The sequence below is a fragment of the Sander vitreus genome, chromosome 2 (genome assembly GCF_031162955.1).
Source record: "Sander vitreus isolate 19-12246 chromosome 2, sanVit1, whole genome shotgun sequence".
Classification (NCBI taxonomy): domain Eukaryota; kingdom Metazoa; phylum Chordata; class Actinopteri; order Perciformes; family Percidae; genus Sander; species Sander vitreus.
Window position 1 is genome coordinate 8,659,103 of NC_135856.1, and position 144,179 is coordinate 8,803,281.

The 144,179-nt window shown below is 40.3% G+C and overlaps 2 protein-coding genes across 3 annotated transcripts; both read right to left on the reverse strand.

Annotated features, from left to right (window-relative positions):
• Positions 1–8,639: 8,639 nt before the first annotated feature.
• mad1l1 (mitotic arrest deficient 1 like 1) lies at positions 8,640–71,296 on the reverse strand. Of its 2 annotated transcripts, none has more exons than XM_078275934.1 (18): positions 71,169–71,296; positions 70,490–70,552; positions 70,253–70,393; positions 69,875–70,054; positions 69,659–69,783; positions 69,483–69,564; positions 68,629–68,759; positions 67,292–67,406; positions 66,776–66,837; positions 63,062–63,148; positions 62,268–62,412; positions 58,431–58,571; positions 57,855–57,911; positions 55,300–55,391; positions 54,875–54,965; positions 41,875–42,106; positions 36,357–36,550; positions 8,640–11,763 (listed from the first exon to the last, which is right to left on the reverse strand). In XM_078275934.1, the coding sequence occupies exons 2-18, from the start codon at positions 70,493–70,495 to the stop codon at positions 11,614–11,616; spliced, it is 2,031 nt and encodes a 676-aa protein (XP_078132060.1). In that variant the 5' UTR covers positions 70,496–70,552; positions 71,169–71,296; the 3' UTR covers positions 8,640–11,613. The 2 variants fall into 2 exon arrangements, with proteins under 2 accessions (XP_078132060.1, XP_078132048.1); XM_078275922.1 differs by having other exon boundaries at positions 70,490–70,644.
• A 35,223-nt stretch (positions 71,297–106,519) lies between these two features.
• On the reverse strand, positions 106,520–109,671 carry LOC144531035 (uncharacterized). Its single transcript, XM_078270929.1, has 2 exons — positions 108,788–109,671; positions 106,520–107,516 (listed from the first exon to the last, which is right to left on the reverse strand). Exons 1-2 carry the CDS (start codon positions 109,669–109,671, stop codon positions 106,520–106,522), a joined length of 1,881 nt encoding a protein of 626 aa, XP_078127055.1.
• Positions 109,672–144,179: the final 34,508 nt, after the last annotated feature.

Genomic DNA, 144,179 nt, shown 5'->3' on the forward strand with positions numbered 1-144,179 from the left:
CAGCAGCTTTACTTTTTATGCACATGTTATAATACTGTCTGACTGTGGTTACAAAAAGGACAAAAATCAAAATGAAATCTCCCAAAAACAATTGCTTATCCAACCGCCGGCTGTTGGTTATGTCACACTCAGTGGTGGGTAAGTAGTATGTGTAGTATGTACTCTACTAGTGATTTTACACACAAGATGAGTTTATCGGTCATAATGAGTACTACTGAGCCTGTAAAAGTACTTTAGTTGTTGTATAATGTCTTCTGTGTCTCCGGAGGACCTTTGTCAAGTCTTACAAAATCACTAAGTGACATCACCTACGTATAGTTCTTGGGGACTACACATTGCGAAAACAAAGCCTGGGTTACACACTGGGCGTGTGAGTGTTTACGAGAAAGGTAAGGGAGAAGACACAATCGAGTTCCATTTTGGGAAAAGTAGGATCAAGGGTTTTTTTATCTTAGCCTCTGCTTATTACTGTACGTTTAAGTCTTTAAATTTGGTGTCAGCTTAAATACTCACTATCTAAAGGTATAGCTTGATATTTTGGGAAATAAGCTTATTCACTTTCTTGGCGACAGTTACATTAGAAGATTAGTGCCACACTTATGACTTTAGTAAGGAGTTAGAGCCAAGAGGCCATTATCTTAGCTTAGTATAAATATTGGAAGCAAGCAACCAGTGGAGACTCCAGGAAGTCACTGCAACGAGCTGTTCCTAAGAAATAGTTGCACCATGTAACTCTCCATAAAACCTGACATTGCAATTTCTGTTTTGAACAATCGAGATAGAAAATGTTAATTAGTGAGCTTTAGAGGTGCTGGTCGGTGTTTGTTTTAACTCTGGACAGAGCCAGGCTAGCGGTATCCTCCTGCTTGAAGCAGAGGGAACTTATACCACTTCACAGACTTGAGGAATAAGAAATACGTGGAACGGCATTATGTAATTAGGATACCAAAAAATAAAAAAAAGGTAACTATATTCCGCTTCAAAATAACACATCACCATTCTGGTCTTAAGTGAAACCATTGCTAAGAGTTGTCAATTCATTATCATGGCCTCTAACATTAGTGAAGAAAATGCTTTCACTGGGTGGAAATGTTGCCATTATTTTTGTATTTAAAGCAAAAATAGGGGTACAACATCACAGTACAGTGCAGGCTATGCCCATATTTGGTATAGAGGCAATCAAAAAAGTAATGAAAAGTAATCAAGTTATGTTACTTTAATATTATGATATGTGGATTAGGTTAATGACTACATTTTCCTTTTTTTACTAGGTAATTAGTAATTGTATCGGAATCTATTTTTAAAATAACCTCACCAACCCTGCCATTTCATAGTAGTAGATAGTAGAGATTGCCTACACCCACTCTGACTCTCGTAGTCAAGTGCACATGTGGGCAATGACACAGACCTGCAGTACAATAAGCCTGGACCTGGCGCTTATCTTTCCAGGTGAAATAACCCCTTAGATTGCTGATGGGGGTGTAATTCATGTGCAGGAGCACAATCCTATTCCATCCTGAACTGACTGTGAAAATTGCAACTTCAGTACACCACTATTATTCCTTATCTTTAAACTTCTGCAGTACAAGTGGCTTAGGGGTCTGACAGTGGGCCACTTCTGTCAAGACGAGAACATGTCCTAACAGGGTCTTTTTTTTTACAATCCTTACATCTCCTATCTATCCAGCGTGATTTTAACCCAGGGCAGGTGAGTTTGGTATGTTTCCACGGTTACATCATCTTTCTCCCAAACCTCATTTTCCTCCCTTTATGACACCTCAGATCTCTCACTCACTCTCAAGCTCACATTGACGGGACAGGACATGAAAACACTGTTTATAAACGAGACAATAGTTCCATTTAAAACTTTTCGAAAATCTGATTCTGTTGTTGAACTTTTAGAATTACACGTGGTATTCACAGAAATGCACATAAGACAGTCATGATGCGGGGCGGCTTATTAAAGAGACCTCCCGGGCCAGCAAAATGAGAGATTTCAGTGCTGCCGGTGGGGCAGTTGAAAAGGGCAGCCAAACAACTCCTTGTGTTACTGCCGCTCACAGTGGTAGAGAACCTACATTAAGTCTAGTTTTGAAGTATTGTGGTTAAGAGCTGCCCTTTTTAGATGCAGTCTTATCAAAGCAGTCTGACGCAGAGCGGAGAAGGAGCCTCCAGCTTGCCCCGCCGTCAGAGTCTGGAACACAAGAAGTTGTCAGCCTCATCACAGCCGGAGCTGCAGTGACCAAAATATCTGTCTTTTTGCGTGTGTGTGTGTGTGTGTGCTGCCTGTCTCTCCCTCATCACTCTATAGCCATCCACGCTGATGCCTGCCCGAGAACAAAAAGAAGTCTCCCCAGGCACAATAAGTCCCCCTGCTTCATTCCCCACATGGCATTTATAGTGACACCTCAGGCAGAGCGTAGAAGAGATATGAGGACAGAAAGAGAAGAGGGGGAAAAAAAAAAAAAGAGAACGAAGCAGGAAATGGAATTAAGAATTGGGGGCAAAGGAAGATAAAAGTGGACAGAAAAGACAGGGTGCTTTGCTCATTTTCAGTGTTTTGATTTCTTTCAGAGCCTTTCAGGGCTGTCTTTGTGAAATAACCTTTTAAAAATGGGAATTTGGCTCGCCTTTTCTCTCAAAGATCGGGGCCTAATGTGGGCTAGTCTGTAGAAGGAGGCGGCTTGATAAAGAATGATATTAAGAGTCATAATGGGAAACATTTTCTACACTGTATTACTACATATTAAAATCAACCCGCTAAAGGGAGGGCCCTACATATCACTGCAACGCACGCGCGCACACACACACACACACACACAGACACACACACACACACACACACACACACACACACACACACACACACACACACACACACACACACACACACACACAGGATAGACCAAGCAGCATTAATAATGTACAGTGTAAGTGAGAGAACACAGTGGAAAGGTCGAGGCTGGCTGAGAGGCGAGGAACATGACTTATGAGTTATTAGGTCAGCGGTTACGCTGGTTAGCTTCTCTTTGACCTGGTGAACGTGTCTAACCATCTCCTGTTTAAATATTGTATGAGGCGCCAATCATGCAGGAGATATAATCTCGAAGTGGAGCAGTGGCATTTCCAGTTTCTCAATTCTTTTTAAAAACAAAACTAATTGCATTAAGTTTTCAAAACAAGGACACCGACTGAACAACTAGCACTGGAGTCCTGGAGATGGTTGACCCTGAAACTCGGCTGCTTTCGTTAAAAGAGTGTGAGGAGCGTGCATGTGTGGTGAATGTGATGCAGAAAAACAAGGGCCAGGATGAGAGCCAAGAACAAAATTACACTTATAAAGACAAATGAATGAGCAGAGAATGAGACGTAGAGGATGGACAAAGCGTGAGGAAGGCTAAATGACAGATATTTCGTCTTTCAGCCTTCCTCAAACTAGCTCACCTTCCTAAATCACCACACAAGGAGACACTGAAACTTGCTCAAAATATACAAACGCACGCCAGCATGCATTCCTGCACACGCACTCCCAGACTGAAGGAGGCTAAGATGGAAGATCAAGGCAGTGCAAATTAAAAGTGTTCTAATTAGCCAAACTGTCACTCTCCAGCTCTGGCAGCCATATTGGAGTCTGCCTGGAGACCTGCCTGCCTGCACATTTCCACTGGCCCTCTGAACAGCCATATATACTGTATGGGAGTGAGGATAAGAGGCAGCGGCTGTTTGGCTCCATTTGCCAGACGTTAAGCACTGAAACAGCTCTAAAATGTAATAATGAATGAAGAGAGATGTGTTAATGAAGCTGCTCTGCAAAGGCCCATCATCAGAAGAATAAACTTTGCCCCATTACGGCTCTGTCCAAATTTGTTCTTTTGGTCCGGCACCAATTCTGAGTGAATCATCACACCATTAGCCTTGGCTATTTGTTATGCCAGAGGATGATCATGAGGTAGGCCCTGCTAATGGCCGACAATACCTCAAATTTTCAAATAAGGCCACATTTTACTTTTAGGTTTATGAGTGCATTTTTAAAAGGACTTACCAGGGCGTTTGCATGTTTTGGCCCATAAACAACCATCTTAAATATTATTATATTTTTTGAAAACTTGGGACAAATCCAATAAAAACTAGACCAGTCTTTGTTGGTTTCTGTACTTTTACTACACATTGCTACTTAACGATTTTCAGATGTTGATCTGCTGGGAGTAAGTGGAAAAACATCTACATTACATTGGTGCTGAACATTTTTCGAAATAATGATTTCCGACCTTCCAGGGAGCCTCTGATAATAAGTTCATGCCATTAAAAATCAACCTGCAGAAACTTGAAATGTGGTAATTTGGTAATACATCGCAAAAAAAACAGCTCCTTTCCTTTGGGTTTTGTCAGTTATGTTATTTTCATGAGGAACAGAGCACAGAGTGTGTCGAAAGCACTCCCTGTTGGTGCTTTCAAGTACACACTGACAATTGACATTTTAGAGTTGGCAACAGAATAGCAATGTAGTTAATGTAAATTAATTAATGAAATGGGGGGGGAGAATCCCAATGTGCATTCCACATTGTGTTTGTTTGCTGTTATTTTCTGACAACATACAGTAGCTCGACAAAGCAATGCTTTTCGATAGTCGACTATTACATGTACATTAGGAATGAATTACACATGATTACAATACAGTAACAGTTATAATAATACAGAGACAATACAATAATGAATGGCTACAAACAAGAACGCATGACTCACTCCCATAGTTGCTTTGCAGCATATTTTGACTTCAGAAACTTCGGGTCGTTTTCAGCCCGAAAATGGATCAGCTGGCGGGTTTGCTCTGGCGTCCCTGTGTAATACAGGACGGTAAAATGTAAGGAAAATCGATATATATAATAATACGTCTCCCCTTCCCCAGAACAAAGCACATAGCAGGACTGGACTGGTACAAAAAAAAAATCACTGCACATGTGGTTCGATGTTGAGAATACAATGTAATGTAATTGTATTAACATGTAGTAACATGTATTGATATCTCCAAAGCAAGTAGTGTACTGTGTTATGCACTGATATCAAACGAAACTTCGCTGCTAATGGAGTTTAGTTAAACTGTGTACATGCATGGGGTCCATTCAAATGAAATGCGGGACTGTTGTGCAAATCAGCAATGTAACGTTAGCTAGCTTGTTTATTAGCGTTACGTTAGCATATCAAACTAGCGATTTTTAAAAAGTTTTCAATGGTTGCAAATATATATGTATAGGACTGTGTAGAGCACAAAACAAGACCGTCGTAATTTTTAAATCAATTCTTTAAGCCGAAAATACTTACATTTATGGATCTCTCTGGTCGACCTGGCAGCCATGTTTCCTGTTATGCAATGAATCAGGATAGCTTACTTGCTGTTCCAAGTAAGCTCGCGTTCTTACTTGGCGTCAAGGGGTATATAGCCCTTCCCCCTAGCCCTACCCCTCGACCAAAATGAGTATTGGGACAGCACTTACTCTCACGGGGGCGCGCAAACCAAGGGCCAAGGGCTAAGGGGTAGGGTAAATAGAGAAATGTGTTCAATGTAATGGATTGCCAATTCAAGTTTTACGTCTCTGCGAGCTCACTGTATTCTAAGGAAGGTAGAACACAGTGGATGCTTGGAAGGTAGAAAATCAATCTTAAAAGTTTAAAAAAGTTTGCTTTGGAAAATGGTCAGCAAAGACTTAAAGTAAACACAATGTGTATTCAGTGAATGAGCTAAGACAGAGCTTCCCATGATACACCTGTAGGGTCAGAAGATGATTAAAGGGATAGGACAGAAAATTATATATGGCTGTTAGACAAACTTAGGTTTACAGTTTCCTGATTTCTGACTGAAATAATGGACATTCTCACCTAAAATAAGACAGTTTAGGAGTACAAATCACTTTTTGGTTGAACTGTTCACAACTAATATCCACACTAAGGCCATAACCTGTAACAAAGGGGTCACAAAGTGGATATCATTTTGAGGGGGTCCCAATCCAAAACGGTTGGGACTCACTGAGTTAAGCCATACACAAGGATAAGGTATGGGACTTTAACACCTGAATTTAAAGGATCATTTCAGTTAAAGAGGAACTCAGCAAATGTTACACATCAAAGTCTGTTTACAGGTCTTGGTAAATACTCTTGTATGTTAAAAAGTTGTATGAAGCTTTTTGTGGCTCCAGAGGGAGCTGTGTGAAAACTGATAAATAGCCCCAAGTGATGTTGGTTATGATCATTGCGCAGGAAAACTGCACACATTATCTATGTCAGGCACATTGCCATAGATTCCCTCGGAGTTGAACCAGAGAGTTGGTTGGTGATTGTTTAAAACCTTATAATCATCTGACTGCTAGAGTGTCCTGCCCTTCAGTGCATTTCTAGATCTCGGCAATTAACTTATCTTTACAGCTAAAATATTCTGGCCAGAACTATGAAAATAAGACCCAGTTTGCATCAAATAGGCATGACCCTTTAAAAGATGAGCATCAGCTACAATCCCCAATGCTAATTGAGCTAAATGTTGGACTGAATTGAGGTGTGAAAAAAAGGTCATATAGCTAAGAGTTAAAAGCTTCCCTGCTATCGCACCAAACATTACTACATGCTTTCACACACACATCTTTCCCAGTATCATGCTGATTATACTCTAAGGGGAACCCAAGGAAAACAAATCTGACCTAAAGCATGACAGCTGCTCTCTCTCTCTCTGTTGGGACTTTAAAGAGGGAGAGAACGAGAAAGTGGAGGAAAAGGTTCGAGAAAGACTCACCTCAGAGAAACAGAAACGGAGCTTCCTGTGCGAGAGGAACACAAAGATGGAGAATTTAGTGAGGAAGGTATAAACTGGAAGAAAGGAGGGATGAGAGATGAAAGAAAGACCTGACAGGTCCTGTCTCTACTCTCTTTCTGTCCCATAAGCATCTCTGGTTTCCAGCTGAGACTCTGTGTCTCTGTAGTGGTGATGTCGCTTCACAGCAGGTCTCACTTATCAATATTTCTCTGTTTTCAAAAATAAAGCTGAAAGATAAGGTTGACATGCCACTCCTTCAACTTTTAATAAATTACACATGCATGAGAATTGCTTTCAAAGATTTAATGCTGCCTGAAAATGATTTCTGCTGCACATTTCTAAAACACGCCTTTCACAATTGTTTACTGCTTGATGAGGATCAGTGTGTGTGTGTGTGTGTGTGTGTGTGTGTGTGTAATCTGGTGTATGCTGCAGTTAATAAAGCTCAGCTTTGGCATTTTCAACCTCAGCCTACCACTTCATTTATAGTTAATGAGATATCAGGGGATGTACTAATTGTTTTCGACTGAGATGATGGGCTGATGAAATAAAGATAAAGGAATGAATAAAAGGCTGGAAAGAAGTAGGAAGAGCAGAGGGGATGAGGAGATGGAAAAAATACAGGGTTTAACAGGTAGTGAAATACAGAAATGAAAATAACGTGGATGAAAGCTGAATAGAGATAGTTTTAATACTTTTTCTCTGTAGGCAGAAAACACCCAGTAAAAAAAACTTCAAAATGGTTGCTGCAGGGTTGCTTCTTTTGCTGTAATCTTTACACATTTCTACATTATATATACACATTACCTAGTGCTAATGTCAGTATGAACGCGGTCTGAACAAGGCTAGTCTATATCCACAAAGTGCCACAGATTGTTCAGGTGCCGCCGGAAATTCCGCTGGATGTCTTTCATTTTGGCCGGATGTCCGTTACCTTCTGGTGGATTTCTGAGGACTATTAACTGCTCCTCAGACCTCTGCTGGGTAAATCCAGACAGCTAGCTAGACTATCTGTCCAATCTGAGTTTTCTGTTTCACGACTAAAACAACCTTTGAACGTACACGTTCCACCAAAACGCGTTCCTTCCCGAGGCTATTTTGCAGAGGCGCCGTTGCTCCGTGCGATGCTTAGCGCCTCCCAAGACCATTGTGATTGTTTTAAAGAAATGCCAATAAACCAGAGCACGTTTTTTCTTCCATCCCGGAATGTTGTGTGGACTAGCCAGACCCTCCTCCGCAGCGCTGTGGAGGAAGGTCTGGCAATGCAAGACTAGAACAAGGCCCACGTAGAGACCTGGCTACCAGAGACTTGCCTTTAACCCTCCTGTTGTCCTCGGGTCAAATTTGACCCATTTTCAAAAAGTTTCTACATCAGAACATTTGGGTTTATTTCAACCAAACTGTCACAAAAATAACGTGGACGGTTCTATACAACGCTCTTCACAAGATAAATGAATTATCAGTTCACTACTTTTATTGAATTTGGGTGTTTTAGTCAATTTTATAGCATTTGAAACAAAAAAACTGGTGAAAGACAAAAATGTCTAAAAAAAAAAAAGCTTCAAAAAACGTCAGGGGGGAAAAAAACATCAAAACATCGAGAAGAAGAAAAGAGTGTCTAAAAAAGTGTGGAAAGAGACAACATGAAAGTAAAAAGATGTACATTTTGACCCAGAAAAACAAAAAGTCTGCCTCTGGAGAAGCTAACGAAGCCATTACACCTAATAACACAGCACACAGGGTCACGCAACAACAAGGTGAGAATTGTCATAAAATCTAGAGTGGATGAGTGCTACAGTCACCATGTGTTTCTGCTAAATGAATATTCTTCCAAGTCAAGTCAAATTGTCACATATATGCTTTATTGATTACATTTGCATTTCAAATTTAAAACAGTAAAGAGGTACAGTCATTTTTATTGGATGTGGACAATAGTGATAAAGCCACAGAACATCACACACTGCCTGAATGAGAACATTGTATACTATAGTGCTGTATGTTTTACACAGCTTATATGAAACATATTACCTCTAGGTGAGAGCGGCGGGGTGTGGAGGAGATGTGCTGTGTTGTGAAAATGAATGCAAAAAAAAGAAAAAAAACCAAGGACAGTTTGTGGCATGTACTGTACACGAGAATATGTTTTCTCATGAGACATATGGCTGCACCAGCTGGAGTTCTCATGTTTGTTGCTGTGATAAGTGGCTTTATTCTTAGCTCGCTTCCTTTTGTTTCTCAGTTTTATTGGATTGTTCCCTTGCTTCCTCTTCACCCCATGTTTATGTCTGCCATTTCTCTTTATTGCTGCCTAGAAATTTGCCTGGTGTTATCTTGTGTTCGTACTCGCACCAACACACACAGGCATGATCGTTAACCAAATTCATAACAGGAGGAACTCAAAGGTCATTCAAATTAAATTTATATCCAAAGATTTCGTTCTGCATTATAAAGGTTACAAGAAACAAATGTTAACATTTACGTTAAAGAATCCTGGGGGATCTGCTACTATTAATAATGTGTATGAAGCATTTCAGGAGAGGAAACTAAAAATATGTATACAGTTTAAAACCCTGTGATAAAAAAAACGGGTTTTCCGTGATTGTGCTGAAAACAAAAAGAAAAGAAGAAAACTGAGAACTCACATGTTTCATTCAAATCAATTCAAAACGCAACCCACGTGATCTAATCCTAAACTAGCATTACATTGTAAAAATTATGTGTTTCTGTGCCTTCACTGTGTCACATGAGTGACAAGCTAACGTGTGTTGTTGCAGTAATGTTACTGTAAAGCAGTTGCATTTTTAAAAAGGCGGAAGGTAAGGTTGTTTGCTATCTATAATATTTTAAAATTACTTCTCAATTACTTCTCATATAGTCTGACTCATGCGGATGTAGAATGCGGGCCCTCTCTTGCACCTGGCGCAGCGCAAAGCCCGACGCAAGTGTTCATTTCCCGTCCAGCGCCCGCATCGTTTAAATAGCCAATGCACCTGCGCCCATCTGTGCGCCCATTGGCGCGCTGGTCTTACAGGGAGGTGTGTTCAGGTGCATTCTGGGCGTATTGCTATCTTGAGGCAGCGGGAAGTGATCGCGCCATTGACCAACAAAAACCTGGTCTAAAGTCAATAGCGCAGCATTCATTGTTATTTTAACAGCAAATTAGTAAAATGCGCCTCGGCTTATGCACAGCGCACGCACACTATGCTTGTTACATAGACACACACACACACACACACACAGACGTGCAGCAGCACACAAACACACAAAAGATTACAAATAAAAAATATTACGGTGCAAATCTGCCATCATAATAACGCGCCAAGGTACAAATGCGCCTGGCTTTTAAAGGGAATGGGAGATGACACTCTGGTTTATTGCATGTTACGCCAAAAACACACCTATGAATTAATGAAGACACTAAGTACAACCCTTTTGAACCATGCGCCTGGCACACGGACCATTTTTTCCGCTGTCAAACGTGAAATTTGGTGGATTTGGACACGCCCTAAACGCACCTGCGCCATGCGCTTCACGCCGTGCGCTTAGATTGTTAAAATAAAGCTCTGTGGGTTTAAGCTGCATTCTCCTCCCCTTTCCGCTAGCTTTTCATGCAAGGGCACTGTCACTGCATCCGGGCCTTAGCACCACTCAAGACGGTTGTGATTAGTTCAAAGAAGAGTGTTTTTTCCCCTTACAGCAGAATGATAATGGGATCAGCCAGATCTATCTCCACAGCGCTGAGGTAGGTTTGGCTATGCGAGACATGATTTGTTTAGTTTTCTCCATTTTAAATGAATGAAGAAAACAGTAGCCTAGCTTACTGAGGGCAACAGGGCTTGTAATAGATCCACATCCACAACCATCTCTCTACTCCCTGTTGCGTTTATACACTCTGTGGTCTTAGGATCACACGGTAGTCCAAATTTTGAATATGTTTAGAGGCAAGGCTGACTCTTATCTCCGTATTCTCCGTTTTTTTGTCACCTCTGCAATTATTCCCTTTTCTAACACAAAGGAGTGCAGGGAATTTGAGTTTAGACATTATCTTCAATTCGAGCACATAATCATGAATTGAAATTATAGTTCAATAATAATTAAAAACAAACAATTCACACATATGGCATGACTATTAGATTCTGATTAACACTAAATTCAAAATCAAATGTCAATACATCCCAGGACTTGAAAGAAAAAAATAGAATCCACAGATCTTGTATTTAAATTGGATCGGCGTGGACTAGCTGTTACCACAAAACATTGGTGTACAATGTTTTACATAAAAGAGAGAGACAAAAAGCAGAATAAAAAGAGTCAACAAAGATTCAGTCTTGGTAAAGACCACGCAACATGCATCTACTACAGATCCAGAGAACCACATAAACCTTTCTCCACACTGTGTGTATTTAACTTGGTGGGAAGTGTGCTTCAAACTCCCACTGTAAAAAACATGCTCCAAATCCAATTGCAGTGGTTTTTGTGTGGCATTTTAATAACAACTTCGTCCTGTTAAAAAAAAGGTATTTCTCAAAGTTTCACTGATGAAATATTCAGCGTACAAATAGGGATACCAAGTTGCTTTCTTAGCTGTTTTTGAATACAAGATAGAAGTATTTCATCAAACACGGAGTTCATCTTCCACAACACAGCACTGCCTACACTACTTACATATCAAGCTGTCGAGACAACTCTGGAATATCATATGAGACAGAAAACAGCAAGAAAGAGAGCAAAAAAAACAACAACATGAAATTGAAAAGAAAACTAATCCCATCCTAAATGTATCAGCTGTGTGACAGAGTTGGTGTCAAGTTACTTCAGATCACGGTTTGCCGGCTAAAGAGGTCGAGGGTCACAGCAGAGAGGAATGCTGGGATGCTCATCTGGTGATGCAGATGGAGGGCCACCATCTCTCCCAAAGTTTTTGAAAACTCTGTCTCCATGAGCTGCATGCTTCCATTGGAGCCCTGCGGGGGCGCACACACACACACACACACACACACACACACACACACACACACACAAAAATACAAAACACAATATCAAATAAGACCTGGGTTTTCTACTACATCCATTTTCAGAGAAAAACTTTCAAAGTGAAGCAAGATCACTTAAAGTTGTTATTGTCTACAGGGAATTGTCAAGAGAGAGAGTGTGAGAGTGTGTGTGTGTGTGTGTGTATACGCATTCACAGCAGGGTGAAGGTGTCTAAATCTGTGTGGATTAATTAAAAGGAATGAGAAGCAGCTCGGGGCGATGAAGTGAAGGAGAAAGGGATGAGAGAAACGAGGGATAAAGTAATTAAAGCAATGCAGGGATGGAGGAAGGTAGCGAGGAGCAAGGTCCCATGACATGCAGGGAAGATATTGAGACATTTGAGAAATGTCCTGTGTCAATGTGTGTAAGAATCATGAGTATCATGAGAAGGCTTATAAAACAGATGGCGAAGGGAAACACTCAGCAAATACATTAAATAAGAAACTAAAGTCCAGAGGACAAAAAGAAGAAAAGAATGGGAGAAGGTTCACAGAGGAAGATTTAATGTGGCATTACATTTTTTCCCACATGGACACTTATTTTTTTTTAAGTCCAACTCAATAAATGTTCACCCACCGAATGTGATTCGGAGCTAAACTTTCAAAAAAAAAAAAAAAAAATCCTACTTGAGCTCAGCATTTTTCTTTGTAAATTGAACAGACTTTAGCAATAGGACATTGGAAAGCAGTGTAGCTAATGCAAAGAAATAATAAATAAATATTAAAAAAAGGTAAATCCTACTTGATAAACCAATTAGTGTGCTTCCTCACACACAACAGGCTGAGGTGAAGTTAGCTGTTCACTTTTGTGTGAACAGTGACAAATCTCATGGGGTTGAGAGGAGAGGATAACTGAACTAATGACATTTGCTAGCTGACTGCACAATGCTAAACCGAGGCTAAACGCAGTATGGAAAGTGCTGGAGAGACACAGACAGAATGACTTGCTGTTTCAAAAGGTACAAAAATGCACCAATATTAGCTTATAGTCAACTGACTACAACTAGCAAGCTGCTAAAGGAAGTGTTTAGGGTTTTTTTTGAGCAGTGAACGTTTTGTTTTCATCTTCACTTTAAAAAGACTGGATGTGGTTCATCTGGTTGAATCCCCAATAAATGGCACTCGCTGAGTAATTTAAAACGACATCCACTTTTTTGAGTTAAAATAAAATTACACGTCACTTTATCATTCTATCAATTGATGACGGTTTCAGTCTGTAGTGTTGATTGGATCGGCCGTTTCTTTCTTTGACCTTTTCTACAGTAAATCAAGTATTTCTGCCTTTTCCCATCCCAAAGTATAAGCCAAATTAGCATTCACTCTGAGGAGGGCAATGCCAGCACTATCAAAACATAACATACATATAAAATCAACGACATCAACTTCTAGAAGTGTAGAGAATTTGTGTGGGGAGGTTTGCATGTTTCCGTATGTGTGAAGGAGCCGTGTTGCTCATTTATAACATTAAATTTCCTCATATTTGCTAACAAGTCGTATGACCCTAGTGCATGGACTCTTCTTATTCTTCTTCAGTATTTATTGGCAGTTGGCCCTTTATGACAGTATATAGTCAAGGGGCTGGAGAAAGGAAATTAGGGAGAGAGGGAGGATGACATGCAACAAAAGTCTCCAGCAGGATTAGTTGCGGTTATGTGGTAAGCACCTTTAGACTACTAGGCCACCATAACACACGACCATAGTAATGGTAATTTGGTCATCATCAATAAGTTATCAAACAAACATTTTCTTTGCAAAGAAGCTGCTTCCTCTGAGTTACAGTGGATGTGCGAATAGATAGTGAAGTGGTGTTTTTTTTTTTTTAAAAGGAGGAATAGACATAGACTCCAAGTCCCATAATTCAAAGCATCTCCGATAATCTGCTTCCTAAATGTAAGTATGACTACTGTGAGTTTAGTAGGACCTTTTTCAAAGCATCTCATGATGTATCTCAATAACATATGCACATTACTTACATAGACCAACGTTAACAGTGGCAAACAAAACACATCCGACACTAAGAACCATCTCACGCAGACACATGAAGCTGACTTATACCATGGCCGCAGGAAATATGCGTTTCCATGGACACCTCACAAGAACAAGTTTCTGGTCACCTTTTCAAGCATTAATTACAATACGTGGTCTTGATTTATTTCTAAATCAATCTTTACTACACAGGCCTGGACACTGCATGGAAGCAAACCAAAGGCTTTTCTAATCACACCAGCTTTCTACTTTCCATCGCTCTGTCTAACTGCCTCACTCTGTGGCTTTATTTCCCAAGTGTTTTCTTTCCCTGTGCAGCTGTCTGAAAGCTATGCCATATCCTCAGGCTGCTGCTCTCAACACAGGAGCACACACAAACATGTGCGTGCACACGGCTCTAGGAACTGCTGGAGCTCTGGGAACATGGAACACATACATCAAAGAAAACCACTGCAGCCAGTTACCATGGAGATGTCAATGTCTGAAATCCCTTCTGCCAAAGTTTATCCGCAGAACAGACTTCATGTGTGGGTGGGTGGATGGGTAGGTGGGAGACACAGAGTGGACAAATTGATGGAGGCCTATGGGAGCAAAGGACGGTGAGGACTCACATTTAGTCAGGAAAAAAAATAAAACCCTACCTCGTTTGGTCTGGACTTTTTAGACCAGCCGGTAAACCTCCCGTGGACCACAGTCTGGAGCAAACAGCCGAACCTCGGTCCGGCGACAAGAGGTGGTCTCGGTCCAATCAAATTGAACAATGGTCCAGTTAGTTTTTTTGTGTGAAAGCATTTTTTGGATGCTTCAGACTTTCCGACCAAATGCAAGAAGTTGTCATGTTGCATGTAAAAGTAGCATAGCTCCTTTAAAGCTATAGTGTGTAGTTTATGTCGACCCCATGTGGAATTCTAAGCAATGACAACACCACTGCTGTTGCATCCACAGGACACAAGCGCACCACCCCCACCCGACCTCCACGGAGTTACTTGTAGCCGAGGAGGACACGGAGGATTAAAATAACATGATGAACTCTGCGCGCAAAAGTCGCCGGACGACGCCATTTTTTAAAACATAGCCATACTGAGAAATACAAAGAGAGTTTGGTGGAGCCGATAGTCTTAATTAACTTTGTATCAACTCATTTGGCAATGGCTTGAATGTAACGGACGTTCATAAATATATAAAAAAAGTTACTCACTAAAGCTTTATGGAATAGCTCACTGCGTAGCGAGTGTGTGGTCGAGAGAGAGTGAGTGTGACGGTGGATGTACCCAAGTACCCGCACATTTAATCAGAGGTCACTTGAAGTCATTTCCACCAAGGCTAGTCTTCATCACATGACAAGGAGTAAGAGCAGTACAGTGTACCAGAACAAAAAAAGAACAGCATAATGATCATCATCACAATCATTTGGTGACACTCAATGTACAAAGAAAGCCTTCACACAAACATCCCACAGGTTTTGACTCAGCTAGTCATTGTTTCAATCAGCGGCCTTCTTCGTCCAACCCAGCACTGAGTGCATACCCGGCTCTTCACAAAAAAAAATGTCTGTCTTTCACATGTGTAATTTTCTTCAGTCTAGAGGCACTGCCATCGGCAGTAAAATGGTACTAAATTACACGTTTTACACATCTATTTGAAAATATAGAGATGTGAATGTTACGGTGATTGCTTTGGACAACATGTATATTTCTCCGTAAATGTGTTTTTTTTCATTCCAGTGTTGTGGTACATCAGTATTATACTGTCAAGGTAAGCTTCAGTCCAGCTTTCAAGTACTCAAAAATGTAGCAAAGAGGCTGTCACAACCTTGTTGCTTCTCAGAAAAATATCTGATGTAAAACTGTTGGAATGCGTCTATTCATCAGGTTTAAATGAGAATCATTGGCTCTGGAAAATTCCACCTAAACACTGACATACAATATGTAAACATACATCTGTTTTTTAAAGCATTCCACTTTGTGATGTGTGTAATACTGTTGTAATTGACCTTATTGTATTGTCTTTCCCTATTGACTCTACCATAATAACCCAATCTATTTAGCCAGTTATCCATGGAAAGAAAATACACTTATATACACTAACCCTAACAAAAAGTTGGACCCAGAAATTCCTCACCAATAGCTCATTTTTTAAAATCACATTTAAATGTGCTGTGTTTCTGTGTCTAACCAGTGTAAAAAAAAAAAGAAAAAAAGAAAAGAAACTGGTGTTTTGCATTTGTTATAGAAACACTGCATATGAAATTCCATGAACTGAAATATTGTGTTGAAATTGTTGATAATGTTAAACACTATGATGTGCTATGCCCTCGCCAAAACTTTCAAATAAAATTTTATCGCAGTTTATTATGAATCATTTTCCAGCCTCCATTTAAACCTCATACGATCCCAATTCTGACATAACCCACTCTTTACCCCCGCCCTCCCATCTGTCTATACAGTCTACAATGTGGCTATAGCTTTTTTTAATCACTTTTTCCATTTCTAGAGCAAGACGTTCTGTTACCTCAACCTTCATGCCTCATATTCTTCCTAATGGTAATTCTGAAGAAAGTGTCTTAAAATACGATGAAAGCCAATGGTGCATATTTAAATCATGCAGATATATCCATCTCATTACTACCATTTCCTTTGCTGCTGTTATTCAACAGAACAATGTTTTTGTTTGATGGCTCAAAAATCATTCAATAAAATAATGTTTGGAAGGCAGGGTATAATTACATCAATTATATCTGATAAGGCTCTTGCTATTTGTATCCAGAAGGTATCAACTCCTGGACATTCCCATATCTGTATGTATGTTGTTATATATATGATATATGTTTTTCTAAGTGGACCCGAGGTATCTTTAACTCTACTTTAAACCATGGTGACAGTGGACGGGGCATAAAGGATACATAATACAATTAAAAAATTCTGGACATTTAAACCTCCTAATCTACACTCACCTAAAGGATTATTAGGAACACCATACTAATACCGTGTTTGACCCTATCCTATCAACATGGGCCAACATGTCTAAAGAATGCTTCCAGCACCTTGTTGAATCAATGACACGAAGAATTAAAGCAGTTCTAAAGGCGAAAGTGATCCCCCACACCATTACACCACCAGCCTGCCCAGTGGTAACAAGGCATGCCGGGTCCATGTTCTCATTCTGTTTACGCCAAATTCTGACTCTACCATCTGCATGTCTCAACAGAAATCGAGACTCATCAGACCAGGCAACATTTTTACAGTCTTCAACTGTCCAATTTTGGTGCGCTCGTGCAAATTGTAGCCTCATTTTCCTATTTTTAGTGGAGATGAGTGGTACCCGGTGGGGTCTTCTGCTGGTGTAGCCCATCCGCCTCAAGGTTGTGCGTGTTGTGGATTCTCAAATGCTTTGCTGCATACCTCGGTTGTAACGAGTGGTTATTTGAGTCAAAGTTGACCTTCTATCAGCTTGAATCAGTCGGCACATTCTCCTCTGACCTCTAGCATCAACAAGGCATTTTCCCCCCCAGGACTGCAGCATACTGGATGTTTTTTCCTTTTTCAGACCATTCTTTGTAAACCCTAGAAATGGTTGTGCATGAAAATCCCAGTAACTGAGCAGATTGTGAAATACTCAAACCAGCCCGTCTGGCACCAACAACCATGCCACGCTCAAAGTGGCTTAGATCACCTTTCGTTCCCATTCTGACATTCAGTTTGGAGTTCAGGAGATTGTCTAGACCTGGACGACACCCCTAAATGCATTGAAGCAACTGCCATGTGATTGGTTGATTAAATAATTTCATTAACGTGAAATTTAACAGGTGTTCCTAATCATCCTTTAGGTGAGTGTATTATCATGCTGGAGTATTGTAGTTCTAGGTTTTTGTCCTTTCCATATACAATAAAAGATTTGAAAAAAATAAAAAAGATTTTAAACAAAAAGCTTGTGTTTTATAATGTAATAGTTTGTTTTTTGGGTAATCTTAACTCAAACCTGATTGTGCTGGTATGCTCTGGATAAACTGGAGGTATTAAAAGCTGAAGTGAAGTAGGATAACATGCTGAACTTACATATAAAAAAACAGGTTGAAAAAAATGAAAGTATTCTTGAATTGATTGAAATTTGCTACAAAAATATAAGTGCATAATTGATTTGATGAATAAATTAGGGAAATTAGCATACTTTTTCTGGTAATGTTTAACAGAGGACCCATACCTGGCTGCCTAAATGACTGTAAATTTAGCCGTACTTATATTGGCTAATCTGCCTAATGAAGTACCAGGCACTAATGCTATGTGATTCTGTTCACGTACAGTAAACCATCTTGCACTAGAGAACAGATGGAGTGGCCGGGTCATTTCTGCTTGTTACAACCATTAAGGCCAGATTTACCAACCTTTTCATTAAGTTTTTGATTAAAATTAAAATTTTATGTTCTACAAAAGTCACTAGAAGAAAAAAAATACCTTTTTGATGGTTTAAAGAGAGGCAGAATTTAAACAAATGCGACCAGGCGGGCCACACATTCAGCAAAACCTGTTCTCACGTATCTTTTTTCTTATGCACGGAAAAATTCAAACAAGTTGATAAAAGGTCAGGAGAGGTTTTTTGAAATCAGCTTTATTCAAATACTCACCTTATCAATGCTTATTTGCATATTCACGCTTCCCTAAAAAGTGTTTTAAACAATATCTGACCTTTATGAAAACAACCAGGTTCTGTTTATATTTGAAAACTAGATTTCCGTCATTCAGCAGAGAGAGTGAGAAGCGGGAAAATAATAAGGTGAGGTTAAAGTAATAACCAATAACCAAAAATAGCAGAGGTCCCTCCTAGGGCTGGGCAATATATCAATATTATATTGATATCGTAACATGAGACTAGATATTGTCTTAGATTTTGGATATCGTAATATCTTGATATGACATAAGTGTTGTCTTTTCCTTGTTTTAAAGGCTGCATTACAGTAAAGTGATGTACTTTTCTGAACCTACCAGACTATTCTAGCTGTTCTATTATTTGCCTTTTCCCCACTTAGACATTATGATCACATTACTGATGATTATTTATCTAAAATCTAAGTGTGAAGATATTTTGTTAAAGCACCAATTGTCAACCCTAGAATATTGCTGCAATATCGATATCAAAGTATTTGGTCAACAATATCGTGATATCTGATTTTCTCGCCCAGCCCTAGTCCCTCCTACAGGGTGACACCAACGTCAACATCATCCAGCATAAAAACAGACAGGACGGAATAAAACTTGTATTCGTTTCCCCAGGATCAGGGGTAAGAACCTAACAAGACAAAATACTGTATAAGACCTCAACAATGTAGAGGAGTGCTACCCCATCCATCCGCTCTTTTCATTCGTCTATCCAATTAAAGGAAATCAATACTTCCTGGCTTGAGATGCAGGGCGGGGTTTTATAGTGACCTCATCCAACCAAGGAGCTGTATGCTGCCTGAATCACAATCATGCTCCTGTCCCAAAACAGACAGGGTCAGAGTAAAGGTGCACACCCACGCCTTTAGACAGTTAGACAGAAACATGTGAAAGACAAGATCTAGAAATTAGCTTTGCCTCTATATTTTCTAATATTTTTAATTTTACAAAAAAAAAAAAGAAGCTCTGCACAGCACGTGATGCACAATCAGTAAATCTGTCGATAACTTTCTCAATGAGTGGATTAAAGGTTTAGTCTGTGAAATGCCCATTGCAGTTTCCTTTTGTGTGACCAAAAGTCAAAACATATTTTAATTACTATCGTGTAGGACAAAGAACACCAGCAAATCATCACATACAGTAGAGAAGATCGTACCAGCAAATATAATTTTTGCATTACAAAAGAGACGGAAATGATTTCTTAATTATCAACATAGTTGCAGATTTTTTAAAAAGATTTATGTCTTCAGTAGCAACCTTATTTTTACTATGGTAGTAACCGATGGGCTTGGGGCTGACAGCCACAGACAGACTGTCAGTATCTGCCATGCTCTACTGTTTTACACTGGTTTTTACACTAATGTCTGAAGAGTGGGTCCAATTTGAAAAGTTCTAACTTGATGCCAATTAACCACACAGACTTCTGCACACATCTCACTGGGCGGTTATTTCTCAAAGGTTTAACTATCATTTTCTTTTCTACCAATCATTTGTCAATCTTCCCTCACTCTGTCCGTCTCTGTCTCTTTCCCGTCTGCACTCCTCTGCTCATCCAAGAATCACAGGGTAACCATGGCAACAGGGGGGCAACAGCCATGTGTCATGGTCCCCCTTTGAATTTGTCTATCTACAGCAGAGTTTAATTTGTAATTCTTAAAATACATTTTCATTGTGATGTGATACGGATGAATGGTGGTTGTAATTGATTTAATTTAATCAATAGCACTCGATCAACAATTTTTTTTTCTCTCTCTCGGGATAGACATAGGTGAAATGATGTCAACTGATGCCATCATAGTAACGACTTTAATAAACGTTCACCGCTTTAGTTACAATTCCTATTATTACTTAGACTTATTACTATTATTGTTGCAAGCAAATGTAACCAAAGATGATTAAATGCTAGATTATTAACCAAGTCAGTATAAAAGACTGTATAAACTTTTGTTGTTTTATTGTTTTTGTTATTGCACAGAAAACTCTCCTCAAATTCAATTATTTTTCATAGTTTCTTATGGAATGTCGTTTTATTCAATATTAAATAAATAAATTAATAAATACATAAATAAAAAAATAAATACGCCTTTGAAATACATTACGAAATAAATAAATAAGGCAATAAATACATAAATAAATAAATGTAAATATTCTTCTATAAATGAATCAATAGGTTAAATAATACATTAAAAGGTTTTACTTTTACTTATTTCATGGTACTTTTATTTCATAAGTCCACATGTGTATTGATTTCCCTCTCTATTTCCAGCTCTTATATGCAAATCAGGGGGCGTGGCTATCGCTCACATTCAGAACAGAGCCGTGTGCAATAAAAAGGCTGGCGAAGTAAGAGTGCGGACATAATGGAAGACATCGGTGGGCAGATCAAATTGATCAACATGGTTTATCAACATATACTATTTTGGCACATATCGAAGACTTTTTGGAAATACTAGGGCGGATAAGAAATATACATAGGCGCTGAAGTTTTAAATTGTTTAAGACTGACTGAGCACTGTGTTCGTGTGGAATCCGGTCCGAGTACTACCGGTTGCGTAAGAACCGGTTCCATAGTGGAACCGAGTTTCAGTACCTAACCCTACCGCTGGTACTACAAGCACAGGTGCTGGACGCCCACCTCTGGATATTCCAGGCGACATGCTGGCTAACTTTGTGTTGTCCGGTCTATCAACCCGAGAAATCGCGGATCGGTTTGGTGTGTCATCCTGCGCGATTCAGAGGAGATTGGCCGAAGAAGGCCTTAAGTGAGTTAACTTACTTATTGAGCTAAAGAGTAGGCTATGGTGGGCAAAAACATTTATTATACAGGCCGAATTTTACCCCCCCCCCATCACATCAATAAATGTGGCATTAGGAAATAAAAGTCCACGGAAATAAACGTGGACTTATGAAATAAAAGTCCACGGAAATAAGTAAATGTTAAACCTTTCAATGTATTTATTTAACTAATTGATTCATTTATATATGAATATTTACATTTATTTAATTATTTATGTATTTATTGCCTCATTCTATTTCAAAAGGCATATTTATGTATTTATTAATGTATTTATTCATTTATTTAATATCGAATGAAACGGCATTCGATAGTTTCTATTATGTGCAACTGTGACAGGCAAGACAGGTAATGTGACTGGCTGACAAGATAATCACAACTCTCCCAGCCCTTTATGCCTTTATGAAATGCTTTAAGACAGCTTCACTGTCCCTACAGACATGACATACTACTTTGCACTGGTCTTTTCAACCGTACTGTTAAATAGAGGCGTGGATGTGACAGATGGGTCTATTCTGAGGTGGTGACATGGAGTTCACAGATCAGTTGACCTCGGTCTCCGCTCTCCACCGCTAATGAGGGGACTTTTCTTCTCTGTCTTACCCTCTCTGTCTCGTTCTCTCCTCACTCTGCTGCATATATCTATCTCCAATTCATATCGGTGCTGAGGCAGAGATGCATTGAAATTCCAATATATTTAATTCCATTCTCATTTACACCTTTGCCTCTTTTCAGATACCACCTCCACTCCACCAATCCACACACAGTTTTAACACAAACACCCAACACCGTCCCCCCACCCCCACCAACAGCGAAAGCATCTACAGCTGACAATTCCCATGCATGGCAAAGCTGCTGATTGGTGGGGTTGAAATAAACAGAAGGCTAATTAATTGAATATTCAGAAATATGCAGATGAATAGCATTCAATTTAAATGCAGATTTTGGCATTTTTCTGCAGTCAGGATGAGGATGTCAGAGAGAAAAAGGGAGAGAGCGAGTGGAGCTCCCATCCAAAATAATTAAATCAGCAGCAATTCTATCCATATTTATATACTAATCAGCTGTTTGTTTACCGTTTTTAAAGTAGTAGTTTGTCTGAGCAATAAGTAACTAATGACTACATACATCTAACAGATAACTATTTTGTGAGCAGCTTACTGAACAACCTGATTCTCACTAGCATAAATACATAAAACATGATATTAGTTACAGTTGTCAATATTACAAATCTTCAAAATTAAGATGTGCCTAAAAAGTATTATTTATATTTTATAATTAAAACTTTTGAATTTTCTTATCATTGTATTACTTACATTTTCTGAGCATCTCCATAAATCTAGAGGAATCTCAAGATTTGTGCATTCATAACTTAATACTTGTTAATAATGGTGGTGGCATTATATCTGTTAATTGCTTTCCTGTTGGTTTTAAATTGTAATGTTATATTTTTTATATAGATAGATTTTTTTTGGATTGAAATTCCAAGCAACATAGTCCAAGTGAGGAAGAAAAAGGGCATTTCTATGCAGTGTGATTTTCAGCCAGAATTCAACAGAAAACATGCAGTACGCATTTCAGATAGGACTCAAAACAACTACTACTACTTGGGTGGAGTGATTTGCTTGCAGCACCTGAGAAGCGCCATGGTGAGGAGCAGAGAGTAGCAGTGCTTCGCCTTTCTGAGAATATAGTTCCCAGTTTGTATACGGTTAGAAGATGGCTGTGTCTCATGTGACCTTGTTATTTGTACACGCTGTGACTATACAAATCACAACATGTAAATAGGAAAATGTTGGCGTTATCGGGAGCAACAGGCTAGTTGGAGCCGGTTACCTCCAGGATCTGTGCCAAGCGAGGCTAACGGTGGGGGCGTCAGAAAGAGTTACAACACGCACGGAGATGAGAAGGGTATGGACTTATCTAACTCTAGGGGATACGGTGAATAAGCTAAAGTCCCAATAAGTCGGCGTGTTCCTTTAATAGATAAATAACGACCATGTCTACAGAACTGGGGTCTCATTTATAAACGTGGCGTACGCACAAAAAGGGGCTGAAAATGTGCGTACGCCACTTCCCACGCAAAGGTTGTGATTTATAAAAACAAACTTGATGGGAGAATGTGCGGTCCTCCACGCAAACTCTGACCCATGCAAACGCACATTTTGGAGACAAAATAGGAATTGGCGACGCAGATGGTGAGGTGGTGAACTGAAGTCAGACTGCAGAAAGTAAATGGGAATAATGATTACTGTAATATTTTTCAAGTATTGATTCCCCACATTACCATGAAGATTAAATCCAGCAGTGTTATTTTGTACTGAGTGATAATTGTTCCATAAACACCTCCAACTCAAATGTTAAATAAAAATTTGTTCTTAATGTTTAATCGGCGCTGTCTCACCGTCACATTGTCTGCTAGGAGCGCAGGAGGAGGAGATGGCCCGACTGCATGGAGTACAGGATAGCATCAAATACCCTACCATTAGATAACGGCAGAACACAGTGTAAATAACTAAATATCTGTCTTTAATACTGTGCATATATCATCAAATGTCAAAGTCTGGAAATACAGCCGTTAAGTTCTTGCGCAATCGTTACCCTTAATGTCCTCCAACTTTAATACTGTTCGTGACAAAACCTGCATGAAGAAATGTGTGTTTGCCTATTAGACTTTCTTTCGTTTTCAAATTGTATCTTGGGGTGGGGGATACCACTAGTTGATGCTGTGTTGGCAAGGTGTTAACAATCACAACTTGTTGTAAACATATAAATACTGCGGTGACCCCCGTGCGTAATGCTGCATGATGGCACTGCTGGCCATGCAGGAGGACTACGCTAATGGAAGAATCAGGAGAAAGAGAGACTTCAGGGACCATGACGATGACTGGAACTGCCGATTTAAATTCCCTAAAGCTGAGCTCTTGGATCTATGTACTGAATTGGGTCCAGTAGAGAGGGCAACGCGCCGGAACCGGTCCATCCCGGTCCAATTACAGGTCCTCGCCACTCTGGGGGCCACCGGCTGTTTCCAGAGGGAAATGTCAGACAGCTAAGTGTTGTTTTTTATAAAGATTATATATAATCTTCAACTTTATCACTAAGGCTTGTTTGGATGTAATATATAGTTCTGTTAAATCTTATCATATACGTCTGGTATATTGAAGCTGTCCCCGAGTGCCGTAATGCCTGCCGTTTTGGAAGGTATTATTAATACATGTAGTCTATAGATCAGGTTTCCCTACACTGTGCAAGAACAGGCCGAAATTATAATTCAATTTGCAGCAATTCCTGAATGTCCGAGAAGTTTTTTGCTTTTTCCCCGCCAGTCGTCATGATTCGGCGTAAAGAACAACTGCCAGGGTCATTAACATACTGATCAGCATTCATGAGGTGCTTTGCATTGACTTGTTATGGTTAAAAATGGGCGTGTACAGGGCGGCATAAGAGGCTGATTCACGTGCGCACACTTGTAGGTAATCTCTGATTTATAAATCTGACTTTTTTTTGGCGTACGCCATTTTGGGCTTTTGGGCGTACGTACACTTATCGTAAGGATCCTACGCACAGTTTTATAAATGAGACCACTGGACATGTTTTACTGGTTGTACAGTATAAAATAAATAAATAAATAATTTCTTTCGCTTCTCTGATTCGTTTTGTTCTTGTCTATCTATTCACAGGTACTCTCGCATATAGGCCTAACAACATGATATCATGACTTTGCATAAACATACACGCCCACTGGGTTTAGGAAAAGATGAAAGATACGGTTAGGTTTAGGAAACGTGACACGCGGGTTGGGTTTAGGAAAAGAAGAACCGGTTGGGTTTGGTAAAAGAAGAACTGGGTTGGGTTTAGTAAAAGAAGAAAGCTACGGTTGAGTTTAGGAAACGTGACACGAAGGAAAGTGACACAAGGGACACGATCCCCGGTCTCCTGGGTCAAAGTCCTGTGTTTGACCCACCCGCAACCCCGACCAACCTCCCTATGCGGATTTTCGCCCTTTCATACTACTCACTACGGTGTAAATTCACACGCAATCACAAGGTAATGTAAGTCAATGGAGGTCAAACGGCGTTGATAAACACGCTAAAAAGCGAGTATGCGTCTTGATAACACGCCAATAATGGCATACGAATTGGCGTGTCATACAGACTCCACTTCATGAGATCAGTCTGGGCCTAATAGTCAACACGAATGGAATGTTATGTGTCATGGAACATTGCACTCCAACAACAACATTTGCTCCATCTTTTGATGATAAGTTTTGTTTAGAAAACCTTGAATCCATGTAGGACACAATGTCATCAGACACAACCCATATCATTAGACACAACGTGCACACGTGTGTTTTTTTGCAGTGATGTTGACAGGCTCAGACCTGCGTGACAGTGGTATTGTGGTAATGCGGTAACCGTCCCAGCCCTACTGGACTGGTAAACAAGATTTAGTTTAGTCACATTTTATGCTTTTCTGTGTTTTCTGTCACATCTACAATGTTATAATGTTGGATTTTCATGTTAAACGTGGCCAAAAAAACGTATTTTAGACAAATCCCTGTGACCTAAAAACTTTCAGATTTCTAACTAATCTGAACACTCCAGTTTCAACAGTTTTTTCTACTCTCGGCTAAGTCTTACGCAACTCTGAGCCAGCCTTCTATGATTAGTCATCTGCTCCAAGTGGGCAGGACTGGAGTTGTTTTTTTTTTTAAGCCACTGCGGTGTTAACATTGTCCCATGTAACTACATGCTAACGGCAGGAAACAATGTCATCTTGGCTGCCTTTATTGGTGATTTTTCACGGTACAAAGTCCTGCTATATACTCCGTTGCAGTAGCTCCAGCTTCAACGAGTGAAACACGGAGCGGAGGTTCCGGACATTCCAGGAAGCGCGCTGGCCAATCAGAGCAGACTGGACTTTTTCGGGAGGAGGAATTAAAGAGAAAGGAGCTCCTACAGAGGGTGAATACAGGTGCAGCAGCCATGGGCAGTATGAGAAAAATAGTTTTTTAACATTAAAGCATGTAAACATGTGACGTTTTACTGTACTGTATATTCTCTGCGTCTGTGCACAGACAATATTTAATATTTAGCATAAAACATTGTAGCTACAATAGTGAAGTGCACCCTTAGCATTTCTCGTATCTTTACTTACTGAAGGAAGACGTGAAAAGAAAATTACTACTCCGCTGATTTAGCGTTGCACGATGGACAGATTCAAAATTTCAAAAAAGGATCAAAATTGTTGCAGCCAATCCAGAAATAGTCTTTTTTTATTCCAGGCATTCTTCCTCATTCTCAAAACTGGTGCCTTACATTATCCACAGCGCAACTGACTGCCAACAGTTGGCTCAGAGATTCGGGTATGTTATGCTAGTAGTGGCTAATGCAGCCTTGAGCCATTAGTCTCAAGCTATACAGGTCTGTTAAACTCACTTCTTTCTAATGGTGTGTCCATTGTCAGCGTAATTTCCCCGCTTCCCATTCATTTCTATGGGAGCAGCCGTGCAATGCATTCTGGTAGCTTCGCGGGGACTTTGGAGAAGCGGGGCGTTGAGTCGCCCGCTCCTCATTTGCATAAAGTTGAATCCAGCCACCTTTATGCAAATGAGGAGCGCCCGGCTCGGCTCAACCCCTCTCAAAATCTGACGAACATCTTTTAAACTGACCTTTGTCGATCTGAAACAAAGACAGATTCAGCAACTGCATGGCCTATTTCTCGCTTAAAAGGTTTTCAGAAACACGTTTCGGTGAACTATTTTCATAAAATACGAGCTCGTATTCCGAAGGACCCGCCATTATGGTCGGTTTTGAAATTCGGGAGGAGCCAGCCCCTCGTTCGTCCAATCAGCTGCAGCCATCACGGTTGTAGGAGGGTGTAGACTGTTTTCTTTGCTTGTCAGTGGTCAATGAAGAGAAACTGGTGGCAAGCTCACTAGTGTGCAATGCTGGGAAGCAGGGCGATCCCATCCGTGAAAACAACGCATATATGGACACCGACCTTAACTCCACACCGCCAGATTTTCAAACTTGTAGTCTGCAGTTATCAGACTTTAAACAGCTACCTCTGGAGCCACAACAGCTTTATGCACATATGCAGTAGTACTCCTATAAAAATATTCATCAACAATAACATCCATTCAGTCTTCAGTAAATAATTAAAATAAAATCATGTGAGTGAGTGACTGGGCTAATTCATGAACGCTGAGTTATCAAGACAACTAGGGCTGCAGCTATCGATTATTTTAGTAATCGAGTATTCTACTGATTATTCCATCGATTAATCAAGTAATCGGATAAGAAATACTTAGTAAGAAATACTTAGTAAACAGCAATAGTAAATAATTATTATTTCTGTGTACTATAAAAAAAAAGGATATTTATATCCAAAAGACAGGTTTTTTTTTTTTGAAAAAGCAACATTTTTTATTGTTAAATTCCAAGTACATCTTTGGTGGCCCAAATGTTAATATTTTTCACCCCCTTCCCCTTCTTGCCGCTGGCTCTTTGCACTGGATATGCAAAAGAGCTGTTCACTAAGCCCAGGTAAATGTGACGGTACAAAGCTTACAGCAGGGCTATTCAACTACACTGTTCTGGGGGACACATTAGGAAGGCTAACACTGAGTGAGGAGAAAGAATAAAGAATGCAGACATCACCAGCATGATGACGTCATTCACGTGCATATTAAGTGGCCATGCTGGGGGGAGGAGCCGGTTTGTCTCCAGTTTCCAAAGATTAGTAGCAAACTAATAAACAGACTACAAACCGACAGCTTTCGTTTTAGCTTGTTGGTAAAACATCACTATTAGCAGAGTAGCATGCTGTAGGCTAGTTGTGTAAAACAGCGCGGTGGACGAGAGCAGCAGACGTTAGTTAGCTACCTTGTGTCGGGTTCGCTCCGTGGAATGGATGAGGACACTGGATGTTTTCTACAGAGATGATGTAGTAGCATGTTTGCAGCTTAAAATGATCCCAAACTTTCTGTCTAATCAAATTATTTGAGGAATCGTTTCAGCCCTAAAGACAACATTAATGTGTGAACTGCTGTGAGTCTGTGACAGAACTAGGGAGGGCTTCTCCAGCTCAGGAAAAGTCACAACCTCAGGTGGACTCATGTGTGGTTCTGGTGTATCACGTTACCATGGAGACAGCAGACATATGTTCCGAACATCGACCAGAGGAGCCAGCGACACAGACAAGCGCATGCACAGGCCTACACAAATATACTCATACACACCCTGAGGGCAAGCAGGACAGGAAACTGTCAGGAGAAATCAGAGTCAACATTCTCTTCCTTCTCTGGGATTTGAACTCCAAGATTTCTCGCTGAAGGTTTAAGTACATAAAGTCACATCCACAGAAATGCAGTTCATTTATTCACTCTTGTATTCCCATCAGAGTGGGTGTTTACTGTTTATTAGTGCTTTGCTGATAGCTATCAGCGATACATCAGTCAGTGTTTTGTTTTAGTCAGTGAGCAAAGTGAAATTCAGTCCCAGGAAGCCCTCTTTCTCTTCCCAAAATATTTAAAAACACCCACTCATCTATCCTTTTTAGTTTTATATTCATTTTTGGTGCTCTCAACTCTGTCTTGCACACATGCAGAGATCATGCATGTGCACACACACAAATAAACCGTAGATGACTTATAAACAACGTACGATAGGAATGCAAGACATTACTGATCTTGTTTCAGTGATAATTGTAGACCCATTTTGCACAGGGAAAGATTTAAGATAAGCATACGGTACACACAAATATTCAACCACGACGACGCAGCAGCCGCAGGTTCGACTCCGACCTGCAGCCCTTTGCTGCAGGTCATTCCCCTTCTCTCTCCCCTTTCCTAGTCTAAGCTGTCCTATCCAAATAAAGGCCTAAAAATGCAGCTTATATTGGTAGAGAGAGCATTGAGTTATCAGACTGCCGAGTCGCCCACACTCTCTACTCAGCTGCTAGTCTGCTGTGCTGTGGATCGTCTGCTATGCCCTGCCCTCGGCAAACCTATTTTATACAGTCTATGGGAGAACACACTTTTTTTTTATCTGTAATGACTCTTGTAATGAAAGACTCTTGTAAAGACTCTCACATTGAGCTGAAATGGAAACACTGTGCTGCAACATATGTCGTAAGGTTTAATTAAAGGTTGTTTACTGTTACTGTTACTCTACAGTATTTAAAGAAAAAGCATAAAGTAAACAGTTGGGAGTTAGATATTTTTGCGGAGGCGGGGTAGAGTGGGATGTCATCCCTATTTTCCACTGGGCACGTCTGCGCTTTGTTCCGGAGTCATTGATGAAGTCAATGCTTGCTCCGCTAAAGATACGCGCCACGTCTATTTTCACGGAAGCCGCGAGCCGTTTGGACAGCCGGGCAGGAAGTGAAACAGCGAGAGCATCTAGTCAATTTAGCAAAAGACACCCCCCAATATCGTATATGGTCTCCTGTACAACACTACAGACTACGAGAGATTCATCTTAGAGGTGGAAAAACATAATAGGCATCACAGATCTTTTTTATAACGACAACGCCAGAAAAGAGAAGGCATGGAGTAGGAGGGCTTGGAGTGGAAGGTAGATACTAGCTTAATAAACGCGATTGTTCTGTAAAGTACAAAGTAGAGACAATATAATCTGCGAGTCAGGCAGCAAGACGCTCCGCTTCTGAGGCGTTTCTGGTGTGGTATGGGGCGTGGCGGAGGATAGAACAAAACCGGAACGCAGCACAGACGTGCCCAGTGGAAAATCGGGGTTACGTCTTTCCTGTTCCTCCCGGGAAGCACAGGGGAGGCGTGGGTAACACCCTTCACTTTACCGGCAGTATTGCCAACAGATGAAGACACCGTGTCTTGAGAAGCTTGTTGCTTTAGTGTTCACTGTTAACTAACTTTACGTTGTCTTTGCTATCTCTTTTTCACAGCCGCACTCATCCGCTACTCTCACTCCGTTACCGCTCTCCTTGCTTGACCACACACGCACTGATATCGCTCACTCGATGCACCTGCCATTCTTGCTCTAACTATTCTCCTAACAGGGGGTTGCGTTTAACCGCTGTCTGCTGCTTACTGGTTGTCCTATGGAAATATTCTTGTTTTCTTGCTGCTGCGGTTTTGCTTTGCACGTTGGTCTTACAGCTTGTGTATGTCCGATGCTTGTGTTCTAGACTGCATGTAATTAACGTAATACTTGTTGTCACATGTAATGCTTGTTGTGATTGTATGCACGTAGTCGTAGGTGTGTTGGAAATGTTTTGATGTGTGCTGCTGTCTTTTTTAGCCCTGACCTCCCACCCCCTTCCCTCAAGCAGCTTTGCCTTTTGCCAGGCAGTACAGGTGTTTCACTGTAAAATGAACTTGCTCATTCCCCTTTACGGTCTAATCAAAAAATGGTTAAAAAAAACGCAACACTTTATCGGCCCTTAACATTTTTAAGTAGCTGCCACACTGCCTGCTACTATTACCACTCTAACACACTAGTGGCATGAAATCTGATTGGTCAGAAAATGAGAGAGGCAGGAGATAACAGGCTTATCACTGGGTGAGAAAGAGTGTTACCATAAACCTTTTTGGCTCAGCTGGGCCACAGCGCTCCAGCTCCTGACCCCTCCCATGGCACGAGTCTAACTGGCCCTGTAGTCAGCAGCAACCCTGATAGTCGGGCTGTGCTTCAGTTATTATTACACATTCACAGACAAACACACATTTGTGTGGCGTTAATCATTCCCAAGTCGCTGATAAAACAGAGACAGGTCCTTAAGCCTCGACAGTGTTCATAAACGGTACTTCATTAACTTTCCAATTCCTTCTCTCACTTTCGCGAACAGAAAATTATTTTTCAAAAGACACTATTTTATTGCTTCTTTAAACCAGTGCCACTATTGAAACGTTCTGCTCTGTCTACACATCACCTACCACCGGCACCATCCATCCATACATACATTCTTTTCTTTCCCTCCACCTCTCTCTGGTGAGAAGGTTGACAGTTAATTGGGACTATGTTTTAATGAGCTGGCCCTGAGATTTTATCTTCTCCTTTCATTAGGAGGGGGAAGAAAAAAGTTTTCAGTCACTGCTGTGGAGAGCAGAGCTGTGTGTGTGTGTGTGTGTGTGTGTGTGTGTGTGTGTGTGTGTGTGTGTGTGTTTGTTTGTTAATGAGCTAATCAATAGCAGTAGTGTGTAAGCCCAGCAGTGGGTCTGCTTTGGGAGATTACTTAAAGAGACATCCAACTTTAAGGACTCGTTTGTCTACAATGTGTCTGTTTTTTTTTTTGTTTTTGTTTTTTTACTATTCTGACTCAACTGAAGTTTCTCAATTTCCAAATCTTTATCTGACAGATGCACTGCTTCATTTGAGCTACTACCTGTCTATAGCCAGCATTATACACATAAATTATAAACTATTTTTTGTAATACTTTAGAGGAAATTTAAGGCAAATTAACCAAACTTATTTCATGGGCCTGCAGCAATCTAATCACTGTGTGTGCAATAAAAAACTGCCAATAAAGCTTCTATCGTATCCTGTGACATCAGACTTTTTGGACTTTGCGTTTATGTGAACCTTTAAAATCGGGGAAATGGTAAGGTTGCAAGCAGTGCCTTCATCTCCTTGAAACTTCTGGAAGAAAAATGTTCAAATAACTCACTGGCTCACACAGCTAAGGTGTTTATCTCACTGATTAGCAGAGCCTCATAAATATCTAATCACTGACGCTAATCAGCTCTCTCACCTAGGGGCAAGCTAAAAATGTAAATTACACAAATGCTCATTTCAGGCTAATACACAAACATGTTCTGCACACTTTCCCTAACTAATTCTGTCATCAAAGCCATTTTAACATAACATTGCATTAATCCATTATTAATTGACAAACAGCATGTATGCACATGAACTAGTTATGACTAAGTAAGCTGTTGCATCATACTGGTTCTTGTTCACAACACTAGTATTTGAAGGCCACACAGTTACAGTCAACTTTGACACGCACAACTGTTGATCTCCCACCACTGGAACACACATCCTGACTTTTGACTTTATTCTGTAAAAACAACAACAACCCAACCAACATAATTAGATTATGGTTGCTTTGAAGTCAACAAATTTATGTAAAATTCAAAACATTTTAAGTAAAGGCTGTGGGGGTGTACATCTGGATTTACCTGAAAATAAAGTTGATGCAATAATGAAATAAATGAGTAACTTTGAACAAGACTAACAGTCTTTATATATATATCAAACGATTAATTTTTTCTTAATCGCGACTAATCGCTGAATTTCTATAGTTAATCGCGAGTAATTGCTTTTGTTTTATCACATGATTACAATTCTATTATTTTGCATTTCAGAACTGTTTTAAGTACATATTAACAATGGAACGCCATTATTACCAGTCTATCTTGACTGGGAATCAAATGAATGCAAAGAAAGTTGCTTAATGAACTTGACTTTAAGATTTGCATTTGTTTATTATTTATTTACTGTAAACAAAAGAAAAATGTAGGAATATGTCATTATTGCAAAATTCAGAACATGCCAACCGTAGCAGCCTACGTCTTTAAGACCCGAGTCCTCTACGATGCTGACAGGTCTGCAGTTAGTTGCCACCCATTTCGCAAGAGCTGTAGTAATTTTTTGGGGATTTGGTTTCATCCACAGGTCGGCAAGTAGCACTCAGATATGAAGTTCAGATATCAGCAATATTTGTTTGGTGGTACATTTAGATTTAACCACTTACGTCTTTTGTTAAAAATGCTGTACATGTTGTCCTAGTTTCTACTATTCCATACTGTATCTTATGTCTGGTTGCAGCTTGTTCAAAGCAAGAACTTGCTGCTTTTTCATATTATTGTAAACTGAATAAGTTATTTTGGACTGAGCTTTGAACCTTTGGCTTTAGGAAATTGCGAGCAGCATTTTCTGAATTGTATCTACATTCTATAGATGAAATGACTATGGATTAATCGAGGAAATAAAAAAAAATACATACTGTATTTTCTCTCAATCTTAAACACAAGTTTACATAAGTTACGATCACTGAAGTATTGTTTCAGTATCATCGTTCCCCCCAAAAAACCTCAATTAGCATTTGACGCCTTTTACAGATGAAATGGGGGGAAAAGTAGTTTAAATTACAACCTCTGAGCCAAGTTAGTGATAAAGACTGAATAAACAAAACCTTTCTTGGAGCCATGATTACTATCATTGTGGGTCTCTACAATCCCTGCTGATAATCACACAGGACTGACTGAATGAGTGAGTGAGAGAGAGACAGAAAAGTGACAATTAAACTTGAAACGTTTTGATTACTAAATTGTAGCGATTTTAAAAGGGCTGAAAAGTAATTGTGAATAAAGGTTGACGAAATAATTTGAATGAGAATTTGATATAATGAACGCATTAGAAAAGAGAGAGAGAGAGAGAGAGAGAGAGAGAGAGAGAGAGAATGTGACAGTTGCAGGTTAAACAGCTTACACCATAGGAGGGGGATTTGGGTGCCTCTGCTAGAGGGGGATATTAGCAGGATTATCTGGCAACCCTGTTGGGGAGGTGAATAACATTAGAATCCTATTTGTCCAAAATCCCCATTTGCTCTCCACTTACTCCTGCCTCATCCTACAATTAGTCCACTTTATATTCTCATAACCAAGATTACAGTCTCACACACACTCACACACACACCAAGAGAATATTATGTATATTGTTATTCATGTGCATTTGTGTGTGTGTGGGTGTTCCTTTATACGTGTGTGCATGAGTGTCATATTCCATTAGTAGTACAGGCCTCGCTGCTCCCATAGGCCACCATGCGTGTGTCATACACACTCTGACAGTGGAGAACACCCGGAATACTAATACAGGAAGTTTGAGCCTCTGTTTTGTGTGTTAAGGTGCTTTCCGACCGGATAGTACTTGTACTTTTTAGAGGAAAAGTACACTTCTAAGCAGTTCTAAGAACTACTCCCCCAAAATCTTTTTTTCCGTTTGCATTCCCACTGGCCAAGTGGCCATAGGGACTGGTAGGAGGGGTAAGGGAGTGACGCAAGCACTGCAACGGTCTTTGCCGGTGAGCCGCAGGACACGCTTGTGGAGTTTAACTCCGAAAAGACAGTTAACCACAGGTTCCCATTAATCTTGTGATGGACATGTGTTGTGATATTTAAACAAACGAACCGTCAACGGCGAAATAAAAGCCTCTTATTTACGAGAGAGGTCTGAGAGACCTCCAGCTTACCGCGAGGTGTCTGGGCATGACTGGCCGAGCGACGAGCTAGAGGCCGGGGCAGACGCTTGCTGGCTGTCGCCTCACTTCATGGAGCTTCTGAACTCCGAAAACTTTGAAGCAAATTGTCAATTCGGCATCAATTTTTGCAAGACTGCCTATATTCGAAATCTAAACAGTTAATTTCTCGCCTAAAACGTTGTCAGAAGTGAATTTAATGATGAATAAGATGGTTTCCGAGTTGGCAGTGGGCGGGACTTATAAGTTCGACCAATCAAGTACACCTAGGAAAAGGGAAAAGGGAAAAGACCCTGCTCTGAAATAGGAGCTAAAAAAGTACGCTACAGCGGCCAGAGGAACTTAAAAATCCCCAAATTTTTCCTGTCGGAACACGACGAAAAAAGTGTTCTAGGAATGTTTAGTTCTAAGAACTGCAAAAAACCCTGCGGTCGGAAAGCCCCTAATGTATTTGTACATCTGTATGCCTGTACACTCAATCTCTGTAGTGTGAGATTGGAGTATGTGTGCATTTGAGTGTGACAGTGCGCACTATGAGGGTATCACGACTGTCTGTATGTGTGTGTGTGTGTGTGTGTGTGTGTGTGTGTGTTCGCTCTATAATGCAGTCTGAGGTTAATAAATATTGACAGTGAATTATCTCTTCTGGCAGGGTCGCAGGTGGGTTCAATGGAGCAGATTGGACACCAGCATATATATATATATATATATATATATATATATATATATATATACACGCACACAAACACACTCTAATCTCCCCCATTTCTTATTCTCATGTTATTTTCCCACTCCACTAGCATTCAAGTGAGTCCATGAGCAAGGCAGCAATGAGCAGTCGCAACAGTCTAGCACTTGACCACTATAATCACCCTGCCAAGATAATAAAGCTGCCTTCTACCTCGCTGGTATGGATTCTCCACGGTTCTTGTTGTAGCTAGAGGCCCCCTATCATAACACAGTGATTAGCTACTGCTAGACACTCAGATCAGAAAGCAACGGAGAGAAGGGGAGAGATAAACAAAAAGAGAGAGATAAAAGGAAAAAGTGTAGCATGACAGGATGGAGAGAGGGGAGAAGGGGAAGGAAGGAGACAAAGAGGTAAGTGCAAAGGGAGCACAACAGGATGTTTTCACTGTAAAGCTACTTAAGAAAAGGATTTAGCTCAACTGCTAAGGACAGACACACATACAGTTTTTATTTAGCCCACTCAATGTGTGTATGGGGAGTGGTGATCGATTAATGCAGCCCTGCGACATTGCACACCCACACACACAAACACACAGCAGAGGAGAGTCTCTGTTCCTCTCCCTGCATGGCTGAGTAGTGCACAAAGCCATAATGTGGCATAATGGTGCATAAACGTGGAGATGGGGGATTCAGTAAAAAAAAAAGGGGAGAAAAGAAACACCGTGCAAGGTCAAATTTGCACTTCATGAAGCATTAGTCAAAGATCCCAATCGAGACAGATATCAGCACTCTCACAGATGCTACAGCCTGTAGGAATTTTGATGTTGACAGTTTTTTTCCCTTTTAACTTCACACTTCTATGTTAATGATCAGGGTGCATATGCTTACAGAAATACACACTGCCAGTGGCTCATAGCCACGTGCAACCATATCTGATCTCAGCAAGTGTGTAGGTATAGATGTACATAAAGCTAGAAATACATTGTTAATATTGATATGATTACATATAACCGGTTATCTGGGATTTGGTTTATGGTAATATTGTGATCAAGTGTTTCAAATCTGTGTTTCTCTGGTCCTAAAGGTCGTGTTACAGTTTACCACACATTCACGCATCACCTTTACCTCTTTGTGTGTAAATACTGTCTCTTTGAAATACCTTTTTGAAGAGCAAGGAGTCGTCCATGTGCTCTGCATAGACTGAGGTGAGCCTGTACTGGTTTTCTGTGGTGATATCCATCTGATAGCCGGTCAGGACGTAGCAGACTGTGCGGAACTCCTGAATTTTCCTTTGAAACACCTCCTTTAGCCTCTGGTTCCGGAGCTCTGAACTCTCCATCTGCTTACGTAAATCTGCAACACACACACAAAAGGTAGGGAGAATACATCAGTCAGATATTCTGACACAATATTTGTATAACATCACTCTGTATACATGAGCAACTCAGACATTTTCCTCTAAGATTCTGCAACACGTGCAAGACTTCTTTTCCACCGGGCTCTACAAGTACATGCTCAACTCACTTAGCTAGTACAGCACAGATGGACAGCTCCATATCAAAAATAGACTCCCTGAGGCACTTCATCTGTTCTCTTAGGGTCTAACAATCCACTATAATGCACAACATGTAGTGGTGGGGACTAAAGCAGTCAGCTCCGTCTCCGAGCTGGGAGCAGATTCGTGGAGAGGAGAAGCAGGATGGGGGCTTGACTTTAATTTGTTGAAAATCAATTTGCGGTAATTGCTTTAATTGGAAGACTCGATTGGAGAAGGCAGAGAAATGGGTTTGTCAGAGCAAAAGTGAGTCGTTATGGAAGAAATTTAAAATGTTATTACTGCAGAAAACGTTCCAAGTGATACACATGCATTTGAGCGTGTGTGATTGCGCATGAATATATTGTAACATTAGAAATGGTGAAAGAAGTGAGGAGAACAGACAAGCCACAAAGAGGCAAATGTTTCCACAAGGTTACCAAAAACATTCTCAATTGGTTTTATGTACTACCGAAACATCTGACCACAGCACCAGACAGCTGGGGCGTCTTTATTGGGGAGTGTGTGCTCTATCCTTTCAAAAAGGACCGCATGCGAAGAAAAGTGGACAAATTGCTCTAATTAAATAGCAGTGAGCGTTGTTGTCAATAGCTATTTACATCACAAGAAAGTTGTGTCAAAATGTGTAACAAAAACAGGCAGAACAGAAAGAGAATTAACAAAAGGTTAATTCAAAAGAGAAGAAAAACTCTGACAAAAAGGCAGATAACATGCTTATTATAGTTTTGATTCATTTTTCCAAGGTCAAAAGCATTTCACTCACTCAAATGTGAATCTACTTTAATAAGAATGTTCAAATAACCAGTATTATTGTACTACCTACAGTACAACCTGACTCCTGGAACAAATTACAGCACACTCAGTTGTGCCATTTGGACAATTCAGAAATCTGGTTTTAAACCGGCACACTTGTACTTGTAATTGCTTTACATCATTTATACAAACTTTCTTTTGCATCCTTTTTATCCTAATTCATTTATCAAATAATCTTTCCAATTCAGAAAGTTTTAGTGTCTTTCTATTTTTCTTATCATGGTGTCACTTCTTTCCTGTGTTGTTTTGTTTTTGTCTTTGTAATTTGACTCAATGTCATTGTAAATGAGGGCCGCCCCTCAATGATCTCTCGAGTATAAATAAATGTTGAATGAATTTACCTTCTGACAGCAAACACCAACCAGTCGCAAATTCGGAATTTGTTTGGGCTATTAAAAACACATGAACATACAGCTTATATCTGTGCAGCAGTTTATAGTAAAAGTGGCTCATTTCGATTGATAAGTATTTGTACTCATCATATTTCTCTTTGCCCATTACATTTTTAACATTCATTATCAAACAAGTAAAAGCTCAAAAGTATAAACTTATACTTAACTTGTGTGTGTGTGTGTGTGTGTGTGTGTGTGTGTGTGTGTGTGTCTCTCTCTGTGCGCCTGTCTATCTCCTGGGTGACTGGGCTCCTCTTGAGTGCCAGTCAGTGCTGATAAATACTGTTTCAAGACTTCAGCAGTGTGACAAAACTGTCACTATATGACAGCTATCAAACTGCCCTGAAAATGGCCGCAAATTCTCAAGTGACAAGTATGAAATAGACGCTGCTTAAATTTACTGCAACATGCAGACAAATAAGCACGTACGCTGGGAAATAAACATGTTACTGCCTATGTAAAGACGAATGTGTACAAGTGCACACACAAATGTGCCAATGTGTTAAGTGACTAAATCAAAGCATTTTTTTATACCAACTGTCAAGTTTTGACAAAGTAAGTGACTTCTGACTTTTAGCCTTAATTGGTCTCTAGGGGTCTGGGCGCACTCTCTCTTAAAAGCTGTCAAGAAAATTCCACTGCACACAAGGGAGCCTATTATTTTTTTATATTTTTGACTGCTCATTTTCCAAACTGAACTTTGTCCAATGTTTGCATATGTATCTGTTGAATGTAACATGGAAAAATGAACACAAATGGTACTGACAAAATGATTTGTTGTTTTACCAACAAAGAACAGCAGGAGTTTACCAAAAGGTGACCGATCTGCCCAGGAAACGCAACTCAAGTGTAATATTGTCCCGACTGTGCTTCTTGTGACTTCTGACTTCTAGTCATGTTCAAAAGGAGAACGGCCAATGTTCTACAGTGAAATGTATGAAAAACGCACCATTTCATTGTAAAAAATAAATCAAAAATCAAATCTTAAACCAACAGGTAAAGCATTATCACATATACACAAATCACTCATCATGGAGGTGGTAAAGCAGAGATGGGTTACACTGTAGCAGTAAAAGTAGGGGAATTATACCCTGGACAGATTAATCTGTAAGCAGTATAGTCTAATTCCTGGCTACACCACAGAGCACTGACAAGATGTGTTACTATATAGAAGCCTTACAGTAGGAAGACAAGTAAAGTGTCAGTTCAAACTCTATATATTTAATCATATTTTCACATTCCACTGCAAAGTAATCCTCAGGGCGCTTCCAAGAAGAAGTAAAAAAATAAATAATTTATTCACAAAATGCAGTCATGTGTAAAGCCAGAAATAATACTTAATAACGGCTTTATTTATTCACTGGTTTAATTTAATTTTTTTTTAATCCTTGATGAGTATAATAGAAGGCTATTCAAGGGTAAACATGAGCCAAATTAAAGAATAATTCCTGTCACTGTAATCCTAGACTTCATTTGACTATTGTTATACTGTCATACTTAGCTCTAAGGTAATGGGTAGCACTGCTTACCTATACACAAACATGGCTGTCTATTTAAAATAAACTAATTGGCTGCCATTAAAAAGCTTCTCATGACCCACAGTTTAGAATGTAAATGGACATTTCATGACTGCAATAATTGTGTTTGTGTAGCGGAGTTGACAGTGAGAATGATGAGAATGATTCCACTTGCCATCACTGGGTATTCATTTCAATTTACATTTTATATTATTTATTATCAGTCATCAGTTTATTTTTATACTATTAACTGATAACTGTTACTGATAAGTGGTTTCATTCTTTTTTGAATTAATTGATTTTCCGGAGATCTGGTTTTGTGTATTGGGGACTTGAGCCGTGCACCCCAACATGTATTAGAGTCTGTGGCGTCTCTGTGGTAAGTTGCCTTAACATTAGCTCCATTATGTTTATTTTAATCATCTTCTTATGGGTAAAAGTGAGTTTTGTATTTATGTGATCTTCAGCTCTCAGTTACTTCAATAAATGCATTGTGTCGATTTTGTTTCTTTCCAGACTGATGTGGAGTGTGTATGACACGCCAATTCCTATGCTATTATTAGCGTGTTATCAAGACGCATACTCACTTTCTAGCGTGTTTATCAACACTGTTTGGCCTCCATTGACTTACATTACCTTGCGATTGCGTGTGAATTTACGCCGTAGTGAGTAGTATGAAAGGGCGAAAATCTGCATAGGGAGGTTGGTCGGGGTGGTGGATGGGTCAAACACAGGGCTTTGACCCAGGAGACCGGGGATCGTGTCACGCTTCCTTCGGGTCCCGTGCGTCACGTTTCCTAAACCCAACCGTAGCTTTCTTCTTTTCCTAAACCCAACCCGTCCGCTGTATATGGCGCTCAAAATACGTACCGATAACTCAAATGGCGTGTATTTAACGCCCGCTGTATACAGTGTAGACATACACGCGGATAGCTCAAAATGCGTACAGATAACACGTCACTTAGCGGACGTGGGCGTGTATGTTTACGCAAAGTCATGATGTCATGTTGTTTCTTTCATTGTTTTTAAATGGTGTTTTTCTGTTAATGTGTTGAAAAATATGGAAAATAATGAGACATCAATTACTAATTTCTATTTACACAAAATGTTCCAAATAGTTACAACTGACTAATAGTATGATACTATTCTCATGTAACAAAAGTCTCCAAACCCACAATGTCTTAAAACGACAAGTAGGGTTTTTGGCTCTATTGAGCACTTTGTTTTGCAAAGGTTATTTTAGATCTGTCATTTCTTAATTACACATGCAAATTTTGTGGTGAGGTTGTAAGGGTCAATAACTAACAATAGAGCTGATGAAATAACACTTTTTTTAATATAAGTCTGTGCTGATCGCAAAGACATGAAATGTATTCAGTTTATCTTTGATACTTGTACAGACATCTCATTACTTTAACCCTGGTCTGAAGATAAGAGCAGGTATCAGAAATTAGGTCTGTATTATCTGCTAGAGGGTAAATTGAACATACCGGTGGGAAACTCAATTATCACTTCAGGAGAAGAATGGGTCAGAAGCAGACAGGCTAAATTAAAGACGGGGGGAAATGACAGAAGAAAAGACAAGAGTGAAATGAAGCCTAACAAAGGAAAAAGAATGGTGGAAGTTGTAAAGGGAGAAGTGACAAGAGGAGTGTTGGTGAGCGAGAGACAGAGGAAGAGTGAATATTAGAGAGGGAGAGAGAGGGAGAGCAGCGCACTGTGGTCCTCAGTTCACAAATTAGCCAACAGACTTCCAGCGCTGAACTGCCCTGAACTCCAATTAAATATTTAACCCTGTCATAACTACACTTTCCCCATCTAACTGCCTGTCGTAAGACTCTGGACACTAGAAGGACAAAGGCCAGCAGAGCAATTCCATTCTTACTTTGGTTTAAGATGCAGCCAATAGAGGGCGTAAGTAAACAGTTTCTCTCATTTATTATTTTTCATTAGTCCAAAAAGGGAACAGCACCTCACATCAAAAATGTGCAGTGTGGAAAGTAGTACAATACCCAATTGCTTCTTTAATGTTTACTATGACAGTCTTTTTACCAACATTTACCTTAATAACCTTGGTAAGTAATCAAATAAGTAACCGCTCAAACGGTTTCACCGGTACATGAAATAACTACGTAATTACAGCTCAAGCCTTTTATGTACATGTACTTACTGTGCCATACATGAATGTTATTTGTGTTGGTCAAGATTTATTTCTCCTATAATGTTTGCTGTGGCCCTTATCTCAGCTATGGCATCTCTCATCACTTTATGGTAACAGCAGTGTGATAGACAATAGAAAAGTAAATGTTCAACCCGGTTTCATTGAATACGAGGGTAGTACAAGCTAATGAGCCAATTTAGTACAAACATGTAAATGTGTGTCTGTGTTGTTGATCTTACCCAGCACCTCCTTTGATGGTGGAAAACTGAGGCCAAGGCTGGGGGCGTGCATACTTGAGTCGTCTTGTGAATGGACCATGGCACCTCCATCCTGCAATGAGCGTACGAGTTCCCTGAGACGTGTCACTTCCTCCTGAAGAGCCTCAACATCCTGCTGGCGCTGTTGCTTGGCAACAGAGGTAGGGTTCATTTTGAAGTGGAGAACTCGGGTTTTGACGGGATCATAGTCTCCCTGAGACAGAATAAGACAGAAAGATAAAGATCAGTTCTTTAACTTGAACGGAATACAATCTTCTTGTCCACACTGGACATCTGAAGATGTTTAAAGAAATACAGAACTGACATACTATTAATAGTAATTTCATAGATAACTTGAGAAAAGTACATTCATTTATACAGCAGGGTCCGAAAATCAATCCCTTGTGTAGTCAAGTTATGTCTTAAACAGCATTAGATGTGGTACTAAAGCAGGTCAATAAAAAGGTTGTTAGTAATGACTTTAAGACATTTCTTTTTCTGCTCTTTAAAAAATAATATTGTCTATGTGTGTCCAAATTTTAATTTGGAACACCAAGAGTACACACCTCTGCTGAAACGGTGGGCTCTTGATGCACCTTGACATATACATTTCATGCCCAACTATCGATTTCCAAACTATGACTTCCTTTCTGTTGAAACATTGTTGTGTCCCAAAGAAAATCATTGACTGACTGTAGGTGACATCTTCAGGTCTTTTGTCCAACAAACAGTCCAAAATGCAAAGATATTCCGTAAATAAAAGCAAAATATAAAGCAGCAAATGCTCACACTGGAGAAGCTGGAACCAGAGAACAGTGGACAGTTTCGTTTGGAAACATAATTTAAACAAGTAATCGATTATCAAAGCAGTTGCCGCTTATGAATTATGTTGATACATTTATCATTAGTGGTTTGTATTGGCTGTAAATGACAAAACAAGGTCAGTCTTTGTTCAGCTGTCATTGTGCTTGGATTGACTTCATATAGAAGTCTGCAGGTCATGTAGTCAATTCAGGTCTGTCTGATCTTGGTTAGGATTAAAAAGAAAACAGGGCTAAAAAGTATTGATATCTAGAGTCTCTGCCCATTCTTCCTCCATGCACGTTTTTCCCCTATTGATTAAGTAAACAGCATTTTAAGTTCTCACACAACTCACAGGCCTTTAGAATATGTGTGCTGCAAAAGCTAAACAAAACACCAGATACGTCCGCACAATAACTAAAACTATGATTGCACTTAAAGGACAATTCCGGCGCAAAATGAACCTAGGGGTTAATAACATATGTGTACCGAGTCAACCGTTCTCTAGGACATGTTTTCATGCTAATCAAATGTGTCTCTAGCTTGAAACAAGCTAGCGCGAACTGGTGATTAGCTGCTAATGCTACCTTTCGGGGCAGAGGGTAAATCGCTATTTTATACCACTAACAAGGCTCAAAATAGCACCAAACATCAACGGTAGCATAATGAGGGTCCCTACATGTAAACCGAAGCATTGAGAACTTTGTAAGTGTACAGACAGTCTATTAAAAAGATAGATTATAAAGACAGTAGCGTTCATGTTTACATGCGGGCGCCATCTTGATCAGTCGAATCACGAACGCTGTGTTTGAGCTATGTTACTGGTTATTGGTCGCACGGCGTTCGTCGTTCGACTGATCGTGACCGTTTTCCAATTGATTCAGAGGAATAAATATGGAGGAGGTGAGAGGTAAGTGTATGCACAAAAGTGCTTAATATTACACACTCTGTTGCTAATTAATCCCTAATTTCTTTTTCATATTGTCCACTCAAGTGCGGCTGAAAAGGTTTTGGATGTAATAAATGGCCCTGTCTCCATTCCCTTTGCTTGCCACTGTTAGATTTTAGATAGTAAAAGAGATTGCTTTTAAATAACGTTTTAAAACATTATTTAAAGTACTTCAGGTTGCTTTATAAGCAGGTCTGACCTTTCTTGGTTATGTGATCAAACAGCATCTACATTTCCAGAAACAAACGACAAAAGAAAATGTGAATTTGAATAGTGTGCATTTCCATCCACTACTGTTATGTGAACATTAGGAGCTTCACCATAAAGAGCTGGTGGCACTAATTCTCCAGTCAGAGGGCCAGTCACACCTCAACTGGTTGAAAACCATTTGCAAAACAATATGGAAAATAAAATGTTTGTTTCATGTATTAATAATTCGAGGAAGGTTACAGTCTCATCAATTGCTCACGGATTGCTGCCAAACTAAATTTTGTTGTGTTTAACATGCAATGACAATAAAGCTCTTATCTATCGTTCAATACAGAGCTGATGTTTACATTTGCTGCTATTTTTTGTCTCCTTAGCGGAGTGGAAGCATGAGTGACAATAAGTCACTTTTTTTTTTATGTACAAATTAAAAAATGTGCATAAATTAAATAATAAATGTGCATAAAAAGATGGTTAGATGGAAAAACACAGATGTATGAAAACATTTAGACTTTCACAGGATATAGCATCAATTTAATGGATCGCTTTGTAGCTTATTTGTCCGATGCAATTAATGGTGACGCCAACATCGCATGGATGAAGCAGGTCTGCTTGTGTAGGAGACAGGGCATTCAAACAAGTCATTTTATTTCCAACTTAATGTATCTAAAGATATTTATTTTATGTGTAACCTTTGACTGCTCTGCTTTACCTAGCCTGGCAAAATCCTCTCTACAGAGGCTACAGGAGCATAAAGTGAAGATATGAGCATCAGACTGCCTACCTGCTTTATTTCCCAGTGTGCTACTCTTTGCCCTCAGCACAGAGCAGTGTGGACCACAGCAGCAGAATACCCTGCACTGGTTTGCAGCGAATGAAAGTATTTATTAAATGTATAATGTCTAACCATAGAATCATGTTAAGGTCCATATACTTGCATAAATAACATAAATATGTAGGCTATTCAAATAGTTTAGGGATTGTTTTATAAACACTTAATTTGCTGACACTAAAACACTGGCAACAGAAGAGTTTAAGTAAACATTTCGTATACATCTATATCGTGATATTAGCGTTATCGAGGTACGAAAAGACCTAATTTGGGATAGAAGATTTTGGTATTGCCCAGCCCTAGATGGATGTTAGAGAGAAAAAGAGAAAACGCAAAATAAGAAGCTAAAGCAAAAATGGGTACGTTGTTTCCTGAAAACTTGATTTCCTTCTGTATTTTGCTTTGTTTTCTTTTGACTCTTTAAGGTCTGGGTAAATGAGAAGAGTCCATCTTAGCTTAATGCCAATATAAGGATACACAGACACAAACAGGAGCACACACAACATGCACAAAGACCAATCTAAGCTCTTGATTACTGACTAAATTAGATTCCATATGCCCCCAAGCGACGGTTGCCAAATAAACAACAGGAGTGTGGAAGAGCAGGAGGCAGACAAGGAGAAAAGGGATATGAAGAAGATGGGAAACGGTGAAGGACATAGAAAAAAAACACGATAGAAACAAAGAGGGTTGGGTTATCATTGCCTGCAGTGTAAAGGGAAAATGCCTTGTACGCTTATAAATAACACTTTGTATAATTTAAAAGGAACAGAGGGATTGAGCTTTCCAAAAAAAGGAACAGAGAATGTGCGTATTTATATCTAAACATTTTCAACTGGACTGCACACACGTCACAGCCAGATAAAGTCAAGACTTATTTTCTTCCTGCGCAAATCTTTTGAAGTTCTACATCTGTATATGGAGGGTTTATTTAAGGATGCCTCTGTATGGGCGTTGTAATAAACAGCAAGAGAAAATGGAAAAGAGAGCCAGATAGTGTGAGACAGATATGTAGATTAGAGCCATAAACCTAGCACAAAAAGAAGAGAAAGGTCCTCAAAACGCAGCCAACAGCTACGTGCTGTCAAAAAGCGAAAAAACTATTTCAATCACACTTCCTTAAAATTAGGCCAGGCTAAAGAAAATTAGAATGATTTGGCCGTGGCATTCATATTTTACTTTTTGAATGCGTGGACCGAGCCGAGGGGCAAAGTTTTAATTGACTGCTCGACAGCAAAAACAAAGGAAATGTATTTCTCTTTGGCATTAAAGCACACCAATTTCAAAGTAAGCCAAGTAGCAGCGTAATCTTTTTTTTAAATTGGTTGAACTCTCTTTGAATATCAAACTAGAGTGAGAAACTGGAAAACAAAGGCCATCTTCTTGTCTTCATCCATTTTACCTTCTGTTCAGAAAAAGAGACTACAACAGACAAAAAAGTCATCAAGTGATTAAGTATGATCCACTAAAATAAGAAACATGAAATCCTAAAATTCAAATAGGGATGATCATACGTAAATCAGATAAAGGTATCCTTACCTTTCACTACACATGCAAGTCTGAATTTAAGAAAAAAGGGAAAGTGGTTTATAAATTATAATTTAGTTCACTGCAGCAACATCAAAAAGTTTTAAAGTGGATGTAAACAAACTGCTTAATATTACAGTTGGCCTATTTTTGTGTGTGTGTGTGTGTGTGTGTGTTTACATGCATATATACAGCCTACTCTTCCACACAGTATTTACAGTGCAGCAAGGTGGAGTGCCATCCTAAGTGCCCAAGGCTACATATCTCTTATTCATAGAACAACAATAACAACACATCTAATACCAGGGAGCAGAGTCTGTTATAAAAAAATAAATAAATAAATAAAAGAGGCAGGGAGATAGAGCAAAAGACCAGAAGATCAGGAGCATGAGAAAGAAAGGGAGTGGGGGCATAGAGAGAGTAAGAGGGGCACAGTAAAGGAGGGAGGGGGAGACCGAAGTCCAGAGAGCAATGTCTGTTTTTGACACAGCTAAACAAATCGCTCTGAAGCATCCACTTATATACTAAATACAGCACTGCCCACAGGGAACCCATGAGTCACTGATGGAACAGGTGACACACTAAAGGTGAGTGATTGTGCATGAGTGTGAGAGCAGAGGGGTACGATTAAAAAAAAATAACGAAGAAGAAACGCACATACACAGACCCTTGAACCACATGAACTGATGAAGTGAGGTTGAATGGAGAGACAGAAGAGACAGCGGAGAAACAAACCTCTTCCACTCACGTCACATCATCAAAAACACATTGGAGCTCCTTTCTCGACATTGGCTTTTAGCTACTCTCCTTTTTAAATTAACTATACCTGTACCAAGGAAATCAGAGGTGCATTTAAAAAGGATCAGTTCACCCAAATTACCAAAAAGACAAAAAACTGGTACCTACTGGTACTGGCCATACAGATGTAGCTGTCCAGCTCTGAGATTTATGCTACCCCGATCCGATGGTGGTGAATGTAAATGAACAAATAGAAATAAAAAAAATAAAAAAAATAGAACAGAAAAGGTATCCTGGTTACTCTGGATGCAGAGAGTTTACCGTCAACAATTTGTTTTTATAAAACTACTTTTTTCTTATTTAAGAATCAAGAAAAACTATTATTATACTATGCAATATATGGTTGTATTTAGGGATCACATTAACATAAATATAAAAAAAGATGTAATGTTGGAAGTGTACATCATCCGCATTGAGGTAGTGACAGAAATCTGGGATATACCCATCCTTTGAGTAAAAACTGTTTATAAAATATGTACTGTATATTAGTGATGGCACTAATGCTTTGTCCTCATATTTGGTCCATCATCTGTGGGCTTACATATGGCAAAAGTGCATCAAGCAGAGCAGCTCTTATGCAGTACTGTACTTCTGTCCCTAAGGCAATGAGGAAACCATGGATGAATCTACACAGAGGTTACACTTCATTGGTTTTTCCTGCATGGGTAACATTTGAGGATGGCCGGCTAGCTGCAGCACCAATGTCTTGATAGAGTCTCTTAAACAGGTCCCTGGTGGAAGGTAGACATAAGTCAATTGGGGCCTGAAAGCTCAACATGGAGTTAAGAGTAGGAGTAGCTGCAACAGCATCCACTATGCACTGAGAAAGATTTGTTTGGTAATGGGCATCCTTGTAAGGCTATGTCCTGGACACAGATATCTGGTATCCTCCAAATCATTAGTTAAAGAGGTCCTGTGGAGTTTTCTTGTAAATAAACAGTTAAAAGTTATATTTACATTCAGTGTCACTTCACTGTCCTAACTGTTACCTTTATCTTACGTTAATCAGCACCTGGCCTGTCTAAAACCTTCTAGTTTTCTAGCCATTCCACCACTTTTCTAACTGCCCCCAACTAATGGGAAGGATGGCGGTTGTGATAGGCTAGCCTATTGACACTATGAACATGTTTTTCTTATCATCCTTTTATTTTTAATATCATTATGTTTCGGGGGGGGGGGGGGGGGGAGTATTTGCAAGAGTGCATGGCTTGTAGCCTGGAGACCTCCTGTCTCATGCTACTCCCGTCTCATGCCTGGGCATGTCCAACAGTAAATTCAGATGTTCAGAATAGCCTACGGAATCGTGAATTATTTTCTAAATTAAGTCACAAATAAGTTAGCGGGCATGGGAGGCATGAGACATGAGGTCTGCAGGCTGCAGCCATACCCGACTCAGTATTTGCGTGTGGGACTGTGTTCGTTACCTGTTGTCCCTTCGTGAATGATATCAATGATCACGGTGCAGAACGCGTGATGAGGTAACCTGGACATGTGGAGGGAAGGCCATCTCTCCCGATTGCTGTCAAGAAATCGCTGTGGTTTCCGAACCTTTTGAGGCGGTTCAGCCATGGCATACAAGCCTTCAGTTATCCGGACAGCCTGGCTTGCTTGAGGCACTGAATTGAATTAAACGCGCGAAGCATTTGGCCAGGAGGGGCAGGTGGGCAGAGGGTTAAAATACAGCGCTCTGATTGGCCGAAAGCTTTTCACTCCACTTACACGCTGTGGCTCAGCGGCAGAATCAACGTCATAGATGTAGATTGAAATGAAAGAAATGAAAGATGCAACAAAATGCGTACCTAGAGAGCAGTGAATCGTATAAGCGTACTTAAGGGTCAAAATGCGTGCCGAGTACGAAAAATGCATACATGTTGGCAGGTCTGTTATTCCTGACAAAATGATGGAGGCAAGAAGTAATGAAAGCCAAGTACTAATGTCGGTGGACTGCTGAGACGACGTGCTCCTCCTTGCAGGCCAACTGGGGTATAGGACCAGCTGAAAGGCCTGGATAAAGGTGGAGCTGAAGAGCTTTTTAGACCATGAAGTTTTAGCATCAGAATCTGTGGTAGGCTCTGCGACAGGGACCTGAGCAGCAAGGGTAGGTTAAGGTTGTGGCGAGTTAGCATGAAGGCAAAGAGCGGCAGATTCTTCCAATAAGTACTGCAGAGCTGCAAGGTCTCTCCCCTTCCTTCTTAGTTTAACACATTTTCAAGATGGAGACAAGTACAGTGCCAAAAATGCCTTCAGGAATAACTAGAATGTGCAATATGTAATCCTCTTACTCATCGACAGGTTTGTCACGTTGAACCATCTCACCTGTATGAACTAAGTGTTAGGAGTGACCTTTCTTGTGTCTTTTTGCTGGTAATTGGATTCCCAGTTGCTGTGCCAGCGCTAGACAGAGGGGTATTCTCGGTTTTATCACTGAAATATGTATCTGTATAATAAGATATAGCTGCAATTCATATGGTCAAGAAATTACTGATTATGGCTTTGAAAAGTTGTATTTAGAAACTTTTCCCATTTGATTTCCTTTTGGAAGTCTCGAAATAGAAGCAAAACAAAAATACTTGTATGTTAAATCAAATGTGTCATTACTGACATTTCTCTCTCAAATTGCATCTTACACTGAGCAGGCTGAAGGGGGAATAGGTACTCCTTTCAGACATCTCAAATCACTTCACTGATTTACTGGATACGAATGGAGCTGTGCTGCCATCATCTCTTTGGCTCAAAAGTCAGAAGGCGGTTATCAATTTTATAGAGAAGCGTCATGATGAGTCCCAACATGCCAGACCTGTGATGGGAAGATACAATATCTGGTGGGAAAGAATCTCAGTAGGCAGTGTACAGTTATAACACTGGAACACAAGCTTCATAGTCATAAAAGGGAAGGTTCTCAAAGATTTATACAATTTCAAAACTAAAACCTGATTGAAGAGACAGCTCCCTCTTGCCCGCCAATTGTTGCTGCCATCCTTCAGCCGCCAATATCATCATCATCAATCTGAGCTTAACTGTTGACAGTATGCAACAACCTCATTAATTTCAGGATTTGGCTGTCTTAAAAGGACATTGGTAAATAGCACTGTCTTTGACATTGTCATTAAAATGTCTGTGTCTTTAACACTATCGTATTTAATTGTCTCAGTGAAATATAGTTGGAAGGGACAACGTTGCCCAAAGGAAATTTGGTTTATAAAAAGTGGTAAGTGTTCATGTCCCAAGGGCTGTTTAAGCAGGCTCTGGTTTTATTTTCACTGCTAGCAGAAGTGTCATCTGCAATTATCTAGTGTGTCCTATGTTAAACATTACAAAAAGCAACAAAGCAAAATATCTTGACTACTACTTGCCCAGTGCTATAAAACCCCATGTTCAGGATATATTTTTAGCCCCACTACTAGGGAGGCAAAAGCAAAAACAACACAGGCTCAAGGGATTGCTTGCAGGTCTTAAAGTGCCCATATTATGAAAGAATCACTTTTTCTGGGATTTGGGGTGTTATATCGTGTCTCTGGTGCTTCCACACGCATACAGACTTGGGGGAAAAAAAACATCCATGCTGTTTTGAGTGAGATACGGGTTTCTGAATGTGTCCTGCCTTCAGTCTCCGGGTGAGCTGTTCAAAACAAGGTGGCTAACCGTAGCATGCTAGCTCGTTCTGAATGGCAAAACACTGCTACAACACACACTAGTTTACTATAATCTACAAAATAACTACTTACATGTCCCTGTTCTGCAGGTATTCCACGCAAAGTTGGAAGTGCGCCCTCGTTTAGAAGAAGTCTCCCGGCTAATCCTGCCTTGTACTACTGAAGTTGTAGAAACAAACAGCTAGCTAGATGATGGGAGCTTACCTAGCTACTGCACATGTGCGACTGCCAACAAAGATGTTACAGCAATGAGAGGTCTCACTCTGTAGCTAAAACAGAGACCTGAACACAGGGGGAAAAGAGGAGCTGCAGCAATGTGCAGTACAACAAAAATATGGTGTTTTCTCAAAATTAAACCATGTAAACCTATTCTGGTACAACCTCAAAATACAATTATGAACCTGAAAATGAGCATAATACCCCACTCTAAATATTTAGTCATATTTATGCTTGATTTCAACTTTGATTTAACCTTTAAATAGGTAAAAACAGCAAACCTTCAAATAACATCACTACAACAGCAGGGGCACTGCTTAATACCTACTGAAAAAACCTTACCTACAAGCATGTCATAGTCAAGACAAAATATGAATAGCTTTTTCACCTAGTACTATGTCTCCTTCAATCTGCCAAGTAATGTCGAAACATAATGTTGCTGTGGCAAAAATGGAGTATTATACAATTTGGCATGCCCATGAAAGCACATGTACAACAGAGAGACTACGTTGATGCAACCTCTTGCAACGCCTAGACACTGGCATGACAGCAAGAGCAAAAAGTACAGCAGTATTAAGTCTACTATTATTGCATCCACATTCTGCAGTGCAAGACCATTTTCTTATGAGCTAAATTAGAAAAAGCTGGAATTCTGCCGTACTTGTTGAAGCCATGATGATGTTGATGTCATTTACATCCCATGTGCTCAAAATAACCATGGTTTCTCTCCAGAAAAAAAAACAGGGTCTAAACAAAAACAGCACCTGTCTAAAACAGAGGTGCTTCGTAAGTTAAGACGGAACACACATGGAGGAGAGCAGAACAGGCTGTAAATAAGTGTTCTTCATAATAAGACTAAATGTTGACTGCAGGTTCTTTGACATGACCTTGTCAGACAAATTTGGAGCAAATGTCCTTAAAACCACCCTTCAACCTACCCTGTCACTGTTTTAGCCTACAAAGCAAAGAATGTTAAGTTTATATTTTGCTCCTCTCTGTCGCCAAACTGGTAGCACCTATAACCAATTCATAAAGCCTCTACATTTACTATTCTGGACAACCGAGTAGGTGGCGGAAAAAAACATCTGGAGCGCAGGACGTTATGAGTTTACGTCGCTGTCATCATCAATAATTAATGTTTGGAATAAATAAAGAATCCAGTAGTTCTGAAAATAAAAAAGATGAAAGCTTTGCAGTTTCGCGCCTTTCCATACATACATACTATAATCTTAAAGCTGACACTTCCCTCCCTTCTAAAAGGAGAGAATGCAATAGTTGGCATGACCAACAACCGCAACCATGCATTAGAAGACAAAAAACTGCTCAAAGAAACATAGAATTAAAAACAAAAATAGTCAAAAATCTGACGACTTAGATTTTGAAGTGAACTGGAAAGGAAAACATAGGCTAATGACTGCTTTCAAAGATGTATCCAAAATACACAGGTTTTATTGTACCACTTGTAGAAATTAAGTTTACAAAACACATTGAAACTTCAAATGTACTCGTCCAGATGGGTTAGTGTTTCCATAGTATAGTATGTTAAAGTGCCCATATTATGCTCATTTTCAGGTTCATAATTGTATTTTAAGGTTGTACCAGAATAGGTTTACATGGTTTAATTTTCAAAAAACACCATATTTTTGTTGTACTGCACAGCTCTCTCTCACTGCTGCAGATCCTCTTTTCACCTGGTCTCTGTTTTAGCTACAGAGTGAGACCTCTTTTCTTCTTCTTCTGTACTATCTTTGATTGCACATGCGCAGTAGCTCAGATGTAGATCATGTCAGCTAGCTAGCTCCATAGACAGTAAAAGAAAGGCTGTTTCTCCAACTTCGGTCAGTTACAAGGCAGGATTAGCTGGGAGACTTCTAAATGAGGGCGCACATGTAAGTAGTTCTTTTGTAGATTATGGTGAACTTGTGCGTGTTGTAGCAGTGCTTTGCTATTGAGAACAAGGTAGCATGCTAGAGTTAGCATTAGCATGCTAACGCTAATGCTACGAGCTAACGGTTGCGGTTAGCCAGCTCGTTTCGGCTTGTGACGTCACAAGCCGTGCCGATTTTGAACAGCTCACCCGGAGACTGAAGGCAGGACACATTCAGAAACCGTATCTCACTCTAAACAGCATGGATGGATTTTTTTTTCAAAGTTTGTATGCCTGCGGAAGCACCAGAGACACAAAAGAACACCCCAAATCCCAGAAAAAGTGTTTTTTTTCATAATATGGGCACTTTAAAGAAGACAAGTAGAGTATTAGAGATGCACTAGCAGCAGTTTTGCACAGCAAGGAGGCCTACTTTTTTGTCCTGCACCAGCAACTACATGGATGTGCGCAACATTCTCTCTTTTTAAACCTGTTAAGGAGAGAGACCACTCTGTAAAATCGTGTTTTAAGCTTCTATGATGACAGGCATCTCCTAACCAGTGCATATAAACAAGAGAATAATCCCATTTGGTATTGGTTTTGATTATTTAAAAACATGTCAAAATGAACAGGAGAGGAAATTATTTCATGTTGCAAGTCACAGCTCGCATGATGCAAATTTGGCCCAAAGCTCGTCTGGCTTTAGCTACCATGACCATGCCACCATCAGCGAGTCAACCTACTGAAGTGCAAACCGTTTGGTGCTGATAACCAAGAAAGAGAGAGAGCATGCATTTGACGAAAACTTGCTGCCTCAAGATTCATTTCAGCTACACACGGCTCACACTACCAGTATTTTAGCAAAGTTTGATGCAATATTGTGATAATACCATTTTCCATGATGTTTTCGGTCACAATAACTGTAGCATGAAAGTTTTAAACCGCCATATCCCTAATGAGTACTTTTTAATCGCATGACAGATTAAATCAAAAGCATTTGTTGTACAATAAACAATAAAAAGGTGTACAGCTCTTTAAAAAGAAAGATCTTTTTAAGAAGAAAATCTGAAACTCTCAGGAGTGCCTCCTGACAGATTACTGGTGGGGATGATTGAGCACAAGTCCATGGAAAGCACTCTCCTTGCACCGGTAATCTGAGCAGTTGACAGTCACACTACTCCGTATGATCTCAATATAAAGACTGCTGGAAATGATGGGTTAGGCTACAAGAATCTGACGTGCAAGTTGATATAATGAAAAATCCCAATGTCAATGTATTCAAGCATTCAATTCTCCTTTCAAATGCTTCTCCATTCAGTCACTCATCTCCTCCCTCGGTCTGATGTAGAGGTCTCTTTGTGTGCATTTGACCATGGACGAGTGGTAAAAATGAACTCTTAAGAACTAATCTCACACACACACACACACACACACACACACACACACACACACACACACAAATTGCCTTAAAGGTGGTCATGCTTGAGAGCACGTGGATTTCATTCACCCAACGGCTAAATGGAACCAACACGCTTGCCCACACACGTTTCATTAAAGTGCCCCGGTAGGCTTAGTTTGGCACAGTATGAGTCAGGGGAGTTAGAAGACCTGACTGAGATGAAACGGGCACACACAGCCAATTTAAAAGGAGAAGGGATCGGGTATAACTGAGGGAGATAGTTAAGTAACTTTGCAAGATGAAAGTAGACGGATTAGATGCACGCATGTGCGTATTTGTGTGTGCGAGTGATGTTAAGGTGGCTACCAACCAGGATTCATTTAATTTCAGCCAGTTTCATTCCCAGCTGACAATAGGGAAGGTCTTCATTTATTTTGCTGATATATCTCTTTTTATATATAAATCTATATCTGTCTCTTCTGATCCCTTCTCCCAATAAAGGAGGACTTTTAATCAACCACAGGTTCGACAACTTTTCCATTGGACGCTGCTGGAATCACACTTGGGTCCAATTGTACATGAAAAACTGGCAGAAAGGGGAAGCGTTTGTGTGACTCAATCTGCAATGTCATACGGGCTAGGCTGCTGCCTTTGGGGTTATTAAATTGGTTCCTTTGTGCCAGACGAGTAAATCCATCACATAAAACGGTTGCAGGGAAGTCTTGGTGCCTACCTGTAGTTTGTGTCTCTCCAGTCTCATCTCCAGAATGTTGTTCTGCTCCTCCAGACGCTGCCGCTCTGCCTCTAAATCTTCAATTTTCTGTCTGAAAAATGCATGCACACACATTCACTGACTTGTTTATTAATATGACGACTATGCACATTGTTGACTCGATAGGTTAATCCTGGAGGTATAGCTCTGCTCACAGACAAGTTAATCCACCCTTGTTATATGCATGACTCTAATGTCTCAGGTTTTGAATTGGGTGTCTTTGCAACGCGTTATATCCAGCGTTACCGTGTTCCTGTTTCGTTTTTACATGATGGTTCTTCTACTCGTTATCCACACCTTCACTGCTGTCACTCAGTATGCTATGCTTTCTCTGGTGCAGGCATTGTGTGTGTGTGTGTGTGTGTGTGTGTGTGTGTGTGAACTACCTGAGTATGCTGACCTCTTCTTTGTTCACTGAAGAGTTGCTGTCAGCAGCAGAGGCCTGGTGCTTCTTTAGAGACTCCAGCTCCAGCTCCACCTGGGACAGACAGAAGAAAATGGGCCTGGTGCACTAACATCAGACCACCTTTGGCCGTGTGCCTGCAGAAACCTTTTGCATGGATCCTGAGGACTCTATTCTAGTGTGCTACTATCTTTTAGAGACAGACATCCAAACAAACACATGTATCCTTTATACACCATTAGTCCACTGACTGAATCAATTTCCATTTCACAATGTATCAAACTCCCCCCCGGTACTTGTTTTCAGTCTGTCTGTGTCTTTAGTTTCTCTTCAATCTTGCTCTCCTCTCTGCAATTATCCCTCATTTCCATTTGCACACCCATTTTCCTCCTTTTCTGAGCATCTGTCTGTCTCTCAGTTCATCCTGACTCCCAGTCTTCCCAAGACGGATAAGTAATTACTGCTATACCAGACAGGTGGATTTCACGCGCCAATACTTATTGCCATGGCTATGTTGATGTCTCCTTGGCAACAAGGACCCATGAAAAGAAGGGATAAGAAGACCCAATGACAGTGTCACAGAGTGTGTAAGAGAGTTTAGGTCACACCTGCCAACTATCTGCTTTATCCCAGTTTTATATCATATTTTTAAGCAGTATACTTTGGATTTTCTAACTTTTCTATTATTTCCACAACCCTCAATTAAGAAAATTACATATACAGTAGAAAACTTAACAGATGAAGTGGCCCTTTTCATCTGAGTGTGAGATTGAGAAATGAGTTATTCAGTGCAACCTGGCACCTACTTACTTCAAGTTACAATTTAAAAAAGAACAATGTTCCAATATTAGTAGTATGCTTCTTGACAGAATGTAAGAGAAGGGAGACGGTACTCATCGTAAGAAAACTAATGTAATTGTACCATAAATACGAGTTCAAATGGTAAATAGGACTGTCCCTTTGAATAGTTCTCAGTGTTTCCCCACAGATTAGAAAGCAATTTCGCGGAAAATACTGTTCAATACTCATATCGTGTTTTGACCTTGACAACTCAACTGCATTTTACTGCAAACTTGCGACTAGTTAACTTTCTAATGCAGGCGCAATCGCTTGTTTGCTAATAGAGGAGACACAGCAAGCCGATAATCGGCCGTCGGACCGTCTGGTGAGGTCGGTGACTCGAGTCTGTTCGGTGTGTCCCGTGCCGTCGTCCGTCGGAGGAGCCGTCGGCCTTCATTTGGGCCGACCTGACACGTTCAGTCGGGAGACAGGGCAGTCGGGACTCGCCCGGAAATGGCGAGCTCAAAATCTGACGAAAATCTTTTAAACTGACCTTTGTCAATCTGAAATGAAGACAGATTCGGCAACTGCATGGCCCATTTCTCGCATAAAATGTTTTCAGAAACACGTTTCGGTGAACTATTTTAGTACAATATGAGATCGTATTCTGAACAAGCCGCCATGACAGTCTGGCTGTGTATTTCCGTAGAAAAAAGAACCATGTGACGCGTTCGTCCAATCAGCTGCCGGTTTTCATTTTCTGGGAAACAATCGGACTGTTAATGGAAACAATACAGAGCAGCGCCGCCTGCTGCTATGAGACGTATTACGTTTCGCGCGGAGCGTATGCTCAAGTCGGCGTCTCTTCGGTGTGTTCTGAAGCACTTTTTGGACCTCGGGGACCCGACTGATCAGTCCGATTGCCTTTTCTGCCGACGCTCGGCCGTCTTTTTGGTGTGTCAGCACCTTAAGAGTCGGGTCGGGACTCCAACATTAACACACTGACAACATTGTATTCAGAATATAAAATATTTTTATAGCACTTTTTAATGTGCGATTGTGTAAAGGTGTTCACGAGATACATACCAACCTTTCGTGAACTTGTGAATTTCGCCAGCCGTCTTCTCTCCTTTATGGAAACGCTGTGTGCACGGTGGGAGGGGCTGTGTGTGTGTGTGTGTGTGTGTGTGAGCGAGACACAAGTGACAGAGAGATGGAGGAGAGCAGGGAAAGGAAATGCAGCTGAACGCGTTTTAAATAGCGTTTATATATATATATATAAAAAAAACTTTTTTAAAAAGAATAACAAAACGGCGGCCGGTGTTGATAGTGTGGCACACTGCCACACATTAGTCTATGTGTAGGAAACACTGGTTCTACAGGAACAACGTCATTGTTCAGCACACTGGGAAAATGTGTTTTAGTAGTCAGCATGTTAGTCACAGAGGCATTAGAGCATCTTTGACTCACAGAAAGGCCAAGTACACCTGCTAGGATTACAGTCATGACTAAAAAGATACCCGAGACAGTTTGAGTGCTAGTGGCGGAAGTTAAAATTACCAATCATGAAGTACTAATTACTGTTTTTTGTTTGTAGTTACTAGTTACATATCAAATGTGTTAACAATTTAAGAAAAAATGTGTTTTGCCTGCAGGTCACAGAATAAAATGCTACAAACAACGTGTGTGTGTGTGTGTGTGTGTGTGTGTGTGTGTGTGTGTGTGTGTGTGTGTGTGTGTGTGTGTGTGCGCGCTTACGGTTTGCAGCTGCAGTTTCAGAGTCCCTGTCTCTTCCTGTGCTTTGGTCAACTGTCCCTGAATCAAAGAACAGAACAAATAGAAAAAAAGTTGCACACAGAATAGAAAAAAATGGCTTCCTGTCCTTATCCTACTGATATATACAGACTTGACAGAAACAGAGGATGCGAGCAGAGCAGAGGCGACCATATATTATCCAAAGTGTGCATTTCATTCCGTTATGAAACACTGACACTCTCTAGGCTTCTCATATTTTCTTCGAGTGCTGCTCACAATGCCCCGGTGTACGACAACAGCAGTTTTATCAGTTTTCAGTGCAGATATCTGTCAATATTTCAACTAAGCAAAAGTACTGAGCCTGTAGACAAGGAGCAGCAGAGCATCACACATTTACAGTGCCTTTAGCTGTGAGCAAAGTGTCACACGACGACATGCATACTAAATTGGCCGGCAGCTTAGAGGAGTATAATTCAGTGCTTTATATTCAAATTTGTTTTGAAAACAATAAACTATGAAAGCTAACTTAAATTCAAGTGTTGTATTTGTGTATGTGTGTGCACAAGCCTGCACACCCACCTCCATCTCTGCATTGTGGTTCTGTGTCTTCTGCAGTATGTCCTCTGCCTCTCTGAGCCGTTTGCTGAGTTGAGGAGAGTACTCAGAAGGTGCCAGCTCGCTGTCATAGGACTCTAGTATGGCACGCATTCCGTCACGCTCCTGTAACACACACACACACACACACACACACACACACACATCAACATAACACTCCAAAATGGAAATTCTGCTGTGGACATTTCCATGTAGCTGAGGAAGAAGAAAGTCTTGACATTACAGAGTGTTTTGCTGTCAGATATCTAATGTGTGTGTGCATCAGAGTGAATAAACTGAAAATATCAAAGCTCTTTGATGTTTTTATGATTTGTCTGTGTTACTTTTGCATGACTGTTTGGTGTTTTAATATGACAGGCAAATGCTTTTGTGAATGAGGAACAAAGTATGAGGCAGCTGCGCCTTTCTCATCTAAGCTGTGACAAGAGAAGCTTAGGGTTATGGTCATGCTCCATCATTCTTCTCATGTAATAATCAAATCACAGAAAAATGTCTTTGTAGATAAAGGATAAATAATATATATTAAAAAAAAAAATAATCAGAGTCATGACAGAGAAAGGTCTTTGCAAATGAAGCATATAATAGTATGCTGCCTCATCTCCCTTATCTGAGATGGGATAATTTAAAAAATGTCAAATGAATGTTCTCCCCTCTATATTGCTGGAATAAAAGACGTGTCCTCAACATTGTCCTCTGTCCAGTAAATCAATCCGCCAAGCAGTTGCTTCTCTTAGAAGAGAGAGGACAAAAACATGCTCAAGTCAACGTCTTCACAAGTGTCACTCAGGCTGACACGCCGTCTACAAATAGCTCACGAGTCTGTCAGTGTGTATGCTTGAGGTTTGAGTGTGTAAGTTCATTCTCACACACAAAATCATGCATGTCTTGGTATGGTTCCCAAAAAACACAATCAAAAATGTATAGAAAGAGAAGTCAGCCATCTACAGGACGCATTAGAAATGAAAGACTAATGGAAAAGGAGTATATGTATGAGTGTGGGTGATGGGTGAAGAGGAAAGTAAATGGAAGTTGACAGACATGGAAGACAAACAAACAGCAAGGGCCCTAGTCTGCACTGACATCTGCATTCATGTCAGAACAAAGTTATGCTCTACTTTCAATATATGTTCAACTGACTCAGGATGTTTGAAGCGATAGGAAAAGTGCATACTGTGTCCAGCTAAACCGCTGGAAAAGTGGACAAAAAAATGTAATATTATTTACCAATGCTGTCAACTAGTCAATGTTTAATATCGTACGAAGCAACAACGTTATCAGCCACTGGTTTAGTTATCTGTGGCACTAGAAAATACCATTTAGTAATAGACATTCATTTCAAAAACTGCACAATCCATTACACGTCTGAAAAACTTACCTGACACAACATTTTAGCTTGTAAATTAATCAATGATTAATTCATATGTTACATAGTAAATCTGTACTGGTAGCCAGGCAACATGATGAGTGAGAACAATCAAATCTGTTTAAAAACTGGCAAACAGCCTGTTTATTAATGCAAATTCTATGTCAGTCAAGAGTGTGAAAATTATGCATCTCCTCAGCCTCCCTTCACTGCACTGGTCCACTCTGCATTACAACGCAAAGCAGGCTGCATTCTAGAGCAATCAAGCTTTTAATAAACATCTCACAAACGGCCAGGCTGCTGAGAACCATCCTTGCATGTCGAGGGTCATTGAAAGCTCAATAGCCTGTTATTAACGGGGCTAATTAGGAAAAGCGTGTAAGATTCAGTTTGAAGTCAGGTAATAAATACTGGTAGTAAATAACATTTCAGATAACTGCATGTAATATATGCTGATTGCCAAGTAGTCTTGTCTTTTAAAATGGCTTAAAAGCACCTTGTAATTCCTGGATGTAAAAATCTATGAATAATAGGCTGCAATTGCTCTGTCAGATTTGCTCATAGGCTAGTATCTAATCAGATTCAGACTGACTTGATTAGCCAGATCAAAACCAACATAATCCATTTAAAGATGACTAAGTCTGGTTCATTTAAAAACACGTTTATGTGAAATCTTCCTTGATTCAACATTTGTCGCGCAACATTACACAACTGTCTTATACATCCTGTGAGAACCTTGGAAACGAAAGAAGAAGAAGACAAACCAAAGGATAGACTGAACAGAAGTAATAACAAAAAGGTACAAACACATTCAGAAGTCAGTGTGTGTGTTTGAGTGTGTGTGTGTGTGTGTGTGTGTTGCCAATCCTATCCAGCGGGCCCTTTGGCTATTTACTGTCTATTACCATGCAATGAAATTCACTCAAAAATCTAAATCAAAAATCTGACGGCTCTTCGCTGATAAAAACTCTAATTTAAAAAAAACAACACAGAAACAAACAGGGAGCGGGAGGACAGTGTGATAAAGCTACTGTTTTCATCATCTATTCTTTTAAATTGCTTTTATGTCAACTGTTTCATAGGGTGTGAAGATGTGGCTGTGCCTCTAATGGGTCAGCAAGTCTGTCCCACTAAAGAAAATAAGAAACAAAACAGCTGAGCAGGGCAACAGTAGCATGGAGACGTAGCCTTGTAGCAGAGAGGGGGGGATGAAATGTGTTCTCCTCTGCCTCTTCCTTAACAACCTGTTGTCAAGGTGCAGCTGAGCAAGGCACTTAATCATTATTGATTTGTGCGCCAGAATAGTATGGAACTGGCGATCTGTATAGAGCTTCAAACGGTTACTTGATTCATTGAATTTATATAAGTACAAAATGAATTGACAACAATTTTAATAATGGATTCGTAGTTTAAGTCAATTAATACATTTTTTGGTTATTGCACGACATATAAAATGTCTACATCTTTGAAAATGACACCATTATTATTATTATTATTATTACTACTACTACTACTACATCTAACGAGAGGTTACTTTTAGTCAGAAAGTAACAATAATAGTAGCTGGCTATTACTAGATAAGTAAGCCTTATATTATATATTATAATGATAAAAACATTGATGGGTTGCAGCCCTACCATAGCTATCACATCAGTATGTTGTAGATTGTTTTTGGAATTATACTAAATTATTTTGAGAAATGTATGAATAAAAGACAGCATACTTGAGGCAGTTGTAGATAGTTGTTGGCATTAATGTACTCAACTGTAATCATAATGTAAGCATAATATAACATTATGAACATGTGGCTGGTTAGAACTAAAATGTTCAGCAAACAATCCCTGAATAAATAAAAGGGTCAAAGTTATTTAAAAAAAAAAAAAGGCAGTATTCAACAACAACTGCAATGGATTATATTTTTTAATCCATCTTGACTGGATGCTAAACAACAGATATCCACACCCTCTGAATGCTTGGTTAAGTGCAAATGGTTTAATGCGTTCTCTGCCAAATCAATCTGGGGCCGAGACATATTTTCAGCATGCCTGTGGCTCTGCTTAGTTATGGTGGTGCCTGAGAGTGTGCGTGTGTGATTTGTGTACTAAGAGACCGAGCATGTTGACCTAGGGAATTACACACACTGCGAAATCAATATCACAGGGAGGTCTACTCAGGAACTGCAGAGCAGGGGGAAGCAAGACAGACATGACATTCATCGAGCAGGAATTCTGTGCTGGCCTTGAGATGTAGGCACCTGCTGTGCTCCGTGGGTGTTTAAAGTGAAATGTTGGCATTGGGTGATGATGGAATTGTCGCGTCTCAGGGTTTGAATACTTGCTAATGTGTCTGTATTTATGGGTGTGTTTAGTGTGTGTGTGTGTGTGTGTGTGTGTGTGTGTGTGTGTGTGTGTGTGTGTGTGTCATTGATTGTCGGGCACCTTGGTTAATAACAGCACTCTCTTCTGTAGTCGACGGACAAGAGCGTCCTGTGTCTCCCTCTTCTTCTGCTCCTCCAGGGTCTTGCTGCGCTGCTGGGACAGCTCTGCGCGGAGCTCAGACTGCGAACGCTCCACACTCCTCACACTGACGGACCAGGATAAATGAATGGGTGGAAAGCAAAAGTGTGTGTGTGGGGGTTAATAACAGGGCAAAGGAGAGGGCAGGGAAAGAGGGAAACGGGTTCAGTGCTGAATGTTTAGACAATCTGGGAAAAGCAATTCAGAGTCAATTTAGATTAATACTCAGTAACAGATAACTTACAAAATAAGTCCCATAAACTGCCCAGGAATTATTTCCGGCAGCGCTTATGCCAGGTTTTGATCAATAATTATACTGGGACAATAATTATACCATAAGCTCCCTTCCCCCCTCCCACAGCACTCTTCTATTCTGCTGTTTCTAATATATAATAATGAGCCCAATACTTTCAGCAGAAGAGAGACGCTTGTTAGCTAATGAAAGCTTTCTTAGCTGCAGCATTAATATATACCAGAGCATGCGCGCAGCCCTCCCTACAGACATCACCTCTGTCTAAACAGGACAAGTTTAATTAACACACACACACACACACACACACTTACTGTCAGGAGTGCTATCAGAATCAGGGCCAGTTTAATTAACTTTGTGACAATTAAGGACTTCTCAGAGATATGCTCTAATAGATACATAGGGGAAGAGAGGCATCCAAGCAGACAGAATGAGAGAGTCTGAATGCAGAGAGAGGGTGAGTTACCGGCTGTTGAGGTTGTAGTTCTGCTCTTTTAGAGCAATTTCTCTCTGCTGGATCTGAATCACCTCCCTGGACAGATCCTCGGGTTTCCTACAGACAGACATACATACACAGAACAGTTAGAGCGCACACACACACACACTCTTACAGAAACCCACAATGAAAAATCAATATGACTGAGAGAGCAGAAACGACAGAGAATAAATGAACACAACGGCGTTTCGAAAAGTCTTTTGTTATTCGGCCAGTGGGGAGCTGGGAAATAAAATGACGAGCAGCAGAGGGAGTGATGAGAGGAGGATAGTGGGCTAAATACTGGTCACAGTTCTACAAAACAAACTCACTCTGTGGGAGAGATTTACAGATTACAAAACACAATGCAGAAGGTCACATAGTCCGACAGAGATGCACCACATAACCTCCAAACTCTAAATGTGCCGTTACTATGGATCTGTCCAAAAAGCGATTGCCATTATCTCTTTATCTCTTGTGAAATGGGTTTATATTAGGGGAGCTTAGCTCAAAAATCATGCGTTTGCCGCCACCTCACAGTTACAATTACACACCTAAAGTACAACTCAACATCAGGAGATTGAGTGTGCTCATAAAGGCAAAAGACTTTCATGCAACATCTTTTCTTCCGTAACATTATGGTATGATAAGAAAATGCTGAGCAGTCAAGGTTAACATCAAGGCTGAAAAACCAGAGTATGTGAAAGTTAGGTGGTCTGGATTTATCACCACTTCCAATTCTGCTAGATGGAGCCTTAGGTATGAAAATAATCTCATGAGTAAAATATGAGTTCATGAACCATATGATGGAATAACTATGGTGCCCAAAGCAGGTAATTCCACATTGCCCTGAGCACAGAGGGATTAGCCTTTCCCTGATCTTATGAGAGAGACTGTTTGAGTGTTCTGTGTTTTGTTTTTTGTTTTTTTTTTGGGGGGGGGGGGGTTTCCGCAGGTCACAAGCAAGCCATCTCTGGGGATGCTCCAAATAACGGCCTGGTTGCATACTGTATTATTGGGTGACATGATGTGCCATAATACGAGGGAATTACGAGTAAATGCACTGTCAGGCACTCTTAGACAGAAGATTCAACTTTTCCGATCATTTAGGAGCACGGCAAATTGTGCGAAACTAAGACTAAAACATCATATTTCTTTTCAAAATGTAAGACAGAACGTTTTAACTTGGAGAACGTGGGAGCAGCTCAGGAGATAAAAAGAGAAAAGACAGAATCCATTCTTGTCGGAAACAGGAACAAGACACACATATATCCTGTGTACACAAACGCACACATCCAAATGTATTTCTAACTTCTTGAGACACAAATGCACAAAATAGTCTCAATTCTCGCTTTAGCTGGTGAAAATGTTACTGAAATGGAAATCCATTTCCAGGAAATCTCCCCGTGTATTTTCATCGTCTGTCCCTTCAACATTGCACCACGTAACAGCCTAGTTTTTTTTAATTATTTTTTTTTATTATTCTCTTTTTTTTTTTATATTTATGCATTTATTTATTAAGATTATTTTTTGGGGCATTTCTGCCTTGGAGGGATAGAACAGCTATGAAAGGGGGGAGAGAGGGGGAAGACATGCAGGTAATCATCGGAGTCAAGGTCGGACTCAAACCCTGGACCCTCTGCATCGAGGAATAAACCTCTATATACGTGCGCCCGCTCTACCAACTGAGCTATCCTGGCCACGTAACAGCCTAGTTTTAAGAAAATATTTGCATTACTTTTCTATCAATCTTACATTTAATTGTCAACGACATGGGTACACACATACGCAAGCACAATGTTATCAGACTGTATAACAGAAGGAAAGGACATACACACTAGCAACCAGCCAACTGCTGGCAAACTCGAGCTGCGGCTGTGGGGCTTGTCTACTCTACCAGACAGCCACATTGATTGTTGGGGAGGTATAACTGCTCTCCAAAAGTTATTTTCGTCTGACAAAACAGCACACATTGCTGGTAAAGAACCAAATTGAGTGTTGCAGGAGACAAACTCCTCATCGACAGCACCAATGTGTTTACTCCTCATTAACAACTGCTCCACAACATGTTCTTTTCACACCACTAATGACCAACTCAAAATGTGTGGTGACAAAAAAAAAAGTTAGAGTGTATAAACTAAAGCAAAACAAAGTACCAAGTACCATTAGTTTGCAGTTATGAGAAATGACTTACAGGCAAGCAAATTAACAAATCAATAATACAAATATTGACTAGTGTGCAAAAACACTGCCGCCCTTATGAGATATTTCATATTTAATGAAGCAGCCTAAACTTGGGCTCTAAGATGAAGCTTTGTAAGTCAAGTCAACAATAATTACGACACATTACTGATGGCACTGTGATATCGTTCTGTCACTGCACTTCTACTGAAACTTGATGATCATGTTTATCTCCAAAAAAAGACAAAATGACATAAATCCAGATTCAATTCAAACAGATATACAACTTAAATACCTGGACAGATTCAACACATTTCAAATGATGATATAATGCTTGCTTAACAGCCAAAAAGGCAATCACATGTACCTCATAATATGCAGCAATTCAGAATAATTCAGTAAGTCAGAATAATGCTGAGTCAATACTCATTTTTATGTGGCACTGTTGTACTGGGTGAAAGAAAGGTGAACAGATTGTTGAAAGAAATGCTCTTGCCTTCCATTTGCCTATACATCACAGGACTGTGTTGGGAAAACAACATCCTGACAATTAAGTTGGCCATTTAGTAAACAGTAAAAACAGCTTGAAGGAGTTTCTAACTGTTGATTTTCAAGCTGCATTAACCTTTACTTTTGAACAGTGTGAGCCTGACACATATGGCTGCCCTTTAGAAGCCGTATCGGCAATGCAGGTTTTTTTTGTCGTCGGTTTATTTTTTTTCTCCCTTTCAACAAAAGCACTCAGGCAGCCAATGACATCTCGCTCGGAACACCCGAATTTTGAGTAGGGTTTCAAATGTTCAACTCAATTTACCCAGGGTGACAGCCTAGTCTGATTTAGATCTTCAGAAAAATAATGGACAGCCCAACCAAATGATTGTGTACATTAAAGTGAGATTGGTATCACATTCTCCTGTGATCCTACTAGGTCTTTTTAACAACTGTAAATGTAACAGTTTAACGCTATTAGGGCTCATAACACAGTACACAAGACCAAAACAATTTGTCTACCTTTTTCTTCTTGTCCAGTAGATAGGAGACACACACACACACACACACACACACACACACACACACACAGTGTGGATGGGTTCCTTTTAACATTCTGTTTACATTACAGCCAAGAGTTAATCATAGAGAAAATGGTGTGCGTACTTGTGTGTATGCATGCATACAATGGACAAGGCTGCAGTGTTTATAATCTGTCAGATCTGCTCCACTGCTCACAAGGAAACATGCAATCATTCTCTCATTACCAGTTAGGACAGGATGCATTGAGACACACTCAGCGCGCACACACACAAGCAGGTGTAAAACAAAACACACACACCTATACTAGCTGGTGGAATCCTTCCACCGTGATGAGGCACATTTATTTGGAGTGACCACAGCTCCACCTAGTGCTACTCACTCATATTTCAAAGGAAATATACTGACAACACTTTTGAAAGCAAAAACGTGTGCATTTCAGTTTTTCTGTCTCATAAATAACATACACAGGCACACTTTGACACGGTGTCTGACCTTATGTTGAGTCCAGTAGATTGCCCAAGGTTTTCCCAGGCTTGGAGCTTCTCTGCCAACCTCTAAGGATTCAAGAATCAATAGGTCACATGTTTTTTCCATGTATAGGAAGTACATGATATTGTTACTATGACAGCAGTCAATTTAAGAAAAGAAAATAGGATATACCACAGTTAAACATAACAGTGAATTTTGAAAAGCAGACCTCATTAGACAGAGAGAGAGATTATATATATATATATATATATATAGTAAAAATACTACTAAAAAATACTACTACAACAAAAACATGTTGAACTCCAACCAAGAAAACTCAAAAATACACAAATGTGCACCCTAAAACATAATCTGGTGTTGTCAGATTATGTTAACAAAGGATTCTGGATTCCCAATGTATTGGTCCGCTGTAAAGTAAGCACACTTTTAATCTCTTCATTTCATGTTTGGAGCAGTGGAATATGATAATGAAATTCTAAAGAGTGAAATGCACATTACAATCTCACACGCACAGTTTACCTCCTTCTCCAGTTCAATATTAACCAGCTCTTCTTTCGTTTTCTGCATCCTCTCCAGCTTCCTCCTCAGCCCCTCCACCTCCTCTTTCAACAGGCTGCAGTTCTCCCTGCTCTCCCTGGACACAGCGGAGTGAAAAGAGCAAAGACCAAAACAAAAGCAAATCACTAAATTAACTTCACAGCTTGGTCCTTAGTGTCTGATGTAGAAATAGCATACTTTTGATCCCTGGCTGCATTCACAGCCTAGCATGGTTTTTTTGTAGTAGTGAGTTCACAGTACCTATATCTATTACATGAAAGATAAAACATTTGGAATTTGGTAGCATATTGACCTGTATTGCATAAATCTGATTACTGTAAAACCCCTATTATGCATGTAGTTTCTCTCTTAATAAAAATAAAAAGGGGGACCAAATGGGCGAAAAAAAGAAGAAAATTAGTGTGTTTTTTCACACCACTATTTCTGCTGCAAATTACAGCCTGTTAGTACTGCAGAGGACAGCCAATAGATGTTATCATTGACGACAGATGTTATCAGAGACGTTACTGTCCAACGTGATAGTACGTCACCCATTCTGCTTCTTTTCAACAGACATTTGCCTACATAAAAAACTGTCCTAAAACTAGCAAAGAGTTGATGTGACCAAGCAGTCAGTAACGGTATCTTCAGCAGAATTCCAGTTGTGTAAGCAACATTATTTTTTAAATCCATTATCTTGAGAAATGAAATTGAGTTTCAAATTGCCAACACTGCCAAATAATCATGGGCATGGAAACACGATGAATGCTGTACTTCTGCAATTACTCTTAGTAATGTTTAGATTTCTCATGTGGCACAACTTTTCTCCCACCTTCCCCTCCTCAAAAGACACCTGTGTCACCCAATGCCTCCTAGTGTGCACTGCACTAGCTCCCTATCTCCCCACCCGGACATGTAATCTGTGTATCATTGTGGGATTGCAAGCATGACAATCATAAATATTATTTGTTTAGATTTGGTGTGTGTGTGTGTGTGTGTGTGTGTGTGTGTGTGTGTGTGTGTGTGTGTGTGTGTGTGTCATTGTTGGGTGAACATACAGATGTTTTTTTATGGTTTGTGTTTTTAATGTTATCTGTTGACTGTTGGAGCAGACGATGCAAGAACATTTTCTGTGTGAACAGACAATAACGTTTTATCTTATCTTAGTGTGGTACGATGACCCAAAGTCACACTGAAATGTCAAGAGGATCGAAGCAAACTTTTTGAGCGCTGTGGGGTCGCACTAGGCTGCAGTCTTTAAAAATGAAAGCCTGTCTGTTCTATTTGAAAGGCATTAAACACTTAAAAATGTATTTGACCTGAGAAAGGCATTATCTTCTCTGAGGCACTTCAACTCCTTTTCCAGGTCTGGAACCTTGGCCGCCTCTGACTTGATAGTCTTCACAATGGCGATGTCTTGCTCCTGGAGGGTGAGACACCTCTCCAACTCCTGCCAAAAAAGAAAAAAAAAGGGCGAGAGAAATCAACCAAAAGAAATACCAACAACACGTGTGTATTCAGTGCACTGCAAAAGCTCTGCCTTTTGTGTAAAAATAACCTCATATACACAAAATATTTATATTTAAACATAAAACAAGATTCAACCAATATTATGTAATTTGAAAATTAAATATGAAGTGAAAACAAAAAAAACTGACAATTAAAACGATAAAACTATAAATGTGACATTGAGTGCGTTTACATGCACACAACACTTGGTTGTAAGTCAAGACAGCTTGTAATCATATTTGGGAAATTATGTTTACATACAACTCACTTTATACAACATCCTCACATTATCTAGGTTTCTGACTGTCTGCATCTGTGCAGGTTTGTCTTTCACCTGTCCTCATCCAGCCACTCACTGTCATCTTTGTACAAACAGATTTAGTAGCTGCGTGTTTGAACACTGCTGCATTTACAACTCTGCTGGATTAGGCTCAGTAATGGGGGATGAAAGCAACACGCAACTCATCTTACACATTACCAGTGTCAGTTCCTGCTTTCATTTCAGCATGTAGATTATATGAATGTAGTTTTTAAATCATCATCATATTATTGTTTTACTGATTAACTTTTTAAAATAGTGCACCTCTGAATCATGGACAGGGGCATGTTGTGATCTCAGTTTGTGCACGGCGGACAAGTGTGTGGTCAACTGAGTGTAACATACCTTTATCTTGATGATGTGCTCTGAGCACGAGGACTGGGCAGCTTGGAGACTTTGGCAAAGCTGAGAGACTTCCTGATACTTCCTGATTATAATACCAAATGAGATAGAACTGTGTGGTCAGCATTTCAGCATGAAACAGAACTGGGCAAGTTGGTATTCTCAGTATGTGTCTGTACCTGCGTTGTAAATCTAACTGTTCCTGCAGTTCCTGCCTTTCGAGGGCTTGAGAAGAAGTTGTCGAGTCTTGGTTTTGAATCTTCTGCTTCAGCTCTCTGATCTCATCCTTCAAAGAACTGATGGTCTGGGAAAAGATTACAGAAGTAAGCCAACATAACACAGGAGACATGACCAGGAAACAAATGCAGTAAGTGTGTGTGCGAGTCTGTGTGTACCTGGTTAGCAGTGTTCAGTCTCGTATCTCGCTCCTCCAGTTTCCTGTTCAGGCCCTTCAGGTTCTGACGCAGAGCGCAATTTACCTCCACCTGTTCCGATAAGTTCTTAGCTGCATCAGTCTCTCTCTCCTCCAACTTTTTTATTTTCCCCAAGAGGTCCTGGTTCCGATCAACCTCATGCTGTAGCATAAAAGGGTGAGAAACAGGTTTTACCCAAAATCTTCTCTGACGCTTATCAGTTAATGTGACATTATCTCAGTAAGAGAACGGTAAGGAAAGAATTGCTGCATACTAATTCTGTGCAGAAACTTTATATTAGAGTTAATCGTTGTCACCATATACTCATTTGTATTATACGTACGAGTTTGTGACCTGTACCTCAAAGTCTCGTGCGCTGTCAGAAGCAGCCTTCTCCAGTTCAAATCGAGCTCGCTTGTGACTCAGCTCCATCTGCTTCTTCTCCTGGTCCAACTGAAGGTAGCGATTCTTGGACTGAACTCTGTCTGCTGCATCCAGCAACTAAAGGGAAAAACAAGTCAATCAGTGCAGAAGGTTGCATGTTAATATCCCCTTTACACAGCTTACTGTTGATACCGTCAGTTTCTGTATACCTACCTCCATGCTGCGTTTGTACTGACTCTGCAGGTTTCCATTCCCCGCTGAGGGCTCTGACAGCCTCTGTGGAGCATTAGAGTGGCTGATGAAGGAATTGAAGGACTTCAAGGTTGTTAACACAGTGGTGTCATCCTCTAAATCCATTTGGAGAGTCACTGGTGTTGTAGTGCACAAATGGAAGGTTCAGACATAAGAGCAAGAGTCAGTAAAGGCATAGCTAGCTACTGCACTGCAGTATTAGAAACAACACACCACAGCTAGCTATGTCAGCTAATATTAGATCGATAGATAGATATGGAACAGTAACGTTAACTGACATTAGCTTCCTTGCTCACTCAACACAAACAGCAACTAGCTAAAGTTGACGTTATCCAAGCTGAGCTAGAAGCTTAAAATAAAAGCTACGTTGACGTTTAGTTGCTAACGTTACATTACGTACATCTGTCCGGGTAACGTTACTCTAGCGGTTTAAACTGCTGTTTTCGTCACTAAACTGCAGGCTAGGCATAACTGTTAGTTAACGCTAGTAAAATTTAACGTTAGAGTTGGATGTGTTAGTTTCTACGGCTAACGTTTTTCGGAATGTGCTGTAGTAAATGAATGCAGCTTACAATCTTAAAATAACCATCTAGCTAGCTTTTACGTTATAGCAGTCTTGCTTGGAAACATATATCCTCACCTCAGAGCTGACTTGTTTGTGAAGAGGAGCAGGTTAGCCGTAACTGTTAGCTAGATAAGTTATCTTTACTCTGCTAGCGAGTTAGCTGCACACAACATTGCATACTCCCAGCACAGAACTCCCTCCAGTTTAGCTCGAATGAGATGCGTGTAGTATCGCGAGACTTCTTGATGTATCGCGATAGTGTCAGTTGCACACTTACCTTTCAGGTGGTTATGAGAAATTAAACCTCACAGCAGTTGTTTTACATAACTAAACACGTTAACAGGTTATTGGATGAGTAAAATGAATTAAGGTAAAATTATGTAAGTGGTTTAGACGTCATGAACAGCTGTTATGGCTGTATATGTCTTTTTATGAGGAGGCAAGTCACATATTTAGCCTCTAGCTGTATGAATCTACCTTTAGGCGGATAGATGATGAAATTAAGGAAATAAAAACAGAACATACTGGAAAATGTTGTTGTATTTTCATTGTTTTTTTCCTCATCAGCCTGTATGTATAGGATGTAGGCCTATGTGACTTTACTGGCATTAAAAACATGTAGTTGCATAGTTTGTCCCACAGAGAGCAGCACTGCTATGTTCATCAGTCTGCATTTTTACATTTTTATACAGGATGATGAGGGAACTGGTCAACAGCAAGCGTGGATATGAATATTGTACCTACTTAGCAGACTGATCTGGCCAGATGGCATTCACTTGGCACTAGCATTAGGCATTTAAGCCCAAGTGGCACTAATGGCAGTTTTAAAGATGGCAAACAAGGTATAGGCTGATTGCCATAGGTGACATGAAATAAGACCATTTGGGCCACAAATATGTCCAGAAGCATTAATATCCATGTTTAATTGAATCGCAAAAACTACCACAAATAATGCTCCTGATCCAAACTTGATTTAACAGCTTATGTTACTAAACCTTGTAACCAACAATTACTCTGATTATTATGCATCCAATAGCCTATGCTTCTACATAAATATTCCATTTATTCCCACAAGGGAATTCGTCCTCTGCATTTGAAAACCACAGCATAGTGTCCGAGGACCAACTCTAGTTCTAGGACAAGTAAGTGCTGTGGTCTGAAGCAATGGCTACCTGGCAAACACTAATATATTTTGATGTGGGAAGAAACAAGAAGGCTCAGACACTTTGAGTAGACATAGGGAGGGAAAAGGTTCAGAGAGGACCAAGGCCTTACCTGTAGGATGAGAATATTAAACACTGATCTGCTGTCCCACCCAAATAAACAGAGAAAACATAAGAGTACACAGAAGACATTAAAACTTGCAGCTGTAGACGCTGGAAAAGAATTAGCTGAGGGTCTAATCCAGCAAAAGTAATGTAATTACTAAATTACCACACAAATTTCCCAGTGTAGAGCACCAGGTCAACTAGGTCAGAGCTGGTCTCACATTGCCAGACCTACCTTCACAGCGTTGAGGAGGAAGGTCAGGCTAGTCCACACAACATTCCAGGATAGGAGAAAAGCATGCTCTGGTTTATTGGCATTTTTTCAAAGCTATAGTGCGTAGTTTCTGTCTACCCCATGAGGAATTCTAAGTAATGACAACAAAACTTACGGCACATCCACATGACACAAGCCTTCCGTGATCGGGCACCACTCGCACCCGTCCTCCACGCTAGATAGTGGCCAAGGAGGACACGGAGGATTAGATGGACTCTTCAGAAGAGGTAATTATCTTCACTTGACAACACCAGTTTCTGAACATAGCCATACTGAGAAATACAGAGAGAGTTTTGTGGAGATCTTAATCAGCTTTGTATTAACTCATTTGGCAATGGCTTGTAACAGACACTAAAGCTTGGACGGCGCTAAGGGTTTCTGCAAAATAGCCTCCAGAAGGAACTTGTTTTGCTGGAATGTGCACATAGGGAGGCGAGCTCTGGAATTAAATTGGCTGTCGAGTGTGTGACGAGAATTTTACTCAGAAAAAAGATAAATATAATTTGATTGACGTTTCTAGCTCGGAGGATGTTTCCCGTATTGACCGGAGTTTAGAATGTCAACACAAAGAAAGCGGAAGGTTGAGGGACATCCGATACCCTCCCTCACCAATATTTATGCAAGAAAAGAGATGGACAACATTAAATAAAAGCTAGACGGAGACACAGAGGGCAGGGTGAGCTCCAAGAGGGAGAGGGTGGAGAGGTGCATAATTGCCTGAAAAGGTCAGACAGAAGACATTGTCCTCTTCAGAGTGACATGAGAGCTCCCCTTCTCTCTGTCACTGTCTCTTTCTTTTTCATCCCTTCAACCCCCAAGAGTGTTCACCTGTTTCGGTCCGCTGTCCTCACACCCCTTGCCCCTCCTGCCGCTCTTGTCTCCCTTTCTTGGGGTCCTAGAAAGGGAGACAAGATTATCTTAGTGACATTATTTCCCCCGATGTCTTTCTTTATCTATCACCGTCTGACTCAGTCACTCCACCCTCTTTCTTGGGTATTCTGTCGCCCTCCTCGCCATCTCCGCCTGCCCTCGCCCTCCTGAGGTTGGCCCAAATGCAGCAATCTCTGTAGGATGACGTAAATGTACAAAAAAAGCCACACACATTCATATGCACATTCACATTTACACACACACACACACACACACACACACACACACACACACACACACACACACACACACACCACAGGAAGTAAATCAGCAGAAGTGCCTGCAGATGTGCCCTTCATTGCCATCTGTTGTAAAATGAAAGCAGCTCACAAAAAGCCATCTTACATTCAGTGGCTTTTCGTCTTTTCCAGGCACAGCATGTAGACATCACCACAAACATAAATACTCCAGTTTTCTATCAATTGTAAAGGGTTTGGCAGTCGACATCTAACCTATATTAATCTATACACAATGTTGTTACCTTGTCTTCTGTTGACTTTTGCATTTTATCAATTAAGTTCAGAATGGTGAAAACTAAAAACCTGTTGATTCAAATAGCCATATAAAAGGTTTTTAGAATCAACAGTCATCTTAAAGCGTAACTCTCGCCAAAATGCAACCTAGGGTCTTTTGTGTCTGAATGTAACCGAGTCAGACTTTCGTTTAAAAGCATAATTAGGACGGAAGCGCCACTTTTAAGATTGACCATATTTTTGTTTTCGGTCAAATGGCCTTTTGAATGGGAGTGCTAGGGGCACTACTATGATCACATCAAAATCAACATTTTTAAAACACTAAGAAGGCTCGACACAACATGAAACTTTGATCGAAGTATCACCTACACTCTACACATGAACTCCAGCATTGAGAACATTGTTTGTGTACACAGAGTTTACTAAAAAGAAAGGTTTTGAACAACTCACTTTAGCAGTTTGTTTTTCCGCTCGCCGCCATCTTGCCAGTCAAAAAGTGTCGATCTCCGAATAACAGGGAGGAGAGTAAAGATGGAAAAGCTCCTAAAGCTTAGTTCCATATAAATGCGTGATGTAGTAAAGTCATTAAAAACAGTTACTACACACCATTAAGCTTTTTGCATATTTATTTCATTGCTTCAGTGCATCTGAATAGTCTTTTTATTTCCAGACGATGCTCACATTCATGTCTGTTAGTTGTGAACTGTGAAACTTCACGTTTATGAAAATTACTTTTTAGATTTTTGAGTCCTGACATCTTTGTGATGCAGAAAAAACCCTTGTGGGAGCTGCTGTGTCGTGCTGTGTGCTGGGCAGAGGACCTGAAATAGAAATGAAGTCAGTCAGATCATGTGTCTCAGAGAGGTCACGCCAAAGTCATCCAGACACAGGATGGATGTGTTGCTTCAGGAACTATTGTAACTTCACTGTAAATCTGTGAGGGCAAGGCAGAGGAGGAAAATGGCCAATAAGGAGGGAAAAAAGGATGTTAAATACATAAGAGGGAGCAAAGTGGAGTTTGCAGTCATGATGGGTCCATAATGTGGAGATACAAGATAGGTAGGAATGGTAAGAAAGGAAGACAGAAATGGGAGACAAAAGAAGGAAATTGCAGAAAAAAGCGCAGAGAGGGACAGAAAACAATGTTAGAGATCAAATGAGGCAAAGGTTAAAGAGAGGAATCAATAAAGCAGTGATTTTATATTCTTCTAATGAAGGAGGACAGAGTCAATAGGTGATTCAGGCTTCCTGTGCTCTCAAGAGCCCTAGGGAATACTTAATTAACAATATTAGCTTATGGGTGACGTGCATGCTCACATGCACATGCACAAACACACACACACACACACACACACACACACACACACACACACACACACACAGCGGGCAAGAGGGACGCATGCAGAGGCACCTGATGATGCATAAAGAAACAACTATCAGAGAAGAAATTAAAAATAAATCACATTTACTAATTAATAAAATAAGCAAACTCAGTGAAGCAGTCACGATTGGGAGGGGATGTGTGTGACATGATTTTCTGAATTCTTTCCCCACTGGGGTTTCACATCATCCAGAACATTCCTGCAGTCCGCAGGGCAGAACTACAGAATAATAATAATAATAATAATAATAATAATAATAATAATAATAATAATAATCCATGAACTTCCGTCACTCACCTGTTTTCAAATCTACCCAATAGCAATCCATTGGGACTCACTTGGTGTGTTGTCAAAGATAGGTGTGTGTGTGTGTGTGTGTGTGTGTGTGTGTGTGTGTGTGTGTGTGTGTGTGTGTGTGTGTGTGTGTGTGTGTGTGTGTGTGTGTGTGTGTGTGTGTGTGTGTGTGTGTGTGTGTGTGTGTGTGTGTGTGTGTGTGTGTATGGGTGGCTTGATTGACACATGAACATAAAAATGCATCAAGATGTGCTACAGGTGAGTCAGGTAAAGGAAAGGAGAGTAAGAATATGAAAGGCACACAGTGGGAGGAGAGAAAGGAGGCCTGAAGGGAGTACCAAGAAGGTGGGATGGAAAGAGAGAAAACAAATGAACAGATGGAGTAGGAAAGGTCACAAGAGGTGTATAGAGAGTAATGGAGATAAGTGGGGCAGACAGAGAGCAAGATGTGGAAAAAGAGCTGCAACCAACAGTCAGATAAGCAGATACATGGATAAATTACATTCTGAGTGATGTGTGGTGTGAATGTAATGTGCTGATACTGCAGTTTCACTCATTGGATTTTAAAGGCTGATTAGAATGCCAGTATATACAGTGTCAATAATGGATCATGTCATCATCAATAACCCTAGTGTAACACAATTCTATCTGTTTAGCAGCTGTCTATGTTGTAGTGATGCACCTCACTTATTCTTAGGTTCACTTATAACCCTGTTCCTGCTTTCTCAGCAGAAACATTTAAAGGGGGTATTTTCTTTCTTTTTTTTTCAAATTTGACTGTGAAAGGCCAATCTAGCAGTATAACAGTAAAAAATATCCCGAGACAAGATTTCTTGTATGTTAATTTTCCATAATACTCTCCTTTAAAATAATAAATCCAATCAAAATACAACAAAGTCATACTGACAAGCCAATATCCAAAATGTAAAGCCCCTAAAAAGTCTGCACAGATTCAGACTAGCGTGATGTAAATTGATAAATTTGTGTTGCTCTGTGCTGAGTTGTTACCAGGGACTATAGACAAATGGATATAGTGTTTGTGACCTGACGTCTGTTCCTGAAGTTCTGCAGGAAGCATTATCTGACACGATATGGGTTAATTTGGGGGCTGATTCTCCAAGAATAGAGAATCTGAAGCCATATCTACCAACGATATTTTATCTGCCAATTTAGAACAAGTAGATGCAGAGTGTGCAGGGTTAGACAGTTACACTTCCTTTTTACATTTGTGTTTGTTTCCATTTTGTTCGCTTTTACTGGACGGCTGCATGAGGGGTGCGACATGCGACAAAGAGACATCAACAGGATCGAACGAGGGAGATTGAAAGTTACATGCGTGAAGCTCAACCATTCGGCTACTGGGGCGCATTATAAGGAAAGCCAAATTCATGCAAAATGGTGGAGCCTTGGCTGAGTTGAAACAAGCAAACAACAACTGCCATGGCCGAGTGATTGCCTGAAAAATACGTCGATCAAGAGAACACGATAACCTCTTCAAGCTTCAGTGTGTTTTTGCTTAAACAATATTTTGTACTGTTACACTTGCAACAGTCAGCATCTGCATTCCCACCATGAAAAACGAAAGAGCAAGAATGATTTAGAAGATTTATATAAAATAAATTCAGGCTGTCAGTTTTTACTGACTGATGATGATAATATTAACTAAGCATTTAAAACATAATTGAATCAAAATAGTGTCAGAAACCAACCAAAAGTCTTCCTGATTTTGATCAGACTGACAACTCCTGCTTTAAAACGCCACAAGTCTATATGGCTTCAAGCTTTGTTTGGTATTATTTCCATGATGCCGAGCTTCATATATACACATACATACAGTATGTGTGAGGAAACATTTCATTTTAAAATACTCAGAGACAGCCGACTGTGATGTCGTTTAGATCATTGTCAATTTACGACCTTTACTTTTACCAAACTTTGTTTTTCTCCTGGTATCAGAGTTCTACCCATTTACAGAAATAACCTGATAGTATGTTTGATCATGCAGTAAGGAGGGCGGTGGTATCACATACAAAGTTACAGTATGTTAATGCCTATCTGCAAGTTTGGAGCTAACAACAATTACAGTACCTACTTCTGAAGTCACTTCTTCTGGATGACTTTCAACATTCATATCTGTGGTAATTACCACTTATATTGACAGAGGTTAATGGTGGCAAACTGATATTTTAGTCCGACCCCTCTATATGTGGTATTTGATGAGCAATTTTACAGCAAGATGTAATACACTGATAGCCTGGATGCCAGCCGAACTTAGCCCCGCCCACAACATTCGAGGTTGGGAAGTTCTGAGTATGACCACGTCAGGCTAATACACTGATACAACATAATGTACATTCACATTACTCTCTCCTGTCTCAAAGAGTCTTAACACTGAATACTCAGAAGTCAAGTCAATTTTATTTATATAGCCCAATATCATAAATCAGAATCAGCCTCAAGGGACTTATTAAAGACACCTCAGGAAGAGCAACTGAGGAGGGATTCCTCTTACGCAGAATAGAATAGATATTAAAGTTACAATATAGACAATCCAAATGACAAAAATTGTCTGACAAGAAAAATGGATCCGAGAGGAAGTCAGGCACAGAAACAGCTAGAGCCTAAACCACACAGGTCACCTGGAAAGAGGACAGGCTACACAAACCTGAAGCATATCATTGAGAGGGAGAGAGAGGGAGAGAGAGAGAGAGAGAGAGAGAGGGAGAGACAGAGAGAGAGAGAGAGAGAGAGAGAGAGAGAGAGAGAGAGAGAGAGAGAGAGAGAGAGAGAGAGAGAGGGAGAGAGAGAGAGAGAGAGAGAGAGAGAGAGAGAGAGAGAGAGAGAGAGAGGGAGAGAGAGAGAGAGAGAGAGAGAGAGAGAGAGAGAGAGAGAGACAGAGAGAGGGAGAGAGAGACAGAGAGAGAGAGAGAGAGAGAGAGAGAGAGAGAGAGACAGAGAGAGAGAGAGAGAGAGAGAGAGAGAGAGAGAGAGAGAGAGAGAGAGAGAGAGAGAGAGAGAGAGAGAGAGAGAGAGAGAGAGAGAGAGAGAGAGAGAGAGAGAGACAGAGAGAGGGAGAGAGAGAGAGAGAGAGAGAGAGAGAGAGAGAGAGAGAGAGAGAGAGAGAGAGAGAGAGAGAGAGAGAGAGAGAGAGAGAGGGAGAGACAGGGAAAGAGCGAGAGAGGGAGAGAGAGAGAGGCATACAGCTGTGATTGTGGGACACAGACACAGACTTGCAAGGACTTTCCATGGTATCAGTGAAGCCTCAAAAAGTTGCTCCCGCTGTGCTCTGTGATCTGTGTGACAACACATAGAAAATGACTCTTTTCACCTTGACCTTTGCAGATCTGATAGCTTTAGCTAGATTACTGTATGTGCAAGTCAGATAGAGGCTGGCATTTCTCAGAGTCTCTCAACAGGGAAGAGGGGCTGATTACCATGGGAGGGACTGACTCCAGGGAGGGAGGGATCAGCTCATCAGTCAACACCTCTGCCCCACTGATTTTCTCTGTTCTTCTCCTTCACACATGATGAAGACCGTTACCTTGTTAGTAAACTTCACATGTTAGTGAGCACAGCCATTACTTGTATGTAGCAGACAGCTGCTGTGGTCACAAAGGGAATGAAAAAGCCTTAATGAAAGAATAATAACAGAGCATCTGGAGTTGGATGCACATTAAAGCACAACGATCCAGTAGCTGTTTGATTAATTAATTTGAAATGAATCAATGTTTTGGTGGATGATTTTGTCTGTACAAGACACATCACAGCACAAAAAAAGAGAGGAATAAATCAAAAAGACAGATTAAGATCACTATTATTATTCCAATTTACATCAATATCATGATTTCGATCAGTATTTTGTCTTTGCTGACATGCATGTCAGACTGTGAGCCAAGAAATATGTGGTAATACAAATGAATAATCCATCTTCCCACTTGCATTTGGTGTCTCCTGGTTAGGTAATTAATCACAGTTTGGAGTGAGGCCTGGAGGGAAAGGGGAAAAAAGAGAGGTGAAGCTTGATAAGAAATGTATTATTACATTTGTCGGGTTAAAATGTGAACCAGTTATATCCTTTTAGCCCTTTCTGTCACATTACATACATTACAAATTCAATTTTAATTAAAACCCATACTTTAAATCAGCCATCACCCGTGAAAGTAGCTTAATATTTTCAGCTGTTTGATCTTGACCTAATGTTGAAATACTAAACATTTGTCAAATGAACTGGTAAAACAAAGTTTATGCTATTTTCAAGAGCCAGAGATGTAGATCATGGTAACCTTAATATTTCCACTGTGAGTGGTCCGATTGAGAGAGTCACAGAATATAAATATATGGCATTTGGACTGACCAAAAGCTCTCATTTAAATGTCACATTGATAATCTCTTGACTGAAAAGTTGGCTATTTATACAGAAACAAAAGCATCTTTCTCATGTTTTGTAGGAAAAGGGTTGTTGAAGCACTTTTCTTGTCAGTCTTGGACTATGGTGATGTGATTTATAGATAGAGTTATAACCAGTAATGTCTATGGTACACATCACTGTATTTTATATAGTCTATATCCACGACGCTCCGTTGCCGCTGAAAATTCTGCCAGATGTACGCCACCGTCCGCTTTCTTTATGTTGGCATTCTAAACTCCGGTCGATTTATGAGGACTATGGTTAACTACTGCTCCTCAGATCTCTGCAGTGTAAATGGAGACAGCTAGGTAGACTATCTGTTGGAGTTTTCTGTTGCATGACTAAAACAACTTTTGAACGTACACGTTTCACAAAAAAAAGTTCCTTCCCGAGATTATTTTGCAGCGGCACTGTGGCTCTGTCCTGCGTTTAGCGCCGCCCATGACGATTGTGATTGGTTTAAAGAAATGCCAGTTAACCAGAGCACGTTTTTCTTCCATCCCAGAATGCTGTGTGGACTAGCCAGACCCTCCTCCGCAGTGCTGTGGAGGAAGGTCTGGCAAAGAGAGACTATATGACAGAGTTGGGTGGTCTTCTCTCCAAGAGAGACGTGATACTCACTGGTATCTCTTTGTCTATAGGACCCTTGTTGGAAAACTACCATCTTACCTTACAGAACTACTTTGTCATTCAGAGGGACATTTACTTCATGTTCCACGAGCTCGGTCTGAACTTGGAAAAACAGCTTTTAACTTTAGTGCACCTGACTCTTTGAAAAATAATACAGCCCTTCCTTAAAAATCCACTCACTTGTGCCTTTTCGACGTTTTAGAAATCTGATTTTGGACCTCAAAACTTCTACTTGTAATTGCTTTACATAGTGCGGGTTGTCCTGATCTATTTATCACATTGTTTTTCCTTTTCGGAAAAGTTTTAGTGTCTTTCTATGTTCTTATGATGGTGTTGCTTCCTTCTCTGTGTTTTTTTTCTTTGTATTTGTAACTCGATGTCATTGTAAATGAGGGCTGCCACTCAATGATCTCTCGCGTATAAATAAAGGTTGAATGAATTTAGAGTTGTGTGTCCAATATTCACTCTCCTTTTGCTCTGTTTTTGGTCTCCACCAACTCCTGAGGGAAATATCTGCCTAGTTGTGTCTGTGCTTGTCTGTTTGGTGTTGAGCAGGTAGTGCACATTGGATTATTAGAGCTTTGTCAGTGAAAAGAACTGCCTGCTTCTGGAAACAGTGTGTGTGTGTGAGTGTGAGTGGTGAGACTGAACCGAAGCAGTAAATTTGTGGGCAGCTAAACAATAACTAATGAGCTGAAAGATGCTAAAACGCTCCATAACGCTGAAAGGAACTGCAGAGTTGGATTATAATTCACAGTAAATCCATCACTGTTCCATTTCACATTACATAGTCATAATCAAAATATTGATTAGTGCAGCTTTAAGACTCTAACTTTAAGAAATTCTAAAAAGGTTTCTACATTTAGTCCTTTATTGCAATCGAGTCAAGTCCATGCAGTGCATCTAAGTCATTAATAGAAAAATGTAAGTTACCTATTGTCGTGTGTGTTGCTGTCATTTTGTGAGTGTGTGTATGTGGCTTTATTTCTGAGCAATGTACCACTTTTAACGGCCAACGGTGGATTTATTAATCATCGACCCATTCCAGCACGTGGGAGTGATGAGAGCTTCAGTGGACGACAGTTTCTCTTCAGGGCTCATACACGCACACCAAAAAACCCAACAAATGAAATATGTCCTTTTTGTGTCCCAACATTCTCCTCCCTCTCCCTTTTCTATCAAAACACTGATGATGATTTCCAACTTTCTCATTATCCTCCTTGTCAGAGGAAAGGGAGAAGCTGGAAGCAATGATAAATGGTGATAGTTCTGCATCATTTGAAGGCTGGAAGTATTTGGGTCAGACGTGCATGCGTGCGTGTGTGCGTGCGTGCGTACGTGCGTGCGTGCGTGTGTGTGCGTGCGTGTGTGCGTGTGTGCATGTGTGTGTGGTGCTAGTGGTGTGATTCTTGGGACGGCAAAGTCATTGTCTGTGCACCACTGTGGTCCAGACTGAAATATGTGAACAACTAATGGCCAGATTATGGGATGAATCCTGCTGATTTTAGTGGTCGCTTGACGTTACTTATCCTTAGGGGGACCTCAAGCTCACCCAGTAGAGTGTGCGGAGTCCTTTGCAGCGGCCCGGGATGAAATCCGACCTGTGGCCCTTTGCTGTGTGTCATCCCCTCTCGCTCTCCCTCCCTACTTTCCTGTCTATCCACTGTCTCTATCTAATTAAAAAATGTGAAAAAGCCAACAACAAAAATCATCTTAAAAGAACAACTATTTTTTTCCTCAAATACTAAATATCTCAACATAGGGTGGATGACAAACATACATGGTTCCTGGAAAATGTATCCTAATGACTTTGGTGGTCCCCTGTTTCCTACAGTGCCACCATGAAGTCATGAAGTTGATTTGTGGTTTTTAGTTAACTTGTCTCTATACCAAAATACAAAAAAATATTTTATTTCCTGGTTTGGTTCAAACTTCAGCCTCATAGTGTGACAGTAAACGTAAGAACAGAAAGATTTAAAAGTTTGTGTTTCATGTCTCACATTGATTCATTTATTCATTCATCCAGTTTAGTGCATTTTCATCTTCTCGCCTGTTGACAATTAATTATGACCTATCAGGACATTACAATATGACAGCACATTATGGAATACATGGTCTGTGGCTACACATTAAGTTGCAATGAGCGGCACTTTTTGCTTCACTGTTTACTAATTAGCTGATAAAATAGAAAAGTATAAAGTCAATCTAAGTCAAAAGCAAAACAAATAATCCCATACAGTACAAGCGCGTATTGTATAGGGCATAGGAGGCGCTGAAGTTTATTAGCCTATAAATAGCACAGAATTGTCACAATATGTTATTATAGGTCACAATTTCACAAACTAATCTAGAAAGCAATTATGATGACAAAAGATGAAATATTCCCAGCTCATATTTGTATTATATTGCTATGTTTATAGTCTATATTTATAAGACTGTAAATACAAAGCATCAGTTCAGTGTCAGAAACGGTTTTGTCTTTGAATCTGAAAAAGAGAGAAAAGGGAAACATAAATCAGAGAAGTATAAGAAACCTTGTCTGATATATTGACCTATCTCACATAAAAGGCCTCTAACATTAGCAGAGGGGTGTATGTGTGTCGGAGTTTCATGACTTTCCTGTCTAAATGTGTCAAAAACACACACTGATTCACACACAAATCCACATTCGGCTTCTGTTCTCTTTAGTCAGAAAGTTCAGGCCATTATTTCCTCACTGATAATTTCTGGCAGCCAGCTTTTAAAATCTGTCCTCAATGGTCCTGTCAGCAGTCGCCCTCTGTACTTCAAACAATGAATACTCAAAGGGAGCTGGTCAAACTAAGATAGGTGGTGACAGTGTGAAAGAGTAATGTATTAACATAACAAATATTGAAAAGTTAATAATAACTTTTGACATAATATGTATTATGTATTCTGCGTCAGTTTGAAGTCTTTTCAAGCAGTTCATCGACACACTGGATGAACTATAAAGCAAGGAACCTTTGTCTGTGTGTGTGTGTGTGTGTGTGTGTGTGTGTGTGTGTGTGTGTGTGTGTGTGTGTGTGTGTGTGTGTGTCATTTGCATATCTTGAGAATCGTTCAGCTGATCTTCTTCACACAAGGAAGTGTAGAGTTGAGTATGAGCTCTTGAGAACTATGGGACATACAATATGTATTAGTAGTGTGTTACATACACACTGTGTAGTGTATTGAGAGAAGACCCCTATTATAACTGTTACACTGGCAAACGGCATGCTGGGTTACTCATCCTCGCTCTCTACAATACATCCAAGAAGAGATGAAGTTGCATAGACACACGTGAAGTCTATGCAATGGTGAAATGAAACTAAATGCATTCACCAAGTACTGTACTCAAGTACAAAATGAAGGTACTTGTGCTTTACTTGTATTTCCATTTCATGCCACTATATAGTTCTACTCTACTACAGTTCAGAGAAAATAGGGCTCAATGGTGTTTTAAGCCCCCAACATCGACTTCAAGGCAGCTCTGCGACCGCCGCCTACAAGGCACCTAACTACGGTGGCCCTGAAGTGCAAATCACAACGGCAAATAGGAAAACACGACAGCAAATATGAAAACACGACAGCAAATAGGAAAACACGACAGCAAATATGAAAACACGACAGCAAATATGGCTCTGACAGTAAATATGAAAACAGACCAGATAACGAAAACATGACAGCAAATGAAAACACGACAGTAAAAATATGAAACACGACCTTAAATATAGAAAACACTATGAAAACACAATGGCATTGCTTCTACAGGAAAGGTAGGGCCTATCTAGTAGGATGGACCCTCCTGATTGGACAGACGGACATCTGTCTTTTTTTAACAGGAAAGGAAGGTGAAAAACACGGAAAAGCTCTACTTTTTTTTAACAGAGAGACAGTCCGTCTGTCCTTTCCAGGAGGATCAAGTCCTCTGCTAGATAGGCCCTACCCTTTCCGGTAAGTTAATGCTGTTTGTTTTTCCTATTTGCTGTTGTGTTTTTTCATATTACCGTCATGTTTTCCTATTCTTCAATGAGTATTTATTTGCCGTCGATGTTTTTCATATTTGCAATCGTGTTTTCATATTTGCGTCGTGTTTCCTATTTGCCGTGGGTGTTTTCATGTTTGCAGTCGTGTTTTCTACCCGTCGATGTTTCATATTTGCCGTCGTGTTTTCCTATTTGCCGTCGTGTTTTCATATTTGCCGTCGTGTTTTCCTATTTGCCGTCGTGTTTTCTTATTTGCCGTCGTGTTTTCCTATTTGTCATCGTGTTTTCCTATTTGCCGTTGTGTTTTATGATTTGCTGTTGCGTTTTTCTATTTGCTGTTGTGATTTGCACTTCAGGGCCAGCGTACCTAACCCTAACCTTAACCCTAACCATTGCCTTATCCTAGTGCCTTCCAGGCAGCGCTGCCTGGAAGACGACGTTGGGGGCTTAAGACACCAAACACCGAAAATAGGCAGCTGTAGATTAAAGATTTTACATACAAAACCTTTGCTGAGCTCATAAAGTATGATATATTGTTATAGATTTAACTTTCCAACGGTTTAAAAAATGTGATCCATCATAATCAATTACAACAGCATAATGCAATAAAACAGCAGATATATCATTATAAATGATGACTTATAATTAATAATTTTCATAAAATGTATATATCTAAAGCAGTATTTATCTAAAGCTGATTTTCAGGCCACTCGGAGGCAGCGGAACAAGCTGTGGATGTGAAAACAACAAGAAGCCATGCTATTATTGACAAACTGAAAGGTCATGGAGAGCACTGAAACAAACTGTGTGTCTGATTAAACTAGAAAATGAATTTCACTCACTGAGTTTATAGATTGTCTAGTTATTCCAAGCTTCCTTTTGTCTCATTGAAAAGCCATTTATCTCTAAGATGTAATGCATTGCAATGTATTCATGTATTTAATGTCCTTACTTCCTGTTTTTTGAGTTTAATTGCAGATTCATCTTTGTCAGTCAGTCTTTATTTTAGCTGTGCTGTAAACTCGGTTTAATTATATTTCATTTTATAATGTCAAATCATTTTACAGATAGAGTAGGTCTAGACCACTCTATAATTTACAGAGACCCAACAATTCCCCCCCAAGAGCAATTGCAATGGCGAGAGAGACAGAGAGAGAGTGTGTGTGAGAGAGAGAGAGAGAGAGAGAGAGAGAGTGTGAGAGAGAGAGAGAGAGAGAGTGTGTGAGAGAGAGAGAGAGAGAGAGAGAGAGAGAGAGAGAGTGAGAGTGAGAGAGAGAGAGAGGGAGAGAGAGAGAGGGAAAGAGAGAGAGAGAGAGAGAGAGAGATACCCAGCTTATGCTTTTTAGCGTTATCTGGACAATGGAGCAGCCATATAAAACAATCAGTAATGTATAAACTGTGTTTATGTCTGTTTAATAAGCAGAATTTTCAGTGTTCTTTTAACTTAACTGTCAAAATGAATCTTTGTTTAGCTTGTCATACTTGTTCAGCTGTATTTCTGTCTTCCTGTAAATTGTGTAAATTCCTTGTATGTATGTTTCAAGCTGCAGCAGCCATGTTTTTAACAACAACAAAAAAACTGTAATAAACTAATTGTGTGCTTCCTGCCCAGCCCCAAAAAATGGATTGCGGCCGCTGATAGCATCATGAATTGTGCATCACATGCACCTGCTATCTGCCTTTTGGGGCCTCATGTGAGGAGGGCCCAAAAAGATGCTTGAATGAATAGCTATGGATGCGGGGAGGGGCACATAGACAATTATTTTTCTACGGGGCCCTGAATTTTGTGCTACGCCCCTGGCAGTTGTTGTTTTTTTGTTTTTTTTTAAACGCATCAGACTGTAAAAGAAGATGTCATTCAAGGGGAGGACACCTTTTCATTACCACCAACTCTCTGAAGACACTAATACTTTCACTATAACTGCATCTGGCTATAAGTGCTTATCTCGTTTTTGCAGTGAGGCTCATTTGCATATTACCTAATTCATATATGTGCAAATAGCACGGAAGCAGAAATATAAAAAACTGCTGTGGTGGACAAACTACTGAAGTTTTCCTAACACAAAGGTTGTTATTTCTAAATAAAGAACCGAGAGATGACGGAGCTGCAGGCAGGTTGCCAGCTGTGAAAAGCTTTAGGAGATTGGTTTGAATAAAAGCCAATTCACTTCAAGCCAGCCTCTTAGAAAATTCCTGTTCAAGATGGTCATTGTCTACATTAGTTAATTTTACCATAGGATATGTTCCGCTTATTGCCAACTGTTTCTACTTTCCTTCCTTCTCACAGTAATTATTTTGTACTCCCGTCACTTCAAAGACTGCTAAATATTCTAATACAGGATTACAAGCAATCACAATTGCTCCTATAGCAAACACATTGGAAGGATTAATGCAGAGACTCACTGAAGTATGAAATTACCTCAATGTTGTTAACTAAAAATATAAAAGAGGATTGATTATTATAATTTAATTACTTTATGTGAGTCTACCATAACATCCCACTCAAAAAAAAAAAACTCAATTATACCTCACTATTGTTGGAGCTTCCTGGGAAATCAGTGGTCAAAGATGTGCTTCTGATTTCCAGGGCTTAAATCTGGCATGGAAAGCTTGTTGCTTGTGTTTGTCTATGTAATCAATGAAAAACTAGACTGGTCTCATTTCATGATGCTCTCTTCAGGAAGGGCCAGAGCAGACTGTTCTTACTGAGGAGACTCAGATCCTTCAGTGTGTGCAACAGGCTGGTGAACATTTTTTACCAGTCTGTAGTAGCCGGTGCATTATTCTTTGCTGGGGTGATGGCACCTGACCAAACACATTTACACTAAATGTAGTGAAAGTAATGAAACCCCCATATGATAGTGTAGGATGTAAGGTAAAACCAAAAATATGTTAATTAATTCAACATTTCATTTGTAAGAGAAATAACGTGATGTTTCTCCTCTCAAGTTACAGTTTGCTTCAAACTCCAAAAGAGGAGAAGGGTATTCATTCATGGTTCAGTGCCCGTGTCTACTCCAATATACTCTGCTATTCATATGGAGTGCCCAGACCCCAGGAGTTCACTTCTTCATATCATCAAAGTTGTTTGTATAACATGCATTACGAGTGAACAAGAAGTTTTGGCCTGAGGAAAAAATCCCTGAAAAGAGCTCAGACAAAAAAAGTACAGTATAAACAATAAAACCAACTCCATCCTGTTGATAGTGATCTGTGTGTATTAAGGTGCTTTGTTCATTTTGTTGAGATATGGTCCAATATCTCCTTCGCATATGCACACACAAATACCTTACATGCCCAGCAGCAGTAACACCGAGCACAATAAATGAGGGTAATTGTTAAATTAAAGTTAAATGAAATTAAATTCAAGTATGAATGACGTCAGTGAAGTTAATTAAGCAGTTTTGTAAGAGCTTATAATAAGATAATAATACAATTTTTGTAATGAAAGATTGTTATAATGAAAGCAGGGTGAAATACATATATAGAAGACAAGGACAATGAAAAAGTGATGGGTGCAGAAAGCATGATGGAGGGAATAACATACGTATGTTTGGGAGCTTTGGGTATGATGCCACGGTCTGAATCTATACACAGTAGGGCCATTGAAATGAATCATTGCATTGGACGATTCTGCATCAGTGATTTTCTGGATGCTGCTTTTTTTGTTTTTGCCTTTTGTCTGTTCTCTGTCTGCTGTGTTCAGACTCCGCTACATTCAGGAAGTGTCTTTTTCAAGAGCAGATACAATAAAAAGGGGAGTTCATATATATCTGACTGCTTGAATTTGTCAATGAAAACCATATGTAGCAATTAGAGATGCACCGATTGACCGGCCGGTGACCGGAATTGGCCGATTTTCACGCAGGCCTGCCGGTCAGACTGACACATGCCGATTTCATGCCGGTCAAATGCACTCGGGCGCCGCATGATTTACATCGCGGAACAGCAACACCACACGTGCACATGCAGGTAGCTATGCATGCATGTAGCAGCGGCGCACCGCCGCTCAATCAGCTGTTTATGAAATGTCGATAAAGTCGTAATTATACACGGCTCGAACAGTCAGCTGTAGGAGACAAAAAAAAGAGACGCTGTATTCCTCCGACACGCTGTATTACCGTTACTGTTTAAAACGCTTTCCAGGTTAGTGGGGGTGCATACCGCTTAAAACCAACATTAAAAACATAGTAATCTTTAAAGAGTTTAGTTTTGTTGTTAAACTGTGTGTAAAATGAGCGGTGACGTTAAATCATCTGTTTCAGGTAACAGCACTCTAGGGTAACCTACCGTCTATTTGCTGGATTGTTCCGAGGTAACCGTCGGTAGCTAACGTTAGCAGATAACAATGACACATAAAGCAAAACTTGCTAAAAAAGGAACTACACGCTGTTTAGGTAACGTTACTGTTGACGTTCAAACAGGCCTGTGTGTGTGTTTTGAGAAATATCTTTATACTGCATTAAGGCTATATTTATTTTATTTTTATTTGTTATTTTTATATTATTTTATTGCCATTACCTGTTTTCCCTGTTTTCATACATACAGAAGTTTAGTTTGCTAAATATATCACATTTGTTTAGTTGGATATTGGATGTGAAAAGAAGGAAATGGTTCTTCCATAACATTGCACTTTAGATGTGTGTTAATTTCCCACACCAGGAGTAATTTATATAGTTGTATTTTATAGCGATCAATTATCTATTTAAAACATTTTCTATGTTCTATGCAAAATGTAACATTTTCTATTAAAGAAAAGATAGAAAATAAATATTTGTGTGTGCTGTAAAGTGGTTAGAAAAAATGAAATCGGTATCGGCTGGCCTAACTCAAAGAAAATCGGAAATCGGAATCGGCCTAGAAAGTTGTAATCGGTGCATCTCTAGTAGCAATATATAATAATATTGAGGAGGGGACGCATCGGGATGCATCATGATACAGTATTGTAATGTAATCAGTCCCTCCAGGATTTCGCTGCCTTTTTTTGAGATTGTTGCGGCCCAAAATGCCTGATTTCACGGGAGCTTTTGTAAAAAATTGCGAAAAAAGTTGCAATGTCTTTTGTATGTTTGTTGCAATGAAGTTGCGGGAGACAGTGAAAGTTGCATAAAAGTTTTTTTTGTATAGTTCTTTAAAAATAAAAAGGAAACTGGGCTGAGATTTCCTAGTAATCGTACCAAAAAGGCTCAGGATGCTGTAAATGTTGGTATAATATGAAAATGGCTGGTGGATTTAAGACAAAAAATAATAATTTATTGAATCAATCAAATTTGAACATATGTGTCAGTTGCTTGTTGATTTTTACATTGTTTGTTATTTTCCTATTCTGGCCTGGGACACACATTCATACGGTTTGATAAAGTACTGACTTTAACTTACCATTGCACTTACAATAACGAGCGTTGCTGTCCTCAATTTAGGTCATCGTGTCGTCTCATCTCCTTTTTCTCCTGCATCCACCGTGTGTGTGTTGTTTGTGTGTGTGTGTGTCTCTGTGTGTGTTTGTGTGTGTGCAAGCGTCCGTCGTGGGGGTTACGGAGCAGTAGCCCCACCCGCTGCAGAGAGCCGACAGCCAGGATGGAAACAGCAGCAACTTCAGCGACTTTTAAATCGTTAAAGTCTACATTGATGTTAAAATGTATCGGACGGTCTGAAATGTTTTGCGCGGTCTTTGGCTGTACGTTTTGTTGGTAAATGAGTCACACACACACGTCTCGTCTTCATATCAAAAACAAGGAAATGATCAACCCGTTCTCACTCCCGATTGGTCATTGGCTCTCAGAGTGCACGTGGGACTGCTGTGATTGGTTGAAGTCGCGGGAAACTTCAGGTTATTGGTCAAATGTGCGGAAAAGTTGCGGTGATTGGTCAAAATTGCGAATCGCACCAAATTTGCGGTGAGTGGTTGAATTTGTGTGAATTGGCACGACATCGCGAAATCCTGGAGGGACTGTGTAATTTGCTGAAATGCATGCTGTGCACTCGGCCCCATTGAAAATGAGGGTCTCCCTCGATGGGCCCCGAGTTTTAAATAAAGGTTTGAAATGAAATGAAATGATATTGAATCGATTCGAATCGTTGACAGGATAATCGTAATTGAATTGAATCTTGAGACCAGTGAAGATTCACACCCCTAATACACAGGTGTCAGTGTACTCCCTTGAATAAGCAAAGGTTAAGCTATACAAGGAAAAAGTGTTAATATACCGGCCACCCAAAAAACCTGGCTACCTCCATCAATAGATGGAATAGACATCTGTTGGCTAAGCTGGCTTCATTGCCAGCAGTGCTTTGCAGGCGTGTGCATGGCCAGTGTGAATATGAAACAACAAGAAGAAGGATGAAATGAACAAAGGCTGCAGACAAACATTAGCAATGCTTCAAAACAACAAAGCCAACAAAACCCACTGTACTGGCGCAGCAGGAGTGCTGACATAGAGGGCAGAACAATGCATGGTTGTCTGGCAAACCAGTTGAACTCGCCTCAACTTTTGCCACAATGCAGTCAAATGTCCTATCAGCAACACAAATCCACAACACAGAAAGATGTATTACTTTCATGTTTTTCTACGCAAGCGTCTTGATGGAGACAATTATTTCTGCTGTAATTACTCTCCAGATGTGTAAAATCCTGACACACACACAACTTGTACAAATTGTTGTCTCTTCCTCTGATAAGCCTTCCTAGTTTGTTTCCTTTTCTCACCCACAGCAACACACAAGCAACAGCACAGGCTGTTGTGATTTTTCAAAGTGCTATTTTTGGTCTGAATGCTGCCTTAGGGAGAAAGATGCGAGGACTAGAGGGGAGAGACAGAAACATGTAGCTGTCATCGCTTTTCTGAACAGCGATGTGTTGTCAGGAGCTCTCTGCAAGGATTACTGCTGCAGGTGTGCCAGAGGGCTGGTAGTATTGAACCCAGGCCAGGACCATTCCAGCCACCTTTATAAGGATTTCCTTACCATTTTCCAAAGCTGGCTACAGTCCAAATGAATTATAGAGCTGCTTATAGAGGGTGCAGCCAGCTTCCTTATACTGCTGGTTTGCGTCAGGGCACATATTGCCTTCTTCTACTAGAGACTAGTCTGTATCAATGATGTTTCATTCCGGGTGCTATCAAGTGCTATCACACTGGGCAAGAGGTGAGACATGTCACTGTTGTACCACAGGACTGACACACATGTAGACAGACAAATTCACTATTACAGCACTTCTACTGGCAATTTAGTGTTGCTGTTCCCTGGCAGGAGATGTCATATACAGGAAATCTTTTTTTTCCTTCTTCTAGAAATAATAAAAAAACTTAATCAAGTTTATAAAGTCCATAATGTAGCAGAAATGGTCCACAGGTATTTCCCTTTTCACTCCTTCCAGTACCTGCACTAACATTTTAGCTTTTTGGTTGGATGTTCACCAGGTCCATGTCAGCAATGGATGGTTTAATTTCCCTCTGTAAAGGTTTAAATGTAACGTCATAGCTATGCATGGTTGTTTATCATAGCAAAGTGCTGTTGAAGTTGCAGCACTACTATGGTTAAAAAAACACTACAACAGCCATAATACATGTAGGCTACAAGCATATCACTGCCCTCTGTGGGCAACACCCGAAATAATGTTTCGATCAGTATTCATAGTTTTAATAGGCTGTAACTAATTCAATCGCGAATGTAGTCTGATTTTCGGGACAAAAAAGACTTTGGAGGATTTGGGATACAACTCGTAATTGGGGACTGTCCTGAATTTTTTCGGGACATCTAGTCACCCTGTCTAGGACCCTATGACATCACTGTTTGGTGTGTTTACAGATGCAGCAAAGCACACTTTTGACCACATCCCACTGTGACACTGGGTGTGGCCAGGGGTAAAACAGACTTGAAACTTTCAACCAGACAGGACAGTGAAACAACTTTAAGGGCTCTTAGGTTATTCCTAAGTATCTAGGTTTTGACATAAATGCAAATATAAATGTAATAAAAAAAAATGAAATAATAATAATTATTGATTCTCAAATATTGCACCTGTCAATACAGAACAAAATATTCTGTAGCCTATTTTGCCATCAATACTGCCGACGTTGTCTTTGCTGTAATCAAATCAGTATAATGTATATTATTTCATTTTATCAATGGGAAACATACATGTGTACAGACAAGGCTAGCAGCAGCAGCGCCGCGTCAGACACGTTTCTGGTGTGCAAAGACAGAAAACGCCACGCAGCCGCTACGCAACTGACACGTAACAGAAAGGTAGGGTCACGCCACACAGGCAGTGTGCAGGAGGCCTAAGACTTGCTGTTTAGTCATCACAACCTTTCCCAATGTTCTTCCAGTGTTTAGGTTAATAGGTAAATATTCAATCTTGACAACTGGGATTGTGTCAGGGCCTCGCAGAACGAAACCACTGTAGCTGAGAACCACCACATACTGTTCAAAATGTGGGCTGTTGAAAGAGACAATATCAGTAAAAACTTGCTATATTTTGGATCACCACACCAAAATTAACTGTAATGTTAATTTAAATCACTATCACAGTCCTTGAATCACAGAGCCAGTGTTACTGAATTACTGCTGCAGGAAAATATTCCTCACTCGCTTTTCAGCTGAATAACAGGAAATAGCTATTTCTGGAGCTCATTTGTCTCCATATTACAGTTAAATTACTGTATTATGGGGATTGACTCCAGTTCCATCACTAAGCCAGTCTCACCAGGTTGGCTTTTTCTTTCGGCGCCAATTCAGAAAATCTGGTTATTGAGTATTGGAAATCGGTGATGAGGACGACACACACCAGCTTACTGACAGAGCCTCCGCCATCTGGGGAGCACTGCCCTTGACTTCAGGCTACGGTGACTGAGTCTATCTACAAAGACAAACTATGAAGCGTTAGAATAAAGAACACTTTTTTATCATTCATAGCAGCCCCTGGGTCCTCAGACACAAGCACAGATATATGCGCACACACACACACACACACACACACACACACACAAAAACAGACAAACTGACAAATGCACAGTTCCCATCTTGGTTGTTGCATTTCAAGAAAAGCTTATCTGCTACTCTCAGAATAACACTCCCAGTGTGTGTGTGTGTGTGTGTGTGTGTGTGTGTGTGTGTGTGTGTGTGTGTGTGTGTGTGTGTGTGTGTGTGTGTGCGCTGATGCATGCACTTCCGTCCTCTGTATAGTAGTTTGTTTAGTACGCTCCATGAAATCATTTGACACTAGTCAAGCTCACTGAGGGCTCATGTGTGCAGACTATAAATGAAAGAGCAACAAAAGCTTAAGATTTGACTGTTGGCTCTGTTCTGGTCTAATGCACAGATCAGTTTCGGATGAAGCTTGACAGCGTGTGCAAGAAAAGGGAAATGTGAAAATGATGTGAGAAAGTCAAGTCATTTTTATTTATAAATGTATACATCAGGGGTGTTTACAGGTACAGCATACAACACCCTCTGTCCTTTGACACTCAGATGAGGAAAAACTCCCCTAAAAAGTGTGAAAGATAGATAAAAAAAGAAAGATAATTACAGTGCAGAAGTATCTACCACTCAAGTTATAAAATCTAAATCATTTTCATGGTCAAAATTATAAAGAATTTCCAGTGTGCGTCTGTAAAGCTCAAGGTACTTGAATACGCTGAATACACTCGCAGTTTTCACTGCAGAGGTCTTGGCTCAATTCAATCATATGAACAGTAGAGGAAAAACAAAACAGACCTCTCCTTTAAAGGCATACTATGTAACTTTTCCCTCTTCTGTCCACCTACAGGTTGTCTCATTGGAACTACAGCTTGCGCGTCCCACCGCTTCGGTCCCCCTATTAGGTTGTCTCATTGGAACTACAGCCGCGCGAGCTGTAGTTCCAATGAGACAACCTGTAGGGGGACCGAAGAGGGAAAAGTTACATAGTATGCCTTTAAAGTGCATTTTTTGTGGGACATACGTGACAGCAGTTAGTCCATGTCATGGCCGGTAACTGAGAAGCTTTCAAACCACTCTGGACCTGTGGTGTAAGGAATGCTGCAAGTGGGGTTTTTAGGGCGTTTTCACACCTAAAAGTCCGGACCAAGGTTCATGTTTTTGTCACATTATTTTGATCCAGTAAGTCTTGGTTTCACACTGCAGTTATGCAAGCGCACTAAAGATCTATACTTGACTGTGTCGGAGTTTTGTCAACTGACTGCTGCTCTCCCCTCCTGCCGAGGCTCTTTTTGTTTTGTTGTGATATTGAGAAGCAAGACACGGGAACTTTCTTTCTGGAGCATTTATTCAGAGACAAACGAAAACCTACACTGTACATTTACGAGGCCTACCACTTAACAAGTAAATTGCTGATTCATATTCTGCTCTGATAGCCGACAGCTGTCTGCACACTCTCTCTCTCACGTAGGCTACAAGCTAAGCACTGAGCTGCTCCTTAAAGGAGCTTACCCGGTCTTATAACACCAAGATAGCCTGCCAGAGCTTCCTGTAATTGGTCCGAAAGTCCGAACCATCCAAAAAGTGTTTTCATACTGCAAATGAACCGAACCATGGTTCAGTTTAGTCCGGAACGGAGACCACCTCTTTTGATCGGACCAAAATTTGGTCTTTTTGATCTTTTGAGGCACCTTTGTCACCTGCAATTTTGCAATTGCACAGGCTGTGAAATCGCCCTTAGAGACTGCAATCAGATTTACCTAAGGTGATTGAACATCTCCCGAACCAATTGCTCGTCCATTTCAATCAAAAGACAGATTGGCACACCCTGTGATTTAGCAGCTGAACACTGACCTCCAAATCTTTTTCCAGCCGAATTTGTCTGTTCAGTTGAAATGATAAAGAGGCAGAGTGAATATTTGCAGGGCAATCCTGTCTCCTAAAAGTTAGACTAGACTTAAACGTTGTAATTTGCAACAGCAAATACTTTCTGTTGTGTTCAGAAAATGTAGTGCCGCAAGGCATTACAAATTATTTACTCAACATAATAGGAAAATTGCTCACGAGTGAATTAATTAGTGATCAGCGAAATACAGAAGAAAAAAAAAGGTTTTTCATTTGTTTTGTTATTTTAGAGAAAGATTTTTGAAAATCATTAGTGACATGGGACAAGATGTGTTTATTTTTTCAATATATATTTAATTTAAAACACAATCAGGTTCAGGTTATGTTACTTGTACCAGTATGTATGTATATTTGTTTTGCATCAGAAAAACTATGAAAACATACTAAAAACTGATACAAGTATTCAAAATCTAATGCAAATACTCAAGGCTCCACCAATCAGGAGAGAGAAGAGAGAGAGATAGAACTATAAATAAGTGAAATAAAAATCATTCAAATAAATATGCTCTCAAATAAAATCAAGACAAAAGCAGGTTTATAACCAAACTAAACAATGCTCATGTCATGTACAGTATGTGCAAACATCGCTACAGCTTGTTCAGCTCAGTGACAATAGCAGGAACAAAGCTATGTTTGTGACAAATAGAGGTAGCTATCCTCTGTAACTACAGGGATGCTGGGTAAAGCTGCTCACCAATCATCCGACTGGACCATTTAAACAGTCGGCTGATTGGTGAGCCACAGCTTTACCCAATCTTTCCCTAACTCAAAAATGTTAAAATTAGTGTAAACCTGACTACACATAGGACCACCTCCATGTATAATTATTAAGTTTCCTCAAAAACGTATTATGTAAAGCCATTGAGTATGTACGTCATTTTTAGAAGACAAGATTGTGAGACGGGTGAAAGTCTGACCTATAGCCTCTAGTCAACTTCATTCATTTTCATTCTAACTAAGATCTAAGATATCCTCACAGTGATCCTGCATTCAGCTGTGATTAGTGAGAGTTGCTGGAAGGCGTGACAGAGATCTGGTTTTATGTCAACCGGTTGAAAGAAGAGAATAAAGAAGTGAGCGATACAAATATGCTTGAATCTGTGTGAGTTTGGCGTTTCATTAATACATATACTGTTCTAATTGCTCAGTTACAGCACGTTTGCAAAAAATACTTTAGAACTAGAGCCGAAAAGTGCCAGGCCGAGCAAAAATAAAGCAGTTTACTTTCCTCACATGGGATTAAAAAAAAAAAAGGCTTCCATCTTGGCTCATCATGCTTAAAGGTCTGATGGTGTTTTAGCCATGCTATCAGTGTGGCTCTAGGGATTGCAATGTAGGCTTTTTGGTCCACCACTTTGGTCCAGACTAAACTATCTCAACAACTGGATGGATTGTGATGCCTTCCGATACAGATATCCATGGTGCCCAGAGGATGAATCATAATGACTTTTGTGATCCCCTGACTTTTAACTTTTACTTCTCTGCCTTCGGCTGTGGACTCTTAGTATTTTTTGGTTCTAGATGCATCCTCACTTCGTCACGTTTACCATTTAGTTACACAAAAGAGGGAATTCACTTAGCTGATTTGTCACTGGATTAGTATTGGCTACCGCTGACCTTCTGGTGCCGAAAACTGACTCCATAACAGTTCAAAAGTTAAATGCTATCACAGCTCTTCAGCTCCAAAACTTCCCAGATTTGCCAAATTAGTTAGTTTGCAGGCACAGAGGGAAACTAAATTGTGTGTTTTGGCTCAGCATTTGCTTACTACAGCTGTAGCTTGCCAACAGTTTTTGGAGCTCCCTGACAAAAGTCCAATATCGGAGGCAAATCGGCATTGGCTGGGCGATCGCATGCACACGCTTGAGCGTGAACTGTTCAAAAATGCATGAGGCCATTATCACAAGCTGCAACAGAGAGAGCAGGCTGCACGGCAGACATCCAGCCAGGGCAGACAGAATGCTTTCCATATTTGAATTGTTTATAATTAGTGATAATAGTCCTGTGTAATTATAACCCCTTTTTTTTAGAAATGAAAAAGTGATATCAATATGGTTAAACACATTTGACACTTCCCTCACTCTGTAAACACATACGCACACTCTGTACACACACTGTATACACACATTTTTATAAAATAATTTTATAAATATGTAAGATTTTAACTGTGCCAGACTTACGTTAGCTTTCTAAATATAGCAGGATAATATCGTCTGATTATTTGGCTAAATCACATTTGGTAGAGTGGTGACCTCCTGCTCGTCTGCTCAGATCTCTAGTGTCTCGGTCGTGGCTGATTAAATTTGGAGATGATGCGATTGAGGGAAGAAAGAACAGTCTTTTTTTTTGAAAAAGTATTAAATAGTGTTTAACGTTTTTCCAGCATGTACTGTATTTATATCTCCTTTCACCGTCCTGCCGAGTTTATCAGCCTGCTGTGCATCTGGAGGATGGATGAAGTTCTCGATAAGTCTGGTGACTCAGCTGTCTCACTCAGTGTCAGCACTGCTATTTTTATTTTCCCTTTACTTTATCCAATGGAGTAAATCAATACCACAGCAGCATTTGCTTTGTTGTAAGAGTGAGTGTGAAAACTAAAACCAACAGGGACAACAGAACCAAATAGGTGGTCGACAGACAATGCAGTATCTAGTTTCCCTGGGCAACTGAGTACCAATAACTGTGAGCTGTGAATAACAGGGCGCTGTCCTAAAATGTGAAATGTTTGAGGGGAACAGTCACTTCAGCTTGAGACAAAAACACAGATATTTAAATATTTGATGCCTTATTTTTAAAAGTAAACTCTCTCGCTATCAACACTGCAAGTGCCAATATTTTGACCCTTAAGAATAGAGCTAAAACAATTAAACAGTTGATCAATTAGTGGATTGATAGACAAATTATTACCAACTATCTTTGGCTTTTGGAACTTTTGGTCGGACTAAAAATAAGTTTTACAATTTTTCCCAATTGTTTGCACACCAAAATTGGAACTTGAAACACTATCACCAAAACCTGAAACTCATGTACCAAATCCCTAAACCAAGTCTGCAAAATTGCAAGCACAATTCCTGCAACAGTCAGTGTCCAATTCTGTATCACACTTTTTGCAAAACACTACACACAGTTGTCTACATTGGCAGATAGTTGGCACAAAATTCAAATCGCTGTAGTCCCTTTGGAAAGCAACACCAATCACAATGCCAATATCTATATACCAATTGGCAACACCCACTTCACACAGGTGTAAACACTAGTTGCTGAATTGTGCACAATCAGAGCTTTAGCAGTATAAAGCCACACATGAGCTCTCCTGTTCTGAAATTCAACGGTGAAGCAAGAGCTAGAGGTAGATAAGGTGCTGTGGCCAGACCAAAATAGGAGGCAGCATGTGTTTTTGTCTTTTTGTGATTAGAGCTTTGAAAGAATTAGTCACTTTTATTTGTAATTTTTGTACAGTAAACCCTTTATCTTACTGCACGGTTTCCTGGTTTTCTCCTCTTGGATATGGAAAGGGGATACATGAAAAACAAAAATACTGCATTTTGGAAATAAATGGCAATGTTTTTGTCACTGTATTGCATTTGTGTGTTTTTTCATTTATATTTGAGTAGGTATACATTACTGTGACAGTCTACGTGACGTAACTTCGTTTATTTTTCAACCTAATCCCTTTTTTCCTATGTTTTTGTGTCTAAGTGACTGATGGAAGACCAACAGATTAATATTCTAAGGGCCGTATTTTAACGATCTAAGCGCATGCATGGCGCAGGTGCATTTAGGGCGTGTCCAAATCCACTTTTGCTAGTTTGACAGCGGAAAAAAGGGTCCGTGCGCCGGGCGCATGGTTCAAAAGGGTTGTACTTAGTGTCTTCATTAATTCATAGGTGTGTTTTGGGCGTAACATGCAATAAACCAATCAGAGTGTCATCTCCCATTCCCTTTAAAAGCCAGGCGCGTTTGTACCTTAGCGTGTTGTTATTATGATGGCAGATTTGCACCGTAATATTTTTATTTGTAATCTTTTGCATGTTTAAGTGCTGCTGCGCTTCCCTGTGTGTGTGTAACAAGCATAGTGTGCGTGCGCTGTGCATAAGGCTAGGCGCATTTTACTAATTTGCTGTTAAAATAACAATGAATGCTGCGCTATTGACTTTAGACCAGGTTTTTGTTGGTCAATGGTGCGATCACTTCCCGCTGCCTCAAGATAGCAATACGCCAAGAATTCACCTGAACACACCTCCCTGTAAGACCAGCACGCCTATGGGCGCACAGATGGGTGCAGGTGCATTGGCTATTTAAACGACGCGGGCGCTGGACGGGAAATTGACAACTGCGTCGGTCTTAAACTAGCAAAGACACTCACGTCGGGCTATGCTATGCGCTGCGCTGCGCCAGGTGCAAGATAGGGCCGTCTGTATCTAACAACATTATGGAAAGGATTTCTAAGGAGGTCGACCTTTCTGTTAAAGAGTAAGATCCTTTTTAAAAACATTAAAACAGCCACGAAATTGCACTCGCTAAACCCACCAGACTCCATGTAAATAAACAGTAACTTTATCATCGTATATTACATTTAATTAAAAGTCGACAGACACAAAATAAAACTATGAAAAGCCGTTTTGGTTTGTTTTACCACTTTTCCAACAATCACAACTCTAGTTTGTGTTGAAAAAACTGATATAAAAATATGTTGGCTCGATACACGCTAAAAGTATTGTTTTTTAAAATGGAGTCTGGTTCGTTTAGCGACAGCTGTTTCTGGTTAAACAAAGACCTTTAAAAACAGTTTTCTCTATAGGGATCCTTTCCATAATTTTGTAAGACACTGACACTAAATTGACGATGTACATTTCGGTTATACAGTAATTGCTGATTGTACAAACGACTTATGCAGTCATTTTTCAGGGGAGGACACATTTCACTGTCTGCTATTAATGTTTATTTACGTTATGTCAACAGCAGAACATTTGTAATTAACCTCGTCAAATATAAGTGGTGTTTTTGGCTTTGGAGCAGTGGTCTCACTATTATGCATATTATTTCACAGCATTTTTAGTTCACTGTTTCTGTGCCTTTAGTATGCATTGCACCCTTCTGGGTATGCTCTATGTTAAATGGCCCTTGTCTTGTTGTCAAAAAAGGAAATATAAGGATGGTAATGAAAGAAGCAAGAGGGAAAAAAAAAAACTGGCTATTTTAGCCTGCTGTCCTTTTTCCTTTGTCCTTTGGTGCAGCAATGATGCCAGGAGAAAGGAGATCTGAAATCCAAAATGGAAAGGAGAAGCAGAGAAGTGGTGAGAGACCTTTTAAGAGAGTGCAAAGAAAAATACAGATTAATGAGAGTATGTGGAGAAAAAAAGATCTCGATGTCTGAAGAAATGAAAGCAATCATGTGTTGAAATGCCTTATCATGAGTCCCTGGGATACCCAAATATGTGTGTGTGTGTGTGTGTGTGTGTGTGTGTGTGTGTGTGTGTGTGTGTGTGTGTGTGTGTGTGCGTGCGTGCGTGTGTGCGTGCGTGCATGTGTGCTCATCACATCCTTGTGAGTGCTTCAAAAACCAGATAGCAATTCACAAACAGGGATTTCTGCAGTGGGCTCAGGTTCCTGTATTATTTATAAATGACATGCAGTTGGAAACTGGCATGCTGAAATTTCATCAAACAAGAGATACTTCATCATACTAAAAGAAAAATATTTTATGGATTATATGACAAATATGAATTGCAAAACAACAAAATGTGAAAAAAATGTATCAGTAATTTTAGTAAATGCCCAAAACAATATATACAGTACAACAACAATATATAAATAATAGCATAACAGAAGAAATTGTTGAAGGGGCTTTTTGTGTAATGCAACTTGCGCCGTGCCTAAACTTAATACAAACCTTCACTAAAGTTGTTTTTTTAGTACCAGGAATATGTTAGCTACGTTTTCTACATGATGAACAAGTAAAAATAAGCATGCACAACTTGTTCTACAATCACTGATTAAATTCATGGTGGTGCGATGTCCATATCACAAATTTGATGAGACTGTCTTTGAGTCTCTCCCTCCTTCAACTTCTTTGTAACTCATTTGATAGGAAGGAATGAGAGCTACTCATAACTAAATCCAGATCCAATTAACATTTAATCAACCCTGAGGGAACAAGAGAAGATTGGACAAAAGGATCCCACAACTGAGAAAAACTTTTATCTATCTATTTCCGCCTCCCCCCATTTATTACGTCTCTATTAGTAAAAGACAACTTGTAAAAATCCTCAAACTGAAGGCTGTGTTGCAGGCTCTTTATAATCTGTACAAATCCTAGGATGTTTCAGTCAGAGTTACAGGTGACCACAGACAGACTTTTAGCTTTTTTAATTAAACACCAAATGCACATTATTAGGTACACATGCCCTCGATTAACACAGTGCAACACTAAGAAAGAGAGAGAGGTAGATGAAAGTAAAGAGAGGACAGATGAAAGACAGTCACAGCGTAATGTCATTGAGATTTTCTAAAGTACGACGCAACCTTATCCAATGATATAAATAGGACAGTTTCAACACAGTTTGATGCCTTGAGTGTTGCACCTCTTCCCTTTAGCTGCGAGGTCAGGAGTGTGATTAGCAGCTTGATGTCACAGCAGTTCATGCTATTCACCACCTCTGTCTTGCACACAACTGGAAGCAGCCCGAGGGTAGATTAGATTTTGTTGTTGTGCATGCATCTGTGTGTCTGTGTGTGTGTGTGTGTGTGTGTGTGTGTGTGTGTGTGTGTGTGTGTGTGTGTGTGTGTGTGTGTGTGTGTGTGTGTGTTTTTATTTCTTTAACCTTTAAAGATATTTCGGCACCCTGTTTCAGTCCTTTGCTCATCAAGGCATGTGCTGGTTTGGCCAAAACTCTTCTGTTATTAAATACTAAAACTTTAATTAATCTGAGAAAAAATAACGCAGATTAATCCATTCCATATTGACGTTTGACCCGGAGCCGTTCTAGCCACCATTGGACTGTAAAATGAAGGAGGGAGACAAGAATGTTCTGCCTGGATCATTAATTGGAACATTTACTTGTAAAAATCTTCTTCCTGCCAACCCTGGCTACCGAAATCTGGTGCCACTGATATGTCTGCACTTCTCTCGTCTGCTCTGAAACAGATGATACCGGCAACACAAACCCAGCTGCATGTGACGCTAGTTAACACTATACTCAACAGCAGCTAACGTTAGCCTACCGCTAGATAGCAGCTGGATTAAACACGGTTACAATGCTGACAGCTAACGCTAAACGTTGTAAAGTTGACTGTGTTTTACTGTAGAGGATTCAACACCGGGATGTAACAGTCTGCAGCTGCCGTCGGAGAAACAACACAGACAATGAAACTGGTAAACTACAGCGTCGTGGTGCATTTGAAGTTATTGTAAATGTCCTTTACCATCTGGTGGTTGTTTTTGTCGTTCAATTTACTAGTGAAATAAGTTATTGTTATTGTTATACATTATTATTAAACATTTAATTTTGACCATATGGCCTTAGCAATAAACAAGCCGTTCTTTAATGTCACCAACTGTTGTTTAGTACCCTTTTTTTTCTTTTCTTTTTTTACTTTCTTAAAAAGTATCGGTTCAGGCACCGTTAACTATGTATGCGATTAATTTCGATTAATTAATCACAGAGTATGTAATTAATTAGATTACCTTTTTTAACCGATTGACAGCCCTAATAAAAATATTAAGGGTCAGCTCACCCAAACTGTAAACATTTTGTCTGACCTTTAGTAGTATCTAGACATGCAGTTTTGGCTTAAATTTGTCTTGGTTTTGAGATGTCTGCGGCTGAATACAATACCATTTTTACTACCCTAAAAGGAAGAAATAGTCCTGTTGACAGGGTTCCAAGTATCATCCAAATTATAGCATTAACATTGATATCCTAGTTACAGATCCCATAAATAGGCCTGGAGTCACGGTCGTCACACACCTAAAGTGTGCCAGTAGCTCCTTACAGGACACTGATTGGTCTGAACCGCTTATGGTTCACTTCAGACACAAAAAGTTGAAGCCTGACAAGATGGATTTTTGTGTGATCTCGTGATCCCACAATTCTCGCAAGATCTCGTGATATAATGAGAATTCAGCTGCCGTGCAAGGTAAAATTTGTTAGGCTTCAAAGACTCAATGTGTTTTGTTGACTTGGATTAAAAGAAAAATCCACGAGGCACCCTTAAGTGGCATATTTCTTCAATCGGCATGAAAAACATTAACTGCTCCTTGCAACCACTATTCCACTGTTGACAAAAAATGGATATCTCATTCACTATTCAATTCAATTCAATAGTATCAAATCATAACAAGAGTTATCTCGAGACACTTTACAGATAGAGTAGGTCTAGACCACACTGTATAATTTATAAAGACCCAACAATTCTAGTAATTCCCCCAAAAGCAAGCATTATTATATTATATGATATACTACTGATGGTTGGGGTAAAATAACCCCCACATCCACCAAGCAGAAAACAGCCAATATGAACACAGTGTCATGAATGTTTAGGTAAAAATGAAATATCCATTGATTATGAGTAGGGCTGTCAGCATTAACGTGTTAAACGCGATGCGATTAAGGGTCGAGCATAACGTGTTAGTTTTTTTTTTTAATCGCATTAATCGCATGCCGCCATTTATTAATTTATTTTCACTTCACTCGGCTTGGCGTCGTACCTAACAGGCTACTATTTTGCCGTACTTCCTCGTAACACATCCTGCTGCTGCAGGAATAGAAACGCGGATTTCGGTGCCTCATTCTGGTGCCACTGATATGTCTGCGCTTCTCTCTGATGCTCTGAAACAGACGTTACAGGCAACAGAAATATTGCTGCATGTGACGCTAGTTAACACTACACTTAGCAGCAGCTAACATTAGCCTACTGCTAGCTAGCTAGTTGCTGGATTAAACATGGTTAAAATGCTGACATCTAACGCTAAACGGTGTAAAGTTTGTCTGTATTTCACTGTAGAGGATTCAACACCAGGATGTAACAATCTGCAGCTGCCGTTGTCAGAAAAACACAGACGGTGCGTTCAATGAAACTGGTAATTTACAGCCTCGTGGTGCATTCATAGTTGTTGTTAAATGGCCTTTTCCCATCTGGTGGTTGTTTTTGTCATTCAACAGCTATTTACTAGTGAAATAAGTTATTGTTATAGTTATTACATTATTATTAAACATTTAATTTTGACGATATGGCCTCAGCAATAAACAAGCCATTCTTTAATGTCGCCAACTGTTTAGTACCCTTCTTTTTTTAACTTTCTTAAAAAGTTCAGGTACCGTTAAGGCACCGGTACCGTTTTAAAAGTACCGCTTTAGTACCGGTATCCAAACCAAACAATACCCAACCTTAATATTGACTCTAGATTCAAATGTGTGACTAGATTAAATATAAAATATAATAAACAAATACAAATCTTAAAATCAAGTCATTTTCTTTGCATTCATTTGATTCCCAATCAAGATACACTGGTAATAATTGCTTTCCATTGTTAATATGTACTTAAAAACAGTTCTGAAATGCAAAATAATAGAATTTAATCATGTGATAAAACATGCGATTAATCGTTGAATTTCCATAGTTCCATAATTAACTATAGAAATTCAACGATTAATCGCAATTAAGAACATTTTATCGTTTGACAGCCCTAATTATGAGTCCAGGACACTGATTCTGGAATAACACACTTCAGTTGATTTCTTAAAATGTAATCATTATATCCTATTAGCACCATAAACAAAATGATGTTCTCCAAAATGACATATATTGGGGTGGCATCAGAAAAGCAACACCAGGCCAAATTAAACCAAAACTTTCTCCATGATTAGAAACCACATAAGGCATGTAAGAAAATGTTTTTTGGGTGAACTGACCCTTTAAATCCTCTCTGAATTAAGTAAACCTGGTTGTTTTGGGCTTATTTCAGACAATCTTTTTTAGAACCCGGCCTGGCTGTCAAACTGGGCAGTTGATAACAACAAACAGGCCAAAATACAAACAGAAATTCCATCACGGAATGGAAAGGAGAAAATACCGGCATTATCATTGTTGTCGGAAAAGATAGTATTTCAACTTAGCATGTTTCCTTAATATCTGATGACGCATTGGGGGTCATTTTTGGATTTATTACAGTAAATATATTACATATTGGGCCTTTAAAAAATCTGATGAGCCTTAAAAGTTATTTTTTATACCTAATAGCAATATCACAGAGTTGTTATGTGCAAAACAAAACCATACATTGTATTGCAAGTTCAAGTCTCATATTCCCTGCAAATCAACGGCATGACTGCACAAGTGAACAACTGCTGCTACGGTACACATTTTTCACAGACTCCACACACTGATGGTGACATTATCCTGTAAATACCTGTCAGAAGCTCTAATACAGTATGTCCCTGCATTAGCAAAGCAATAAAAAAGAACGAGAATAACATAAAGTAAACAAAACTAATCACACATATGCGCCCTGCTGGGTATTTGACTTAAGCAGACACGACTGTGACTAGCAGCTAAATCCCTTATGATATGACTAGCATGTAATGGTGCACAGCTTTAATCAGTGCTTCTGGCTGTTAACTGGCTTTCTAGCCCGTGGCTAAACAAACCCCAGATCTTCGCCTGCAGGCTTCACTCCATCACTACTCCCTCCATCTGCCTTCAAAAACCTGATTGCATTGGTGTGAACGTTGATCCTGAATCCCCTTGCTTTTGATGATACTGAGAGAATACTATACAGAAAAGGAAGGAGTGTGTCAACCAATCCAGTTTATCCTCAAGACAAAAAATGGCTTTTGCAAGGGATAAACCCACACTGTCAACCGCAAACTAAATCAGGAGCTGTTTTAGTTTTTACTGCCTGTGGGACAGACAAGAAAAAATTCTCTGTGCTGATTCTTCAGATAATCTGCAGCTTTCACAGGCTGGTCATATCGGTTGTTTCATCCTGCCCATCTCCTACCAGATAGTAGGTTTGTGATGTTTTGCTTCTGTGCTGCCCAGAGTAACAGAGAGTGTCTCTGCCCATGGTAATGATGTCTCTCTTATCAGCTGACAGACCATATATTCTGTCCCCCGAATGCCTCCTCAAAGGCAGCACGTCTATGTCCACAGACTCCATTCTTAAAGGTAATGATCCTACGTTCTCCATCACAGAGTGTCTTCTTGTGGGCAGAAAGTCAGCTGTTTGTATAGAATGCTGTAGTGTGTGGAGCTGGCAGGGGAATAAGGAGCTGTCACACACACTGGGACTGGACCGACACCAGTCTGAGATACTGTGGTCGGATCCTGCTTGGCTGTCTGAACTGTCTCCGATCTTCCGCCCAAGTCCCTGTCCTCTAGCCAAGCTCAACAGCCTGGGGATTGCAACGATGGATGCAGACGCTGCCACAGCAGCGGCAGAAATATGGTGCCGCTCAGCAGCAGTCACTTTGGTGTCTGTAATCACTGCAGTAGGAGACATCACGGCAGCTGAGCTGGAGAATGAGGAGGAGCCGAAGATAGCGGAGACTTTCTGGTAGTATCGCGTCCGTATCACTTTAGCTGAGCGGTACAAATCCCCTATGAAACAGTAACAAATGGGGTTAAGGCTGGAGTTTGTCAGGCCTAGCCACTGGGCAAATGGCCGTGTCTGCAGGAGCCAAGACGGCGGTCTTTGCTCGCAGTCGATCCAAAGGTCAACCAAGTAGAGTGGCAGCCAGGACACTGCAAACAGCAGCACAAGACACACAACCATCTTGGCGATCTTCTGGCGCGTCTTTAGGCGTGAGGCATGCAGAGCTTCACTGCGAGGGTCGAGATCTGCAAAAGTAGATTTTTTTCCACCCCAAAGCCTTCTGCCAGTTAGGAAGCCTATGGTGAGGTTAAAGGTTACTGGCAGGCAGTAGAGCATCACAAACAGCAGCACATTATATCTGTGGAAGAAAAGTTAAATAATTAAAAATGAGACACTGATTTAATTCCCTTTTAATTCAAATATATCTATTATATCCATCTGTATACAGTATTTGATGAAACACTAAAGATGCTCTCCATCCTCTGCTATTTAGATATGCCTGATGAGTCAAGGATATTTTTATTACAATGACAGCATGCTTCATTTCAAGTTATGGATTGCAGTGTAAGTATAGTTATCAGGAACACAATGGGTTCCTTTCAAGACTATTACATTTGCTCTTGTTTTCATCAACAAGACACAAGGATCAATATGACAGCAGTGCCGTCTTAGAACTCCCAATGGGATTAGGTTTGATGGTATCTCAACACTATTTCTAACACTTTGTAGCACTAAGTTGCAAGATGGCTGACACAAAATTAAGTTATAATGGCATATACAGAAAACTACTAAGTGAACACAATAGCAGTCATTCTGAGACACTTGACATGATTAAGGAAACCAAAATAGGGAAATTCTGCGCAGGATAAAAAAGGAACAAAAGCCTGTCACTAAAACTGTGTTTGAAGTACTAAATATTACTGAAGTTGACAGTCTGAGCTTCAAGCACAGCATTGAAGAACCTCACAGGTTTTAATAGCAAGTGGGTTCCTGTACGAGAATCTAAAGGGACCAAACACACCAAACCAGCACAGGCAAACACCAACTGACTACATGTTGAGCTTCGCCTCAAGTTCCCTCACGTTGCAAAGACGTGCACGTAAGTTATGTGCAGTTATGACAGAAAGACCTACCTAATTAAAAAGGCTTATTATTTCATCAAAATATCAATTAAAAATATGTCTGGCAAAAAGTTGCAACTAGCCCCGTAAAGTTAGTTTGCTTTGCACTGGTTTTGTTAGTCTGTGGTCTTTTTTTCTGACTGGGAAAAACAGAGAAGGAGAAAACGATTTCAATGGGTGAAATCGCCGATTCACTGGGTTAATCAGCCAATCAGAGAGCTCTTTTTCATTGACAGTGTCTTCCAGTTCCACATGCTCAATTGGCCATTAAGAGCCAATTACTGCCAACGGGGCTGGACAAAACCTACTGGTGATGGATGACCATTTAACGGGACCATGGCTCAACGGCACCTAATTGCTCAGTGTAAGCTTGGTGTGTCAAGCTGCATCATGGTTGATTCTCTGGTTTGTAAGTGAACAAAGGATCTGAAAATGTGATGGAGAGCGAAGGATCTGCAGAGAATAGATCCTAGACTTGTTGATACTGGTACAGTTTGACTGAACTTACCCCTGTTTAAGGCGATGCTGAGGCCACCTCTCCTCACAGACCAAGATGGCAAATGTCTCAAAGCTGATCTCCCGCCGCTGGTTCATCACTGCAATAGGTGCGCACATGATCGAAGACACTGTCCACACCACGGCGACAGTCGCCAAGATTCGACGGCGGGTAAACATAGAGCGAGCTCGCAGTGGTGATCGAACACTGTAGTAGCGATTCACACTGATCACAGTCAGCGTTAACACACTGGCTGAGACTGAAACAGCCTGCGTGAAGGGCACCGCCCGACAAAGGAGGTCGCCGTACACCCAGGCGGTGTAGATCTGACTTCCCAGGGTGATGGGCATGCACACACACACCACAGCCAGGTCACACACCGCCAGGTTCACCAGCAGACTGCGAGTGGCGCTGACACCAGCTAGCTGCCGGCTCCGCCTGTTGGTGAGGACGCGCAGGGACATTAAGTTCCCAATAAATCCCAAAATGAAAGACAGACAGTACATGATGGTCAGAGCGATTGTGCTGGGCTCGTGGAGAGTCCAGAGCAGCATGTTCTCCAGGTTGGCCAAGTCTTTCAAAGGAAAGGTGGACAGGGACAAAGGAAAGGAGGAGGGTTGGTAGACAGGATGAGAGGATGAGGATGAGGCTGAAGTGGTGGAGAATAAAGGGGAGGAGATGAGGGATGAGTAAGGAATGAGAGAGGAGGGGAGCAGAGAAGGCAGAGGTTGATGGAGGGAGGCAGTGGCAGAACTGAAGGTGGAGGTCAGCATTACAGAGCTGTGGAAGCTGTAGGTGTGGTTGAGTCTTTCCTGAGAGCCGTCGTACTGCAGCAGCGGAGAGAAGCTGGGCTGCACTGAGCTCCAGTCTGACAGGTGGTCCTGGGACAGATCCATGCTGTTCTCCAGGCGGAAACAAAAGCCACAGCCAAAAGGTAGCAGAGATGTATGCAAATCTCTCGACTGTAAGGCTTACTGTACTGGTGTCCCTTGGTCCTCATTAAAATCCATTCATCGACAACAATAAAAAAAGAAAAGAAAGCAAAACACCAAAATCAGAATCCAAAAAGGCAGGAACTCCTTGCAAAAACCTAATTTCAGGTTTCAGTTATGTGGTCTGCAGGTTCCTCTGTTATGTGTGGATAAAAACATTTCTAGACAAATGTGAATCATGGTCTCCCATCTTATGCCACATCTGATGAGTTAGCTGGAGTCATCATGCTGTTCAGCACTGGTCCCAGTGCAGTCCTTATGCTATGTACAATCATTCCTCCAGAGAGTGGCTGTCTGAACCGTATTTTCCGCCACAAGCTGTTAATAGATAATCTCACCTTCAAGGAAGGCAAACATCATGCAGACCTCCCCCCTCCTCACTGTCTCTCTCTTCTTCCTCACCCCTTTAGTCCGTTACAGGGATGCAATCCGATCTGTTTTGAGAAAGCATCACAGATATCAGTAGCTGTTTCCACCTACAGCTGTATTAAAACCTCTGTAGCAGACCAAACAACAGCAAATAACACATCCCTAGATAGAAAAAACACTGAAAAGCTTTTAGAATGCATATAGTTAAAAAAAAGAAGATTTTTGCAGTATAGTTTTAATATTAATTATGAATTGATCAAGCACAGATAGCAGGATGTCACCCTGGGCATACATAATTCTCACCAACATCAGATTATTGCCATTTAAAAAAATAAAATAAGAAAAAGGTGCAGAAGTCAAACGTTTCATTAAATAAACTTAAAAATATCCACCCCAGCCACATCTTTCAAAAGATATATTTGAATCCTAAGTGGATAAAGCCAGAGAGGAGTAGCTGTTTGTTAAAATAATTATATAACCCTCAAAAGAAAGCAAATCTCGCCTTATTTCAGTTATCGTTTACTGACCGTGTGCGGATCCTTTTATGTTCAAAGCCTGAAGATGTTGAGAAGGCTGCCAGGTGGTGACTGAAGATCTGCACCAAAATTAAAAATTAAAAAACAGTAGCAAAGTTGCTCCTGAATCGCTTCGAGCCGGTAAATGCGCTTTATAATCCGTTTTGAGTCTCAAAGCTACAGAGGGATTTGTTGTTGGGAGAGCTCTTTTGTTTTTCCAACAGCTTTTTCTTTTTCACTACGTGCTCCTCACATGTCTGCGCTCCAGGAGCTCTGAGCCCATCCGCCACTGCAGGACTGGATATAAGGGAGAGGAATAAAGTCAGGGAGGGAGCAGCTGCTGCGCACACACACACACACACATACACACACACACCGGCACGCACTCAACCGCGCAGTACCTATGGCAGTTATTAAACCCTGTGATCAATCAAGTGTATCAACGTAACTCTGCAGGCTTCATGTTTCGGTTCGTCCCGAAAAATGGACTGTTGCTTCCTGTCTTGACGCTCCAAAAAATCAGGATAACTGGATTTTCTCTCGTCTGATTGAGCCAAATAGCTTAATGACTTATTGGCTTATTTTCCTGTCCCGACTTTTGTACGAGATTTTCTAACTGGAAACAGCAAAACACATTCATCTTAAAATAAATGATATACTGATAAAGAGCAGGAACAAAAATATTGCAGAAAGGACAAATACAATTGTTTTAGAAATGCTTTGTATGTTATGTATTGACAATGATGGAAAGAAAGTACTTAATTAATAACTTATTTACATACAGTATTTCCTTTAGTATGTGCTTTTTCTTCTACTTTAATTAAATTAAGTTTTATTTACAGTGTCAAATCATAACAGGAATTATCTCAGGACATTTTACCGATAGAGTAGGTCTAGACCAGTGGTTCCCAACCTGGGGTTCGGGGACCCCTCAGTGGGGCGGCAAAGATCACAGGGGGTGCGCAAGTCTTTATCTGGTTTGAGGTTGAGGTAACAAAAACCTCTTAACCTGGGACCCTTGCTGTCATCAGGTCAGCTGCCTCATTTTTCCCTGCCGCCACAGCATCACTATTTTATGAATGAAACATGGCGGAGAAACGTAAAAGTGCTGATAACTCCTCTGTATCAAAAAAAGAAAGTAAGGCTCTATCTCGAGAGTTACCTCAACTCGGTTTCGGAGGGGGCTCAGCTTTTCTTAGACATAAGTAGGGGGGGGCGCCAAGGAAAAAAGGTTGGGAACCACTGGTCTAGACCACACTCTATAATTTACAAGGACCCAACAATTCCAGTGATTCCCCCCAAGAGCATGCATGAATGCGTAAGTGCGACAGTGGCAAGGAAAAACTCCCTTTTAGGAAGAAACCTCGGACAGACCCAGGCTCTTGGTAGGCGGTGTCTGACGGTGCCGGTTGGGGGTGTGATGAACAAAGGCAATAATAGTCACAATAAAGATATTGTAATAGTTATAATAGTTCATGGTGTCGTAGAGCACAGCAGGGCGTAACAGGGCGTGGCAGGGCGTTGGCCGAACATAGCAAGTCGAAGCTGGGCATTGCAGTGCGTAGCAGGGTGTAACAGGGCACAGCAGGGCATAGGGCATGACCACGGCGACAGCTGCCACCATGATGTAGGTGCCATCATGATCCAAGATGATGATGCTGGGCGGAAAAAGAACATAAGGACTCCAGGGAATAAGCTCCCCGGAGCTATGTTAGTAACAAGTATTTCTGTGACACGAATACACACAGATGGAAAGAAAGAGGAGAGAGAAGCTCAGTATGTCCAAGGAGGTACCCCGGTAGTCTAAAACTATAACCGCATAACTAAGAGCTGCAGAAAAGGGGAGATAGGGAGGCTGTGTTCCGTGATTGTGGCTACACACCTTCCCCCGCCGGTCTAGGCTAACGCTGCGACTCATTACTCCCTAAGTATATGTAAGCTTTCTATGGGGAGAAGCAGAGATAGGGTGGGGGTGCGCCATGACTGTGGCTACACACCCATCCCCGCCGGTCTAGGCGAACGCTGCAACTCCTCATACCCTAAATATAGTAAGCTTTCTATGAAGAGAAGCCGTGATAGGGAGGCGGTGCGTCATGACTGTGGCTACTTTATGCCTCTACTCCATTTCAGCATGGCCAGATGAACCTGCTATAGAGGGCCAAGGGGCAAAAATCTGTCATAGAGCCCCTTTTGACCTACTATATATGATAGCGTCAATATTTCCTAACTCCTGATTTCCACCAAGTGCAGAACGTCTGCGGATCGGCTCCGCTGCGTGTCGGCTCCGTGTTCGCTTTCCTTCAATACCCACCAGCTCCATAGACTGTATATAGAATGGACCAACAGATCCCGTTGCTTTCATAGAGAGTATATAAGAATGGACCAACAGATCCCGTTGCTCTGGACGGAGCAAGGGGGTAAGCTTCTCCTCGGATCGCAAACCTCCTATGGCGTCATTTTGATGCTAATAAGCCATCACGTCCCGTTAGCGTTCCATTGACTGCCATTCATTTTGGTGCCACTTTGACAGTGAATAACTTTACATCTGAAGCATTTAAAGACTCTATTTGTCCGTTGTTTATTTCTAAAGAAACACGACAATGTATAAAAGGCTCCATTACCTTGTACCTCACGTTATGGCTCCGTAGCAGATGTTTTTGTAAAAATAGGCTAACGATTGTGTCATAACCACGCGACTTACTGTCGCATAGTAGAGGAATTACCGTATAGTACAGGAGAAGCGCGCAGGCAGTTTCGTCTCACATTAGCGGTTTAAGTTTAATTACTAATGTTAACTAGCATTTTAGTTAGCAATAATTAGCCTGTGTCCATGTTATCTCCTTACATATACCTACACTCTCCATCTCTGCAAGATTGGGAGAAAAGTCACCGGAAAAGTGCTTCTAATGGCCTTCACTGGTCTCTGTCCCATAGACAGTATATAAGAATGGACCAACAGATCCCAACACTTAAATTCAACTAAAATGTAACAGTGAACACTCAGTGTTGGACCTACAGTCTGTTGAGATGCCTCCTCAAACGCAGAAACGAAGTGCAGTCACACCAGAAAACGTAAAGACACGTTGAGAAAAAAGATCCGCATTTTGCCGTAATCCAATGACACGGAAAAAAAGTAAGATGTAACAGATGTTCCACAGTTGGTGGAAATTGGGGGTTAGACACCCAGAGACCAACCAAGGCCTAAAGGTGAGGTCACTTAACATTTCTGCTCAGAAAGATTTGATCGCACTCGGCCCAGAAAAAAGGGTGTGGTGTCCCGGCTCTGATGCGGACTGAGGCGTAATTTCCACTGGGGACAGGGGGGGCATGTACCCCAAATCTGTGACTTGCCCCTATTTTAAGCAATAAAGAAAGTAAGACATACTTTTCTTATACATAGTTTAGTAGCCTACTATTCTTTCTGGCATAATTTGGTCAGATATTTGATAACCACTGAGCTCAGAGATCTCTCTGACGGACCTTTTAAACAAAGGCTTTATTACTGGATCAAATACAGAAAATGAATTTTCCACAGATTAACTTAAGGTTAAATGAAAATGGCATGGACCTGAATCTCAGTAAGCCCAGTATCAGTGAATTAATAATTCCCTGTCATATAGCGCTTTGATCAATTCGGCAATTTACGCATATCCTGCTGACATTTTCTCCACAGTGGACTCATTTATTTCATCTCAGGTCAGGACAGGTTGTGTCTCTTGTACATTTATAGAAAATGAGTTCATAGCCTGTGGCAAAATAACCGGCTCTCACATTTTTAATGTGGGTTTAGCACATTTTCTTTGGCATGTTTGGGCAACAAAGATGGTAACTTTAACTTTCAATGGGGTTTTATAGCATAGAGAAAGTCTAGTATAATTACAAAATATTGCCACAGCTTTAAAACTAGATGCATTATGAAATTTCAGAAGATCATATTCATGTCCACCTTTCACAGTGATGAAAAAATGTATCATGTAATATAATAAAGCAATGAAGCAGTCAGTATTTAAATAGTTTAGTTCCAGTAAAGCATAAGGGAAAAAAACACCCACTCTGCAATATTGACTGCTGCTGCCAAAGTTGGCTGTGAAGTTATGACTCAGCTCAAGAGATATATATATTATTTAGTTTCATTTTAAAGACTGAATCTTTAATGTTCTTTCCCATATTCCCTGGTGAATCTCAGATCTGTCTCCAAACAGACAGGGACACATACCATTTTGTAATTAAACCCTTTGTTTCAGAGTTGTTTTTTTTACATGGTTTACATGGTGTTAAGGCCGTTTTATGGTCTTGCGGAGGTTCCACGCAGAGCTTTCGCCGTAGCCTACGTAAGTGGCCTGATGTTTATATTTGTGCGCTGCTGTGTGCGTCGAGCCGGCATGTGTGTGTGTGTGTGTGTGTGTGTGTGTGTGTGTGTGTGTGTGTGTGGGGAGTGGGTGATAGAGCGAGGGAGAAGTGAGAGAGTGACGGCAATTAGCTTTGGAGCGACTCTAGAGTCATAGTGAAAGAAACAAAGTGTGTCCCTGTGTTTTCTGACCAAGGTGGGAAATCTGTAGCAGGAAAAGTTAACCCTCTCCTTGATTTCATGTTGTTTATAGAGAAGGAGAACCAGGAAATGAGTCAGGGGAAATGCACCGCTACCCAGCCACGGCTGAGCGTCGCTGCAACGTGTAGTTACATTTTTCGAGAGGTGCATGTCAGACAACGGCGTAGGGTCCGGCGTAGATGCAGAGGTGTCTGCGGGGGTACGCCGTCGATTCGATAAGATTACACACAATCTTAAAAGCTCAATCTTTTAAGATTGAACATTAGCGTAGGGAGTCTGCTCTGTATTTTCTCTGCAAAAGAGGCGTGATCAACAGGCATAGTTCAAATGACTCTGTACGCAATTGGATAGTCCTTCAACCAATCAGACCAACGATCCGGTTGATGTACTTTGCAGAGCGAGGCAGAGCGCAAGCCGGTCGGTAGTAAAAAAAAAAGAAAAAAAGCTGGTCGGTAGTAAGGCAAACACATCCTTCTTTTGTAGGAATTGTTCCAGGGCAAGTTTCTGTACCACAGAACTCTGGTTTTTCAGAGAAAACTTGCCAGCAGTGACATCGGCATCAACGGGTTGCTGTGCTTCGGTGGCCGTCATGTTGAATGTAAACAAGAAGCTGCTTGCCTTCGCTTCTCTCCTGCATCGTGTTAAACCCGCCAATAGCGCGCCAGGTGGATAAGCCAGTTTGTGATTGGTTCCCGCAAATTTGTAACGGAAGCAGGATAGATAAACGAATAGGTTTCCAGCCTGAGCTGCAGGGAAAAATCAAATCACCGGCAGATTGGACTGGGTTTACCCAGTCTAGTACAAGGTCAGAAAAGTGACTTAGATTCAACAATAGTTTGGGTTTAAAGTGTTGCAAGCTTCAGCTGTGTAGGTTCATAAATGTGGTGGGTTTTTGCCATTTTAATGAGCTGCAGTATTTTTTCCATAGCAAGAGCAGGAAGCAGAAGTGTTTACTTTTATGAAAAAGATGAACACATTGCTGTGGCCTTGACTTGCTGACTAATGAGAACTGTGAGAGAGAGAAGAGTGTGCCAGGTTTGATACTTCAGAGAGTGGAAGTGCTGCAGAGTAAATGCCATTTGGACTCTTCATAGCTCCTCCGGTGATTAGTGTTAGCAGCACCTTGTTCAAAAACTGCCTTTGTGTTTCAGCCTGTAAAGGGCAGCAAAACAAAAGGGCAGCAGCACACCTGTGAGTTCAGTTAGTTTGTCAGGACGCACACCTTCACACAGCATCATTCTGAATGAAATTGCAGCATGGTACCATGGACGTGTTTTTACTACTCATCATTCAAAACCACAATGTCACTATACCATATTATTGAGTGAGTTCACGAGCTGTTTCGTACGTTGTTAGGAGCTTGGCTTAATCAACAAAATGAGTATAAAAAAATAAGCTAAAAGCTAAATATGCGTACATTAAAGTGCCAAATAGTCAAATAATCTAAACACATTAGAAATAAAAATACCAATAATTAATTACAAAGCAACAACAAGCTAAAAACGAAATGTATCAATAGTCCCTTTCCGACCCGAGGAATTTTTGCAGTTCCTAGAACATAACGTTCCTAGAACCCTTTTTTTCTCGTGTTCCGACTGGTCCAATTTGGGGATTATTAAATCCCTCTGACCGCAGTTCCTGTAACTCTTTCAGCTCCTACTTCAGGACAGGGTCTTTTCCCTTTTCCCTTTTCCGCATAGGAACCCTTAGTGACCTAACAACGTCTGAAACACAAACAGTACATATTCTTCACTGTCTACGTATGCTAACTCATAAGACAAACATCATGCATTCAACCAGCTAATTGTTAATGCTAGTTAAACTTACCCGTCGTTCCGTTTGCCTGTTGCGCTCTGCTCCTCTATCTTCTTCCATCATATTAATTGGGATCATATTACGCTGGAGCTTTTGTCTTCTGTGTTTCTCTGTTAAGTACTCCAGCCTAGTCTTTAAACGCCACCGTTCGAACTCGGTTATGAGGATTCCGGCAAGGCACAACAGGAAAATTCCGATGGCCTCCTCCATGCTGGTTTGTTGTTGTATGTGGCGCTAAAGTCAAATGACGACGCTATAAAGACTGTTGTCGTGCTTACGTCACTCCCTTGCCCTTCCTACCAGTTCCTATGGCCACTTGGCCAGTGCGAATGCAAATGGAAAAAACGGTTTTGGGGGAGAGTTAGTAGAACTGTTTAGAAGTGGACTGTTCCTATAACTACGTTCCTGTAACTACTTGGTCGGAAAGACGCTATTGTGCTTTCCAAGAGTTGAATAGTTTCATGGAATGTCCTTCTTTTGAACCTTTTAGATTTAAAACCGAGTTGAGTAAAACCTTTTGCCAAAGGGCATTTTCCTTAAAGAGGGGAGCTGCTGTGGCTGGGTTGGCTCAGTTGGTAGAGCAGGCACACATATACATAGAGGTTTATGCCTCAATGCAGAGGTCCAGGGTTCGAGTCTGACTTGTGACGATATCCTGCATGTCTTCCCCCTCTCTCTCACCTAGCTGTCCTGTCCATTAAAGGTGGAAAAGCCCAAAGAAAATCATCTTTAAAAGAGGGGAGCTGCTGCAAGAATCATCCCTAACAATGTTAAAAGCCTTTTGGTGAAGCCAAACTTTGTAAACTGAAGGAAGAGACAGGAGGAAGTGCGTATTTCAGATGCAGTAAATTTAGTATAGTGGTCCAATTTAGAGACTTATTTAAAATGGATTTATATGGCAGTCCTGTCGTAGATACCTACAGTGTAGGTTTTGAAAGTTTGACACTGGATTTCACCCGTTAACAAAACCACAGCAACGCTACACGAATGTATCGTACATGAATTCTTCTCCACACATTTCACATTGTTCACAAGTTCACATTTTTCACTACGTGATACAGCATGACAACTGTAGAGTCACATCCAGGTAACTTTCTATTTCATCTTGTCCCATTACTGACAATGAAACAGCTGTAGCGTAGTTGCCTGTTGAAGTTATTTCATTACCTGTGGAGAGCAACTGCAGTGAGCAGAAGGTTGCAGTTGCCACCGTGTGGTCAATGAAATGATGCGAGACCACACACAAATTTGCCCATGACTGTACGAACTGAGGCGAAGACGCAAGTTGAAATTTTTTTTCAATAATTTACACTTGGGCTTTATGAATCCAGCATTACTTCATAGAGGCACAGAGATAAGAGAAAAAAGGAGAGAGACTGTAGGAAATTAGCTGGAGTTCATGGTGAGCTCTTAGAGCCAGAGGCTGATCTGACACACAGGAGTATACCCACGGTTGCTAGCTAGCTTACAGCTAATGCTAAACACAAGCTGCACACTATATTGTTCAACTTCCTTATCTTACTCTCGGCAATCTCTCCTCTCTACTTGTAGAGAAACTTGTCAGAAACTTGTAAGGAGAAAACAAAAAGCAGCCCAAGCAGCCAACCACAGCTCTTGCTGTCCCAACAGTAGCACACATATTCTCATGAACGCATTTGTATGATATTGTACGAAAATGTATTTATACGATATTTTATGAAATTATGGCTGGTCACGTAACAGTTAAGTTAAGCGCCTGTCTCTTTAAGCCCTCTCCTGAAAACCTGCCTTAGAATAAAAAAAACTCACTTTTTACAATATGGGACTGCTAATGTAATTAAAGCAGATGTGACAACAAAGCAAAAACGACACAATTCCTTAACAGTAGTAATGCAGATAAATATCCACTCAGTTTGAAAGTCAAAATCCGGCTGACACAGCTCCTCATGCATGTGAAAGTTTAATCCATTACTGAGACGCTGACGTTGTGTCCATTCTCTGCGCAGCTGAAACAAGATTGCTTCAGTCAATAACCTTCACCCGAACAGTAAGTGCGCCGTGTTTTTGTACGAAGTAGTTACTGTAATGGGTTTTACAGAGCTGCACATTCACTTATGTGGCCCATGAATTTATTGAAACTAAGACGTCATTTAATTAATTAATTAATCATTTAAAAAATGCAAAAGAAGAACGCTTGTATTTACTATGCGTGCTTGCGTGCTTGCGTGCTTGCGTGCGTGCGTGCGTGCGTGCGTGGCCAGTCTGGCCAGTGTGACAGTCTATTTTAGATAAGATTCGGTTTTCCATCATCAGTTTGTCTGGTTTGTAGAAAGTGAAATGGTGTTGAAGGTTGCAAATATATAAGTATGCTGAATCACATCATGCAAAATAATGAAAACTGCAGAGATTTAATATGTCAGAACATTTGGAAATAGAAAATTTAATAATGTTTTGACGAAATCATTCGATGAGGAAGTGAGTAAACAAACTGTTGGTTTATTCATTCAGTCTTTCATTCCAGTGAATCTATAAACTGATTTAAACCTCTGTCACACAGCACAAACTAAAACATCACATTATGGAGCGTAGACAAACAAATGTTGATTAATTTTCATCAGCTGATAGTAAACATGCTTGCAGAAAACTTCCTCACGCACACGTACACTAACAATGAGTCATTGACATGATGTCTCTGTTATGTGTGGAAATATGTGGGTGGGGTCAACATTTAAGCGTCTAATGATATACAGTCAGGTCCATAAATATTGGGACATCGACACAATTCTAATCTTTTTGGCTCTATACACCACCACAATGGAGTTGAAATGAAATGAACAAGATGTGCTTTAACTGCAGACTTTCAGCTTTAATTTGAGGGTATTTACATCCAAATCAGGTGAACGGTGTAGGAATTACAACAGTTTGTATATGTGCCTCCCACTTTTTAAGGGACCAAAACTAATGGGACAACTGGCTGCTCAGCTGTTCCATGGCCAGGTGTGTGTTATTCCCTCATTATCCCATTTACAAGGAGCAGATAAAAGGTCCAGAGTTCATTTCAAGTGTGCTATTTGCATTTGGAATCTGTTGCTGTCAACTCTCAATATGAGATCCAAAGAGCTGTCACTATCAGTGAAGCAAGCCATCATTAGGCTGAAAAATCTAAACAAACCCATCAGAGAGATAGCAAAAATTACACATTAGGTGTGGCCAAATCAACTGTTTGGAACATTCTTAAAAAAGAAAGAACGCACCGGTGAGCTCAGCAACACCAAAAGACCCGGAAGACCACGGAAAACAACTGTGGTGGATGACCGAAGAATACTTTCCCTGGTGAAGAAAACACCCTTCACAACAGTTGGCCAGATCAAGAACACTCTCCAGGAGGTAGGTGTATGTGTGTCAAAGTCAACAATCAAGAGAAGACTTCACCAGAGTGAATACAGAGGGTTCACTACAAGATGTAAACCATTGGTGAGCCTCAAAAACAGGAAGGCCAGATTAGAGTTTGCCAAACAACATACATACAAAAAGCCTTCACATTTCTGGAACAACATCCTATGGACAGATGAGACAAATATCAACTTGTACCAGAGTGATGGGAAGAGAAGAGTATGGAGAAGGAAAGGAACTGCTCATGATCCAAAGCATACCACCTCATCAGTGAAGTATGGTGGTGGTAGTGTCATGGCGTGGGCATGTATGGCTGCCAATGGAACTGGTTCTCTTGTATTTATTGATGATGTGACTGCTGACAAAAGCAGCAGGATGAATTCTGAAGTGTTTCGGGCAATATTATCTGCTCATATTCAGCCAAATGCTTCAGAACTCATTGGACGGCGCTTCACAGTGCAGATGGACAATGACCCGAAGCTATACTGCGAAAAGCAACCAAAGAGTTTTTTAAGGGAAAGAAGTGGAATGTTATGCAATGGCCAAGTCAATCACCTGACCTGAATCCGATTGAGCATGCATTTCACTTGCTGAAGACAAAACTGAAGGGAAAATGCCCCAAGAACAAGCAGGAACTGAAGACAGTTGCAGTAGAGGCCTGGCAGAGCATCACCAGGGATGAAACCCAGCGTCTGGTGATGTCTATGCCTTCCAGACTTCAGGCTGTAATTGATTGCAAAGGATTTGCAACCAAGTATTAAAAAGTGAAAGTTTGATTTATGATTGTTAATCTGTCCCATTACTTTTGGTCCCTTAAAAAGTGGGAGGCACATATACAAACTGTTGTAATTCCTACACCATTGACCTGATTTGGATGTAAATACCCTCAAATTAAAGCTGAAAGTCTGCAGTTAAAGCACATCTTGTTCGTTTCATTTCAACTCCATTGTGGTGGTGTATAGAGCCAAAAAGATCAGAATTGTGTCGATGTCCCAATATTTATGGACCTGACTGTACACGCGCCCCCACCCCTCCTCCACACTTGCTAGTAGCCAAGGAGGACACGGAAGATTAAAAAAACATGATGGACTCTAAGAGGTAATAATCTTCACTTGAGTTTCTGCACCCGAAAGTCGCCAGATGACAACAATTTCTGAACATAGCCATACTGAGAAATACAGAGAGTGTTGTGTGAAGCTGATAGTCTTAATTAGCTTTGTAGCAACTCATTTGGCAATGGCTTGAATGTAACGGACGTTCATTAATATAAAAAAAGTTACGCACTAAAGCTTTAAAGTACAATTCAGCATACATATATATATATATATATATATATATATATATATATATATATATATTCAGAACAAGATAATGAAGCTGTCATCTAATAAATGTTCCTAAAAATATGCAAAACCCGATTTTGCAGTAATTAGGTAGCTAGTTATGATCTTACCTTTTATGAGTAGGTCTTATCCAGACAGGAGCAAAAATCATCAACGAAGCAATTGTTCAGGATCTGAAATGTTGCAACATAATGATTACTAAAAGAGACAAATAAATGTATAAAGATGTTAACAGATCAATTATTGGGGCACATTTTACATGGTTCTTAAAGCAACACTTTTAGCTGCAGCTGTAGTTCCAATAAGACAACCTGTAGGGGGACCAAAGCGACGGGTAGCGCGAGCTGTAGTTACATAGTGTTGCTGAGCTACAATATGACACAAATGTCCTTAAAGCCTGCTTTTACATCATTCCTTAGCATTACTTTCACACACTCAACCAGATAAAAAAATAATGAAAAACTAACTAATGATTTGGCTGGGGGGCTATATATTTAATACTCTAAATAAATGTGCAAAGTAAACTTTCAAATTCACCACAAATAAGTGGATGGGTCAGGTCCACAAATGGGCACCTTTTCTATTGTTTATCTGTATTAGCTAAATGCAGAAAGTTTAGCGCGCAGCGAGCATGACACAGCCACAACATTCACTTCAGGCTCAGAGGCTAACGTTAGTAGCAGCATGCTGCTTGTGGTGTTGTGGCCTGCCGGATTGCCTGTTCGAATAAACCGCGAAAGCGCCGCAGCCACACCACTGTGGAAGCGACCCCGAACATCATTTGTCTGGTTGTTCACCCTCTCCCTCTGCTAACATGGACACAGGCTAATTATTGCTAACTAAAATGCTAGTTAACATTAGTAATTAAACTTAAACAGCTAATGTGAGACGAAACTGCCTGCGCGCTTCTCCTGTACTATACGGTAATTCCTCTACTATACGACAGTAAGTCGCGTGGTTATGACACAATCGTTAGCCTATTTTTACAAAAACGTCTGCTACTGAGCCATAACGTGAGGTACAAGGTAATGGAGTCTTTTATACATTGTCGTGTTTCTTTAGAAATAAACAACGGACAAATAGAGTCTTTAAACGCTTCAGATGTAAAGTTATTCGCTGTCAAAGTGGCACCAAAATGAATGGCAGTCAATGGAATGCTAACGGGAGGTGATGGCTTATTAGCATCAAAATGGCGCCATAGGAGGTTCACGGCCCGAGGAGAAGCTTACCCCCTTGGGTCATACAGCTAACGTTAGCTAGCTAGCTAGCTAAGTTTGCTAGCGAACATGTCGAAGACCCACCTGCTTTTACAGCAGTTTGCATCACAAACACAAAGTACAATCATGCTCAACATGAAAATATTACAAAACAGGTTAGAGTGAAAGAAAATGTCCTCCTACCTTTTCCAAATCAGACACCAAACACCAACTGCAACTTTTCCGACAGACTTACCGAAATTAACCGAAGGAGGGTCAGGCGGGGTCAGGTCAGGAGTTCAAAGCTATACGCAAGCGCAGTCTGACGCATCTGTCTTCTTCTCCTTTTTTGGTTTAAATGGCAGTCTTCAGGCCGTCTTCAGGATGTAACAAGTATTGCAATTCTAATTCACTTAAATTAAATGTTTTGGGATTTATCAACACATTCATATTTTTTACAGGTAACAATAGACACAATTACATGGACTTTACTTGAAAATAACATTTTAACCTAACAAAGACATGTATTTTAAGTAAACTGAACATTAGGCAACTATTTAAAGTGCACAACCCCCCTGATTCAATTTTTTTAGTGTTGTTTCAAGCTACAAACACATTCGATTAGCATGAAAACATGTTCCAGAGAGCGATCGAGTGGGTACACATCTGTTATTAACCCCTAGGTTCGTTTTGCGCTGGAACTGTCCTTTAAGGACTCCCAGATTGGGTTAAAACAGTCATTAGATCTCCATCTGACCCTCGTCATCATCATCAGTTGAGAATGAAATGAATTAGTGGGTGGTGCAAATTTACAGTAAGTTTCATCCATTTTGGCTTTGGACGTTTTGGACTCTCCGTTTCCTCTCTGTGTAGAACTGACACAAAGGATTGCACACACAGTAAATTCCACAGTGTAAAATATGCAGTGTCAAAGTACATGGATTCTTTCAGAGTTATTACAACAACAGCTGGAGTAAGATACTGCCCAGTGTTGGTGAAAAGGTACTGTACGTAGTTAAAAGACGCAGTTTCAGACGTACACTGGAAAGCTCCGCCCAGCTCCACCTTGTCTTAAACGGATCAGAAATTTTCACAGCGCCATTTTTTTTTCATGTCGAAGGACTGTAAGTTTCTCCTAAACAGCTATTTAACACATTATTTGGCATTTCAGCAGAAGCAGCTCAAATAATTAATTTGCTTTAATTAACTTCGTAGAATAGTGATAAAGAATGTATGTGAATATGCCCCACATTGTTATGGTAGAAAATAAGTACAGATTTCAGCCTTTTATGGCAACTGACATTTAATGATCTCCTATGTAATGTAGATATCAATTAAATTGTTATCTCCTTCCGACCTGTGAGTGATTGCCACTGATTGCAACTCCATTGAAATGAAGTTCCAAATATTCATCATGTGTTGGGCTGACCGAGTCTAAAGACGGTAAAGGTTGCAACACAAAAACAGCTTTGTTTTTTTTTACTTGAATATTGAGATAAAATAAAAGATAAGCCTTAAAATGGGTGAGATGAATGATGTCTGCACAAACTGTCATCACACGCTACATCTTCCTCACTGAGAGTAATTCTATTGTAATTATAACTCTTCGGCTGTGACAGATCAATGACACTACTCTCTCTCTCTCTCTCTCTCTCTCTCTCTCTCTCTCTCTCTTTTTCTTGCTCTCTGTTGTTCTTTCCTTTTCTCTTTCTGACATCATATTAAATGTTGTACTTCCTTTAAAGCGCCCATATTATGCTCATTTTCAGGTTCATAATTGTATTTTAAGGTTGTACTAGAATAGGTTTACATGGTTTAATTTTCAAAAATCATCATATTTTTGTTGTACTGCACAGCTCTCTCTCACTGCTGCTGAGTGAGACCTCTTTTCTTCTTCTTCTTCTGTACTATCTTTGATTGCACTCACACATGCGCAGTAGCTCAGATGTAGATCATGTCAGCTAGCTAGCTCCATAGACAGTAAAAGAGGCTGTTTCTCCAACTTCGGTCAGTTACAAGGCAGGATTAGCTGGGAGACTTCTAAATGAGGGCGCACATGTAAGTAGTTATTTTGTAGATTACGGTGAACTTGTGTGTGTTGTAGCAGTGCTATTGAGAACGAGGTAGCAGGCTAGTGTTAGCATCACGCTACGTGATAACGGTTGCGGTTATCCAGCTCGTTTCAGCTTGTGATGTCACAAGCCGTGCCGATTTTGAACAGCTCACCCGGAGACTGAAGGCAGGACACATTCAGAAACCGTATCTCACTTAAAACAGCATGGATGGATTTTTTTCAAAGTTTGTATGCGTGTGGAAGCACCAGAGACACAAAAGAACACCCCAAATCCCAGAAAAAGTGTTTTTTTCATAATATGGGCACTTTAAGGAAAGGGATTAACATAAATCATTAGAGCGTCTCTACTTGTGGTAATGCTGGGATCCCTGCTGAAGGCATATATAAATCATGTTCTACAAACACACACAAACATACATATATACAGTATATATATGCACATGCACACAAAATGATCTAATTTCTGCTATTAATTGGATGTGAAAGCGATTAACGAACCATCCCAGCCATCAGGAAGTGTGTATGGAGACAATCAATTTCCAGAGGCATCACCCCTACACACACAACCCCCTACACACACACACACACACACACATACAACTCATGCCCCTTATTTGATAGATCCTCGACTCCTCGGTCCTCGGCTGAACCAGAAGTTGTTCTGTCCCTCCTCGTTGAAGGCCGTCTCAAAGTTCTTTTTTCTCCCCCGAGGAGCGGGGAGCGAGCATCGAGGGATCATCGAGGAGCTATAGCTCTTATAAATCATGTTTTAATGTTAAACATACAGTGCTGCTCATAAGTATTCATACCTATGCTAAAGTTGACTAAAAAGAGGAATAAAAAAATCATCTATTGGAAATTGATCTTACTGCCTTAATTAAAAAAAATGAGGAAAAAGCCAACCTTTTAAGGACACCAATTTTTTTGTGAATGAATAATGTATTGTAAATAAATAAATGTTCTTCCTTCAAATACAGCGGCCATAATTATACATACCCCTATGTTAAATTCCCATAGAGGAAGGCAGATTTGTATTTTTAAAGGCCAGTTATTTCATGGATCCAGGATACTATGCATCCTGATAAAGTTCCCTTGGCCTTTGGAATTAAAATAGCCCCACATCATCACGTACCCTTCACCATACCTAGTGATTGGCATGGTTTCATTTCAGTTAGCCTAATAGCTGGTTTGATTTGCATTGATATGGATCTTATCTCAGTTAGCTATTAGGCTATTTAGTATTATTGTTTTATTTTTGTACTTTCAGTTTTTGTATTTCAGTAATAATCATAATACTCAGTGCCATTTCTTCCTAATGTACAAGGAAATATGGTCTGAACCTAAATTGCACACACAGATAAAAAACAACTAGTATAGAGGCTCTTCAGTTCAGTCATACGTTCAGTTTGTTATTAATCTGTCACGTTGAGTTCAGTTCAGTTCTGTACAAAACAAGCCTTACAAGCACTGCACATAAGATTAATAGCTCAGCAGCTTATTTTTTACAACAGAGTTATAAGATCCACACATCCATATCCCCAGCAGGGAAATTGTGTTGTTGCAGCAGTACAACAGAAACAACATAAGAAAATACAGATAAATACAGAAAGTAACAGAAATAAGCAATAAGAGGTGCATAAACTAAAATATAATAGAATAAAAAATAGAAACCATAAACTGTACAGATCATTGGAGACAGATGACATGATAAAGTAAGTGGTGCTGATAAAGTGACAGTGGTGTGATTAATGTAGCTCAGCGTAAATTCTGTCAGGGAGACTTCTATTACGTTGTCTCTCTTCTCTTTAACTGATCAGCTGGTCAGTGGGTGTTACGGTTCTGTATACCAATTAGAATCGGGCACTTATGTTCTAACCAATCACAGCATACTACCATGTTTTAAATCTGTTCTCTCTCCTGCTTCTGTCAGTTGTATTTTCAGACGAGAGTGTGACCCGCCTCCTCCCCTTCTACCTCCAGGCATTTTGACGGTGTTCTTGGTCTTCTCCCGGTTGACGGCTCATTTTTATGTCTTCGGATTTTCTCACCACCACCAGTGTCTAGATTCCATTGGGGGATATGTTTGGTTTTCCTAAACATTAGATTTGTATAGATACCCCTTTATAATGGACTCTAATCTCCAAATAATTATGTTAAACTTACTGGTTATATCTTATAAATAAATGTTTGCATATCTGCAACGGAGTCTCTCCTGATTGAAATAGCAGCAGAGTCTTAATATAATAGAATATATTGCAAGGGTCAATGTAACATATTAACATAGAATAGAATAATATGGAATATTATGAAATACTGAAGGAAATGAGACATTTTATAAGTTGCAGTAGTGTAATAATAGTATAACCCGTTATAATATGATATATAGTATAGTATACAACAATATAACAGTGGGTTGAAAAAGGAGGTTGCGCTTCAACAATGGAGATTATTGGTGTCCAATAGGCATGAGCAAAAAAGTGAAGAAAAGCTAGCATATCTCAAGTTCCCAAGTTAAGGGCAAAACACTTTTATTTCACTTACTTAATTAGTTGATTTATTGTGATGTGAGCCTAATGAAATAAGTGAAATGAGAGTATTTGTCCTCCTTAACTTGGGAACTTGAGATGTAATACGGTTGCTTCACTTTTTAAACAATATAACAGTATACTGTATAGTAGAGTGCAGCAATAAAGTATTTGACAGGCTTGTAACAATCACAGCTGAGCGATCAACGGTGCTCTCAGTCACTAGTAGTAAGTGGAGCTCCTCTGCTTAAAATTACTGATAGGTGAGTGACACTGGGGATTCTGTAATAGCTTAGAGAAACAGCACACTTGAACCAGAAAGCATGACACAAAGCAGTAGGATTAAGTTTGTGTATGTAAGTTTATATTTACTGAATCACAAGAAGTGCAAGGGCGAAAACCAGGAAGACAGACAGAACAAGCAAACTAATTCAAAGGGATTAGGCAGAGAATCATCAGTCTGTGGAGGTCAGGCATGCAAACTGGCGTGTGGGTGGAAATGGGCTGGTACATGTACTGTTCTAGACTGAGGGAAATGGGAACAGGTGAGCAGGTGGGCAGGAAGGGCAGGTGATGCAATGGCGGGAAAGTATTTACTGCAGAGCAGGAGGTGACTGGGACAGGTGGAAAAGTCTGAGGACATCTGGTGGATGAAGGGGCCTGGGGAAGTGGCAAAGTGGCTGAAAGGAGGGATAGAGAGACAGAATGGGCAAGAATAAACACAAGTGAGGCAGACATTGTGACAGATTTAGTGTCATCATTTCAGTTTAAAGTTTGGTTGGTATACATGTACTGCACATCTCTACAGTGACTACATTTACATGCACATAATATTCCGGGTTTTGCCCTTATTCCAAAAAAGACGATATTCTGACTAAGCTGTTTACATGGCTAATGAAACTGAATATTCCATTGTTCAATTCAATTTTATTTATAGTATCAAATCATAACAAGAGTTATCTCAAATGTAAATGGACTGTTCTTGTATAGCGCTTTTCTAATCTTAACAACTACTCAAAGTGCTGTAACAGTACAGGAACCATTCACACGCCATACAAGGTGCCACCTGCTCATCAGATAAACATTCACACACATTAACACTCCGATGGCATAGCATTGGGGGGGGGGGCAACTTTGGGTTCAGTGTCTTGCCCAAGGACACTTCGACAAGGGAAACCACCAACCTTCTGATTGGCAGGCGACCGCTCTACCACTGAGCCACAGCCACCCCTCAAGACACTTTACAGATAGAGTAGGTCTAGACCACACTCTATAATTTACAAAGACCCAACAATTCCAGTAATTCCCCCAAGAGCAAGCATTTAGTGCGACATTTAGTGGGGAGGAAAAACTCCCTTTTAGGGAGAAACCTCGGGTGGTGAGTAAAACTTCCTTTTAGGAACCTCGGACAGACCCAGGGTCTTGGTAGGCGGTGTCTGATGGTGACGGTTGCGGGTGTGATGAACAGTGGCAATAATAGTCACAATAAAGATAATGGAACTATGACTAGAAATAGTAGTTCATAGCGTAGCAGGGCACTGCAGGGCGTTACAGGGTGTAGCAGGGCACTGCAGGGCGTAGCATGGTGTAGCAGGGCATAGCAGGGCACAGCAGGGCGGGGAGCAGGACCACAGCAACAGCTGCAACCATGATTTAGGTGCCACCCTAATCCAAGGAAAACTGCTGGGCGAAAAAACATAAGGACTCCGGGGAATAAGCTCCCTAGAGCTAAGTTAAATAATATTCCCGTTTACATGTAGCCGTGTAAAATTACAAAGTTTTCCAGCGGTGGTGGACTTGTTGGACCGTGCGAACACAGCGTCTGTTATGGTCAGCTCTCTCTCCGCCCTGTTTTGGGTGTCTTTTCCCTATTTGTCTGTGTGTGTGTCTGTGTTTTTCCACCTGGAGTGCTGGAGGTGTGTTCAGAGGAAAGTAGGTCAAGGGGCGTGGCCGATTCGACACTGCACAGCCGTTCTTCACAGCTGCAGCTCATCTACAAGATTTAATTCAGCAATACTTAAACCCGGGCTGATCACCTCTTTAGCACCAGTTCGTTATCTACACCCATGTGTGACCGCTCAGACCTGCTCCTACCTCCGCTGTGCCTACAAGCTCCCAAGCTGTCAGCCATCCCTCTTTCAGTCCTTCAACCAACTTCTTCTTCTTCAAAAGGTCGGCGTAGGGATGTGTGTGCGTATCCAAAAACCTGTTGATATCCAAGGCTTTGATAATGTTTAAAAGTAGCTGTGTTTCTCCTTCTTATCGGGTCTAAAGCCTTCCAAACTGTTGGCTGCTTGGTTTGTGTACAGCAACCACAGTAACGCACAGAGCTGACCATAAGCCGTAAACAGGCAAGAGGCCATAAACTGGGCGTAAACTGCAGTAAAAACCCCAATTGAAACGCATATTCCGAATGCGCTGTATACATGTCCAAAGAATGCCTCTAAAACCCGAATAATACCGGAATAATCTGAAAATTCTATGTTCGGAAAAAGGACTTATTCTGAATATCCAACCGGAATATGCTGTTTACATCACCTGAATCGAATTCGGAATATTGTCATATTCGGAATAATGGTGTAAGCGTACTCAGTGATAACAAAGATAAACGCATGATATGTATTTTTCTTACATTTTATTTGATTACTGATCTTGGTTTTTATTTATATCTCTTTTCGTTTCCCAAAGAGGTTCGTGGGTGGGTGGATGGTGGGGTTCTGTGGTTGATATTATCACCAAGATGTTCCCAGGAGCCTGTTTCAGGAAGGACGTTTAACAGACTCTGGGCCCTATCTTGCACCCAGCGCAATTGACTTTGTAAACCGACGCATGTATCATTCCTATTTTGCACTCGACGCACAGCGGACTTTTCCCTCCACAGACTCACGTCGATAAATTAGGGAATGAACTTGCGCTCCCGGGGGCGGTTTAGCAAAAAGAGGAGGCGTGTTCCGGCACAAACGTTCCCTAGTGCTATTTTGCAGTTTCAGAAAACAGTTCCGCCACAGACCAGGAAAAACCTAGCCTAAAGTCAGTGGTGCGTTATTCAGATGCTCTTTTAAGGGCGCATGCTTGGCCGTAATGTAGAATGTGCACACCACGCATACACTTTGCGTCTCTCATTTCATGGACCCAGCAGTTCCCATTTTTGCAAACCATACAAGGAATATTTCCATGAATCATGGACGTGTTGGTGACATAAATGAGGAAATATTAGAGGACTTAAGACTTTACATTGCAAAAATATCACCATGCATTCATAACCTCGTGATTCAGTGAGAGTGAGCCGAAAACATCGGAAGGTATGTTTATGTGACATTTCTTTATTTACATTTTGACAAAAAGAAAAATCAATAGCAAACGTCGGTCTCCTCGACTGTGAACCGCTCCTGGCGTGCGGCCATGGATGTATTAAGAGCGTGGGCCTAGCAAATCCGCCATTATAATAGCAATCCGCCATGTAACAAGTGCACCTGCTTTTAAAGGGAATGTGAGATAACGCTCTGATTGGTTTATTGCACGTTACGCCCAAACCACACCTATGAGTAATGTAACTACTTCAGGCCAACCCATTTTAGATTTGCGTCAGGCGCAAGAGTCATTTATCCCGCCGGTATAATAGCAACAGCGCCCGAGATCCGCCCACAAAGCTACTTACGTTTGGCGTTTGATACTTGCGTTTCAGATCGTTAAAACAGGGCCCTCTGAGTCTAACCCTGATCTCTGAGTTGATTTACCCTGAGATGGGAAACTCTGAGTTTTTGGTTCCAGAACAGCTGATTTGAGTTGGTTCAATCAACTCAGAGTAGGTTCACTCAGAGTTAAGCGTGTGCATCACCACTATAAAAAGGCAGCATGAATGGAGCCATGATACTACGATTCACCATGGTAACAACCACAAACAAACTGGTCGGCGGAAAATACTCATGCGCACATACAGCGAGTTTGAACATATATTTTGTTTAAAAAAAAAAGCAACACGGCTGCTGCTGCAAAATTGCGAGAATTGGAGTGGGAGGAAATTGCTGCTCGAGTCAATGCGTAAGCTCTAATATAGTGTATTAATTTCATATTTAATCACAGGTAACCTATAATATTAGTGGTGAAAACTGGAATGGTAGTAGGCTACACCTACAATTTCATTTAGGTGCAATCCTGCGGGCAAAAAAGTAAACTACTACTAATCCCATTCTGAGGTTGCAGCATCATTAACAGAATCTCTAGCCTACTGGTTTGTGTCCAGGGAACTCTACAAAAACGTTTAAAAAACGTTTCAGAGCGAGTCACATTCTTCTGACGGCGCTTTGCTACAGTGGCTTTACTAATATGATCCGCTGGGATGTAGAGCATGTCCACGATGGGTGACGTTAGTGATATGAGGACGGATAAGGTATCTACATATTTGGACTGGGAAGAAAAACGATACCGATCAAATGTAGTTATCTGAAAATTAAAATACATCTATAGTTGGGGCCTCAATATAATCTCCCGATGTATGTTTAACTAACAAAGTAATACAGCTTCTTCAACAACAGGATCGACAACAAAAGGAAATGCCATGTTCGGAACAAAAACGTTTTACAGTCTGCCTAACACAGTTAATAAACCAACCCTGTTTTTTTATTCATGCAGATAACAAACTGCGCTAAAATGCGCCTGATACAGACTGAATGAATGAATGAATGAATGAATGAATGAGCGCTGTGTCAGAGGGAGGAGACTGAGAGAAACTCGAGGTTTATTGAAGAAAACCTGCTCCCGACCAGGTTAGACTGACAGGCTCAGTTACCATAGTAACTGACTCTGAGGTTTAGTTACCTCTCTTTCTGAAACGGAAAACCCAGAGTTACCCTCATCTCAGGGTTAACAAACTCAGAGTTTTCACTAAACCTGCTTTCTGAAACGGACCCAGCTGTTGTACTATTTCTTGTTATCAGACTGCTAAATAACATCCTTTGTGTCTCACTGGTTGTTCTACAATCAAAGAATCAAACCAAAAGCACAAAACACAGAAAGAAGCTGGTTGGGAACTAATCATCAAGAACAGTTGAGCATTATCCATCACAAGTCATTTTCAGGGTCCTTCACAGATAACACATGGGTGTGGCATTGAACAGTTGCAGATAAACAAGGTCAAAGCTGATCTTAGAGCACACAAGCGTGACAAAACATCTGAAAGGCATGCAAAACCCAAGGTAGCTCTGCCGCTTAGCTGTCTTCATGAAAAAAACATGGCTCACACCGGCTGAATGGGATTCTGCTTATTTATACAGTAAAAGGCAATGCAAGTTATACAGTATGCCTTTATGTGCTAAAATTTACATTTTGTAGTTGCTCAGCAACATACATTTGCTAGCTAATTTTCTACCTCATGAACAAGCAAAGTGACCTGTCCTGCCATCCCATCACAAAATGCAATTTCCTGCACGACAACCTTCGTGGACTGGTGGATGTGTCAGTCCGAACATGACCACATGTGTGTGTGTGTGTGTGTGTGTTTTTGTGTGTGCAGGTTACAGAGGAAATGGATGCTTTTGAAATGATGTGCAGTTGCTCATCCAGCAAATCCTCTGTTTCAACCCTCTGCTTTGAATCATAAATATTTCATTTCTTCTAAAGTCACCGTTGTTTCTTGCCTCCCTGCCTATGTGCGTGTGGGTGTGTTTCTGAGAGTGTGAGAGGGTATGACTCTTGGATTACTTTTTGCTTTTCCCTTATTGGACTACAACTGAGAAGAATTCATGTTAAAATCATTTTTCCTCTGGAATTGATATGAAGGTGTAGTGAACTGACAGCTTTTGCACTCGGAGCTACAAGAAAAGGAGAGACCACAAACGTGAGATGACAGAGCTGCTCGTATCAGATTCAAAACCCTGCGGCTGGCGTTAAAGGATGATTCTCATACATCTAGTCCGTAGTCAAGCAGTGCTTTGCTGTGCCTGCACTGTTGTAACCTGCTCATCCCTCAGTTTAGCCTTCCTCTTTTTCCCTACAGCAGAGTCGCTCACTATATCAGCAGCTGTAAAACTCAAGCAACTTTTCACATCCTCCTCTCACCATGATTTATATTGTCCTATCTCATTCTGTGGCCCCCATTTGAGTTCAGTTCAAGCCACAGAAATAGGATGCGGTCTGAAGTTTTTGACACGGATGTTCAGGAAATATTGAGCAAAGCACATCAATGGTGTCATTCAGGAAAAGTGGATATTGAGCAGAAAACAGTAATAGTGTGAATGTGGACTTTCGGCCTGGGTGAATACACTGAAAAAGATCTTCAGATTTCTGCATTTATGGGCCCACGATTCAAGATTTGAAGGATAGAGGGTGCCATATGTTTATGTTGTATTGATTGCAAAGCCACTTGTAGGGTGCAATCACACAGACAAACGTGTCATTTTGGCATATATAAATGAAATTAACTCGACTTGGCCTGCAGCACGTAGGGCTCCTCTTTGGCAGAACTAGCCGACAAAAGTTACTGCACAACATATTCCTGTTCTTTGGGGCTTGGTCTGTGCGGCTTTCCTCCTGGTTCTCCAATTTACTGCAAAAAGTGCTTTACAATCAGTACAGGATACAACACCCTCTATCCTCACCGACAGTATCTCCGTGTGAAAAATCACAGCCTCCTTATTCATTTTGAGGAGGCCAATCCGGGCCAAGAAGACACTGTGGGAGCCGATGAAATAAATGCAAGTGCACATTCCTTATAGATTACGGGCCCTGTTTTAACGATCTGAAACGCAAGTATCAAACGCCAAACGCAAGTAGCTTTGTGGGCGGATCTCGGGCGCTGTTGCTATTATACCGGCGGGATAAATGACTCATAGGTGTGGTTTGGGCGTAACGTGCAATAAACCAATCAGTGCGTTATCTCACATTCCCTTTAAAAGCAGGCACGCTTCTTCCATGGCGGATTGCTATTATAATGGCAGATTTGCTAGACGCACGCTCTTAATACATCCATGGGCGCACGCCAGGAGCAGTTCACAGTCAAGGAGACCGACGTTTGCTATTGATTTTTCTTTTTGTCAAAATGTAAATAAAGAAATGTCACAAAAACATACTTTCCGATGTTTTGGGCTCACCCTCACTGAATCACAAGGTTATGAATGCATGGTGATATTTTTGCAATGTAGTCTAACATTAGACCCAGATTACCTCACTATAGACGATGCAGCTCTTCCGTCTCTCCTCTCCCGTGCTGCTGCTGGGGCATTTGGGTTAAGTGGTATCAGCACATGCAGTTCAACATCACATCTCCTTAAGTCCTCTAATATTTCCTCATTTATGTCATCAACACATCCATGATTCATGGAAATGTTGTGTAAAACAAGGTCATATTTTTCCTTGTATGGTTTGCAAAAATGGGAACTGCTGGGTCCGTGAGATGAGAGAAGCAAATTGTATGCGCGGTGTGCACATCCTACATTACAGCCAAGCATGCGCCCTTAAAATAGCATCTGAATAACGCACCACTGACTTTAGACTAGGTTTTTCCTGGTCTGTGGCGGAACTGTTTTCTGAAACTGCAAAATAGCACTAGGGAACGTTTGCGCCGGAACACGCCTCCTCTTTTTGCTAAACCGCCCCCGGGAGCGCAAGTTCATTCCCTAATTTAACGACGTGAATCTGTGGAGGGAAAAGTCCGCTGTGCGTCGGGTGCAAAATAGGAATGATACATGCATCGGTGTACAAAGTAAATTGCACTGGGTGCAAGATAGCGCCCTTACTGTGTAACATAAACGTATACTGTCTAACGTCTACTGTTAAGCTTATGATCGCTAAAACGAAAGGTAAAATAGTTGCCGCCATGATAACTTTCCAGAGTATTCCTGTGTGACAGAATTACAAATAGTTGTCCAGTGCTATGGCATCTACGTAGACTTTAAATTCATGGACTATTCAAACTGGAGTTCCTGGATCATATGTCATTGTTTCACCAGTGTCTAAAGCAACAGACCCTCACCAACGCAGCCCCTTGGGTTGTTTTAACACAGGGCTGTTTTCAGTTTGAAAGCCTGCCAAGATGCTCCATTCAGATAACAAAAAGCCATCGATGTAAAACATTGTGTTCTGAATTTATCTATTAAGTATGGAAGACTTAAACGCTATGAGAAACATATATTAAAATGCAGAAATCAAAAAAAATAATTTAAAAATCTCAAATGGTTTGCACTGCTGAAAAATGTGGAATTTGAAATGTAAAAGTGTCAGTTGGAAGTTGAACTGCACTACCTTAATAAGCTAACAGTCGAAAAACATTTCTATAAAAGCTGGAAGCTGAACTGTAATACCGTCAAAAGTGGAAGTTCCAATAAATTGACTAAAAAGGCTGAAAGTATAAATACTTTTTATTATTATCAGCCATATCCATTGCGTAGAACAAACAAGCATGACCCTGAAGAGCTGAGAGGTGAATATATTGCCTGAAAAAAAGCAGGATATATACATGGATGAAATCACAAATGACCCTGGAGGTAGGGAGGGAGGGAGAGGAAGGGAGGGAGGGAGAGAGAAGGAGGGAGAAAGAGAGAGAGACACAGACAGACATAGATAGACACAGATAGACATAGACACAGACAGACAGACACACACAGACAGACAGACACAGACGAAGGGAGGGAGACAGACAGACAGTAGTGGAACGCAAAGGATATAGACTAATGTTCATATTAATGCCTGTAGTATTCAAGTTGACTGTGTTGTCATGGCTACTAATGACCCGTGACTAAACGCCCTTTGATCTCTGTGATGAGATCGTATGATCAGCTAACGACCGCAGCACCTGCTGTTAATATGGCACACTGCAGCTATTCAGATACACTGAGATCGAGCTCTCAAATAAAGGCTCAGTCTGCTAAAACGATAAGGGCTATCAGTCAGATGACCTCATCTTGAGCACCACAAGGCCTTTCTGAACGTAATCATATAAAATTCATATGGATAACTTACAAATGTGGGCATATCAGTGATTTAAAAAAGTGGTTCGCTCTGCATTTCGCTCTGAAATGTGAAGGATCTTTAACAGGGGAGCGAATGGAAGAAGATTTGGAACTGTTGTCATTTGGAAGCTCACCGAGCCAAAAGTATAAGTCATATTGCATAACTGAGCACATTGGCGGAGAGAGAAAGATAATTTTTTCGAATCTCCACACTCTAATCTGTGACATCACTCACTCTAAGAAGCTACGTACACACTCTGTTTAATCGATAAAATTTCCTGAAATGTACTCTAAACTTAAATAGTTTTTTTACAAAAACTGTAAAAGATATCAAAACACTGAGCACACCCCGAATACCTGAATATTTTGTGAATGGTTTAAAGTTTGAATCACTTCTGTAGGTGAAAGAATGTAGGAGGAGATACATTTTGAAGCAGAAGAGGATTTGAAGGATTTGAAGCTTGCTCTCATTGACTTTAATGTTAAAATAAAATGTTTAAAAGCTTAATATTTAAAAAAGTATAAATAGTAGAAAAAAAGTTGAAGAAGTCCCATCATTAGCTGAAAGAGCTGAACATTTGGTAACACTTTATAATAACCATCATTAATACATGGTAAATTGACAGTTAATTAATCTTTAGTTAATTGTCATTTTACTGTTTACTAAATTATAATTAATAATGTTTACTAATTATTAGCAGTGCTGTAAATTAACAGTTTATTGTTACACACATTATATCCCTCATACTATATTAGGTATCGGGTAATGATTAAAAAATGTTTGTAAACCTTTAAGAAACCATTTTTAAAACATCTATAAACATTACATCGATAGATGGACCAGATATTCCTAACACTTTGAGGGTTACTAGTTGTTTTGTAAACTGTCTATAAACAGTGTCTGGATGGTTATAAAGTTGCAACATATTAAATAATTATATATATATGATATATATATATATATCATATATATATGTATATCCCATATATAATGCTGCACGCATTTGTGGGATTAGCAGCAGAGCTGAGTATGTGGGTTGCGCCCATGAAAAATTTGCCAAATCGTCTCTGTCAATGCCAAACAGCTTTTCTTTGCTGTTGCTATTGACTCTTTGAGCTTCTGGTACCCCCAGGTGCTGACAATCAGGTGCCTGATTCTGCAACCAGTGGCTATACCATATCTCCACAGTCTGGGACCGAACTCTATCCTCCAAGATGACAACGCTCGCCCCCACAGGGCGGGGTTTATCAGCGACTACCTCCAGAATGTGGGAGTGGAGAGGATGGAATGGCCTGCCAGCAGTCCTGACCTCAACCCCATTCAACACTTGTGGGATCAGCCTGGGCATGCTGTTCGTGCCAGAGTGACCAACACAACCACGTTGGCTGACTTGCGACAAATGCTGGTTGAAGAATGGGATGCCATCCCACAGCAGTGTGTGACCAGGCTGGTGACCAGCATGAGGAGGTGCCAGGCTGTTGTGGCTGTGTATGGTTCTTCCACACGCTACTGAGGTTCCTGTTTGTGAAATGAATCAATTGCCAATATGTCTTTCTATGTTTCTTCAAACTTCAATCATCCAATCCACCAAACACCAAACAAGTCAATGGCAGAATAAGCTGTTTGGTATTGGCAGAAAAGATTTGGCAAATTGCTCATGGGTGCAACCCACATACTCAGCACTGCTGCTCATCCCACAAATGCATGTTCTAACTAAACAGGCTTTCCAACGGTATAAGATTCATTGCCAAAAAGCATTGTTACCACAGAGAAACAATCTACCAAACACAAATTGCCTTACTTTTTGTGCTAAGTAATAGTGTTTACAGACAGTTTACAAACCAACTAGTAACCACTGACAAAGTATTAACTATCTAAATAATGTTTATAGATGGTTTACAAAGTATTTATTAACTATTTAACAATGTATTATAGTCATTTGTTGCAACTTTATAATAACCATCCAGAAACTATTTATAGACGGTTTACAAACCAACTAGTAACCCTCAACAAAGGAGGAATATCTGGTCCATCTATTGATGTAATCTTTATAGATGATTTAAAAATGGTTTCTTAAAGGTTTACAAACATTGTTTAATCATTAACCGATACCTAATATAGTAAATGAGGGATATAATGTGTGTTACAATAAACTGTTAATTTACAGCACTACTAATAATTAGTAAACATTATTAATTATAATTTAATTGTTTGTTAACAGTAAAATTACTGTTTGCTAACAGTTAAATGACAATTAACTAAAGATTAATTAACTATCAATGTACCATCTATTAATGATGGTTATTATAAAGTGTTACCGAACATTTTAAAAGTTGAATGGTTTTAATAGCTGAACGTATGCAGAAGTTATGGAGAGCCAAAAAACGTACGGAATAATAAGAAGCAGCAGAAGCAGAAAAATAAAGAACAGGATAACAACAGTGGGAATGCTACTGAATCAGCATTCCCACTAAATATTGATGTACACGAAGACGTTGCTCAAATTTGAAGATTTGTGAGTTCTGACCCGGAATGATGCAGGAGCTTTATGTTGTGGAGCTCATTCATGTGGGTTTCAGTAGAGTTAGAGGGTATGAGAAGAACAATCACTGACAATACTGTGATCAATTATCCTGTGAGCTTAAAGATTTTGACAGAGAGGGGACTCAAAACAAATCTAATACCAGATTCTGTGACAAGGAATCCCAATGGACTCGATTGTCTGTCTTCTTTTTCCTTTCATTCGGCTCTTCTTTTTGTCATCCAATTCTTTCCTATTTTTTTTCATTCATGTACCATTTCAAGTGTTACCCTTATTATTATACAGCAAGTGTCCGCACAGCTTGAAAAAGGACAGAGATGCCTATAAATGAATCACCTTGCAGAATGGCATGTGATCATTTTAGTTTTAAGCACGTTTTATTTATAGTAGCTTCCGTTCAAATCAATGTATTCATATATTCACTTTATCACCAGGTCAACATGTAGGACAGGATCAGATATGACAGAAAACTGTATGCACTAAAAGGAGCTTCTTATTCCGCTCTTACTCATCTCGAAACTCTACACCTCATCCTGTCCTATAGTACATAAGACAAGTTACCGACGTCACAGGAAAAGCCTCTTTTATCTGTTGGCTACAGGCTATAGGTTTTTCCACCCTCATTTCACCAGGCAGTTCCTGGAAGAACACTGACACAAAAAGCCAGGGGGTGTAGTTACAAGACAAAGGATGGAGGGAGGATGGAGCGAGGCGAATATGGATGTGCATGCATGTATGTTTGTGGAAGAGGAGGAAGAGGCAGGACATACAAACTGTCCTGTGGCACCATAACATGATTTTTTTTTCACTTGAGACTTTCTGTCACACACTGACACGTCGATGAGTCCCCGTCTATTTCATGGGGAAGACGTATGAGCTGCATGATTAGTAGAGCTCATCAGCCCATCTCAGCCTGTGTGAACCATCAGCTGTCGCTCTGTTAAGAGTAATAATTATGGATCCACAAATGTCCTCACATACATTCATTTGTCTGTGTGTGTGTGTGTGTGTGTGTGTGTGTGTGTGTGTGTGTGTGTGTGTGTGTGTGTGTGTTCTTGTTTAACTATATTCGTGGGGTCCAAAAACCGGGAGTCCAGTATACTTGTGGGGTCCGGACAGCTTTGTGGGGCCAAAATGCTGGCCCCACAACCCTGTCCGGCTTCTAAACCCTACAACTTTAAAGGGCTGTTTGAGGGTTAAGACTTGGTTTTAGGATTTGGGATAGAATTAGGTTATGGTTAGGGTGAGGGTAAGGGTTAAGGTTAGGCATTTAGTTGTGATGGTTAAGGTTAGGGTAAGGGGCTAGGAAATGCATCATGTCAATGATGGGTCCCCACAAAGATAGTGAAACGCACTTGTGTGTGTGTGTGTGTGTGTGTGTGTGTGTGTGTGTGTAGGGGGGTGTGTGTAGGAACTAAAAAAAAATACATGAATGTGACATGCTACAGAAACAGGCAACAGCATCATCTAGTGGATAACAACTGCTTTACTCTACATGTGTGAAGCAGCAGTGTACAAGCTCCAAAACATACCAAACTGACTTGTGTGCTAGAACTCTGCCCCGGTACATTTTTATGGAAATGTCTGAGAACAAGTGACAGAAATGAATACAAGAAGTAGATTAAGGTCCAGTTTGGCTGCAAGAGAATCAAGATAAATAATACTTGCTACAAAGAATGACTTATGTTCATACCCAGGACAATAATGCAAGAGCGTAACTATTGTATATGTGTTTTTCCTGTTTTGGTCTGAACCTATTACACCACCTAACCTAATAATGAGAACATCGGTCTCATCTGCTGTTCCTTATGCGTTTGGTTTGATACAGTGACATTAATCGGACGTGAGCAGTTATTGTCAGTTCGTTAACACAGTGACAGGATGTTTCTGCATGCTAAATATCTCTGTATTATTTAGGTGATGGATTTACTATTTTCATTTAGTAATGAATCATTTAGGAGGGATCAAATCCAAAGACTCTGGATGCTTTAAGGCTCTGACACACCAACCCGACGGCCGAACTTTGGCAGAAAAGGCAGTCGGACTGACTGCCTCCCCAAGTTGGTCAAAAAAGTGCCTCGGAACACATCGAAGCGAAGCCAACTTGAGCGTACTTTCTGCGCATGCGCGAAACGTAATACGTCTCCATAACAGCAGGCAGCACTAATCTGTATTGTCGCTCAAAAAATTTAAACCACCAGCTGATTGGACGAACGCGTCACGTAGGTCTGGCTTCTCCGCAATTTCAAAGCCAGACCATCATGCCATCGGAATACAATCTCATATTTTATGAAAAATAGTTCACCGAAACGTGTTTCTGAAAACATTTTAAGCGATAGGCCATGCAGTTGCTGAATCTGTCTTCATTTCAGATGGACAAAGGTCAGTTCGTCAGATTTTGAGAGAGACTAGTCACGCTCATCCGCTCGTCATTTCCGGGTTAGCACTCCACCAATCAGATTGGTCATTGAGTCTAACTGCCCACCTTCCAATTCAACAAGTCAAATCGGCCCAAATGAAGGCCGGCGGCTCCTTCGACTGACGACGGCACGGAACACACGGAACAGACTCGAGTCACTGACCTTGCCAGACTGTCCGACGGACGATAATCGGGTTGGTGTGTCAGGGCCTTTAAACGAAGAAGCTTGTGCGACGTGTCGTCCAACCACATCTAAAGGCAAAGAGGTGGGATGAATTGTACAAATGGGTACAATGAAATTAAGTAATGATGAAGCATGAGATTCCTTTGACAGGATGTTATAGACACTGTTAGAAAAACTTTATTTATAGCACACTGAGGCCTTTAGGGATCAGTATAACATGCATTTAACGGCAACATTTCAGACAGAATTTTATTAAATTAAAATTCAACTTTCGGGCAGTTTTGACACGTGAATTTTTGCCATTGACCAACTGCAACGCATCTTGACAGTGGTGACCTTTGAGGGAACAGAGAACTAAAATGGAGGAAAGTGCCCACTTGAATATTAGACCAGGGTGAAATCACAAAAATGTGCATAAATAAAAATCCTCAGGCATTTTTGAGTAAAAGTTGGCAAATAGCCTATTCTAGAAGTATTTTTTATGCTGAATCCATTTTTGCTGTTTGCCAAGCTGTATCTCTTACGTGAAACTCAGTAGAGTGTAAAATGCATGACCGCTTCATATGCCAAAATCAGCAAATTTTGTATTGTGATATAGCATGTATTGATTAAAGAAACAAACTGAATAGTCAGAACAAGTTAGTAATTCTGTCTTACAATATTTCTGGTAAACACTGACCTGTTATTTTGTGTATTTGAGTATGTCCATGTAAGAACATCAACATCATGCTGGTGGCAGCAAAAAGCCTATATCTTAAACGATCATCCTATTACATTATGTTAAGAGTGTTTATTACTTTTCAACATTTACATGTCCATGTAAACAAGTTTAAGGACTGAAATTTCACTAAACTAAATTTTCTTTTGGTTTATTTATGCAAAAGATATTCCCAGAAAGATTGGTTGTAAATATTAATAATTGAGACAAATTAACAAATTACCAACACATATCACGATAATGTGTCACACCACTAACATTAGCTTTGAACAGATAAAGGAAATAAACACAATAAACTTGGCCTAAAATTACCTTATGAAGTTGGACATAACATTAGCTGAAAAATTACTAAAACATGAATTGCATTAGCCTGGCTACGTCCTCCTACGTACTTACGCTCAATTTTCATTTCCCTTCAGTACGCCGTCTGGGTTCCAGGTATAGTCTTAGGTTTTCTCGACCCAAGTTTTTGGCGGTCCAATCAGCGAACAGAGGGAGTGGCTGAGAACGATGACGTTGTGAACGATGAGGTTGAGGACGTGCGCTAGAAAGATGCGAGCAAAGCCATTCGGTCCGTTGTGGCAACGCTGCCGAATATCCAGAAGTTAAAGCCCGAGCAAGAACAGTCTTTGCTGAGTTGTGTTGGTGGCCATGATGTTGTTGCCCTCCTCCCCACGGGGTTCGGGAACAGTTTGATTTTCCAGCTCGCTCCATTAGTGGTGAAGGAGTTGGCTAAGGCTAACGCTAACGATGCTAATGCTAATAAAACTAGTAAAAGATGCATAGCACAAGCAGTGCCAGACAATGTGCTGTTCTGTGTTCTGGACAAGAAGCACTCTGTCAATTGCTTCTCTATGTTGAGGATCGTAAAGCCTTTATCTACTTTGTGCAGCTGCTTTTAGTGTCAAAAGGCCCTGTTCTGTCGCATTGTATAGCTTATCTTTCTTGAATTCTTGGCATATATTGCAAGTATCCAATGACATTGACCAGTCAGGCTTCAAACTACACACAACTTCCATAATGGTGATCTTCTAATCTGACCAACTTCATGGGTACAATTCCACAACTGAAAATATTTTGTGTAGGTTCATGTCACTCTTTGGATATAGAAATTAATTCTGATGAAAAATGCAATGTGTGGAAATAACTGCAGAAAGTAATAGAAATAGAAAGTAGAATAAAATACCTCTTGGATAACTCCAAACTCAATTCACACACTTTGATCCAAAGACAATAGTATGCATGTGACTCCAAACAAATGACTCTCGCATTTTAGATATTCTGTTTGTCCATTGGAAATATAAGGATAAAAATAGATATTTTCATGACTTCAATGAGATATAATGCAATTATCATTGTTACATACAAGTATCTTAATTTCCACCTAAATAAACTTTCTATACTTGTTAATTGATGTTGCGTATGATGTAAAGTTTTAAAATATGGAACTTCCTGACATTTTAGAGGTAATCTTGGAGTTTGCGCTCTACTGAGTTTCACATAAGAGATACAGCTTGGCAAATAGCAAAAATGGATTCAGCAGAAAAAATACCCCTAGAAAAGTCTGTTTGCCAACTTTTATTCAAAAATGCCTGAGGGTGTCATATTATCTGAAAATCGACCTAGTCTATATACCCCTGCTCTGCTGGAGAATTAAGCTTCAGAAAAGAGATGCAATATGTTTTGCAGTCAGTTGTGAGACAGGAATGGAATGGTACTAAAGTAATACATTCCTTTGAATTATCTTAATTTACTGTCTGATTAGCAACCAATGACTCTATTTGTCACTGTTTCCAAGCTTCCAGCATCACATATTTCGCAAAGAATGGTCAAATAAATTATACT

What these genes read in the sequence shown, in the direction of transcription:
- mad1l1 (XM_078275922.1), bottom strand. Translation starts at nt 70,633, where the DNA reads ATGGATTTAGAGGATGACACCACTGTGTTAACAACCTTGAAGTCCTTC. An exon ending in TCTACTGGACTCAACATAAG is followed by an intron (nt 63,149 to 66,775) that starts GTCAGACACCGT and finishes GTCTGTCTGTAG; the next exon opens with GAAACCCGAGGATCTGTCCA. An exon ending in ACCACAATGCAGAGATGGAG is followed by an intron (nt 57,912 to 58,430) that starts GTGGGTGTGCAG and finishes TCTTTGATTCAG; the next exon opens with GGACAGTTGACCAAAGCACA.
- LOC144531035 (XM_078270929.1), bottom strand. Translation starts at nt 109,671, where the DNA reads ATGGATCTGTCCCAGGACCACCTGTCAGACTGGAGCTCAGTGCAGCCC. An exon ending in CAGCATCGCCTTAAACAGGG is followed by an intron (nt 107,517 to 108,787) that starts GTAAGTTCAGTC and finishes TTTCTTCCACAG; the next exon opens with ATATAATGTGCTGCTGTTTG.